Consider the following 144,179-nt stretch of genomic DNA (forward strand, 5'->3'; position numbering starts at 1 on the left):
TGGCCTATCATTGTCTGCAATACGGACAAGGATAGCACTTTTCTATTAGGGGCCAGCTGTTCCGTTCCGCAAAATACGGAATGCACATGGATGTCATCTTTTTTTTTTGCAGACTGCAAAATACATACGGTCGTGTGCATGAGCCCTAACTGTGAAACTTTTTTTTTTGTTGTAGTCTAGACCATTAATAGTATACAACATATACAGTGGGATGCGAAAGTTTGGGCAACCTTGTTAATCGTCATGATTTTCCTGTATAAATCGTTGGTTGTTACGATAAAAAAATGTCAGTTAAATATATCATATAGGAGACACACACAGTGATATTTGAGAAGTGAAATGAAGTTTATTTTACAGAAAGTGTGCTATAATTGTTTAAACAAAATGAGGCAGGTGCATAAATTTGGGCACTGTTGTCATTTTATTGATTCCAAAACCTTTAGAACTAATTATTGGAACTCAAATTGGCTTGGTAAGCTCAGTGACCCCTGACCTACATACACAGGTGAATCCAATTATGAGAAAGAGTATTTAAGGGGGTCAATTGTAAGTTTCCCATCTCTTTTAATTTTCTCTGAAGAGTAGCAACATGGGGGTCTCAAAACAACTCTCAAATGACCTGAAGACAAAGATTGTTCACCATCATGGTTTAGGGGAAGGATACAGAAAGCTGTCTCATAGATGTCAGCAGTCTGTTTCCACAGTTAGGAAAATATTGAGGAAATGGAAGACCACAGGCTCAGTTCAAGTTAAGGCTCGAAGTGGCAGACCAAGAAAAATCTTGGATAGACAGAAGCGACGAATGGTGAGAACAGTCAGAGTCAACCCACAGACCAGCACCAAAGACCTACAACATCATCTTGCTGCAGATGGAGTCACTGTGCATCGTTCAACCATTCGGCGCACTTTATACAAGGAGATGCTGTATGCGAGAGGGATGCAGAGGAAGCCTTTTCTCCGCCCACAGCACAAAAAGTGCCACTTGAGGTGGGCTAAAGCACATTTGGACAAGCCAGCTTCATTTTGGAATAAGGTGCTGTGGACTGATGAAACTAATATTGAGTTATTTGGCCATAACAAGGGGCGTTATGCATGGAGGAAAAAGAACACAGCATTCCAAGAAAAACACCTGCTACCTACAGTAAAATATGGTGGTGGTTCCATCATGCTGTGGGGCTGTGTGGCCAGTCCAGGCACTGGGAATCTTGTCAAAGTTGAGGGACGCATGGATTCCACTCAGTATCAGCAGATTCTGGAGACCAATGTCCAGGAATCAGTGACAAAGCTGAAGCTGCACCGGGGCTGGATCTTTCAACAAGACAACAACCCTAAACACTGCTCAAAATCCACTAAGGCATTTATGCAGAGGAACAAGTACAACGTTCTGGAATGGCCATCTCAGTCCCCAGACCTGAATATAATGGAAAATCTGTGGTGTGACTTAGAGAGCTGTCCATGCTCGGAAGCCATCAAACCTGAATGAACTGAAGATGTTTTGTAAAGAGGAATGGTCCAAAATACCCTCAACCAGAATCCAGACTCTCATTGGAACCTACAGGAAGCGTTTAGAGACTGTAATTTCTGCAAAAGGAGGATCTACTAAATATTGATTTCATTTCTTTTTTGTGGTGCCCAAATTTATGCACCTGCCTAATTTTGTTTAAACAATTATAGCACACTTTCTGTAAATCCAATAAACTTCATTTAACTTCTCAAATATCACTGTGTGTGTCTCCTATATGATATATTTACAAGACATTTTTTATCGTAACAACCAACGATTTATACAGGAAAATCATGACGATTAACAAGGTTGCCCAAACTTTCGCATCCCACTGTATTTAAAGGGGTTGTCTGGTTTCAGAAGGAAACCAGACAACCCCCATGATCCAGCTGAAATAAAGAACAGGTAAGTACTTACCTGACAGACCCTGAGCCAGCACTCCAGTTTTCTTAGCTGGGCTATTTATCCGACTGCAATGGTGATGTCAGGTCGACAACACGTGATCGCTTCAGCCATTCACTGGCCTCAGCAGTGCACCCGACAAGGCCAGCGAGTGGCTGCAGTGGTCACGTATTTTTGACGGCTAAGCCCGGCTGAGAGAACTGGAGCGACACTGCAGAATCTATCAGGTAAGTACTTACCTGTTCATATTTCGGGCAGATCCTGGGGATTGTCCAGTTTCCTCCTGAAACCAGACAACTCCTTTAAATATTTTGATATGCAAATGAAAATAACTTGTGTATGAAAAGGAAATGTCACACAGTACACAGTTAATGATTGAAAAATGTATATGGGTTTCAGCAAAGAAAGAAGAAAATGTATTTGTTGTATAATATATATTTTTTTTAAATTTTTATATATTGTTGTGTACCACCTAGCCATGTACCTAGGTATGCTGCCACTGTATGGGATCCTTTATTGTCCACTTCCCTGGAGGCTGAGAATCTGTCCTGGCCATGTCAAATGGACACAGAGGTGCATGACTTGTTCAAGAGACAGCATAGTTAAGACAGCTCTATCGTAAAGTAAGCCTGGCAAAAAAGATGCACAAAATACAGATAGCTTCTGTGGTTTGTGGACTGAAATAGGAATGCACATACATGAGGTCTTAAAGTGGTTTTCTGAGATTGTTGAACAGTGTGTATTCCATAATGTAGGCAGGGCAGAGCTGATCAAATGGATGTAGCCACATGTGCCGTTTTTTTGTGCCAATATCAAGAGTGGATCATAAAAGGAGAGGCAGTATAAAGCACAGATACTATAAGGTGTAAAGGAAAACTGGTTTAGTTGACCGTAGCAAACAATCTGCTTCCACCTTTAACCACTTCAACCCCCCTAGCTGAAACCCCCTTAATGACCAGGCCACTTTTTACACTTCTGCACTACACTACTTTCACCGTTTATTGCTCGGTCATGCAACTTACCACCCAAATTAATTTTACCTCCTTTTCTTCTCACTAATAGAGCTTTCATTTGGTGGTATTTCATTATTAATCGAAATTTAATGATTTTTTTGCAAAAAAATGACATTTTTCACTTTCAGTTGTAAAATTTTGCAAAAAAAACGACATCCATATATAAATTTTTCGCTAAATTTATTGTTCTACATGTCTTTGATAAAAAAAAAATGTTTGGGCAAAAAAAAAACAACGGTTTGGGTAAAAGTTATAGCGTTTACAAACTATGGTACAAAAATGTGAATTTCCGCTTTTTGAAGCAGCTCTGACTTTCTGAGCACCTGTCATGTTTCCTGAGGTTCTACAATGCCCAGACAGTAGAAAAACCCCACAAATGACCCCATTTCGGAAAGTAGACACCCTAAGGTATTCGCTGATGGGCATAGTGAGTTCATAGAACTTTTTATTTTTTGTCACAAGTTAGCGGAAAATGATGATTTTTTTTTTTTTCTTACAAAGTCTCATATTCCACTAACTTGTGACAAAAAATAAAAACTTCCATGAACTCACTATGCCCATCACAAAATACCTTGGGGTGTCTTCTTTCCAAAATGGGATCACTTGTGGGGTAGTTGTACTGCCCTGGCATTTTAGGGGCCCAGATGCGTGAGAAGAAGTTTGAAATCAAAAAAGTGTCACACATCTGGTATCGCCGTACTCAGGAGAAGTTGGGGAATGTGTTTTGGGGTGTCATTTTACATATACCCATGCTGGGTGAGAGAAATATCTTGGCAAAAGACAACATTTCCCATTTTTTTATACAAAGTTGGCATTTGACCAAGATATTTATCTCACCCAGCATGGGTATATGTAAAATGACACCCCAAAACACATTCCTCAACTTCTCCTGAGTACGGCGATACCACATGTGTGACACTTTTTTGCAGCCAAGGTGGGCAAAGGGGCACACATTCCAAAGAGCACCTTTCTGATTTCACAGGCCATTTTTTTTTACACATTTTGATTGCAAACTACTTCTCACGCATATGGGCCCCTAAAATGCCAGGGCAGTATAACTACCCCACAAGTGACCCCATTTTGGAAAGAAGACACCCCAAGGTATTCCATGAGGGGCATGGCGAGTTCATAGAAATCTATTTTTGGGCACAAGTTAGCGGAAATTGATTTTTATTTTTTTTTCACAAGTCTCCCTTTCCGCTAACTTGGGACAAAAATTTAAATCTTTCATGGACTCAATATGCCCCTCACGGACTACCTAGGGGTGTCTTCTTTCCAAAATGGGGTCACATGTGGGGTATTTATACTGCCCTGGCATTTTAGGGGCCCATATGCGCCCATAAGCGTGAGAAGAAGTCTGGAATATAAATGTCTAAAAATTTTTACGCATTTGGATTCCGTGAGGGGTATGGTGAGTTCATGTAAGATTTTTTTTTTTTGACACAAGTTAGTGGAATATGAGACTTTGTAAGAAAAAATAAAAATAAAAATTTCCGCTAACTTGGGCCAAAAAAATGTCTGAATGGAGCCTTACAGGGGGGTGATCAATGACAGGGGGGTGATCAGGGAGTCTATATGGGTGATAACCCCCCTGTCATTGATCACCCCCCTGTAAGGTTCCATTCAGACGTCAGTATGTGTTTTGCGGATCCGATCCATGTATCCGTGGATCCGTAAAAATCAGACGGACGTCTGAATGGAGCCTTACAGGGGGGTGATCAATGACAGGGGGGTGATCAATGACAGGGGGGTGATCAGGGAGTCTATATGGGGTGATCACCCCCTTGTCATTGATCACCCCCCTGTAAGGCTCCATTCAGACGTCCGTATGTGTTTTGCGGATCCGATCCATGTATCCGTGGATCCGTAAAAATCATACAGACGTCTGAATGGAGCCTTACAGGGGGGTGATCAATGACAGGGGGGTGATCAGGGAGTCTATATGGGGTGATCATGGGTGATCAGGGGTTCATAAGGGGTTAATAAGTGACGGGGGGGTGTAGTGTAGTGTAGTGGTGTTTGGTGGTACTTTACTGAGCTACCTGTGTCCTCTGGTGGTCGATCCAAGCAAAAGGGACCACCAGAGGACCAGGTAGCAGGTATATTAGACGCTGTTATCAAAACAGAGTCTAATATACCTGTTAGGGGTTAAAAAAAATCGCATCTCCAGCCTGCCAGCGAACGATCGCCGCTGGCAGGCTGGAGATCCACTCGCTTACCTTCTGTTCCTGTGAACGCGCGCGCCTGTGTGCGCGCGTTCACAGGAAATCTCGCCTCTCGCGAGATGACGCACGGATGCGTCCAGGAGGAATGAATCAACCACCTTCCGGACGCATCCGTGCGCTAGGCGGTCAGGAGGTGGTTAATTTTTGACAGCTCCTTTGGAAAATGAAAGGTGGAATCTGATTGGTTGCTATGGGCAACTAAACCCATTTGATAAATCTCCTCCTATGTCTTGTTTTTTTATCTACTCCTGGTTTTGGCTTTAAAAACTGTACCCAAAAAACTGTATGTGTTGCTGTATAGTATTGATCGAGCACAAAAGGGCTCGGCTCGGGTGCTTGAGTAGAACACCCAGGCACAATGGAAGTCAATGGGAGAACCCGAGGGTGTCTGGTTCATAGGAAAAGATCAGAAATGGATGGAAACACCACTGAAATGGTTCAGGAACAGCATGGGGAGGATGCCTGGATACATCTTGGACTCCCAGGTCGCTGTTGGGAACGATGTTGTCAGAGTAGTACGCCACTTTTACCAAACCGAAGATAAAATCGATTTTACAGGAAAAACTGGTTAGGAAACATTCTTTCTTGTAAATTTACTTGTGTATAAAGTGCAAGTGCTGCCAAAAATTACAAGGTAAGAAGCACTCCGATACAACCTGTATATCACATAAAGGAGGGCCTCATTCACATTGTGGTACAATACACCCTTTATTACACATAAAGGAGGGCATCATACATACTCTTGATCATCCAATTTGCGTTGATTCGCGTCCAATCTGTGTTGATTCCTCAAAGTTGCGCAAAACCTCACAGAGGTCAGACATCCATGCATCATCGCTTGTGAAGAGCGGAAGCTGACTGGAAAGGTGACGACCATGTTGCAGCTGGTATTCCACTAATGCCCTCTGCTGCTCACAAAGCCTGGCCAACATGTGGAACATGGAGTTCCAGCGCGTGCTCCTGTCGCACAACAGTCGGTGAGCTGGCAATTGCAAGCGCTGCTGCAGCGTTGCCAGACTGGCGGCAGCTATAGACTCTATAGTAGACTGAATCGGTAACATGATACCTTATCTAACAAACAATGTGGACACCCCACAAACAGGGAAATGAGACCGCTCTTTCGCAATTTAGTAGACTCAGTGGCTAACATGGGTAACTAGCAGTCTATATGGAAACAGCAGACTGTATAAAATGAGACCGCTCTTTCACTCTATAATCGAATCTTGGGCCACTGCTTGGTTAAGTACATGATACCCGACGCAAACATTGACCTGTAAGGCCGAATTCACACTTCAGTTATTTGGTCAGTTAATTCCAGCAGTTACAGTATGGTCAGCCTAAATCAGGAGCCAATCCTACTCGCAGATAAGGTATCATGAAAAAGATCTGTACCTGTTCTTTGTTTTGGATCCATTGCTGACCAAATAAGTGAGGTGTGAACTGAGCCTAATACATTGCTCAAAAAAATAAAGGGAACACTTAAACAACACAATGTAACTCCAAGTCAATCACACTTCTGTGAAATCAAACTGTCCACTTAGGAAGCAACACTGAGTGACAATCAATTTCACATGCTGTTGTGCAAATGGGATAGACAACAGGTGGAAATTATAGGCAATTAGCAAGACACCCCCAATAAAGGAGTGGTTCTGCAGGTGGTGACCACAGACCACTTCTCAGTTCCTATGCTTCCTGGCTGATGTTTTGGTCACTTTTGAATGCTGGCGGTGCTTTCACTCTAGTGTAGCATGAGATGGAGTCTAGAACCCACACAAGTGGCTCAGGTAGTGCAGCTTATCCAGGATGGCACATCAATGCGAGCTGTGGCAAGAAGGTTTGCTGTGTCTGTCAGCGTAGTGTCCAGAGCATGGAGGCGCTACCAGGAGACCGTAGGAGACGTGGAGGAGGCCGTAGGAGGGCAACAACCCAGCATCAGGACCGCTACCTCCGCCTTTGTGCAAGGAGGAACAGGAGGAGCACTGCCAGAGCCCAGCAAAATGACCTCCAGCAGGCCACAAATGTGCATGTGTCTGCTCAAACGGTCAGAAACAGACTCCATGAGGGTGATATGAGGGCCTGACGTCCACAGGTGGGGGTTGTGCTTACAGCCCAACACCGTGCAGGACGTTTGGCATTTGCCAGAGAACACCAAGATTGGCAAATTCGCCACTGGCGCCCTGTGCTCTTCACAGATGAAAGCAGGTTCACACTGAGCACATGACAGACGTGACAGAGTCTGGAGACGCCGCGGAGAACGTTCTGCTGCCTGCAACATCCTCCAGCATGACCGGTTTGGCATTGGGTCAGTAATGGTGTGGGGTGGCATTTCTTTGGAGGGCCGCACAGCCCTCCATGTGCTCGCCACAGGTAGCCTGACTGCCATTAGGTACCGAGATGAGATCCTCAGACCCCTTGTGAGACCATATGCTGGTGCGGTTGGCCCTGGGTTCCTCCTAATGCAAGACAATGCTAGACCTCATGTGGCTGGAGTGTGTCAGCAGTTCCTGCAAGACGAAGGCATTGATGCTATGGACTGGCCCGCCCGTTCCCCAGACCTGAATCCACTTGAGCACATCTGGGACATCATGTCTCGCTCTATCCACCAACGTCACATTGCACCACAGACTGTCCAGGAGTTGGCAGATGCTTTAGTCCAGGTCTGGGAGGAGATCCCTCAAGAGACCGTCCGGCACCTCATCAGGAGCATGCACAGGCGTTGTAGGAAGGTCATACAGGCACGTGGAGGCCACACACACTACTGAGCCTCATTTTGACTTGTTTTAAGGACATTACATCAAAGTTGGATCAGCCTGTAGTGTATTTTTCCACTTTAATTTTGAGTGTGACTCCAAATCCAGACCTCCATGGGTTGAAAAATTTAATTTCCATTTTTTTATTTTTGTGTGATTTTGTTGTCAGCACATTCAACTATGTAAAGAACAAAGTATTTCAGAAGAATATTTAATTAATTCACATCTAGGATGTGTTATTTTTGTGTTCCCTTTATTGTTTTGAGCAGTGTAGTAACGCACGCTGATGCGCTCATCCATATACTGTATGTGACCTACCTGTCATACTGACGCACAGTAAATGTTTCACTACCAGAAACGACTAGCTATGTACAGTACAGACCAAAAGTTTGGACACACCTTCTCATTCAAAGAGTTTTCTTTATTTTCATGACTATGAAAATTGTAGATTCACACTAAAGGCATCACAACTATGAATTAACACATGTGGAATTATATACATAACAAAAAAGTGTGAAACAACTGAAAATATGTCATATTCTAGGTTCTTCAAAGTAGCCACCTTTTGCTTTGATTACTGCTTTGCACACTCTTGGCATTCTCTTGATGAGCTTCAAGAGGTAGTCACCTGAAATTGTCTTCCAACAGTCTTGAAGGAGTTCCCAGAGATGCTTAGCACTTGTTGGCCCTTTTGCCTTCACTCTGCGGTCCAGCTCACCCCAAACCATCTCGATTGGGTTCAGGTCCGGTGACTGTGGAGGCCAGGTCATCTGGCACAGCACCCCATCACTCTCCTTCATGGTCAAATAGCCCTTACACAGCCTGGAGGTGTGTTTGGGGTCATTGTCCTGTTGAAAAATAAATGATGGTCCAACTAAATGCAAACCGGATGGAATAGCATGCCGCTGCAAGATGCTGTGGTAGCCATGCTGGTTCAGTATGCCTTCAATTTTGAATAAATCCCCAACAGTGTCACCAGCAAAGCACCCCCATACCATCACACCTCCTCCTCCTCCATGCTTCACGGTGGGAACCAGGCATGTAGAGTCCATCTGTTCACCTTTTCTGTGTCGCACAAAGACACGGTGGTTGGAACTAAAGATCTCAAATTTGGACTCATCAGACCAAAGCACAGATTTCCATTGGTCAAATGTCCATTCCTTGTGTTCTTTAGCCCAAACAAGTCTCTTCTGCTTGTTGCCTGTCCTTAGCAGTGGTTTCCTAGCAGGTATTCTACCATGAAGGCCTGATTCACACAGTCTCCTCTTAACAGTTGTTCTAGAGATGTGTCTGCTGCTAGAACTCTGTGTGTCATTGACCTGGTCTCTAATCTGAGATGCTGTTAACCTGCGATTTCTGAGGCTGGTGACTCGGATGAACTTATCCTCCGCAGCAGAGGTGACTCTTGGTCTTCTTTTCCTGGGGCGGTCCGCATGTGAGCCAGTTTCTTTGTAGCGCTTGATGGTTTTTGTGACTGCACTTGGGGACACTTTCAACGTTTTCCCAATTTTTCGGACTGACTCATCTTCATTTCTTAAAGTAATGATGGCCACTCGTTTTTCTTTACTTAGCTGCTTTTTTCTTGCCATAATACAAATTCTAACAGTCTATTCAGTAGGACTATCAGCTGTGTATCCACCTGACTTCTCCACAACGCAACTGATGGTCCCAACCCCATTTATAAGGCAAGAAATCCCACTTATTAAACCTGACAGGGCACACCTGTGAAGTGAAAACCATTTCAGGTGACGACCTCTTGAAGCTCATCAAGAGAATGCCAAGAGTGTGCAAAGCAGTAATCAAAGCAAAAGGTGGCTACTTTGAAGAACCTAGAATATGACATATTTTCAGCTGTTTCACACTTTTTTGTTATGTATATAATTCCACATGTGTTAATTCATAGTTTTGATGCCTTCAGTGTGAATCTACAATTTTCATAGTCATGAAAATAAAGAAAACTCTTTGAATGAGAAGGTGTGTCCAAACTTTTGGTCTGTACTGTATGTTGCTGCAATGCACAGTAATGTACACCAAGATACACTCTCCCCGCATGCCTGGGTATAGCTGAGGTAACACGCTTTGTGACTAATACGGAACAAAGCAAATTTTGGGAAAATCAAATTTTTCAAAACTTTGCTCATCTCTTATTGTAACATCCAAATGTAAGAAATGTAAGTATAGAAGTAAAAATTAAAACATAGCTTAAGGGCTCGTTCACATCACCGTCTGGATTTCCATTCTATTCATCCGTTCAGAGGATGAATAAAACGCAAATAAACAGATCCGTTGTAAATCCCATTCACTTCTATGGAGGTGATAACGTGTCAGTTACACTCCGTTTGGCTCCTTTCTGTCAGCTTCACGTTATTTTAGACAGGAAAAAAAATCCTACATGCAGGACTTTTGCTCCCGTCTAAAAAAACGGATTTGTGACGAATCTGTTTTGTTTTGCATTAAAGTCAATAAGTGACGGATTGTAACGGATTGCTTTGTGTGTGATCCATTGTGCAATCCCTTTTTCTTTTCCGTTTTTTGTTCTGAGCATACTCAAATTACATTTGATCCTTTTAAAAACAATAAATAACGGAATAACATAACGGAAAGCGAACGGATGCATTGTGTCCGTTTTATAAACGGATAAGTTTCGTCAGTCCGTTAAAAAGACAGAAAAAAAAACACAGGATCCGGTAAAAAAACTGATCCTGCTGCATAAGTGTACTTTCACACTAGCGGCAGGACGGATCCGACAGGCTGTTCACCCTGTCGGATCCGTCCTGCCGCTATTTCGCCATGTCGCCGGACCGCCGCTCCGTCTTCATTGACTATAATGGGGCGCAGGACGGCAGTTCGTGGTGAGAGGCCGCCGGAATAAAAAGTCGGCCATGCAGTACTTTTACTCCGGCGGCCTTTTGCCGTGCACTGCCGTGCTGCGCCGGAGCTCCGCCCCGTCCCCATTTTAGTCAATGGGGACGGAGCGGCGGTCCGGCAGCACGGCAAAATAGTGGCAGGACAGATCCGACAGGGTGAACAGCCTGTCAGATACGTCCTGCCGCTAGTGTGAAAGTAGCCTCAGTTAGGCTTCATTCATATCACCATTCAGCCTTTCCATTCTCCTGCTCCGTTTCGGAGCCCTTAGGACCCAATAGACTATAATGGGGTCTGTTATGTTTCCGCTCAGAAGATGATTTTAGAGCGGAGACAAAAGTTGTGCATGCATCTTCTGAGTGGAAACATAACGGACCCCATTATAGTCTATGGGGTCCTAAGGCCTCCGTTTGGCTCAGTTATGTGCCGCATCCGTCCTTTCCGTTCTCCTGCTCCTAAACGGAACAGGAGAACGGAAAGGCTGAACAGTGAGTGATGTGAACAAAGCCTAATGCATAGGATTGCAACTTATCCATTTTTCTTTACAGGATCCAGTAAAAAAACGGATCCTGTTGTATCAGTTGTCATTCATTTTAGCCATTTCTGTCTGAGATACGTTTTTTAGACAGAAACAAAAGTACTGCATGCACCGTTCAGCCTTTTCGTTCTCCTGTTCTATGTGCTGTCCGCATCCGCATTTCCGGATCCGCACTTCCTGATCAGCAATTCTGTTCTCGAAAAAAATAGAACTGAAACCGCGGACAAGAAAATACATTTTCTATTATAGTGCCGGCGATGTGCGGTCCGCGAAATGTGCAAAAAATGGATCTGCAAAAAATACGGATGACGTCCGTGTGCATTCCGTTTTTTGCAGAATGGAACAGCTGGCCCTTGATAGGACAGTACTATCCTTGTCCGTTATGCGGACATAATAGGACATGTTCTATCTTTGAACGGAACGGAAAAACGGAAATACGGAAACGGAAGTCATACGGAGTACCTTCCATTTTTTTGGCGGAACCATTGAAATGAATGGTTCCGTATATGGTCCGTATACGGTCCGTATACGGAATGCAAAAAACGGAACGTAAACTAAAAAAATCGTTTGTGTGCAAGAGGCCTAAGAGAGTGCAGCATGAGAGGTGCAAAGCTGACCTAGTAGTGGTCTGGGAGTTGTAGTGACCTGTACAGTGACATCAGCAGAACCAATTGAAATTTTGAATTAAAGTATATCTAAGGCTACTTTCACACTTGCGGCAGAGTGATCCGGCAAGCAGTCCCGTCGCCGGAACTGCCTGCCGGATCCGGCAAAACGTATGCCAACAGATGGCATTAGTAAGACTGATCAGGATCCTGATCAGTCTTAAAAATGCCTGATCAGTCAGAAAAATGCATTGAAATGCCGGATCCGTCTTTCCGGTGTCATCCGGCAAAACGAATCCGGCATTTATTTTTTTCATCTTTTTTTTCGGTCTGTGCTTGCGCAGACCGGCAGGACGGATCCGACATTCCGGTATTTTGAATGCCGGATGCGGCACTAATACATTTCTATGGTAAAAAATGTCGGATTCAGGCAAGTCTTAGTTTTTTTTGGAACTATACTTGAGCAAACGCCTAGAAATTTTCTAATTTTTAAGAAACTTTGTTTTAACTTCAGTTTTGAAGTGACCACCCATAAATGACACAATTGTAGAAACTAAACCCCTCAAATTATTCAAACAGATTTTAGAAACTTCGTTAACCCTTTAGTTGTTCCACAGAAATTTAAAAATGTGGGGGGGTCATTTATCAAACCGGTGTAAAGTAGAACTGACTTAGTTGCCCATAGCAACCAATCAGATTCCTCCTTTCAATTTCCAAAGGAGCTGACCAAAATTAAAGGTGGAATCTGATTGGTTGCTATGGGCAACTAAGCCAGCTATGCTTTACTTTACCAGTTAGATAAATGACCCTGTATTTTTTGTGTGCAGATTTTTCATTTGAATTTCCATTTCCTGTAACACAGCAAGGGTTTAAAGCAAAACTAACCTCAATATTGATTACCCTGATTCTGTAGTTTACATGTGATCATAAACTGATGTTTGGGCATTGGCAAGAAACAGCAGGAAAGAGGCTCATATGGTTTTTGGAGGTCAGATTTTGCTGGAATTGTTTTTTGATATAACACTCCATTGAAGAGACTCTGAGGTACCCCTCACAAAAGTGACCCCATTTTTGAAACTACACCGCTCACAGAATTTTTAGAGGGGTGTAGTGAGTACTTTGACCCCCTCAGGCTTTTCATAAAATTTAGAAACACTTGGCTGTGAAAGTAAAAAAAAAAAATTTTCAATAAAATGTTGAATTTTTTTATTTTCACAAGGAAATAACATGTGAAAAACCATTCCACAATTTATTATGTATTGTTTATGAATACAGCAACAGCCCATATGTGGGCATAAACTTCAGTATGGGCACATGGCAAATCTTGGAAAGGGAAGGAGCCTTTGGATTTTGGAGGAAAGATTTAGCTGGAATGGTTTTTGGGTGCCATGTTACATTTGAAGAGACCCTGAGGTATACAGTGGAAAACCAAAAAAAAAAGATCCTACTGGAAACTACACCTCTCAAGGAATTTATTAAGGGTACTTTCACACTTGCGGCAGAGGATTCCAGCAGGCAGCTCCGTATGCAAACTGATGGCATTTGTCAGACGGATCCATATTCAGATCCGTCTGACAAATGCATTGAAATGCCGGATCCGTCTCTCCGGTGTCATCCGGAAAAACAGATCCAGTATAATTTTTTTTTGTATATTTTACGGTCTGCGCATGTGCAGACCGGAATGCCAGATCTGTTTTGCCGGAACAGTTAATAACGAATCCAGCACTAATACACTTCAATCTAAATTAATGCCGGATACGGCATTCCGGCAAGTGTTCAGTCTTTTTGGCCGGAGAGAAAACTGCAGCATGCTGCGGTATTTTCTCCGTCCTGAAATGGCAAAAAGACTGAACTGAAGACATCCCGATGCATCCTGAACGGATTACTCTCCATTCAGAATGCATTAGGATAAAACTGATCAGTTCTTTTCCGGTATTGAGCCCCTAGGACGGAACTCAGTGCCGGAAAAGAATAACGCTAGTGTGAAAGTACCTTAATGGTGTCGTGAGTTTTTGACTCCACAGGCATTTCATAGAATTTAGAAACACTTTGCTATGAAAATGAAGACATTACATTTTTTCAATAAAATGTTGTTGTAGTCCCATATTTATTTATTTTCACAATGGGTAATAGATTAAAAATCACCCCAAAATTGGTTACCCAGTTTCTCCTCAATACGGCATATGTTGTCGTAAACTGCTGTATGGGCACATTGCAAATCTTGGAAAGAGAAGGAGCCTTTGGATTTTGGAGGACATATTTTGCTAGAATGGTCCCTGAGGTACCTCTACAGTGGAAAAACAAAAAAAAGTAAGATCATACTGGAAACTACACCGCTCAAGGAAATTATTGAGGGTGTAGTGAGTTTTTAACTCCACAGGCATTTTATAGAATTTAGAAACACTTTGCTATATAAATGAAGACATTACATTTTTTTCAATAAAATGTGTTTTTAACCCCTAATTTTTTTTATCTTCACAATGGGTAATAGGTTAAAAATCAGCCTAGAATTGGTTACCCAGTTTCTTCTTAATACGGCATATGTGGTTGTAAACTGCTGTATGGGCACACTGCATGGCTCAGAAGGAAAGGAGTGCCATGTGGCTTTTGGAGGGCAGATTTCACTGGAATGGTTCTCTGGTGCCATGTCACATTTGCAGAGCTCCTGGGGTACCAGTACAGTGTAAAACCCCAAAAAGTTACCTATTTTGACAACTAAACTCTTCATGAAATTCACCTAGAGGTGTACTGATTGCTTCATGGAATTTTTTTATTAAAATAAAAAATAACATTGTATTTCAGTCATATGTATTTTAGCCTCAAATCTTTCAGTTTTACAAGTGTTTTACAGTTTTTCCTGAGTACAATAATGCCCCCTTATGTGGTTGTAAACACCTGTTTGGGGACACAGAAAGAGCACCATGTGCATTGGAGGCCCGGTTTTGCGATTTATACAATACTGGCAGACAACTGCAGAGGTGAAATAAAAAAAAAGGAACTCACAGTGTTGCCATGTAGGCTGACTGCTGGAACCATTGCGTACTGGCTGCAAAGTTAAGTGGATATGTCTCTAGGGAGGTGTGGGGGCGCGGCAGTACATATCCTCTTTCCCTGTATGCTGCTTGCTGGTGTTGTGCATCCGGCTGCAGTCTTCTGCGGCGCTCTGTGTACTGCCTCCTGTGACTATTAGTTCTTGTGTTCTGTAATTGTTTGCCACAGTTCTCTGTGACTCTTGCATGCCGTGTGGGCTGGTTGCTGTAAATGTGTATCTAGGGGCAGGTGTCACTGCGGCAGTGCACATTCTCCTCTATTGTGCGTACTAGCTGCGGATACTTGTGGGTACGCCATTGTTACCATGTTGGCTGATTGCCGGTGTCATGTGAATGTGTATCTAGGGCCATGCGGTGCGGCAGTGCATATTCTTTGTGGGCTGTGCCTACTGGCAGCGGTGGCTTGTATTGTGAACAGTGTCTAGTTTTGTCTGGTCCTTGTCAGGTTATTTTCCTCAGTCAGCATTCCAGTGTCTGTCTGAGTCTGCAGGGTTAATCCACAATCTGTATCTGTCTGAGTCACCTGTTGCCTTGGCTGTCCGTCATTTGCTCATGTGTTTCCCTATTTAGTTCCTGGGTTCCCTCAGTCTGTGGTGAATTCCTGTTTTCAGTTGGTATCCATTCCAGACCATAGCACTGCAACATTGCATTTCTGAAGCCTGTTCAGTTGTCTTGTCTTTTGTCCGTTTGTTTCTGCCTTGTCTGTAATCCTGAAACCTGGTCTAGTGTCTGACATTTCTGGCTTGCCTATTGTTTGGTTCTTTGTTTTTCTGTCTGAACACTGTCCTATGATTGTATGTCTGTCTGTTTATGTTCTGCTAGTTTGCCTGTGCTCCAAGCTTTGCGTTATGCTTGGGCCACTGGTGCTTCGCACCAGCGTCTCTGCTTCCTTGCAGGTCAGCTGTCATGTGTACTGGGACCCTCCCAGGAGGTTACCACTACCCTGCAGTGAAGACCTGTTCCCTGTATAGGGGTTAAAGGGTGAAAACCAGGGGAGCACCGGAATAAAGCTCTTAGGCCCCTTGTCATGCAGCAAGTCCGCAGCGCAGCTCCCGGACAGACCTCCCAACACTGCCGGGGTCACATAGCATTGTATTGATTTATGATGCTATGTAACCCTTACAGTTCTGGAATGTATTGGATGTTGACATCATCGCTATAAAAAGGTGACTATACATGTGACAGTATTTTTTTTAAATCTATATATACTTAAATGTCCCTGAGGTTTGCTATATGTGGGAGATTTAATTTCCTGTGAAGTTTAAAGGGAGAAATTTTCACTGACCTGTCCTCTGGATTGGTCATCAGTATCTGATCGGTGGGGTGTCCAACCAGGGCCGGATTAACAATGGCGCAGGCATAGCAAGTGCTTCAGGCTCTACAGTGCACCATTTCTGGGAAGGCCACCAGTCATTTCACCTGGTTTCTGGGGCCCTTGCATTCAATTGTGCCTGTGGCCACAGGATGCAGATACAAATGATCAGCTGGCAGCTCCAGTAGGATAAAGGAACCATTGGTGCTTTTCTGTGACGTAGGTGGCACGATGACGTCATCACGCCACCTGGAACGTTCTAGCAGACCCACCAGGAACACGCTTGTGTAGAAAGAAGGAGCCCTAAGGGTCCTCTAACACGGACGATTATATGTCAGATTATCGGGAATGAAGCGGACACTCTAGGTCACTGTCAGATGATCAGCAGAGATGAGGGCAGGATTTATATGCAGCAATCACCTCCGCTGTATGTGGACAAGCAAATGATTCAGCGATCACTTATCCCCATAGAAAATAATTGTTCCAGCGCAACAGATAATTGTTATAACACCACGATCTGCTGCACAGGAACAAAGATTTTCCGTACTGACAGAATAACACGATCACCCAATGAATGAGTACTGTCAGACTTTCGGGAATTAGTATTTATACAAATGATATACAGTAGATTACATGCAAAGCGAGATATTTCAAGCCTTTATTTGTTATAAATTGGATGATTATGACTTACAGCTTATGAAACCCCAAAGTCACAATTTTGAGGTACCCTTTGCTCAGGGGGTATGGATTATTTAGCTGACTAGAGTGTGACACTTTGAGCCTAGAAACAAAATTCAAATTTTAAGCTGCATTAATGCAATTTATTTTTATTTGCATTACTGAAATAATTGGACTTTTTCAGATATTCTAATTTTTCGAGTTTCACCAGTGTGTGTGTGTATATATATATATATATATATATAAAAAATCCACAAATAATGCAGCAGCACAGTCAGAAATTGTGAACTGGGTGCAATTCCCCACAGAGGTCGGCCCTTCCTCCACGATATATACTTAACAAATGACGAGGCAGCACTTCCAGCTTTCAGTGAACGGGTGAAGACCCCAAACTTTAATCCAAACAACGTTTTGGCCTGCTCAATGTGGCCTTTATCAAGCTTGATAAAGGCCACATTGAGCATGCCGAAACGTTGCTTGGATTAAAGTTTGGGGTCTTTACCCGTTCACTGAAAGCTGGAAGTGCTGCCTCGTCATTTGTTAAGTATATATATATATATATATATATTACACTTATTCTGGGGCTGTATTTACTGTATGTAATGAGGTTAATTCTGGTACTGTTTTTATGGTATAATACGCTGCTGGTGCTGCATTTGACTTGCGGGCTTGGTTCTGGTGCTCGATTTACTGCATGCACTATGCTTAGTTCCAGTGTCATATTTATGTAGTGATCTTAGTTCTGGCACTTTGGGTGTTAAACTTTGATATGATATTAGCTATTCTCTTCAGCGTTGAAGACTGAATTCGGGGCCTCGGTCACAGATTCTTTGTCTGGTAAAAAAGCAGCATCCAGAACTGAAACTGAATGGGACACATTTTCGTTGATGGAGTCTTCTTGACTCAGTTAGTTTTACTTTTGTGCCATCAGAGCAACAGAAAGTGATAACACTGTTTTGAACCGAACCTATAAGAAACCTGTGTTTCGGGGGTGTAAAAAAATGCTGCAAACTTTGCTGTGTGCTGTACATCTTTTCACCATCTCTCAGTGCATAGCAAATGCACAGTCCATGCATATGACCACATATAGGCCTATAATTAGGTTATACATGTAGGTAGGGTTTGTAAGTAGGTATGTATGTAGAAGTTATTATACCGTATCTATAGTTCAAACTTGCAAACTCTTCTGGAACATCCAGGAGACTCCAGAAAATTGGGATACCTCCTAAACTCCAGGAGGAGTTGGTAAATCTTCACACATTGCATGGAGTAAACATCATGAGAGGGGTGGGACATGCATTGAGAGGGTGAATTCTCAGAAAAGGGTGTGTGTCCTCACCTACAACTAATTTTGGAGCGTGCCACACACTTCGCCCTTCTGCAGGCCAACTTGTTCATGTTGAGGAGAGAGTTCTGGTCAGGCGCGAAATCACTGGTAGAGATAGTCTTAGGGATCAATTCTTCTTTATTTGAAGGTAGTGTATGTACATAGAATGGTTTTATGTACATACGCTACCTTCAAATAAAGAAGAATTGATCCCTAAGACCATCTCTACCAGTGATTTCGCGCCTGACCAGAACTCTCTCCTCTACAAGTATCCTTTGGGGGATTGGGCATCCGATCCCAAAGAAACTTCTTCTGCGGCTGCAGTCCTTGATAAAGGGTCTAAATTATACAAGCCTACAATAGTGTTGTGCCTATCAGTAGCACAACCCTAATAGGTGAGCTCCTTTGTCTTTTAATTATCTTATATTCGTGTTGTACATACTATCCTATTGTGCACCCCCCGCCCTTTTTTTTGTCTTCATTCCCCTCGTCTCCGAGTGGAATCTAGATACACCCGTTTTTGAAAACTTGTTCATGTTGTCAAGTAAGCTACAGTATGGCACACACTGCACTGGTTTAGTCCAAAGCAGTGAACAAGTCTTATAATATGTCCTCTAGTATGTGGTGGAGAAGGGTTTTGTGTTAGTTGCAGGCCCTCAATGAATGGAGTGCTCCGTAGTCCTAAAACCTTTAATATGGCCCTGGTTCCAACACCCAGGACTCCCGCCGATCAGCTGTTTCAGAAAGCACCACTTGCAGTGGTGATGAGGCCTTCTCTCTGTATTGCCTAGGCAATGTGACATCATGTTTATTGGTTGCATGGCCTAAGTGCAGCTCAGCCCCATTAAAATTAATGGGGCTGAGCTGTGATACCAAGCACAGTCGCTATACAATTTACGGCTCTGTGCTTGGAGAGCTGATAGAAGGCTGCAGTGCTACTGCGAGCGCCACTACCTTCTCAAACAGATAATCAGCGGGGAATCAGGTGTTGGACCCCCACCGATCATATATCAGTAACCTATCCAGAGGATAAATCATCAGAATATCTTGGAAAACCCCTTTTAATGTTTTATTCAGAACATTTACTTCAATCATTTCCCGTAACATCATGGACATACTAAAAATTCCAATTTCTCATTATGTGCAATCAGATGATTGTTTCATTTTTAGTGCTGGATTCTGATTGGTTTCATTTTTCTTTAATTTTTTTTCACCACAACCCTAAATGTCTTCTATTCCCTGAGAGCTATACAAAACATTACTAGGCTATGCCAATATCAGTAACACAATCTTTCAGTACAGTAGATACAAAACAACTATTTGCTAAACCCCTTTCGTCATTTTAAAGTTTCATTCTATTTTCCGAAATATCTTTGTAAATCTGGTGATCCAGGGGCCTGTAGGTCCTTTGAGTATCATCCATGAAATATAGTGTATCTTTTGTACAGGACGGATTGAAGCCATCTTTCACAAGATCAGTTTTATATTGCTTGTAAGTGCTATTAACCTGTATGGCATCCTGTGGAGTTAAACAATAGTAGATACGTAGTTAGACAACCTCACAAATACACTATGTATAGTAAATTCTGAATGTAGCTTCACAATATTTTCCCGAATAGCAGGTTTGTGATTTTTACCTGAATACCATCACTTATAGATACTCAATGAAAACCTAACCTATTCTACAGATTCCAGAAAACATTAGTGTTTATTACATCTTACTTGGGATCTTCTGGGGGCCTTTCTGCCAGACCATCCCACATAGCTGGACCTGCGTGACCACTGCTTTCGATCATTGGCGGCAGCTACCACGTGACCTGGGTGTCGAAGTGAATGTTGACACATGACACACTGAGACCATACCACGGCAGCAGTGGACTGAAGGAACCGGAACCCAGCGGCTGGGAGCAGGTAAGTATGCTTCTCTCTGCAAGTCTGGCCATTTGGAGAAGGGGTATGGAAGAGAGGCTCCCCAAAGAAGAACAACCCCTTTAAGGCGTCTTGCACATGACCATATCTGTTTATCAACAGGCAAAAAATAAATAAACGATCATTGAAAAACAGCTTGCGTGTGCATTCGGTTTTTCTCACACTTCCATCAATAGAAAGCAACTTGTATCTGCAAAAATAGACAAGAATAGGACTTACAGTGAGACTCTGAGATCGGGCACCCGGATCAGCGAAAATAAAGGATATGTGCCTGGCCCAACTGAAATGTATGGGTCAGTGTGTTATCCATTTTTATAAACAGACAGTGCACCAGAAAAAAATTTGGTCATGCGCATGAGCCCTTATTATGCCCTCAGTGAGAGAACAGTGTCAGAATGTATAGGGGTCCTCAATTCTCAATTTATTAAAAAATGTTTGGGAGGAATAGCATTTCCTTTGTTATTCCAGAGAAATAAATAAAAATGCCATGTTAAAGTAGACATGTTAGGACAGTTATCACATCATCTTCAAGGAGTGGCACATTTTAAAATCAGTCTTACCTGTATCCTAAGAAACCGAGGTCTGGCATAATTTGGTAAATTCTCGGTTACATGTGCAAACATTTTCTCCCCATCAAAGACTCCTCCGGCTTTAAGCTTGATAGACACCATTCCAATTCTACCTTCATGGTCTAGAACAGCAAAAATGTTAATGTTAAAGGGGTTATCCAACTTATTTTCAAACCTCACAGAGTGGGCGGAGCCATGGTAGGGATCATGCTTTCCTAGTCCCCACCTCTGTGTTCCAGCTCCATTGTTCCACTGCCAACATCTTGTTTATGGGGGGCACGTGACCGCTGTAGCCAATCACTGGCTGCAGTGGTTACCTGTCACCAATGCGGCATGTCACTGGGTCATGTGCCACACAGGTAACAAGTCACCGCTGCGGCCAGTGATTGGCTGCAGCGGCCACATGCCCCCCATCAACAGGATGTTGATAGGTTGTGTCTAATCTCTATGCGCTGTGAGCACGTTGTGATGTCACAGTTACGTGACATGCTAAAGTCACGGGAGTTTGAAGCAGCTGCAGGATGTAGCAGCAGGGTAATATCTACATCCGATGTGCTGTGGTGATAAAGGTTAGTAATATCATACAAAAATAATAAGTAACCCTAATGACAGTGTTTAAGACGAGGCGCATGTCATGTGTAGTGTTGATCACGAATACTCTAATTGCGAATTTTTATTGCGAATATAGGTACTTCGAAAATTCGCAAATATTTAGAATATAGTGATATATATTCGTAATTTGGAATATTCAAGATTTTTTTATTGCGAATTTTCGTAATTCTAATTTTTATTGCAAATTTTTCAATTGCCGAGTAAAAACATGATTCCTCGCTGCTTCTTGCTTGTGGGCCAATGACTCATTGGCCCACAAGCAAGAAGCAGGGAGGAATCATGACTTTAAATGGGAAAAATTATGAATATTCTAAAAAACAAATATATAGCACTATATCAAATATATTCGTTTTTTAGAATATTCGTAGTATACTAAAACAAGAATATATAGCAATATAGCAAATATTTGAGAAAAAAAACAAATATAGAGCAATTAAGCTAATATAGTGCTATAATCTTCTTTGTCTAATAGTTGTCATTTTTTTCTCATCTGAAGTTTAAATTGGAAAAAAAAGATTATAGCACTATATTACAAAAATGCTCTATATTTGTTTTTCTTTGAATATTTGCTATATTGCTATATATTCTTGTTTTAGAATATTACGAATATTAAAAAAAAAATATATATATATATTCGATATAGTGCTATAACTCATTTTCCCACAAGCAGGAAGGAATCATGTTTTTACTTGGCAACTGAAAAATTTGCAATAAAAATTGGCATTACGAAAATTCGCATATTATACCTTGTAGATTTTTCGAGTAAAAAAAATCGTAGAATATAACGAATATTCAAATTCGCGAATATTCGACTAATATTCTACAAAAAAATAGATGTGTTAAATTATGGCAGATATGGCTAATGTAAGTTGTTTTTTATCCAGCGCATAGATAAAAAACAACTTACATTAGCCATATCTGCCATAATTTAACACATCTATATATTTTTTTTTATATTTACCAGATGGAATTCTTCCTCTAGCGAGTGAAATTCTAGTGAGCCTCTCCCATTCTTTAATCGAAGGGGGAGCCCTACCTCCCCAATGTCCCATAATACATTTCCTTGCTTGAAAAAGGAGTTTGGATGCAATTTCTTGATGTTGGGGGGTGTCCGTTTTGTCCATCACCCCCAATACACATATCTCAAATTTATTAGGTACTGTAAACTGAGGATATTGCTCTATTGTATCCTTAACCTGTCCTCAAAATTCCTGAATCATTTAGCACGTCCAGAGTATATGGACATAGTCCACCCCTACCTCCCCGCATTTTAAACAGCTAAAGACTTTAGGTTTATAATATTTCATTTGTTTCTCAGGGGAGTAGTAGAGACGATATAGTATGTAAAATTGGGTAATCCTATATGAAAAATTCTTTGAGGCCCTATTTTTTTTGCTGTATTGCCGATGCCCAGAGCTCTTCTTGCTGGGGGTTTATAACCTCTCTCCATTTATGCATTAGACTAGAAATAGCTCTTCCCTTAGTCTTTTGGTGTAACAAACATTCATATATTTTTGACACTAACTTCCCCCTGCCGTTAACCTAGATATATTAAGCAGCGGCTGCGAAAGGGTATCTATTTGTGTAGTTTTTCCTACCAACCTTCGTAATGCACATTTTAGTTGCAGGTAAAAGAATCTCACTTCTAAATTGCCCAATTTATACTCCTTTTTAAGATCTTCATATGTTATTATATCACCTTGCTTCCATATCTGGCCCAGTTTATAAACTCCATGTTTCCACCACACTGTCTGTTCAATTAACTTCAAATCAGTAAGATGGGTATTTCCCCACAGTATGGTGTCCGCATGGAGTCCAACCTGGTTCCACAATTTTCTTGCCTGTCTCCAAACCATATCCATCAGCTCAAAGAGCGGTATCTTGTTACTACTCTGTTGTCCCAAAATCCCAGCTTCGATTAATTGAAAGATTTTTCTAGCCTTTTATTTGATCCTACAATCATGGACTTAGGCCTCTTTCACACGGGCGTCAGTTTTTTTGCCCGGATAAGAGCTGGGTGCGTTGTGGGAAAATGCGCGATTTTTTTCTGCGCGAGTGCAAAACATTGTCATGCGTTGCACTCGCGTGAGAAAAATCGCGCATGTTTGGTACCCAAACCCGAACTTCTTCATAGAAGTTCGGGCTTGGGATTGGTGTTCTGAAGATTGTATTATTTTCCCTTATAACATGGTTATAAGGGAAAATAATAGCATTCTGAATACAGAATGCATAGTAAACCAGCGCTAGAGGTGTTAAAAAAAATAAAAAATAATTTAACTCACCTTAGTCCACTTGCTCGCGAAGCCCGGCATCTCCTTGTGTCTCCTCTGCGCTGAAGTTGAACAGGACCTGGGGTGAGCTGCTCCATTAAATACAGGTTAAGGACCTTCGATGACATCACTCCGGTCATCACATGGTACGTCACATGATCTTTTACCATGGTGATTCACCATGGTAAAAGACCATGTGATGACCGGAGTGACGTCATCGAAGGTCCTTAAGCGATATTTAATGGAGCAGCTCACCCCAGGTCCTGTTCAGCCGCTCAGCGCAGAGGAGACACAAGGAGATGCCGACTTCGCGATCAAGTGGACTAAGGTGAGTTAAATTTTTTTTTATTTTTTTTTAACCCCTCTAGCGCTGGTTTACTATGCATTCTGTATTCAGAATGCTATTATTTTCCCTTATAACTATGTTATAAGGGAAAATAATAATGATCGGGTCTCCATCCCGATCGTCTCCTAGCAACCGTGCGTGCAAATCGCACGGCATCCGTACTTGCTTGCGGATGCCATCCGATTTTCACACACCCCATTCATTTCTATGGGGCCTGCGTCACGTTGAAATCGGACAATATAGAGCATGCTGCGATTTCAACTGAACGCACAAGTGATGCGTTAAAAACATCGCTCATGTGCACAGCCCCATAGAAATGAATGGGTCAGGATTTAGTGCGGGTGCCATACGTTCGCCGCACGGATCGCACCCGCACGGAAAACTCGCCCGTGTGAAAGGGGCCTTATATCTTTGCGTATTACTCCACATTATCATATTTTTTATTTGGCCGGAAATAACATAGAGTTCCACATCAGGAACTGATAATCCACCCTCCCTCTTGTGAATACATAATATTTGTGCTTTTATTCTTGTTTTTTTTCCTCGCCAGATCAGGTCCATTAGTATGCTAGTTATTATTTTCAATATTTTTTTGGGGATTATTATCGGTGAATTCCACAGGACATAGTTAAGGGATGGTAACAGGCACATTTTCACCAAGGAGATACGACCTGCCAGCGAGACATACAGCCTTGTCCATACCTCAATTTTTTTTAATTTCCTTTATTTTAGGAGTCTCATTCAGTTGGATATAGTCCTTGGGGTTTGGGGTTATTTAAATACCTAAAAATTTGACGGATTCATTAATCTTCTTAATTTCCAGTGCTCCTGGGATAAAATTATTCAGAGGATCAATCGGGACGCATGCTGACTTAGACCAATTTATTCTGAGCCCAGAATATTTACCATATTGGTCAAACACCTGAAAGATCTTAGCCAATGATCTGTGTGAGCCTACAAACAGCATAATGTCAACCGCATATAAAGCAATTTTTTCCTTGTGTTCACCAAACCTGAACCCCTCAATTGCTGCGTCTTGCCTGATCATATCCGCTAACGGCTCCATAGCTATAGCAAAAAGCAAGGGGGAGAGAGGGCATCCCTGTCTAACCCACCTACGAATATGTATATTATCAGAATATTCCCCGTTCAATATTACTTTTGCTGAAATTTCCGTATATAGCAGATTTACCCAGGATATAAATTTATCCCCGATTCTCATCTTCTTCAATGTTGCCATCAAAAAGGGCCATTCTACAGTATCAAATGCCTTTGAGGCATCCAATATAACAATCAGTCGTTCACCACAATTTAGAGGCTCAAGCTGGGTATTCACAAAATAGCGCATGACATTATCCGTTATGGTCTTACCTGACATGAACCCCATCTGATCCTCATGTACCAATCCCGACACCACACTTCTAAGTCTAGTTGACAAAATCTTTGCCAATATTTTATTGTCAGTGTTAATTAACGAAATGGGACGATATGAGTCCGGAAAGGTTAGATCTTTCCCCGGTTTTAGAATCAATGTAATTAGTGCTTCTCTCAGTGAGTCTGGCAGTTTCCCTGCCTTTCTCGAGTCGTCCCACATTGTCAATAATTTCGGGATTAATATTTCTTTATATTGAGCATAAACGTCAAACGGGATACCGTCTATTCCGGGAGATTAATTTTTCATGATACTAGATAATATTTTGTCTACTTCCAGGGCGTTCAAAGGGGCATCTCATTTCTCACTTTGCTCTGCTGTTAACGTAGAGATAGTTATTGTCTCCAGAAACTGTTGAATGTGCGCCAAATTCTTATTTATCTTGCTATTATATATGTCTTTAAAATATTCCTGGAGCAATTCTATTTTCGCCGCTTGTTCAGTGATTTTATTTCCTGATTTATCTAGTAGGCAATGTATATAATTATTATTTTTTGTCGCTACTAGGGCCACTAACTTTTTACCCGGTATATGGGCATAGATATAGTTGTCCCTCACATAATTTTCTTTTTGTTGCTCTGCCATTAAGAGTCGCTCATCTTCCAGTTTTTAAACTTTCTCTGCCCAAGCCTCATAGTTTCTTTCTGTAGGGTTTTTATTATAATTATCCTCATACTTGTCCACCTCTTGTTGCAAGTTGATTATTTTTTCCCTTATCCCTTTCTTGTATATTACCGTGTACTTTATAAAAATCCCTCTTATATAGGCCTTCGCAGTTTCCCAAATTATATTAATTGACGCTGAATCATCATTCATCAAAAAAAACTCCCCTATCTCTTTTAAAATCTTGTCGTGTATCCCCATTATATTTATCCACCCTAAATTTATGTGCATCCTGCTTAATTTTTATTTTTTTGTGTTTTTATATTTATGAGAATTGGATTATGGTCCGAGATCCCACGTTGTCCATATTTAACCCCTTCAATATCCAACACGCCTGTGTTGTTTGTGAAGACTAGATCAATCCGTGATAAACTCCTATGTGTCTTTAAAAAGCATGAATATTTTTTTAGTTTACTGTGATACCCTCCAAATATCAATCCAACCCATTTCCTCCGTGGTGACACTTTGAGTAGCACTATTACTAGGGGGGTACTATCTGTATGGCACCATTTTTTTTTCAGGATAGTATTTGGGGCTATTGGTGAGCACGGGGAGCAGCAGGATAAAACTGTTGGAACTTGAGATTGGATGATGATGATAGAAAAGTGAGGAAGCTAAGGCTACTTTCACACTAGCGTTTTTGCTTTCCGTTTCTGAGATCCATCATGGGCTCTCAAAAGCGGTCCAAAACTGATCAGTTTTGCCCTAATGCATTCTGAATGGAAAAGGATCCGCTCAGAATGCATTAGTTTGCCTCCGTTCAGTCACCATTCCGCTCTGGAGGTGTAAACCAAAACGCTGCTTGCAGCGTTTTTCTGTCCGCGATGTGGTGCGGAGCAAGAAGGATCTGTCCTGGCACACAATGTAAGTCAATGTTTTATCTGACACAATAGAAAATGGATCCGTCTCCCATTGACTTTCAATGGTGTTCCAAACGGATCCGTCATTGCTATAAAAGACATAATACAACCAGATCCATTCATGACGGATCCAGACGGTTGTATTATTGTAACAGAAGCGTTTTTGCAGATCCATGCTGGATCCGCAAAAAACGCTAATGTGAAAGAAGCCTAAGATGTCTGTGTGTCAAACTCTGCAGAGATGAGGCACGGCTGAAAGAAGTTGTCTGGACTGAATGGAAAAGATGATGACAGAGAAGATCTACATCAGAGGAGACATCACATGGAAGGCCCTGCATGTGAGAAGTATGTGCTGCTGTATAGCAAGTACAGGAAAATGTTTTTAGTGCTAGAGTGTGCGGGTAGGGGTGTGCAGGGGGTGTTCGATTTGGGCCATATGCATTGGGGCTTGGGCCCTGGATACATTTTATTTTTGTTGGGTTTTTAACCCTTATTACACTGGACACTTTTGTACTTTGTATTATCAAGAATCACGTTAAAACTTACTATCATGGACTTCAATCTATTATCATGGACACTGATTATATGAAGTTTGGTATTGCAATCATGCCGATTTGTATAAATAATGTATAGTTTTATGATTTATATCAATTACTTCACATTGCCCATGTCACCAATTAATCTGTAATCATGTATGTGAGTATTTAAAGTTGCACATGGCACTACCTTATTGCTTGACAAAGGCCTTATTGTGGTGTGCCGAAACGTTGGAGAACAAACGGGTCAGCACCTTCTTCACCCTACAGTATATGGAGTGCTGCCTCAGTGTTTGAATTTGGATATATTAGCAGATCTATAACCTACCTTCCCAGAGGGTTTGCACCCAAACCTTCACAAATTGACTTTTCTGCTGTTTTCTTTTGCTTTTGGTACATATAAAAATATATCGGGTGAAATTGATGGAAAACGTAAAAAGTTCACAATACAGTGATGTTATATAATGAAAGTAGGGCATTTAAGTAGAAGCATGCCATGGTAATCTCCTCATCTGGTTTTGGGGTACAAAGTTAGGAGCTTCCACATGGCGCCTAGGCTGATCCTATAGGTTTTCAATGAAATTCAGGTCTGGAGAAAGTGCAGGCCACTCCATTTGAGGTCCCCCAGTCTCCAGCAGCCGTTCCCTAATGATGCAACCTCGATGACCTGGTGCATTGTCATGAAGATGAAATCAGGCCTGTGTTGTTCATGCAGAGGCACAATTACTGGATTAATGATGTTATTCAAGTAGTATGGGCTTGTCACTGTAACATTCACAAAGTGTAGGGCAGTTCTGTATTGACTAGACACACCTGCCCACGCTGTAACACCACCACCATAGGCAAACAGTGGCTGATGCATAGTGCTCTTCTTGACGTCTCCAACATCGTTGGTGGCCATCATTTCTGCTCAACGTGAATCAACTTTCATCAGTGAAAAGCACTGTGGCCCACTGGTCCCGCGTCCAGCGTAGATGCTCCCTGAACTATGCAAGACGATGATGCTTGTGGTAAGGTACCCTTGCAGGTTGTCTAGCACGCAGACCACGCTGATGGTTTTGAATGGTCTGACATGACACTTGGGTGCCTCTCACCTCACTTAAATGTGCCTGGAGTTATGTGGCATTAATCATCTGGTTCCACGGGGCATTGTTCACAATGAAGCAGTCGTCAGTGTGGGATGTGGCCAAAAGAACGGCCACTTTTATGCCTTTATGTGACTCCTCCAGTCTCTCTGTTGCAACCTGCTGATGACACTCTAAGCTCTGTGGCCACTTCCGTTACATCCTGTTTGGAGCCTTGCAATCGCGAGGTACTATTGATCAATTGTTAGGTGTCGTCTTGGTATCATAATGTCAAAATGTGAACAGCATGATGAGAAGTACTGTTTAAATACCAGTTCTAATTGAAATGTATTGGGCAATTCATGTATCAAACACAATTTTGCAATTAAGATTCTTGTTAGAGAACAGCAAGTTGTGCAAAAAGTACTGAAACACTGAACAGCTAGACATGTGCATTCAAAAGTTTATAGAAGGTTACTAGAGATGAGTGAATTTCTTAAAAGTTCGATTTGGCTGATTCGGCAAATTTCACCCAAAAATTTGTGAAGTGCATTTTTTTGTAAGTAGCACGTGCAATGGAAGGGAGCTGCGATAGCGCCGCCCCCGTCATTGTACCCCTCAGATGCCACGTTCATACATGTGAGTGTAAAATTAACAATAAAAAAAAAAGAAATCAAACTTACCACCTCCATTTGCTTGCGACGGGTCAGCCGCCGCCATCTTGCTTGAAGATCTCAGCTGAAATCCCATGCAGCGCGGATTTTGGCCGAGATCTTCAAGCAAGATGGAGGCTGGCGGCCCGTCGTGAGCAAATGGTAAGTTTAAATTTGTTTTGTTTTTTTTATACAATTTCGGGTTAAATCGATTCGAGACACGAAGCACAAGGAAATTCGGTTTCTAGGCGAATCAAATTTATCCTGAAATACGGATTGAATTCCACTTCGTGGGATTCAATTTGCTCATCTCTAAAGGTTACATTAAGTTCACCGGTAAAGGTTAGAGTGCATTTTAGTCTCACCCTGAAATTTCACCCACAAGCCAAATATCCCTAACTTTTTGTGAGTAGTGTATATAAATATATGTATGTATACATACAGTGTATGTGTGGAGAGAGGCATTGAGGGCAGCAACAGTCAGTGTGGAGCGTGTCACAACAGTTCAAGGGGTTATCCCATGACTAATTTAAAAAATGAAAATCAGATCATATACTGTAGAATGTCATAAATTGAAAGACTTTTGGCTGGGTATAAAAAGCATTTACAAGATGTGATACTTGACAGAGGGTGCTAATAGCTACTAACCATGCAGGCTGCCCAAACTTTTGATTTAGGCCCTTTCCCTTTTTTGTTATTTTGAAAATGTAATAGATTAAAATTTTTTTTTTTTTAGCTTAAAATAGGTGTAAAAAAGGAAAATCAAAGATCATATAGTACATGACAATCTCTTTCTAACAAAGATAGAAAGAGCCCTGTACCGCACATGGATCCAGAGATTTTAATTGCTCTGCTACATTTATATGAAGCTGACAACTCAAGGGGAGTGTGTATTCTGCTGCAGCTAAGGGGGCGTGTCTCAGCTCTCCCTATCACAACTGAGCATGTGCGGCCATCTTAGTTAACCGGACAAAGAAATAAAAAAAAGATGCCGCTATACAGATACATTTTATTGAATAACTCAGTGGCTTTTTACTTATATGCAATTATAAAAGTATCCATTTTGAAAACTGTAAACTATTTTAGTGGGACAACTCCTTTAAGTAAACATAAAATAGGCAGGGTTGCTAAGGCATAAAATCGGGCACTTTAGAGCCATTTTCTAATCAAAATATACGATTTCAGGAATTAAAGTATATTGCAAAAATGGTCAGTATCACTGGAATGCCCATTTCCCTCACATGTGTCTTCACACACTACAAACTCTGCGTCTGCAATTCTGACTTTCCTTTCCACACCTGCGGCATAGTGTCTGAGGAAGGCCTGCGAGCCGAAACGTAACATGAATATTGCCACAAGTTGAATCAAAATCTATACTATCAAAGCTAAAACCTACATGCTGTAGTTGTATTTACTATTATATGCCCTTGTCAGCAGAAAGCATCTGTGTTGCTCTCATGTTCATATGTGCCCGTGTTGCTAAGAAATATTATGTTTTAATGTACACTAATGAGCCTCTAGAAGCAATGGGGGTGTTGCCATTACACCTAGAGGCTCTGCTCTCTCTGCAACTGCTGTGCCCTTTGCAGTTTGATTGACAGGGCTGGGCATTGTAAACGTGATCATACCTGCATGGCTCTGTCAATTAAAGGGGAGAGGGTGTGCAGTTGCTGAGAAAGCAGAGCATCTAACAGGTCAGCCAGTTTCATAGGTACAAATCTGCTGACCGATGGATACCTTAAAATAAATGTAAATAGAAAAAATATTTTCTTTACTCACTAGGCACTGCAACACCAAAAACATTGGCTTCTTCAATGAAATCCAACATTAACATTACGTTTTCCACTTCTGTTGTTGCCACATTTTCACCTTTCCACCTGAAAAAAATGCATGTTACACCAATAGCAGGCAAAACGAAAAATGAACTTACACTGTTATTATCATGTCCCATAACTCTTAGGCCCCTTTCACACGGGCGAGAATTCCGCACAGGTGCAATGCGTGAGGTGAACGCATTGCACCCGCACTGAATCTGGACCCATTCACTTCAATGGGGCTCTGCAGATGAGCAGTGATTTTCACGCATCACTTGTGCGTTGCGTGAAAATCACAGCAAGCTCTATATTGTGCGTTTTTCACGCAACGCAGGCCCCATAGAAGTGAATGGGGCTGCGTGAAAATTGCAAGCATCCGCAAGCAAGTGCGGATGCGGTGCAATTTTCACACATGGTTGCTAGGTGATGATCGGGATGGGGACTCGATCTTTATTATTTTCCCTTATAACATGGTTATAAGGGAAAATAATAGCATTCTTAATACAGAATGCATAGTACTAGTAATAGGGCTGGAGGGGTTAAAAAAATAAAATAAATAAAATTAAACTCACCTTATCCACTTGTTCGCGTTGCCCGGCTCGTCTTCTTTCTTCTTCTTTGAGGACCTTGGAGGAAAAGGACCTTTGGTGACGTCACTGCGCTCATCACATGGTCCATCACACGGTCCATCACCATGGTGATCGACTATGTGATGAGCGCAGTGACGTCACCAAAGGTCCTTTTCCTCCCAGGTCCACAAAGAAGAAGAAAGAAGACGAGCTGGGCTACGCAAACAAGTGGATGAGGTGAGTTTAATTATTTTTTAGTTTTTAACCCCTCCATCCCTAATTTACTTAGCATTCTGTATTAAGAATGCTATTATTTTCCCTTATAACCATGTTATAAGGGAAAATAATGAAATCTACACAACACCGATCCCAAACCTGAACTTCTGTGAAGAAGTCTGGGTACCAAACATGCCGATTTTTCTCACGCGCGTGCAAAACGCATTAAAATGCTTTGCACTTGCGCGGAAAAATTGTGCATTTTCCCGCAAACCCCCCTCATCTTGCCCAGACCTCACACGCGACGCCTGTGTGAAACAGGCCTTTGTGTTATCTTGAAGGTTTATGAATGTAAAGGGACAACCTGTGTTGGCACCTGTGGCCTAGAAATTCAATTTGGTTGGAGGATGAAAAATTTGATTATTCCTGCCTAGGGTTGAGTGAACCCGAAGTGCAAAGTTTGGGTTCATACCAAACTTTGCGAATTTGGGTACCCGGACCCGATCCCGAACTGCAAAGTTCGGGTTCATACCAAACTTTGCGAGTTTGGGTACCCGGACCCGATCCCGAACCCGAACTGCAAAGTTCGGGTTCATGCCGAACTTTAAGAGTTTGGGTACCCGGACCTGGACTTTTTCACTGAAGTTCGGGTTCGGTGTTCGGGTGGTTTTATTATTTTCCATTATAACATGGTTATATAATGGAAAATAATAGCATTCTTAAGACAGAATGCTAAATAAACTGGCCATTGAGGGGTTAAAAATAATTTTAAAAAAACTCACCTCATCCACTTGATCACATAGCCGGTATCCTCTTCTTTCTTCTTTCTGCAAAAAAGGACCTGCGATGACGTCGCGATGACGTCACTGCGCTCATCACGAGGATACCGGCTGCGCTATCAAGTGGATGAGGTGATTTTTTTAAAATTATTTTTAACCCCCTCATTTTATTTAGCATTCTGTCTTAAGAATGCTATTATTTTACATTATAACCATGTTATAACGGAAAATAATAAAGTGACGTTCGGGTCCCCATTGACTTTAATGAGGTCCGAGGTCAAATTCGAGTCCTGAACCCGAACTTTCACCTGAAGTTTGGCCGAACATGGCGAATCTGAACTTCCACGGGTTTGCACATCCCTATTCCTGCTAGAATAACAGAGAGATGGATTTGGCAAACTAACTACTGTCCCATTATTTCTGCAGATCCTCCAAACAATGGAGACAGGAGACAGTAGGCACAGAATGTCTGCCTCCTTAGACTCTGCCCATCATGTAGGCTAATTGTTAAAGAAAACCCGTCATCAGGTCCATGCTGCTGACCTATGGCCGTGTCCGTCATTATAGAAAGCTATGTTTTAGCCTGAAACATTTTGGAGTTTCGGAAAAAATGTAGGGGCACATTTATTTAGACCGGCGTTTTAGACGGCGGTCTTAATAAACCCTTAAGCTAGCGGTGGTTCCGCTGAAGTTATGAAGAGGCTCAGGCCGCGGATCCTCCACCAGTTCTAAATGTAAGACAGCTTCCTTGCTGGCTTACATTTAGACCATTTTCTACACCTAAAACTGAAAATAAAAAATGAGACGGGCCGCCTTCCCTTGTCCTTGGGACAAGTAGCAATAAGAGGCTGGAAAAAGTAAATTTGAGCATAACGAAGAGCTGGAAGACCAATTAACACTAATTTGGTCAATTGGCAACATGATTGGGTATAAAAAGAGCTTCTCAGAGTGGCAGTGTCTTTCAGAAGCCAAGATGGGTAGAGGATCACCAATTCCCACAATGTTGCGCAGAAAGATAGTGGAGCAATATCAGAAAGGTGTTACCCAGCGAAAAAATTGCAAAGACTTTGCATCTATCATCATCAACTGTGCATAACATCATCCGAAGATTCAGAGAATCTGGAACAATCTCTGTGCGTAAGGGTCAAGGCCGTAAAACCATACTGGATGCCTGTGATCTCCGGGCCCTTAAACGACACTGCACCACAAACAGGAATGCTACTGTAAAGGAAATCACAGAATGGGCTCAGGAATACTTCCAGAAACCATTGTCAGTGAACACAATCCACCGTGCCATCCGCCGTTGCCAGCTGAAACTCTACAGTGCAAAGAAGAAGCCATTTCTAAGCAAGATCCACAAGCTCAGGCGTTTTCACTGGGCCAGGGATCATTTAAAATGGAGTGTGGCAAAATGGAAGACTGTTCTGTGGTCAGACGAGTCACGATTCAAAGTTCTTTTTGGAAATCTGAGACGCCATGTCATCCGGACCAAAGAGGACAAGGACAACCCAAGTTGTTATCAACGCTCAGTTCAGAAGCCTGCATCTCTGATGGTATGGGGTTGCATGAGTGCGTGTGGCATGGGCAGCTTGCATGTCTGGAAAGGCACCATCAATGCAGAAAAATATATTCAGGTTCTAGAACAACATTTGCTCCCATCCAGACGTCATCTCTTTCAGAGAAGACCCTGCATTTTTCAACAAGATAATGCCAGACCACATTCTGCATCAATCACAACATCATGGCTGCGTAGGAGAAGGATCCGGGTACTGAAATGGCCAGTCTGCAGTCCAGATCTTTCACCTATAGAGAATATTTGGCGCATCATAAAGAGGAAGGTGCAACAAAGAAGGCCTAAGACGATTGAACAGTTAGAGGCCTGTATTAGACAAGAATGGGAGAGCATTCCTATTTCTAAACTTGAGAAACTGGTCTCCTCGGTCCCCAGACGTCTGTTGAGTGTTGTAAGAAGAAGGGGAGATGTCACACAGTGGTGAAAATGGCCTTGTCCCAACTTTTTGGGGATTTGTTGACACCATGAAATTCTAAATCAACATATTTTTCCCTTAAAATGGTACATTTTCTCAGTTTAAACTTTTGTTCCGTTATTTATGTTCTATTCTTAATAAAATATTAGAAGTTGGCACCTCCACAGCATTGCATTCACTTTTTATTCACGATTTGTATAGTGTCCCAACTTTTTTGGAATCCGGTTTGTATAATACACTGCAATACTCCTGTATTGCGTGACACAATGTCCATTAGGCTTAGCCAAAGGCAGGGCTGAATAGGCATTCATACATGGCAAGTTTAAATAGATCATTGTTAGTCCCATGGGCACTATGTCACCCCTGGGATTTGACAAGGGAATATACGGCATATCATGGAGCAGTGACAATAAGCCTCCATATCATGGAGTACTTCCAGTAAGTCTCCATACAGAAATGGTCTCTTTAAAGGGGTTGTACAGGCTTTTACTATTGATGACCTATCCTCAGGTTATCAATATCAAATTGGCGGGGGTCCGACACCCGGCACCCCTGCCAATCAGCTGTATTAGGAGATAGCAAATACCACGCACCGTGCACGTGAAATCTCCCATCTCTCTTCCTGTTTGCTGCTGCGGTCTGTGTTCTGCGTGCACAGTCTCCTCATACAGCTCATCGGCCTGGGTGCTGGGTGTCGGACCCCCGCCGATCTGATATTGATGACCTATAATGAGCATACTGTATGTCATCAATAGTAAAAGCCCGGACAACCCCTTGAAGGAGTACAGTACATTTGTTGTCTTTTAAAAGAACTAAGGCTGGTATCACACACAGAATGTAATTGCATTTTTTGGGGATTTTATCACAATGCAGCATGCTCTAGCTACAGTGTTTTTCTAGGGTTAAATAAAAAGACATCATTAAAAATACTTGAGACACATGGGGCCAGATTTATAACGACTCTGACAGCTCGCTCCACTTTAACATATGGCTAAAGTCAGTTTTAGCCAAGTCAGATTTATGATCGGCCCTTTAAGACTGTAATAAATGTGGTTTGATGGTAGCAGTTTATCCGTCAGTAAGCAGCTTTGCAAAAGTCGCACATCTTTACGAAAAAGTCGCACGTTTTTATGAAAAAGTCGCATGTTCTATTAAAAAGTCTCATAAGATAAGCATGGTCCTCACTGGAGTGAAATTGCGACTTTTTTGCAACTTTTTTGCGACTTTTTAAATAGTCCCAATAGTAAATCTGTCTAGAGATTCATTTACATAAGAAAACACTCCCACTTTCAGAAAACTGGCGAGCATAGTGCAGAGCAGAAAAAAGTCGCAAATTTTTGCGCAGTTTAAGCGATTGCGCAAAAATTTGCGACTTTTTCACTCCATTATTCTGACTTGAGCTAATGATAAATCTGGCCCATGGTGTTTTACATAAGTTTAAATGCAGAAAAAGTGTTAATGAAGGCCTCAATATTTCATGTGGACTAAATTAATGGTTTAAACCAATATTGATAAAATTGTCTAATAAATCTTTTATTCAGTACCATTTTTAAACGTATTTACCGAAATGTGTCTCCTAGGCGGTCCTGAAAAAATGTAAAGCCTTCTTTATCAACCATGACCAAATCTCCAGTGTTAAAATAGATATCTCCTTTTTCAAATACATTGTAAAGTTTCTTCTTTTCTGTCTGGCTTCTATTTCCTGCATATCCACTAAAGGGATTTCTGTTAATATGTTTTGCAATCAGCAGTCCAGTCTCACCTATGATACAGTAAAAATATTAACCATTAACTATTAACATATAAAAGCAGGCTTGGACTGGCCCACAGTGGTACAGGTGAATCCCCCGATGGGCCCCTGAGCAAGGTGGGCCCCTAGGCTCCCACCTCCTGCACAGTCGTTTTACTGCACTACATACATGTAGTCAACGTACAGCACCTCAACCAGCCTATGGTCATATAAAAAACCTGATAGATTATTTAAAAAAAACTCCCCAGTTTATTATTATGGACAGAATCAGAGCGGAGATGACTTCTAGGTATAGAGGAAAGCCACCAGTGTCCTCTTCTCCCCAGTACCTACCTTCTCAAAGTTGCTGCAGGGACCCCCATATTCAATCATCTGTTGGCGTCTTGCTGCTGTGTGAGCAGGTAATATCTGACTGTATCCGTACGGTGGGCCCCCAAAATAAATTTCACTGGTGGGCCCTAGGCACCCCAGTCCGAGACTGTATAAAAGACTCCAGGTAAAACTGGTATTCTGTGTTATGCCTATTACAGGCCCTGAGGCGTCAATGCATGGCAATGGGATTCTCTCCTTGGTGTTTGCATCTCTGTGTCATGCAGCCTAACCCCTGGGATCTGTACTAGGCCTGACACCATAAAAATAGTTCTGCCTGGAGTGATTTTAAAAATCCAGTCTATCACAACATTAACATGACGCTATCATCAGACGTTCAGACATCATCTGACAGGTTTCTTTTTTTTTAATCCAGTGTAGAAGCCTTATAACAGTATTTTAGTGAAGGTTAGCTTGTGGGAATGTCCGCGAAATATAAAATGTCCAATGGATAGCTCATGATCAGCCACCATTGAAAGGAAAAATGAGTATTTTTTATTTTTTTTTGCCCTAAAACACTTGAATGAATTCATCATCTAAATCAGACAACACCTTTGAAGAGTTATAAATACTGTATCTGCCTAGGGCTTATAGACTGGGGATTAAAGGGGTACTACAGAAGGTTGATTTTTTTTTATCATTAAGAAGTACCCCAATTATTGCTTCTATGTGATCAGTAGAGTTTAGTAGAAAGAGATAAAAGCTTTCAGATTCTTACTGCTTTTTTTTTTTAATCTCCCTTTGTCTGAGAGAGTGGATTTCCAGGGAAATACTACAAGCTCATCGTTGAAAGTTTATAAGTTTATAAAAATATGGATGTGGAAGATGTGCCATTTGTGCGTTAAAGGTCTATTGAGTTTTGGGGTCTTCTTTTTCTTTTCTCCTCCTGCACCAGGGCTGTAGGTTGGGATACGTGCAATGTGTCTGTAAATGTATTTAGTTGATGGAGAGTTTTTTCATGTAGCATGTAGCAGGACATCCCCATTAACTTAGGGAGCACTTCAGTTGGAGAGTGGTAAAGGCTGGTGGGGATGGTTGGCGACTTTGGCAATATGATTGATGTAATCTTTTTTTTTGTATGTAATCTCAACATAATAAAAAAAAAATCCTTAGGGAGCACTGCTGTGCAGAGAAAAACTATGAAAATGCATTTTTGGAATCATGGGGCTCCCGTCCCAAACATCAGACCTCCACTGATCAGAAACTGCTGGCATATACTAGCAATATGTCACCCCCTTCTGTGATGGGAGTACCCATTCAATGTTTTCTGGATTGTAATATTTAGAGCATTGTGAGAAAATATTATAATTAGATTAGCTAAGGATACATATTATGTTACTAACCTAATAATATGGTGATTTACAGCTCACTTGCAACTGACTTCATTAGTGCTAAATAAATAAATAAAAATCAACACAATTGCATTTCTACAGATTGATATAAAGACCTTCACTCTGTTACAATTTTTCTTAAAGAGGACCTTTCACTACTCTACAAACGAAAAACTAACTATACCTGTGGGCAGAGCGGCGCCCAGGGGTCCCCCTGCACTTACTAGTAAGTCTGGGCGCCGCTCCGTTCGCCCGGTATAGGCTCCGATGCCTGCGCTCCCTCTGACTGTTTTCTTGTAGGAGGCGTGACCCTTGCTGCACTGCTGGCCAATCGCAGCGCACAGCTCATAGCCAGGCGAACGGAGCGGCGCCCAGACTTACTAGTAAGTGCAGGGGGACCCCTGGGCGCCGCTCTGCCCACAGGTATAGTTAGTTTTTCGTTTGTAGAGTAGTGAAAGGTCCTCTTTAAGTGTGATTCTGAGATCCAGTTATCTTGACAGACAAGAGCATCAAAAATGTATTATTGTAACAGTTCAAGTACAGAAACATGTCATATTTCCTACTGAGCTTTTTACTAGTACCGCTGTCGTAGCTATAGGAATTGCAGCAGTCGCAGTTGCAACCAGGCCCCTAAGCAAGGGGGGCTCACTTTTCACTTTATAAGATGCAGTGCAGGAGGCAGGGGAGTGAAGCACTGTGAGCACTGTACTTACCGCACCTCCCTTCTTGCGCTACTCAGGGCCCGTGCTGCTGTGTCCTGCCTGTCTACAGCGGGACCTGAGAGCCGGGGAGACTGTCAGACCAGGAGAGTGGCAGCGGAGGAGGAGAGGTAAGTTAATTAATTAATTTATTTTAAAGTCTGATCTGTGATCTGATATGGAGGGTCTGAGAGGTCTAATGGGGGTCTGGAGGTCTGGTGTGAGGTCTGATATGGGGGTCTGGAGGTCTAATGGGGTCTGTCTGGGGTCTTATATGGGGGTTCTGAAAGGTCTAATGGGGGTCTGGAGGTCTGGTCTGAGGTCTGTTATGGGGGCCTGGAGGTCTAAAAGGGGTCTGTCTGAGGTCTGATATAGGGGTCTGAGAGGTCTAAAGGGGGTCTGGAGGTCTAATGGGGGTCTGAATGTCTGGTATGAGGTCTGTTATGGGGGTCTGGAGGTCTAAAAGGGGTCTGTATGAGGTCTGATATGGGGGTCTGGAGGTCAAATGGGGTCTGAGAGGTCTATAGGGAGTCTGGAGGTCTAATGGGGGTCTGGAGGTCTAATGGGGGTCCGGTCTGAGGTCTAATATGGAGATTTCTGATATGGGGGTCTGATCCGAGTTCTAAAACTGAGGTCTGAAATGGGGGATCTCAGAGGTTTGATATGGGAGTCAAATCTGAGGTCTTAGATGGGGGTCTCATCAGAGTTTTGTTATGGGGGTCAGTTCTGAACGGTAAGAGGGTATTGCTACTGGGGAGCTATGGGGAACATGATTACTAGTATGGGCACAATCGGGACATTATTACTATTGGGGGCACTGTTATCTGCCAGAGTGCATGGTGTTAATTATTTCTATTAGTGGGACATTTCAGGTGGACTATTTCTATTGTATTGGGGGTGGCAGGATGGGTGTTCAGAAGGTGGGAGGAGGATGGAAAAGCAGGAAACTAAGATGTCTGCAGCGAGAAGAGATGGCTGAAATAAATAATCATGGTGGTCTGGTTTGAATGGAGAAGGAGGAGGAAAGTGAATGTCTACATCAGAGGAGACGTCACTGGATGTAAGAGGTACATATGTGGCGCTGTAGTCTCCTGTATGATTTGTAGCTCTGTATGTAATGTTTTCCAAGTATGTCTTCAACCACCAAACTGGTTTGCCGGAGTCCAGCTCCAGCAGTGCGAAAAGTAGCTAACTATAGGGGGTGGGCTGCTTTAGATGCTGCTATCTCCTAAATGGTAGCAGCTAGAAACATGCAACTGGTCTTGTTTGAAAGCTCACAGTCCAAAATAACAGCTAAAGTCCAAGAGAGCCCAACAGAGAAGAAATCTCACAGCATCCTGATTTCTATCAGTGATATCTTCCCCTGTACTGAACATATTGCTGTCATTCTGGTATTGTCTGAAAGCTTTGTTGTGGAAATTTTATTATGTGGACATTTTATCTTGGGATGTGTGTGTGTTTTTATAGATTTTCATCTGTCTCCCTGTGTCGGATTTAACCAAAGAACGCTCTAGCGGAGGGTACTTGAATCGGGACTAGTGGTAAAACCGTCAGTATGAAAACCTTCTCATGGGCTTGGAGACGTGTTCTCAGTGTGTAGGGGGGCATTTGGCGGTTTGTGAGCACTAAGTGCAATGCACTGGACTTCTTCCCTTCAAATGTCTATACACATTAGAGAAGTGAAGTCTGCATAACGAGAGATACATATTATACCTCTGCTGCGGCTTCGCTATCCATTTCTGGATACATATCTGCTTTAAAGACATGCATATCTACCTTGTCGGTATACTCGTACCGTATACTGACAATATCCGTAGCAATGTCTCGCAGATAATCTCAAACCTAGTAGAACCAGTAGAATGATCTTCACTAGATGCTGGTCACTTTGAGCAGTATTGAATGGGGTCCATGCTGACAGTGATGGGGGATGGGCGGCCACCTGGCTGATCAGACAATTGACATAACTCATCCTTCCTTATACAGGGATGGGGTGTGTGCATTGCACTGTTCAGCCATGTTGATGCCCTCCCCTGTCCTTTGACATGTACCTGAACTATCTCATCTTCCTGTGTCATCACTTCCTGTATCCTTGTTACATGAAGTAAGTGGTCGAGTGACAGGCCAGCCCCTTTTCTATTGTTACTGTGACTAAATAAAAGGTGAGCAGACTGTGGAGGAGGAGGAGTGCTCAGCAAGAATTCAAGATGGTAACACCTTTGTCTGACTGCGGTTGAGGGATTTACCTTTCCTTACACAAAGTTTGATGCGAGCGGATTTCAACTACAAATATTTCTATAACAGCTTGGAATGTCAGCTTTCAGCCAATACAAAGTCCATTTATAGCTGGTACCAAACCAGAGATATGAGCAGTTAAAGCATTGTATTTTCTGAAACCTTGGAATGTCAGCTTTCAAACAAGAACATTGGCATGTTTCTAGCTGCTACCATTCAGAAGATAACAGCACCTAAACAGTTAGGGGGTTAAAGGGGTTGTCTGCTTTTTACTATTGATGAACTATCCTCAGGATATCAGATCAGCGGGGCACCCTCGCCAATCAGCTGTTAGAAGAGAAGGCAGCATTCACATGAGCAGTGTAATTACAACATGGCATCCCCATTCACTTCTATGGAATGGCTCCATAGTATACTCTTGAACAGACGGAGCCATCCCATAGAAGTGAACGGGGACGCCACACTTGTAATTACACCTGCTCACAGCTGCAATTGCTGTAGCGAGCAGGTAAAAAGAGTAGGGAAGGCAGTGTTTTTTTAAGCATTGCCTTCTCTTCAAACAGCTGCTCGGCAGGGTGACGGGGATATGTCATCAGTAGTAAAAAGAGGACAACCCCTTTAACTGTAGGTCTGAAGGGAAGAGGTAAAGTTGAGAATTTGGCATGGGTTGAGGGGAGTTTCCTCAGGCAGTATAAAGGCTAGGTGCTCCCCTGCCCCTTGCCACAAAGCAAGGGGGGGGGGGGGGGGTGCAAGCAGAGCTCTTGTACCAGGGCCCATGAACCTTTAGGTATGCCCCTGACTAGTACAAATGTGCATACCTTTTTCTATTCTGATACAGTGTCCTGCAGCATCTCGAATCGGTTCATCAGTTTCCACATCAAATTTAACAATTTCAAAAGGCTGAAGAAGCTAAAAAATATAATGTATGGTAAGAATCAGACTTCCATGCTGTTAATTAAAATTTCATTATAAGTATTATATAATCTATTAAGCCAACATGCACAAGACCATATGTGTTTTGTGGTTGTCATGAAAATACGGATACAGGCCGTGTGATGCCGCATTTTTTGCAGGCCCAATAATAGAAATTCCTATTGTCTGTAATGGACAGGAATAGGACATCTTCTATTATTTGTGAGACAGACACACAGATGTTGACAGCCCAAGATACAGAGCTTGTTAAGAGCTCATTTGCATCCCTTTCTTTCTATCTATACATAATTCATTGTTGAAAGAGCTGGCCACCTTCTATGGATTTTTTTTTGTAGACATCCCCCCACCTGGCCAGACCTACCAAGGGAAGCATACTTATTTTATCCCCATTGCTGGGTCCCAGTTCATCTCTCCCTGGTTTTAGCTGTCTCGCTTGGGTCCCCCTCTGTCAATGTCTGTTTTGATGCCGCTGTAGCCAATGACTGGCCACAACAGTGACCTGACCCCCTTTCATCACGTGACCAATTGACATGACGCAAGGTGGTCAGGTCACCGTTGCGGGGGCGTCAAACCAGATGTTGACAGTGGGGGAATGGCCAAAGCCAGGGAGCAAAGGAGACAGGACCCAATAGTCTCTCTGATTTCTTTGGAAACTTCAGGATACATTCCAAATCAATAGAATTAGATTGCTCAGACTGATCCATTTCTATCCTGTTGTTATAATTTTTGAGTAGAAGGTACAAGGTGAAGGGCTTAAACATATCTACTGTATGACTGATTAAGGCTATCTAAATGACTGATTAAGGCTACAAAGCTGCAAAAAATACGGACAGCACGCGTATGTCATCCATGTGCGCTCCACATCCAAGTGAATGTTCAGCAAAATATTGCACATGTTCTCTTTTCGTTCGTATTGCGGACAATAATAGCCATTTCTATAAGGAACTTGTGGCATACAAATGGACGGTGTCCTTATTTTATGTCCTTATTTTGGGGGTTCTGCGGAACTAAAAAACAGTTAGCCTCTAGCATAAATAGGAGGATGGGTGGCTTCAGGCCTGCCTTAATTTAACAGCAGTAATTATAAGATCTGGTCGAAGACAAAAGTTGAGAAAATGCTTTACTATTATAATGTATATCACAGTTTTAACCCCATGTGCCACAACCTTCCACCAAAGTCAAGCCGCATTTCGCTTCGGCTGCGCCCCGCTCCATTGCTTTTCTTCACGGCAATTAATCTTTGGATGTCACTTATTGCTCCAGGACCTTTTATCCCATGTAATCTTTGGATGTCACTCATTGCTCCAGGACCTTTTATCCCATGTAATCTTTGGATGTCACTTATTGCTCCAGGACCTTTTATCCCACGTAATCTTTGGATGTCACTTATTGCTCCAGGACCTTTTATCCCATGTAATCTTTGGATGTCACTTATTGTTCCAGGACCTTTTATCCCACGTAATCTTTGGATGTCACTTATTGCTCCAGGACCTTTTTTTTCCCCACGTAATCTTTGGATGTCACTTAGTGCTTTCTTATTTTTGATTTGGATCTGTTTTTGCAGTTTGGCATTCATGCTTTGATTATCTTGCCTCACTGTCTTATGATATACAAGTGACAGACTTCTTATGCTCTGGTCCACATGGAATAAATAATAAATGGGGGCTTTTGTTTGCACTTAGGTGGTGGTAATCTTTGTTTTTGGGTACAATAAAATGTACCTATATTTTGTACCTTTATATATGCTATTATTTTAATGTGATTTTGCATTTTAGTTTGATCTTTGTATTATTCAGGTTCTCAAAATATTCAGTGATTGAGTTTTTGAGTGCTATTAAAACTAGAAACTGCAAAGTGATGCTTCTTTGGGATAAAACAAAAGAGACTACATTCAACTTTCATCCATTGCCATAGTTCATTGCAATATCTGTATATTTGGGTATTTTAATTGCATTTAATGTCTTACCTTTAAGAAGTAGTTGTATCTTCCCATTGCACCTTCTTTCTGTGTGTAGTTTAAAAAGAATGCATTCCCTTCTGTGGCTCCATACAATTCATATAGTTTGATTTTACCAAAACGATCAGTGAACTGCCGCCAGATCTCTGGTCTCACCCCATTGCCTATAGCAAGACGCACACAGTGATCGGTGTCATTGTCTTTCTAGAAGAAAGGAGAATGATGGAAAATTTAAATCGTTAGAGGTTTCTTCCTGGGATGCAGATATAAAAAATATTTTCTAGAAGGTAAGCGCTAAAGAACCGTACAGAAGTTTGTTTCAAGCAATAATGAATTCTAAACAAATTAGAGATTTGTGAGGCTTTACTCACCTTAGAAGTGTTACATAGATATCGAAGTATCTCCCCAATATATTGGAATGATGTTACATTGTATTTCCTGCAGTCGGCCCAGAATTGACTGGATGAGAATTTCTTTCGTAAGACACAAGTTGCTCCTACGCAAAGAACAATTTATTATATATCAACAATATAATATATATATATATATATATATATATATATATCAATATATAAGTCATAGTAGCACTTGTGTGTACACTAGAACTTTGCATGGAAAGAAAAAATGTTCCTCAATGAATATATTCAGTAGTTCTGTGTAGTACTAATTCTAGGTAATTCTGCCTGAAGAAGCTTCCTCTAACTTTTATTTTATCAGTCACTCTTCTTTTTAACATTCAATGGCCTGCTCTGTATTATAGATTAAATGGACACCCCATGCCCAACCTCAGTTAACTTTTTTTTTGCCCTCATTCGTGTCTCAGCAGACACAGAATGTAACCCATACTGCATCTCTTTCTCACTTTGATTTTACATGAAAGAAAACAAAGGTTTTTCCTAACTGACTCTACAAAAATCCATAAGAAAAAAATCGTGGCATGTTCAAATGCATACTGTATTATGGAGGTATGCTACCCTAGAAGAAATGCAGGGAATATGGTCAATGGTCACACACATGTGCACCGTGGGTCCAACAAACATGCCTTATGCTTCTGTGCCTTTATGCTGTGTAAAATTTTAAGATAGTCTCAGCAATTTTGCATAGTTTTACATTTATCAGAAAAACAAAAGATGAATTTGTGTACCTGTCTGCATACATCCACGGAGTCCAATGAGCAGCCCAGCACTGTGGTAAAGAGGTAGTGTAATGTAATACACATCCTCGCTTGTGAGTCCACATAGCATGGCCACTGTGCAGCTCAAAAAAACACTCCTTTGTGTTATTATAACAGCCTTGGGAAACCCTAGAAGAAAAAAAACATGAAAATTATTAGACTTCTACACTCACTAAAAGATTGGAAGGAATAGATCCGTGCACAGTGGGGTGATTGAGCTACATATATGCCATAAATGTTCAGCAGATGCAGGTCCCACCTCTGGGACTTATACCAATCTTAAAGTGTAACTGCCATTTCACTACCAAAAATCAAATTCCTAACATATGTGATGCTGAAGGGAAGATATTCATGGAGCTTTATTTTTCTGTTAATTTTACCTTTCTGATGTCTGTATTCAGCCCTTAGCAACCCTATTTTTCTGTGCCTCTATTTCAGCATCTTCCTAAGTTGGCCTCTGCTGCACTTCCTGTGGTGATCTTTGCCCTGTCCTTGAGGCCATCCTGTATTTCCCTCACTTCCCATAACCCCTTGCTCTCCTTACATGAACTAGCAGGATCAATCAGAATGCAGATAACTTTCCCCACTACCCCAGAGCAGTGTGTATCCTCTCACATACAGCTAACCAGAGACAGACAAGACCAACCAGAATGCAGGACGGCGGTACATCCTCAGGACGGCGATACAAATGTCTGTGCTGCGGCAGGGGAGGGAGAGGTGTGTCCCCTCCCTGTTCCTCTGCTAGGCTGCCAGCACTAGGCCGGCAGCCTAGCAGAGGCCGGTGCAGGCGGCGCAATGACGACATCGCGCTGCCTGAGTCAGCGAGGGATACAGGCCGGAAGAGGCCTGCATCGCATCGCTGGAGGAGGTAAGTATACGTTTTTTTTAAAATATATATATGTACAAATTACAATACTGGCACATAAGGGGGGCTGCTGGCACATAAGGGGTGCTACTGGCATAGACATAACGGGGACTACTGGCACATAAGGGGGACTACTGGCACATGATAGGGGGGCTACTGGCACATAAGGGGGACTACTGGCGCATGATAGGGGGCTACTGGCACATAAGGGGGACTACTGGCACAAAAGGGAGACTGCTGGCACATAAGGGGGACTACTGGAACATAAGGGGGGCTACTGGCACATAAGGGGGGCTGATGGCACATAAGGGGGGCTACTGGCACATGATAGGGGGGACTACTGGTACATAAGGGGACTACTGGCACATGATAGGGGGACTACTGGCACATAAGGGAGACTACTGGCACATAAGCGGGACTACTGGCACATAAGGGGGGCTACTTGCACATAAGGGGGCTGCTGGCACATGATAGGGGGCTACTGGCACATGATAGGGGGGCTACTGGTACAAAAGGGGGACTACTGGTACATAAGGGGGGCTACTGGTACATAAGGGGGGCTACTGGCACATGATGGGGGGACTACTGGTATATAAGAGGGACTACTGGCACATAAGGGGGCTACTGGCACATAAGAGGGACTACTGGCACATGATGGGGGGACTACTGGCACATAACGGGGACTACTGGCACATAAGGGGACTACTGACACATTATAGGAGGCTACTGGCACTTGATAGGGGGGCTACTGGCACATGATAGGGGGATGATTGGCACATAAGGGGGCTACTGGCACATAATAGGGGGGCACTCTGGCTTCTGGCACATGATGGTGGGGGGGCTCTTAATACTGGCACATGATTGGGGGGCATCTATGGGGGCACTTATTACTGGCACATTATTGGGTGGCACTATAGGGGCATCTACTGAGGCTAAAAATAAAGAAGGGGTATTTTATATAGGGGGCTCTGTATAAGGGTATTTTATATTGGCACATTATGGGAACATTAGCTCAACTGGGGGCATTACAAGGGGGTATGTTTTGCACATTATAAGGATAATTATTTCTACTGGGGGGGTCATTATGGTGGACTTTATTACTCCCCCATGGTATGAGCCCCCCTAGTAGCAGCACCAGCCTCTCCCTACTCTGCTAGCCCTCTGCCCTTTCTCCAAATCCTTATTATGAAATCTTTCTCATTAGGATAAAGCACAACATCAGCTCCACCGAGCCCCCGGCCAAAGTGTTGAAGTGGTGTCCGAGATCCCCAAGGGCCAAGCCAAGTAACTGTAAGTTTTCATGTGGAGTATGTTTATGTTATACACATATAGCCTACACTGTGCCACACAATATACAGTATACCTCTACACTGTGTAGGGTTTATACTGTTTATTGTACAGCATGGCACAGAGGTTATATTGTCCGGCATGGTGTAACCTCCATAAATCTTATGTACAGTATACAGTAATCAGCCTTGCCATCTATGCTTTGAATCTGCTTTTATGTTACTTGGTTTTTGTACATTTACTTGCATGTGCTAGTTGAGACCTGCTGTGATTGGGTTTTAGTTAGTTATTAAATGCTAACATGACAGTTTTTTGGTTTTGCACATTATTGATTGTATTTCATGACTACTCTTCTACGGGTATTGCCTTCCTTTATACTGCAGTTCTCCTGTACCACTCTGCCTGCAACTTTTAGCAGTTTAAGCAGTAATTTATGATTTTTTTTGGCTCTCAATAAGCATAATTAAGCATAAAAAAAAAAAAATAATATATATATATATATATATATATATATATGGTGAGACGGATGCAAGTACTCTTCTGATATGATTTCATCAAGCAGTTTTGATGAGTGGGGGGGAGTTTTTTTTACACTCGCCCTGAGAGAAATTTTACCTAGAAACTGCACTGGGTGTACTATACCATTAGGGTATAAAAAATAAAATGGCAGTTACACTTTAAGAACAGGACCTTGTCTTGCATTGCAATCAGGGGCAGACTGGGAAGTTAAAGTGGCCCATGAAAAAATACAAAAAGTGGCCCCATTTTGTAGTTGGGTCCAAAGTGATGGAAGGCAGGGCCAACAATACCATATTGTGGTACATTATACCACCCCAACAGAGCCAAATACCACAGTCATCACAAAATACTGCCAGCAGCACAAAATACATCCCCAAAAACTTGGGCACCGTGGGCATCGCCCCCCCAGAAAATTCCCCTGTAAGGTCTATGGCAAATCCGCCCCTGATTCCCATGAATAGAGATGTGGCCATTCTTGTTCAATTCTCTGCATTCACTTCTATGAAATTTCTGAAGAGCTGAGCAATGAACTCCCATAGAAGTGAATGAAGAGAATCACAGATGAATGGCCACCTCTTAATTCATGTTAGTGCAAAAAGAGGCCCTGTTCTCCAAAATATATAGTAGCAACATATAGATATAAGTAAAAGGCTAAAAGAAAATAATCTTTAGAGCCTGGAGTAGAACCAAGATCTTACTGGGGGATGACTCTGAAGGTGTAAATGTGTTCTTTCTTTCGAAATACCTTTTCACATGAGGACATCAGCACTAAGCAGTGGTGTACCTACTATGGATTCACGTGTGGTCTGCGATGGAAAGCATATCTGCATTGAACTACTGTAGCCATAAAGGTTACCTACAGCTATCAGTAAGGGAGAGATCACTGCATACACATTTATAATGAGGTTTTTAATATATATATGTGAATTCATATGTAATACGTTTCATCCACATACAGACGTGGACAAAATTGTTGGTACCCTTTGGTCAATGAAAGAAAAAGTCACAATGGTCACAGAAATAACTTTAATCTGACAAAAGTAATAATAAATTAAAATTCTATAAATGTTAACCAATGAAAGTCAGACATTGTTTTTCAACCATGCTTCAACAGAATTATGTAAAAAAATAAACTCATGAAACAGGCATGGACAAAAATGATGGTACCCCTAACTTAATATTTTGTTGCGCAACCTTTTGAGGCAATCACTGCAATCAAACGCTTCCTGTAACTGTCAATGAGACATCTGCACCTCTCAGCAGGTATTTTGGCCCACTCCTCATGAGCAAACTGCTCCAGTTGTGTCCGGTTTGAAGGGTGCCTTTTCCAGACTGCATGTTTCAGCTCCTTCCAAAGATGCTCAATAGGATTGAGGTCAGGGCTCATAGAAGGCCACTTTAGAATAGTCCAATTTTTTCCTCTTAGCCATTCTTGGGTGTTTTTAGCGGTGTGTTTTGGGTCATTGTCCTGTTGCAAGACCCATGACCTGCGACTGAGACCAAGCTTTCTGACACTGGCTAGTACATTTCTCTCTAGAATTCCTTGATAGTCTTGAGATTTCATTGTACCCTGCACAGATTCAAGACACCCTGTGCCAGACGCAGCAAAGCAGCCCCAGAACATAACAGAGCCTCCTCCATGTTTCACAGTAGGGACAGTGTTCTTTTCTTGATATGCTTCATTTTTTCGTCTGTGAACATACAGCTGATGTGCCTTGGCAAAAACTTCGATTTTTGTCTCATCTGTCCACAGGACATTCTCCCAGAAGCTTTGTGGCTTGTCAACATGTAGTTTGGCATATTCCAGTCTTGCTTTTTTATGATTCGTTTTCAACAATGGTGTCCTCCTTGGTCGTCTCCCATGTAGTCCACTTTGGCTCAAACAACGACGGATGGTGCGATCTGACACTGATGTTCCTTGAGCATGAAGTTCACCTTGAATCTCTTTAGAAGTCTTTCTAGGCTCTTTTGTTACCATTCGGATTATCCGTCTCTTAGATTTGTCATCAATTTTCCTCCTGCGGCCACGTCCAGGGAGGTTGGCTACAGTCCCATGGATCTTAAACTTATGAATAATATGTGCAACTGTACTCACAGGAACATCTAGTTGCTTGGAGATGGTCTTATAGCCTTTACCTTTAACATGCTTGTCTATAATTTTCTTTCTGATCTCTTGAGACAGCTCTTTCCTTTGCTTCCTCTGGTCCATGTCGAGTGTGGTACACACCATATCACCAAACAACACAGTGATTACCTGGAGCCATATATATAGGCCCAATGGCTGATTACAAGGTTGTAGACACCTGTGATGCTAATTAGTGGACACACCTTGAATTAACATGTCCCTTTGGTCACATTATGTTCTGTGTTTTCTAGGGGTACCATCATTTTTGTCCATGCCTGTTTCATGAGTTTATTTTTTTACATAATTCTGTTGAAGCATGGTTGAAAAACAATGTCTGACTTTCATTGGTTAACATTTATAGAATTTTAATTTATTATTACTTTTGTCAGATTAAAGTTATTTCTGTGACCATTGTGACTTTTTCTTTCATTGACCAAAGGGTACCAACAATTTTGTCCACGTCTGTATATTCCTAATGCAGTAGTAAAGTCATGAAAAGGCTCATTTATTCCTCTATAGAAGAAAGTTACTTACCTGTAGTCCCAGATGTATAAATATATAGAGTTGGAGTATTTTCTTTAATGGCCACTCTATAAGATTCAGGAATGGGGTCTTCTGAAGCAGCTTCAATTTTGTCAAGTAAACTTTGAACACCTTCCGTGGGTGATTCTCCGCTCAAGTAAAAGACCAGTACCCCATCTTTTATCAATTCAGGCAGCACTTCCTCCACAGCAGCCTTCAATTCTTAAAAAAAAAAAAAATAATAATAATAATAAATCATGTAATATTCCATATTTTCTTCCTTTCCATTTTGGACTGCCATCAGCTTTTACAATGATCTAGTAAAAATAATAGATTACAGAAAGACACAGCCATCCAGACTGGAATATCATTCAGTTAAATTAGTAAATTCATGAACTGTTACAAGATAAAGGGGTTTCCAGGGCTTCAGATATTAATGACCTGTGGGTTTGAATGGAAGCTGAGCTGCAGTACACTGGCACGGCCACTACATAAAGAATGGAGCTGATCGGTGAGAGTGCCAGGTGCCGGACCCCCACCAATCTGATATTGAAGAACTCTCCTAAATTTAGGTCATTAATGTTTGTAGGCCAAAAAAAAAACATTTAAGCTGACCATAAACATGAAATAACTATCGGCCAATCAGCTATCTCTCCTAATCCCACCCATACACATGGATGCTTCGCTGTACACACATGTGTACGAGGGGATTAGGAAAGGTAACCAATCAGCCGACAGTTATCACATCTTCATGGGCAGCTTAACTCTTGTGTTGTAACTGTTTATGGTGAAATCCTGCAGGCCTGAGGCCTTATGTACACGGCCGTGTTATGGTCGTTTTTGTAATGGGCAACACAAGGCCATTTCTATAACCAATTAAAGTTTATGGGGCTATTCACATGGCTGTTTTTTAAAGGCCAGTGAATAGCAACCTTTAATAAATAAGACATATCCCATTTTTGTCTGTTTTCACGGTTAGACAGACCATTTTTAACAGTTATTAAAACAAGAGTGCATCAATGTAACAGCTGATAAAAACGGTTGCACTATGGAAAAATGGCCTTTTAGGGGTTAAAATAAAAAAAAAACATTTGCACCTCAACAGCCTGCATGCGTGGGGACAATTGCTATTCACTAACGGCAGCAGGCCTGCACTCCCAATTTAACCATGCAATGTTTCAGTCCACTTGCTGGGACTTTGATAAATTACATAACAAGTATACATATATTAAAAAGTGACATGTGCATTCAAATTCATCTTATACGTATGTAATCGATCACATATTTAGTACAATTCAGTGCATAGAATTGTACTAAGTATGTGATCGATTACATACGTATAAGATGTAATAACATGTATAACATATAATAAGTAATCAGTGATCAATGTGCAACCATGGTTTATAATCCAAATTTAGTCCATTAGGTCTTAAGGAATTCAATTTGTAAATCCACTCTACTTCTGTTTTTTTAAGAGGAGAGTGCAATTCCCGCCCCTACGTGTTACAGGAACATGATCGACAATCATAAATCTGAGATCATTCTCATTATGTTTCTGCTCCACAAAATGTTTGGATACAGGCAAATCCTCTCGCTTTTAGTGACTTTTAGCTCTATGTTCAATTGTGTTTTGAAATCACATGTTTCACTAAAGCGAATTTACTTACATGGACACCATAATACATAGGTGGAGTTGCAAGTCAAATAATGACTGATTTTATAACTTACATTAGTCATTGGGTAAACAAGAAATTCCCCTTTTGACATTAACTTACAGTTAATGTAACAAAGACAGGGATAGCATCCCTTCCTTGGTTTCCTAATATGTTGCTATACCTGTATTTTTTGCATCCCTACTGTACATCTGTTTTGACCAATCTATTACACAAGTTTATGGGTCTTTTATATGAAATGAGTGGCATGTTATTAAATTCAAGAACATTGGTATGTCCACTTTTTAGGATAGACCAATGCCTGTAAATTAGTCTCTGATCTGTGGACACAATTCATTATATGTAGTCACCAAAGGTATACGATTCATGTTGTTCCTATTCTTTTTATTCTTTTAGATAAAAAAGAAAACCTATCCATTGTGTTTACTTTGTTCATCTGTTGAATAAGGGTTCTGTATGGATAACCTTTATGTATAAAATCACTAGACATTTGTGATAGAGTCTGTTGTAATTTAGTGTCATCGCTTACTATGCATTTTGCTTTCATGAATTGACTAAATGGTAATGACTTAACCATATTCCTCGGATGTGCACCATATCTCAATAGCATGTTCTTGTCAGTAGGTTTTTCGTACACATCTGTTTGTAACATACCTCCAATTAGGCTGATATCCACATCCAAAAAATGGATCCTCTCACCAGAGAAATCTATTGAAAATTGGATGTCCAAATAAATCTAAAATCCAAAACTAAAAATTCCAACAGTTCTTGTTGTGTCCTGTCCATATAAGGAAGACGAGTAATAGAATGAAGAACCGCACTCAATTCAGATGTCTCTGGTGCCAGTCAAGGGCTGCGAACAGCCAGTAAATATAAAATGAAAATTGCGGCACTCAGATTTAGATTATTGCATTCAAACTTTTTTTATTTTTTCAAGTATTATCAGTAGTTTCATCAAAAAAAAAGCCCAATTTAGATCCTTGATGCAAACAGTGTTTTAAGACCAGACGTTTCGGTCATTACAGACCTTCATCAGTGGTCACATATTTTATCTGTTCTGGTAGGGTCTGGACATCTGAGCTTGGATGCATGGCAAGTCCAGATGTCCAGACCCTACCAGAACAGATAAAATATGTGACCACTGATGAAGGTCTGTAATGACCGAAACGTCTGGTCTTAAAACACTGTTTGCATCAAGGATCTAAATTGGGCTTTTTTTTGGATGAAACTACTGCTAATACTTGAAAAAATAAAAAAAGTTTGAATGCAACAATCTAAATCTGAGTGCCACAATTTTCATTTTACATATAAGGAAGACGTCATCGATGTATCGCCACCACCTCAAAACATGTTTGAAGTGGTGAGATACATAGATCGACGTTTCCTCCAAATAGGCCACAACCATGTTGGTGTATTTGGGCGCCACATTAGAACCCATGGCTGTGCCTTTCATCTGTAAATAAAAATAATTTGCAAAAATAAAATAGTTGTTTATATCAGTTCTAACAAAGACAGTATAAACTGTCTGCACTCAAGAGAAAAATCTGATTTCGTCAAGCCCTCGAAACAACATTCAGGCCAAGATGATGCTGTATTGATGTATATAGACTAGTTATATCTAAAGAGACCATAATGGCCCCAGATGGGATATTAATATCTGTTAATAAAATAAAAAAAATCATTTGTATCATGGAACTTATAATTTTGCTGTAACTGCATCATTTCTGAATATTTTATCTAAAAATATAGCTATATTGCTAAGATAAATCCCCAATTAGTCTCCCCGGAGTATGAAACAATTCCTTATTAGGGATGAGAACTTGTTGATGTTCTGGTTCAAAATTGTTTCAAAGTTTGGTTCGGTTACTTCAAATTGACTCTGAATCCGAACCCCATAAAATTCTCTGGGGACCCGAACTTTGGTGCTGTAAAATGTGGATAGGGAAATAACATAGAATATAAAAAAAATAAAAAATAATAAACTTGAAACAGGAGGCGGAGGTCCAAATAGAGTAGGAGGTTGAGGAGGTTGTGGATGTGGCAGTGTAGGTGGAAGAGGCGGAGGAGGTAACCAACACTGTTTTTGTGTTTTTTGTTTTTTTTCATTCATTTTTTTGGTCTTGATTTGTCTGTAAATTCTGTATGTGACCTATAGCCATTTGTTGGGGTGCCGCTGGTATACTTCTCTACTCTGCCAATATAGCAAATAATAATCTTGAACCAGGAGGTGGAGGTCCAAGTGGAAGAGAAGGTGGACATGTCTGTGTAGGGGGAAGAGGCGGAGGACCTAGTCAACACTGTTTTTGTGTTGTTGTTTTTTTTTATTTTTTTTTATTTGGGGAGGCCCCAAAGCATTGGGAAATGGCAAACAGAACAAACTGTGCTGGAGTATAACAATGGGTGGGTGCGGCCGGTATACTTCTCAACTCTGCCAATATAACAAATAATAATCTTGAGCCAGGAGGTGGAGGTCTGAGTGGATGAGAAGGTGGACATGGCGGTGTAGGTGGAAGAGACGGAGCCAACACTGTTCTTGCTTTTCTTTTTTCGTTGGAGAGATCCCAAAACATTGGAAAATGGCAAACTGAATAAACTGCGCTGGAGTATAACATTGGTTGTGTGCGGTCAGTATACTTCTTTACACTGCCCAAGGTACAGACAAGTCCTGTGGGATCCATGCCTGGTTCATTTTAACAAATGTGAGCTTGTGCAGATGTGCATGTCCGTGATCACACCCACTGCCGTACTAAACACACGTTCGGACAATAAACTTGCCGCTAGGCAGGCCAGCACCTTCAAGGCATAAAGAGCTAGCCTTTGCCATGTGTTCAATTTGGAGACTCAGAAGTTAAATAGGGCAGACCCATCAGTCAGTACATGCAGACATGTGCACACGTACTCTTCCACCATGTTGCTGAAACGTTGCCTCCTGCTAAGACGCTCCGTATGGTGATGCTGGATGTTGTGGCATGCTGATGAAGCTTTTCCACATTTCAGCCATGCTAATCCTTCCTTCTGAGGTGGTGCTGATGTCCCAGCTGCGTTGGGGACTTCCTTGTGCTTCCACAGAGCCCCGCTGTCAGGTGGGAACGCTGTCAGTAGTGCGTCTACCAGCTTGTGCTTGTATTTACGCATCTTCTGTTCAGCTCCAGTGATGAAGTACGGACGGCACATTGTCCTTGTAGCGGGGATCTAGCAGGGTGGCCACCCAGTAATCAGCACTAGTAACAATCAGGGCAACTCACCAGTCATTGCGCAGGCACGTCAGCATGTAGTCGCTCATGTGTGCCAGGCTGTCCAGAGGCAACAACAAGCTGTCCTCAGTTGGATTGTATTGTCTGTGTCCTCTGTATCCCCCAGCCATGCTCCATTGATGCCCATGAGCTGATTTAGGTGCCACCCTTCTGTGATCACGGTTTCTCCTCCTCTTACTCCTGTGCCATATCTTCATCCATCATTGCCTGAAGAGTTTTTCAAGAAGGTATAGAAGTGGTATAGTAACGCTGATAACGGCGTCATCAGTGCCGGCCATGTTGGTGGAGTACTCGAAACAGTGCAACATGCCCACTGGAGGCCCACTCGTTGGTGGTGAAGTAGTGCTGTTCTGCAGAGTGACTCACCCATGCATGCTGCAGTTGAGACTCCACTATCGCCTCTCTAGCATGTACAAGATGGAGTTACACCTTGTGGGTACGTCAAATATGAGGGGGTGAGCCGGAAGGCAGAAGTTACCTTGCAGCACAGACAGGAGAGCAGCAGCGGGTGAGAATGCCAAAAGAGCAGTCAGCTCACATTTTCTGCAGCAGCTCTGACATCTCGGGGGAATTTTTCAGGAACCTCTGCGCCACCAAATTCAGCACATGCACCAGGCAAGGGATGTGCGTCAAATCAGCTAGGCCCAGAGCTGCTACAAGATTTTGCCTGTTATCGCACACCACTCATCGGTCTGTTCTTTGATGCCCATCCACAGCTCCTGCGCGTGTGTGGTTTTTCCCCCAAACAGAGAAGTTTCAGAACAGCCTGCTGTCATCTCCCCCTAGCTTTTCTGAAGTTGGTGGTGCAGATGCTTACCGGATGACGAGGTGGTAGAGGAGGATGAGGAGCTGGTAGAGGAGGAAGCAGAGTAGGAGACAACAGGAGGCCCCGAGAAATGTCCAGCAATCCTCGGTGGCAGGAGGAAATGCAACAAACTCCTTTCCGCCTCAGGCCCAGCCATCACTACATTTACCCAATAGGCAGTTGGGGAGATATAACATCCCTGCCCGTGCTTACTGGTCCACATAACGATAGTTATGTGGACCTTGCCACTGATGGCACTGCGCAGCGCACACCTGATTTTGTCCACCACTTGTTCATGCAGGGCAGAGATGGCCCTCCTGGAAAAGTAGTGGCAGTGTCACTGTCCCTCAGGTGACTGATGTCAGGAAATCAAGGAGATTGGCTGAGCGTGGAGGAATCTATCATCCTCCTTGATTTCTCTTGATTCAGTGTTGATAGGGTTAATGACCACTTCCCTTTTCTCAGCTGTTGCTCAGTGGTCATCACTTCTACAGAAGTTGTGTCGCCTGTGTTTGTTATATTCCCTGTTTGTATCTGGGCCTGAGACAGAGACTTCCATTCGTCCATCTGGGGAGGAATGGGTTGTCTCTGGTCCTAACCTTTTCCAGGGCATTATAGGGATATAAAGGCCTAGGCATACTGCATATAAATATTCTTACCTTCAAGGTTTATTCATATTGATAGATAGTTAGGGCCCAGATTAGGGTTGTCTAGGAGGTTACCTGTTTCTTCCCTACTTTCCAAGCCCAGTTACTGTTCCCCTTCCCTCCTGAGCTCAGTGTGGAGTTTCCCCACACACTGATCGTGGCAGGCAGCTGAGAACCATGCCGCAGTGTGGAGATGCTTGGTGACACTGCTGGTGGTGGTGGTGTTGCTGTCACATCCTCTCTTTGGAGGGTGGCAGGTGGCATTGTCGCTCCAGAGGGGAAGGAAGAGGCCACATCAGAAGAGGGAGCAGGAGGAGCCTCAGATCTTTCATGTTTTTTCAGGTGTCAACTCCACTACAGCTTGTGCTGTGCATTTAGATGCCTGGTCATGCAGGTGGTGCTCAGGTTTAGAACATTTATGCCTCGCTTCAGGCTCTGACTGCACAGCGTTCAAACCACCCGTCTATCATCGTCAGCACATTGCCCAATGAAATGCCACACCAGGTAACTCCTTTGAGATGGCTTTGGTGTGCTCTGTCCCTCGGCACGGTGCAAGCGTACTGGCTAGGGCCCAGCCGCTGTGGTTTTGCACCCTACTCCCTCTTGTGCTGTGTGGCTGGCGCTGCATGACCACCACCTCTTCCTCCGAACAGCACATCCTCCACATCATCTTCCACCCACTCCTCACCCCTGCCCTCCTTGCTGGTCTGCACACTACAGAAATCCGCAGCAGTTGACACCTGTGTTTCGTCATCATCATCATCGACAGAGAAGTGCTGCGGTGGTCCTCCCACACCATCATCCTCAAACATAAGTGGTTAGGCATCAATGCAAGGGGTTGAGGTAGAAGACAGATGCCTATGGGCCGCCGGTGCCAACTCTGCACTTTCAGCAGGGGTGGAAGACAATGTGAAGGAACTGGAGGCACTGTCAGCCATTCAATCTAATACCGCCTTTACTTGTTCTGGCCTCACCATTCGTACAGCAGTATTCGGGCCTACAAAATGACGCAGAATGCCCTGGCGCCTGCATGCACTAGAGGAAGGTATTTTATTTGGGCACGTAGTTGGCACAGATCGACAACGTCCTCTCCCTGCAGCAGGAGCACCAACACCAGCATCACCATGGCCACATCCCTTATTTGATGCTCTCCTCATTCTTTGAGGGCACCCATATAATTAACAGACTGATTATTCTATTATAGTGTGACGGATGCAAAGGAGGTGTTTTGCAACCCACAAAATGGGTTTATGTCACCGACAGAATTAACAGACTGATTAACTATTCTATTATAGTGTGACGGATGCAAAGGAGGTGTTTTGCAACCCAAAAAATGGGTTTATGTCACCGACAGAATTAACAGACTGATTAAATATTGTATTACAATGTGACGGATGCAAAGAAGGTGATTTGCACCCAAAAAATGGCTATAGGTCACCCAGAATTAACAGCCAGAATAAGTATTGTATTTCTGTGTCACGGGTGCAAAGGTGTTGTATTGCCCCCACAAAAAATGCCTATAGGTCACCCACAGAGTTATCAGCCACATCAAAAGCCTAAGGCCTCTTTCACACGGGCGTCGCGGGTGAGGGCCGGATGCATTGCGGGTGCATTGCGGCAAATCTGCGCGAGTAGGCACGCAATTGCATTCAGTTTTGACTGCGATTGCGTTCCGTTGTTCAGTTTTTTTTGCGCAAGTGCCATGTATTTTGCACGCGTGTGAGAAAAAACTGAATGTAGTACTCAGACCCAAACCTGGACTTCTTCACTGAAGTTTGGGTTTGGGTTATAATGGAAAATAATAGCATTCTTTAACCGCCTCATGCAGGATCGCGTTCCGGAGGCGGCTGTCTCAGGCACAGTCACGCATCTATGCGTCATCTCGTGAGACGCGAGATTTCCTGTGAACGAGCGCACACAGGCGCGCGGTTCACAGGATCGGCAGGTAAGCGCGTGGATCTACAGCCTGCCAGCGGCGATCGTTCGCTGGCAGGCTGTAGATGCGATTTTTTCAACCCCTAACAGGTATATTAGACGCTGTTTTGATAACAGCATCTAATATACCTGCTACCTGGTCCTCTGGTGGTCCCTTTTGCTTGGATCGACCACCAGAGGACACAGGCAGCTCTGTAATAAGTAGCACCAAGCACCACACTACACTACACCCCCCTCACTTATTAACCCCTTATTAACCCTCTGATCACCCCAAATAGACTCCCTGATCACCCCCCTGTCATTGATCACCCCCCTGTAAGGCTCCATTCAGATGTCCGTATGTGTTTTACGGATCCACGGATCCATGGATCGGATCCGCAAAACACATACGGATGTATGAATGGAGCCTCACAGGGGGGTGATCAATGACAGGGGGGTGATCACCCCATATAGACTCCCTGATCACCCCCTGTCATTGATCACCCCCCTGTCATTGATCACCCCCCCCGTAAGGCTCCATTCAGACGTCTGTATGTGTTTTGCGGATCCACGGATCCATGGATCGGATCCGCAAAACACATATGGACGTCTGAATGGAGCCTTACAGGGGGGTGATCAGGGAGTCTATATGGGATGATCACCCCCCTGTAAGGCTCCATTCAGATGTCCGTATGTGTTTTACAGATCCACGGATCCATGGTTCGGATCCACAAAACACATACGGACGTCTGAATGGAGCCTTACAGGGGGGTGATAAGGGAGTCTATATGGGATGATCACCCCCCCTGTAAGGCTCCATTCAGACGTCCGTATGTGTTTTGCGGATCCGATCCATGGATCCGTGGATCCGCAAAACACATACGGACCTCTGAATGGAGCCTTACAGGGGGGTGATCATCCCATATAGACTCCCTTATCACCCCCCTGTAAGGCTCCATTCAGACGTCCGTATGTGTTTTGCGGATCTGATCCATGGATCCGTAAAAAACACATACGGACATCTGAATGGAGCCTTACAGGGGGGTGATCATCCCATATAGACTCCCTGTCATTGATCACCCTCCTGTAAGGCTCCATTCCGACATTTTTTTGGCACAAGTTAGCGGAAATAGATTTTTTTTGTTTTTTGTTTTTTCTTACAAAGTCTCATATTCCACTAACTTGTGTCAAAAAATTAAATCTCACATGAACTCACCATACCCCTCACGGAATCCAAATGCGTAAAACCTTTTAGACATTTATATTCCAGACTTCTTCTCACGCTTTAGGGCCCCTAAAATGCCAGGGCAGTATAAATGCCCCACATGTGACCTCATTTCGGAAAGAAGACACCCCAAAGTATTCCGTGAGGGGCATATTGAGTCCATGAAAGATTGACATTTTTGTCCCAAGTTAGCGGAAAGGGAGACTTTGTGAGAAAAAAACAAAAAAAAATCAATTTCCGCTAACTTGTGCCCCCCAAAAAAAAATTTGATGAACTCGCCATGCCCCTCATTGAATACCTTGGGGTGTCTTCTTTCCAAAATGGGTTTCACATGTGGGGTATTTATACTGCCCTGGCATTTTAGGGGCCCTAAAGCGTGAGAAGAAGTCTGGGATCCAAATGTCTAAAAATGCCCTCTTAAAAGGAATTTGGGCCCCTTTGCGCATCTAGGCTGCAAAAAAATGTCACACATGTGGTATCGCCGTACTCAGGAGAAGTTGGGCAATGTGTTTTGGGGTGTCATTTTACATATACCCATGCTGTGTGAGATAAATATCTTGGTCAAATGCCAACTTTGTATAAAAAAAATGGAAAAAGTTGTCTTTTGCCGAGATATTTCTCTCACCCAGCATGGGTATATGTAAAATGACACCCCAAAACACATTGCCCAACTTCTCCTGAATACGGCGATACCACATGTGTGACACTTTTTTGCAGCTTAGGTGCATTCCAAAGAGCACCTTTAGGATTTCACAGGGCATTTTTTACACATTTTGATTTCAAACTACTTCTCACGCGTTAGGGCCCCTAAAATGCCAGGGCAGTATAACTACCCCACAAGTGACCCTATTTTGGAAAGAAGACACCCCAAGGTATTCTGTGAGGGGCATGGCAAGTTCCTAGAATTTTTTATTTTTTGTCACAAGTTAGCGGAAAATTATGATTTTTTTTATTTATTTTTTTCTTACAAAGTCTCATATTCCACTAACTTGTGACAAAAAATAAAAACTTCCATTAACTCACTATGCCCATCACGAAATATCTTGGGGTGTCTGCTTTCCAAAATGGGGTCACATGTGGGGTATTTATACTGCCCTGGCATTTAGGGGCCCTAATGTGTGAGAAGTAGTTTGAAATCAAAATGTGTAAAAAATGCCCTGTGAAATCCTAAAGGTGCTCTTTGGAATGTGGGCCCCTTTGCCCACCTAGGCTGCAAAAAAAGTGTCACACATGTGGTATCGGCGTACTCAGGAGAAGTTGGGCAATATGTTTTGGGGTGTCATTTTACATATGCTCATGCTGGGTGAGAGAAATATCTCGGCAAAAGACAACTTTTCCCATTTTTTTTATACAAAGTTGCCATTTGACCGAGATATTTATCTCACCCAGCATGGGTATATGTAAAATGACACCCCAAAACATATTGCCCAACTTCTCCTGAGTACGGCGATACCACATGTGTGACACTTTTTTGCAGCCTAGGTGGGCAAATGGGCCCACATTCCAAAGAGCACCTTTAGGATTTCACAGGGCATTTTTACACATTTTGATTTCAAACTACTTCTCACACATTAGGGCCCCTAAAATACCAGGGCAGTATAACTACCCCACAAGTGACCCCATTTTGGAAAGAAGACACCCAAGGTATTTCGTGATGGGCATAGTGTGTTCATGGAAGTTTTTATTTTTGTCACAAGTTAGTGGAATATTTTTAGTTTTTTTTTTATCAATGACATGTAGAACAATAAATTTAGAGAAAAATGTATATATAGATGTCTTTTTTTTTGAAAAATGTTACAACTGAAAGTGAAAAATTTCATTTTTTTGCAAAAATTTCGGTAAATTTCGATTAATAACAAAAAAGTAAAAATGTCAGCAGCAATGAAATACCACCAAATGAAAGCTCTATTAGTGAGAAAAAAAATGAGGTGAAATTCATTTGGGTGGTAAGTTGCATGACCGAGCAATAAACTGTGAAAGTAGTGTAGTGCAGAATTGTAAAAAGTGGTCTGGTCATTAAGGGTGTTTAAGCTGAGGTGGTTAATACAGAATGCTAAGTATAATGTCAATTGAGGGTAAAAAATTATAAAAACATAACTCACCTCATCCACTTGATCGTGCAGCCGGGATCCTCTTCTTTGTTCTTCTTGAAGGACCTGCAAAAGGACCTTCACCGACATTGCGCTCACCATGTGGTGAGCGCGGTGACGTCAGCGCATGTCCTGCTGAATGAAGATAGAAGGACCATTTCTTATCCATGTCTGAGGACAAAAATTTGACATGTTCTATTTTTTTGCGGAACGGAAGTGCGGATGCGGAACGGAAGTGCAGTTGGGGAACGAACGTGCGGATACAGACAGCACAGATGCTGTCCGCATCTTTTGTGGACCCATTTTGCAGACATGTGAATGGACCCTAATGTTTAGTACGAACCCGAATATTCTGGTCTGGGTTAGCTCATCCCTAATTCCTATGTATTTTAGGAAGAAAATATAGCATGGGTGTTGTAGGATGTTCAACAATTAAAAATTCGGCCAGTTTCTTATCAATGATACCTTCCCATATACCATAATCTACTAGGCCTCAGATTTTTCTCTGAATTTTCCATTTTGGATCACAATTGACTCTTCTGTATCCTGTAGTTTCACTCAACTGCCTATTTGCCTCCTTTATGTATTCATGAGTGTCCATGACAAGAACCCCACCACCCTTATCAGCCGGTTTGATGGTAAGGCTACGGTCATGGACTAATTCAATTAAAGCATCCCATTCTAATTTACTCATATTATGATATTGTAATTTTTTATTCTGCCAAGAAAATAGCATATCAATAATATCTCTAAGTACAACCTCAGAGAACAATTCAATAGCTTGAGAAGTGGTAGGTGGCAAAAAATCACTGTTATTGTACAAATCAAAATCCCCCATAGTTCAGTTGTACGTTCCCCTAACCTATTCATAACATTATTACAAAACCATGATATTAATTTAATAAGCCTGAAAAATTGATAAAGATCAGTATTAAGCTGCAACCAGTCCTTATCAACATTAGCGCAAAAATTCAGTCCTTTTGATAACACATCAATTTGTATATCAGATAAAATGTGTGAAGAAAGATATATTTACTACTGTTTCTCTATTTGTGAAGCTCTCTTTTTTGGATTCCTCTGACTCCCTGTTGTTACAGTATCGGTTCCTTCTTATACACATTTCCAGAGTCATAATCAAAAGCATCTCTTTGCCATGTATGTCTAATTTTTCTTGTAAATCCTTTCTAATATGTTCAAGAAAGGAATTAAATTTCTCAATATAATCATCATATTCCTGTGATAAGATTATTGATCTTAATGTAACTTGTAAAGATTCCCTCTTCTTTTTTAGTATTTGTTAGATCTTTTTGCATGTTGAGTAACATAATATCTTGTGAAAAGTTGTTAGCAATCGACTCATATTTATGGCAAAAGTCCATGTCATGTAAATTCACGGTAGGTTGACTGTGGGTACGAATTCCCCGTTGTATACAACATATCTTGTAGTACTCCCTTTACTGCTATGAATAGGGCAGGGGAACTTACAACTGAACTATGTCTGGGAGATTTTGATTTGTACAATAACAGTGATTTTATGCCATCTACCACTTCTCGAGCTATTGAATTGTTCTGTGAGGTTGTACATAGAGATATTATTGATTTGAGATTTTCTTGGCAGAATAGGAAATTCCATCAGAATATGAGTAAATTAAAATGGGATGCTTTAAATGAGTGTCCATGACCACAGGCTTACCAATCAAACCGATTGATAAGGGTGGTGGGGTTCTGGTCATGGACACTCATGAATACATAAAGGAGGCAAATAGGAAGTTGAGTGACACTATGGTATACAGTATAGTCAGTGGTAATTAAAAATGGGAAATTCTAAGAAATTGGAGGCCTGGTGGATGATGGTATACGGGCAGGTATCATTGATAAGATACTAGATACATTTTTACTTGTTGAACATCCTACAACAACCATGCTATATTTGCTTCCTAAAATACATAAGGATCTGCTCCATCCTCCTGGGGGGGGGGGGGGGGGGGGTGTCTATCTTAGCAATATAGCTATCTTTTTAGATAAAATATTGAGAAATTATGCAGTTACAGCAAAATCATATTTCAGGATACAAATAGTTTTTTTAATTAAATGAACAGATATTGATATCTCATCTGGGGCCATTATGCAAATAAAAAAGATAAAGAGAGGAGGCAGCGCCTCATGTGTGGTATAGTTTCACAAATAGGTAAAATTAGGTAATAGATTGTGCTTACTTTCCTTTGGATTTTGTGCAGTGACAAAATGAGAATGAGAAAAATCCGGAGGTATTGGAAGCGCTTGTTTTGGCGCTGTCAAGCATGATGTTGTAGGCAGGACTTGTCTTTTCACACAAGGTTTATTTTGGTCAACGCGTTTCAAGGGCTTGCAGCCCCCTTCATCATTTAGATATAATTTAGTCTATATACATAAATACAGAATCATCTTGGCCTGAATGTTGGCCTTGACAAAATATGATTTTCTTTTGAGTGCAGACAGTTTATACTGTCTTTGTTAGAACTGGTAATTGCAAACAATTGCAAACAACTATTTTCTTTTTGCAGATGATTTTTATCTACAGATCAAGGCTTCTAATGTGGGGCCCATGTACGCCAACATGGTTGTGGCCTATTTGGAGGAGACGTTGATCTATGTATCCCACCACTTCAAACATGTTTTGAGGTGGTGGCAGTACTTCAATGGCGTCTTCCTTATATAGAACACAATAAGAACTGTTGGAATTTTTGGTTTTCCTCAATGGGATTGATTTGGACATCCAATTTTCTATGGATTTCTCTGGTGAGAGAATCCATTTTTTGGATGTGGATATCAACCTAATTGGAGGTATGTTACAAACAGATGTGTACAAAAAACCTACTGACAAGAGCATGTTATTGAGTAGGGATGAGCGAACTCGAACTGTATAGTTCGGGTTCGTACCGAATTTTGGGGTGTCCGTGGCACGGACCCGAACCCGGACATTTTCGTAAAAGTCCGGGTTCGGGTTCGGTGTTCGTCGCTTTCTTCGCGCTTTTGTGACGCTTTCTTGGCGCTTTTTGAAAGGCTGCAAAGCAGCCAATCAACAAGCGTCATACTACTTGCCCCAAGAGGCCATCACAGCCATGCCTACTATTGGCATGGCTGTGATTGGCCAGAGCACCATGTGACCCAGCCTCTATTTAAGCTGGAGTCACATAGCGCCGCCCGTCACTCTGCTCTGATTAGCGTAGGGAGAGGTTGCGGCTGCGACAGTAGGGCGAGATTAGGCAGATTAACTCCTCCAAAGGACTTGATTAACTGATCGATCTGCAGCTGTGGATCATTGAGCTGCTGATCCTCAATTGCTCACTGTTTTTAGGCTGCCCAGACCGTTTGTCAGTCACATTTTTCTGGGGTGATCGGCGGCCATTTTGTGTCTTGTGGTGCGCCAGCACAAGCTGCGACCAAGTGCATTTAACCCTCAATGGTGTGGTTGTTTTTTGGCTAAAGCCTACATCAGGGTGAAGCTGTCACACCAAGTGCATTTAACCAGCAATAGTCTGTTCATTTTTTGGCCATATACAAAATCAGGGGCAAGCTGCGCCTGTCACCAAGTGCATTTAACCCTCAATGGTGTGGTTGTTTTTTGGCTAAAGCCTACATCAGGGTGAAGCTGTCACACCAAGTGCATTTAACCAGCAATAGTCTGTTCATTTTTTGGCCATATACTAAATCAGGGGCAAGCTGCGCCTGTCACCAAGTGCATTTAACCCTCAATGGTGTGGTTGTTTTTTGGCTAAAGCCTACATCAGGGTGAAGCTGTCACACCAAGTGCATTTAACCAGCAATAGTCTGTTCATTTTTTGGCCATATACAAAATCAGGGGCAAGCTGCGCCTGTCACCAAGTGCATTTAACCCTCAATGGTGTGGTTGTTTTTTGGCTAAAGCCTACATCAGGGTGAAGCTGTCACACCAAGTGCATTTAACCAGCAATAGTCTGTTCATTTTTTGGCCATATACTAAATCAGGGGCAAGCTGCGCCTGTCACCAAGTGCATTTAACCCTCAATGGTGTGGTTGTTTTTTGGCTAAAGCCTACATCAGGGTGAAGCTGTCACACCAAGTGCATTTAACCAGCAATAGTCTGTTTATTTTTTGGCCATATCCCAGTCTAATTCTGTCACTAAATCCATACCGGTCACCCAGCGCCTAAATACTAGGCCTCAAATTTATATCCCGCTAAATCTGTCCTTAGTGCTGTAGCTGGGCGAGTTATTTAGTGTCCGTTCAAGCACATTTCTTGTTCTGGGTTGAAATACAATTCCCAATTTAGCAATTTCATAATTTAGTGGTTTCTGCTATATCAGAGCTATTTGAAATCTATCCCTAAAAGGGTATATAATATTCAAGGTGCACATTGGGTCATTCAGAATAACTTCACACACACCCGCTACTGTGTATTTCCAAGTCTAATTCTGGCACTAAACCCATACCTGTCACCCAGCGCCTAAATACTAGGCCTCAAATTTATATCCCGCTAAATCTGTCCTTAGTGCTGTAGCTGGGCGAGTTATTTAGTGTCCGTTCAAGCACATTTCTTGTTCTGGGTTGAAATACAATTCCCAATTTAGCAATTTCATAATTTAGTGGTTTCTGCTATATCAGAGCTATTTGAAATCTATCCCTAAAAGGGTATATAATATTCAAGGTGCACATTGGGTCATTCAGAATAACTTCACACACACCCGCTACTGTGTATTTCCAAGTCTAATTCTGTCACTAAACCCATACCTGTCACCCAGCGCCTAAATACTAGGCCTCAAATTTATATCCCGCTAAATCTCTCGTTAGTGCTGTAGCTGGGCGAGTTATTTAGTGTCCGTTCAAGCACATTTCTTGTTCTGTGTTGAAATACAATTCCCAATTTAGCAATTTCATAATTTAGTGGTTTCTGCTATATCAGAGCTATTTGAAATCTATCCCTAAAAGGGTAGATCATATTGAAGGTGCACATAGGGACATTCAGAATAACTTCACACACACCCGCTACTGTGTATTTCCAAGTCTAATTCTGTCACTAAACCCATACCTGTCACCCAGCGCCTAAATACTAGGCCTCAAATTTATATCCTGCTAAATCTGTCCTTAGTGCTGTAGCTGGGCGAGTTATTTAGTGTCCGTTCATGCACATTTCTTGTTCTGGGTTGAAATACAATTCCCAATTTAGCAATTTCATAATTTAGTGGTTTCTGCTATATCAGAGCTATTTGAAATCTATCCCTAAAAGGGTATATAATATTCAAGGTGCACATTGGGTCATTCAGAATAACTTCACACACACCCGCTACTGTGTATTTCCAAGTCTAATTCTGGCACTAAACCCATACCTGTCACCCAGCGCCTAAATACTAGGCCTCAAATTTATATCCTGCTAAATCTCTCGTTAGTGCTGTAGCTGGGCGAGTTATTTAGTGTCCGTTCAAGCACATTTCTTGTTCTGGGTTGAAATACAATTCCCAATTTAGCAATTTCATAATTTAGTGGTTTCTGCTATATCAGAGCTATTTGAAATCTATCCCTAAAAGGGTAGATCATATTGAAGGTGCACATAGGGACATTCAGAATAACTTCACACACACCCGCTACTGTGTATTTCCAAGTCTAATTCTGTCACTAAACCCATACCTGTCACCCAGCGCCTAAATACTAGGCCTCAAATTTATATCCTGCTAAATCTGTCCTTAGTGCTGTAGCTGGGCGAGTTATTTAGTGTCCGTTCATGCACATTTCTTGTTCTGGGTTGAAATACAATTCCCAATTTAGCAATTTCATAATTTAGTGGTTTCTGCTATATCAGAGCTATTTGAAATCTATCCCTAAAAGGGTATATAATATTCAAGGTGCACATTGGGTCATTCAGAATAACTTCACACACACCCGCTACTGTGTATTTCCAAGTCTAATTCTGGCACTAAACCCATACCTGTCACCCAGCGCCTAAATACTAGGCCTCAAATTTATATCCTGCTAAATCTCTCGTTAGTGCTGTAGCTGGGCAAGTTATTTAGTGTCCGTTCAAGCACATTTCTTGTTCTGGGTTGAAATACAATTCCCAATTTAGCAATTTCATAATTTAGTGGTTTCTGCTATATCAGAGCTATTTGAAATCTATCCCTAAAAGGGTAGATCATATTGAAGGTGCACATAGGGACATTCAGAATAACTTCACACACACCCGCTACTGTGTATTTCCAAGTCTAATTCTGTCACTAAACCCATACCTGTCACCCAGCGCCTAAATACTAGGCCTCAAATTTATATCCTGCTAAATCTGTCCTTAGTGCTGTAGCTGGGCGAGTTATTTAGTGTCCGTTCATGCACATTTCTTGTTCTGGGTTGAAATACAATTCCCAATTTAGCAATTTCATAATTTAGTGGTTTCTGCTATATCAGAGCTATTTGAAATCTATCCCTAAAAGGGTATATAATATTCAAGGTGCACATTGGGTCATTCAGAATAACTTCACACACACCCGCTACTGTGTATTTCCAAGTCTAATTCTGTCACTAAACCCATACCTGTCACCCAGCGCCTAAATACTAGGCCTCAAATTTATATCCTGCTAAATCTCTCGTTACCGCTGTACTGTTGTTGCTGGGCAAGATATTTAGTGTCCGTCAAAGCACATTTTTTGTTCTGGGTTGAAATACAATTCCCAATTTAGCAATTTCATAATTTAGTGGTTCCTGCTATATCAGAGCTATTTGAAATCTATCCCAAAAAGGGTATATAATATTCAAGGTGCACATAGGGTCATTCAGAATAACTTCACACACACCCGCTACTGTGTATTTCCAAGTCTAATTCTGTCACTAAACCCATACCTGTCACCCAGCGCCTAAATACTAGGCCTCAAATTTATATCCTGCTAAATCTCTCGTTACCGCTGTACTGTTGTTGCTGGGCAAGATATTTAGTGTCCGTCAAAGCACATTTTTTGTTCTGGGTTGAAATACAATTCCCAATTTAGCAATTTCATAATTTAGTTGTTTCTGCTATATCAGAGCTATTTGAAATCTATCCCTAAAAGGGTATATAATATTCAAGGTGCACATTGGGTCATTCAGAATAACTTCACACACACCCGCTACTGTGTATTTCCAAGTCTAATTCTGTCACTAAACCCATACCTGTCACCCAGCGCCTAAATACTAGGCCTCAAATTTATATCCTGCTAAATCTCTCGTTACCGCTGTACTGTTGTTGCTGGGCAAGATATTTAGTGTCCGTCAAAGCACATTTTTTGTTCTGGGTTGAAATACAATTCCCAATTTAGCAATTTCATAATTTAGTGGTTTCTGCTATATCAGAGCTATTTGAAATCTATCCCTAAAAGGGTATATAATATTCAAGGTGCACATTGGGTCATTCAGAATAACTTCACACACACCCGCTACTGTGTATTTCCAAGTCTAATTCTGTCACTAAACCCATACCTGTCACCCAGCGCCTAAATACTAGGCCTCAAATTTATATCCCGCTAAATCTCTCGTTAATGCTGTAGCTGGGCGAGTTATTTAGTGTCCGTTCAAGCACATTTCTTGTTCTGGGTTGAAATACAATTCCCAATTTAGCAATTTCATAATTTAGTGGTTTCTGCTATATCAGAGCTATTTGAAATCTATCCCTAAAAGGGTAGATCATATTGAAGGTGCACATAGGGACATTCAGAATAACTTCACACACACCCGCTACTGTGTATTTCCAAGTCTAATTCTGTCACTAAACCCATACCTGTCACCCAGCGCCTAAATACTAGGCCTCAAATTTATATCCTGCTAAATCTGTCCTTAGTGCTGTAGCTGGGCGAGTTATTTAGTGTCCGTTCATGCACATTTCTTGTTCTGGGTTGAAATACAATTCCCAATTTAGCAATTTCATAATTTAGTGGTTTCTGCTATATCAGAGCTATTTGAAATCTATCCCTAAAAGGGTATATAATATTCAAGGTGCACATTGGGTCATTCAGAATAACTTCACACACACCCGCTACTGTGTATTTCCAAGTCTAATTCTGGCACTAAACCCATACCTGTCACCCAGCGCCTAAATACTAGGCCTCAAATTTATATCCTGCTAAATCTCTCGTTAGTGCTGTAGCTGGGCGAGTTATTTAGTGTCCGTTCAAGCACATTTCTTGTTCTGGGTTGAAATACAATTCCCAATTTAGCAATTTCATAATTTAGTGGTTTCTGCTATATCAGAGCTATTTGAAATCTATCCCTAAAAGGGTAGATCATATTGAAGGTGCACATAGGGACATTCAGAATAACTTCACACACACCCGCTACTGTGTATTTCCAAGTCTAATTCTGTCACTAAACCCATACCTGTCACCCAGCGCCTAAATACTAGGCCTCAAATTTATATCCTGCTAAATCTCTCGTTACCGCTGTACTGTTGTTGCTGGGCAAGATATTTAGTGTCCGTCAAAGCACATTTTTTGTTCTGGGTTGAAATACAATTCCCAATTTAGCAATTTCATAATTTAGTGGTTCCTGCTATATCAGAGCTATTTGAAATCTATCCCAAAAAGGGTATATAATATTCAAGGTGCACATAGGGTCATTCAGAATAACTTCACACACACCCGCTACTGTGTATTTCCAAGTCTAATTCTGTCACTAAACCCATACCTGTCACCCAGCGCCTAAATACTAGGCCTCAAATTTATATCCTGCTAAATCTCTCGTTACCGCTGTACTGTTGTTGCTGGGCAAGATATTTAGTGTCCGTCAAAGCACATTTTTTGTTCTGGGTTGAAATACAATTCCCAATTTAGCAATTTCATAATTTAGTTGTTTCTGCTATATCAGAGCTATTTGAAATCTATCCCTAAAAGGGTATATAATATTCAAGGTGCACATTGGGTCATTCAGAATAACTTCACACACACCCGCTACTGTGTATTTCCAAGTCTAATTCTGTCACTAAACCCATACCTGTCACCCAGCGCCTAAATACTAGGCCTCAAATTTATATCCTGCTAAATCTCTCGTTACCGCTGTACTGTTGTTGCTGGGCAAGATATTTAGTGTCCGTCAAAGCACATTTTTTGTTCTGGGTTGAAATACAATTCCCAATTTAGCAATTTCATAATTTAGTGGTTCCTGCTATATCAGAGCTATTTGAAATCTATCCCAAAAAGGGTATATAATATTCAAGGTGCACATAGGGTCATTCAGAATAACTTCACACACACCCGCTACTGTGTATTTCCAAGTCTAATTCTGTCACTAAACCCATACCTGTCACCCAGCGCCTAAATACTAGGCCTCAAATTTATATCCTGCTAAATCTCTCGTTACCGCTGTACTGTTGTTGCTGGGCAAGATATTTAGTGTCCGTCAAAGCACATTTTTTGTTCTGGGTTGAAATACAATTCCCAATTTAGCAATTTCATAATTTAGTGGTTCCTGCTATATCAGAGCTATTTGAAATCTATCCCAAAAAGGGTATATAATATTCAAGGTGCACATAGGGTCATTCAGAATAACTTCACACACACCCGCTACTGTGTATTTCCAAGTCTAATTCTGTCACTAAACCCATACCTGTCACCCAGCGCCTAAATACTAGGCCTCAAATTTATATCCTGCTAAATCTCTCGTTACCGCTGTACTGTTGTTGCTGGGCAAGATATTTAGTGTCCGTCAAAGCACATTTTTTGTTCTGGGTTGAAATACAATTCCCAATTTAGCAATTTCATAATTTAGTTGTTTCTGCTATATCAGAGCTATTTGAAATCTATCCCTAAAAGGGTATATAATATTCAAGGTGCACATTGGGTCATTCAGAATAACTTCACACACACCCGCTACTGTGTATTTCCAAGTCTAATTCTGTCACTAAACCCATACCTGTCACCCAGCGCCTAAATACTAGGCCTCAAATTTATATCCTGCTAAATCTCTCGTTACCGCTGTACTGTTGTTGCTGGGCAAGATATTTAGTGTCCGTCAAAGCACATTTTTTGTTCTGGGTTGAAATACAATTCCCAATTTAGCAATTTCATAATTTAGTGGTTTCTGCTATATCAGAGCTATTTGAAATCTATCCCTAAAAGGGTATATAATATTCAAGGTGCACATTGGGTCATTCAGAATAACTTCACACACACACGCTTCTGTGCATTTCCAAGTCTAATTCTGTCACTAAATCCATACCGGTCACCCAGCGCCTAAATACTAGGCCTCAAATTTATATCCCGCTGAATTTGAATACAATACATTGGGCCAAATAATATATTTGTTGTTGTGGTGAACCATAACAATGAGAAAAACATCTAGTAAGGGACGCGGACGTGGACATGGTCGTGGTGGTGTTAGTGGACCCTCTGGTGCTGGGAGAGGACGTGGCCGTTCTGCCACATCCACACGTCCTAGTGTACCAACTACCTCAGGTCCCAGTAGCCGCCAGAATTTACAGCGATATATGGTGGGGCCCAATGCCGTTCTAAGGATGGTAAGGCCTGAGCAGGTACAGGCATTAGTCAATTGGGTGGCCGACAGTGGATCCAGCACGTTCACATTATCTCCCACCCAGTCTTCTGCAGAAAGCGCACAGATGGCGCCTGAAAACCAACCCCATCAGTCTGTCACATCACCCCCATGCATACCAGGGAAACTGTCTCAGCCTCAAGTTATGCAGCAGTCTCTTATGCTGTTTGAAGACTCCGCTGGCAGGGTTTCCCAAGGGCATCCACCTAGCCCTTCCCCAGCGGTGAAAGACATAGAATGCCCTGACGCACAACCACTTATGTTTCCTGATGATGAGGACATGGGAATACCACCTCAGCATGTCTCTGATGATGACGAAACACAGGTGCCAACTGCTGCGTCTTTCTGCAGTGTGCAGACTGAACAGGAGGTCAGGGATCAAGACTGGGTGGAAGACGATGCAGGGGACGATGAGGTCCTAGACCCCACATGGAATGAAGGTCGTGCCACTGACTTTCACAGTTCGGAGGAAGAGGCAGTGGTGAGACCGAGCCAACAGCGTAGCAAAAGAGGGAGCAGTGGGCAAAAGCAGAACACCCGCCGCCAAGAGACTCCGCCTGCTACTGACCGCCGCCATCTGGGACCGAGCACCCCAAAGGCAGCTTCAAGGAGTTCCCTGGCATGGCACTTCTTCAAACAATGTGCTGACGACAAGACCCGAGTGGTTTGCACGCTGTGCCATCAGAGCCTGAAGCGAGGCATTAACGTTCTGAACCTGAGCACAACCTGCATGACCAGGCACCTGCATGCAAAGCATGAACTGCAGTGGAGTAAACACCTTAAAACCAAGGAAGTCACTCAGGCTCCCCCTGCTACCTCTTCTGCTGCTGCCGCCTCGGCCTATTCTGCTGCTGCCGCCTCGGCCTCTTCCTCCGCCTCTGGAGGAACGTTGGCACCTGCCGCCCAGCAAACAGGGGATGTACCACCAACACCACCACCACCACCTCCGTCACCAAGCGTCTCAACCATGTCACACGCCAGTGTTCAGCTCTCCATCTCACAAACATTTGATAGAAAGCGTAAATTCCCACCTAGCCACCCTCGATCCCTGGCCCTGAATGCCAGCATTTCTAAACTACTGGCCTATGAAATGCTGTCATTTAGGCTGGTGGACACAGACAGCTTCAAACAGCTCATGTCGCTTGCTGTCCCACAGTATGTTGTTCCCAGCCGCCACTACTTCTCCAAGAGAGCCGTGCCTTCCCTGCACAACCAAGTATCCGATAAAATCAAGTGTGCACTGCGCAACGCCATCTGTGGCAAGGTCCACCTAACCACAGATACGTGGACCAGTAAGCACGGCCAGGGACGCTATATCTCCCTAACTGCACACTGGGTAAATGTAGTGGCAGCTGGGCCCCAGGCGGAGAGCTGTTTGGCGCACGTCCTTCCGCCGCCAAGGATCGCAGGGCAACATTCTTTGCCTCCTGTTGCCACCTCCTCCTTCTCGGCTTCCTCCTCCTCTTCTTCCACCTGCTCATCCAGTCAGCCACACACCTTCACCACCAACTTCAGCACAGCCCGGGGTAAACGTCAGCAGGCCATTCTGAAACTCATATGTTTGGGGGACAGGCCCCACACCGCACAGGAGTTGTGGCGGGGTATTGAACAACAGACCGACGAGTGGTTGCTGCCGGTGAGCCTCAAGCCCGGCCTGGTGGTGTGTGATAATGGGCGAAATCTCGTTGCAGCTCTGGGACTAGCCAATTTGACGCACATCCCTTGCTTGGCGCATGTGCTGAATTTGGTGGTGCAGAAGTTCATTCACAACTACCCCGACATGTCAGAGCTGCTGCATAAAGTGCGGGCCGTCTGTTCGCGCTTCCGGCGTTCACATCCTGCTGCTGCTCGCCTGTCTGCGCTACAGCGTAACTTCGGCCTTCCCGCTCACCGCCTCATATGCGACGTGCCCACCAGGTGGAACTCCACCTTGCACATGCTGGACAGACTGTGCGAGCAGCAGCAGGCCATAGTGGAGTTTCAGCTGCAGCACGCACGGGTCAGTCGCACTACAGAACAGCACCACTTCACCACCAATGACTGGGCCTCCATGCGAGACCTGTGTGCCCTGTTGCGCTGTTTCGAGTACTCCACCAACATGGCCAGTGGCGATGACACCGTTATCAGCGTTACAATACCACTTCTATGTCTCCTTGAGAAAACACTTAGGGCGATGATGGAAGAGGAGGTGGCCCAGGAGGAGGAGGAGGAGGAGGAGGAAGAGGGGTCATTTTTAGCACTTTCAGGCCAGTCTCTTCGAAGTGACTCAGAGGGAGGTTTTTGGCAACAGCAGAGGCCAGGTACAAATGTGGCCAGCCAGGGCCCACTACTGGAGGACGAGGAGGACGAGGATGAGGTGGAGGAGGATGAGGATGAAGCATGGTCACAGCGGGGTGGCACCCAACGCAGCTCGGGTCCATCACTGGTGCGTGGCTGGGGGGAAAGGCAGGACGATGACGATACGCCTCCCACAGAGGACAGCTTGTCCTTACCCCTGGGCAGCCTGGCACACATGAGCGACTACATGCTGCAGTGCCTGCGCAACGACAGCAGAGTTGCCCACATTTTAACCTGTGCGGACTACTGGGTTGCCACCCTGCTGGATCCACGCTACAAAGACAATGTGCCCACCTTACTTCCTGCACTGGAGCGTGATAGGAAGATGCGCGAGTACAAGCGCACGTTGGTAGACGCGCTACTGAGAGCATTCCCAAATGTCACAGGGGAACAAGTGGAAGCCCAAGGCCAAGGCAGAGGAGGAGCAAGAGGTCGCCAAGGCAGCTGTGTCACGGCCAGCTCCTCTGAGGGCAGGGTTAGCATGGCAGAGATGTGGAAAACTTTTGTCAACACGCCACAGCTAACTGCACCACCACCTGATACGCAACGTGTTAGCAGGAGGCAACATTTCACTAACATGGTGGAACAGTACGTGTGCACACCCCTCCACGTACTGACTGATGGTTCGGCCCCATTCAACTTCTGGGTCTCTAAATTGTCCACGTGGCCAGAGCTAGCCTTTTATGCCTTGGAGGTGCTGGCCTGCCCGGCGGCCAGCGTTTTGTCTGAACGTGTATTCAGCACGGCAGGGGGCGTCATTACAGACAAACGCAGCCGCCTGTCTACAGCCAATGTGGACAAGCTGACGTTCATAAAAATGAACCAGGCATGGATCCCACAGGATCTGTCCGTCCCTTGTCCAGATTAGACATTAACTATCTCCCCTTAACCATTATATTATTGGACTCCAGGGCACTTCCTCATTCAATCCTATTTTTATTTTCATTTTACCATTATATTGCGAGGCTACCCAAAGTTGAATGAACCTATCCTGTGTCTGGGTGCCGGGGCCTAAATATATGCCAATGGACTGTTGCAGTGGTGGCTGACGTGAAGCCTCATTCTCTGCTATGACATGCAGACTAATTCTCTGCTGACATGAAGCCAGATTGTCTGTTACGGGACCTCTCTCCTCTGCCTGTGTGCTAGGCCTAAATATATGCCAATGGACTGTTGCAGTGGTGGGTGACGTGAAGCCTCATTCTCTGCTATGACATGCAGACTCTGCTGACATGAAGCCAGATTGTCTGTTACGGGACCTCCCTCCTCTGCCTGGGTGCTGGGCCTAAATATATGCCAATGGACTGTTGCAGTGGTGGCTGACGTGAAGCCTCATTCTCTGCTATGACATGCAGACTAATTCTCTGCTGACATGAAGACAGATTCTCTGTTACGGGACCTCTCTCCTCTGCCTGTGTGCTAGGCCTAAATATATGCCAATGGACTGTTGCAGTGGTGGCTGACGTGAAGCCTCATTCTCTGCTATGACATGCAGACTAATTCTCTGCTGACATGAAGACAGATTCTCTGTTACGGGACCTCCCTCCTCTGCCTGGGTGCTGGGCCTAAATATATGCCAATGAACTGTTGCAGTGGTGGCTGACGTGAAGCCTCATTCTCTGCTATGACATGCAGACTAATTCTCTGCTGACATGAAGACAGATTCTCTGTTACGGGACCTCTCTCCTCTGCCTGTGTGCTAGGCCTAAATATATGCCAATGGACTGTTGCAGTGGTGGGTGACGTGAAGCCTCATTCTCTGCTATGACATGCAGACTGATTCTCTGCTGTCATGAAGCCAGATTGTCTGTTACGGGACCTCTCTGCTCTGCCTGTGTGCTAGGCCTAAATATATGCCAATGGACTGTTGCAGTGGTGGGTGACGTGAAGCCTCATTCTCTGCTATGACATGCAGACTGATTCTCTGCTGACATGAAGCCAGATTGTCTGTTACGGGACCTCTCTCCTCTGCCTGTGTGCTAGGCCTAAATATATGCCAATGGACTGTTGCAGTGGTGGCTGACGTGAAGCCTCATTCTCTGCTATGACATGCAGACTAATTCTCTGCTGACATGAAGCCAGATTGTCTGTTACGGGACCTCTCTCCTCTGCCTGTGTGCTAGGCCTAAATATATGCCAATGGACTGTTGCAGTGGTGGGTGACGTGAAGCCTCATTCTCTGCTATGACATGCAGACTGATTCTCTGCTGACATGAAGCCAGATTGTCTGTTACGGGACCTCTCTCCTCTGCCTGTGTGCTAGGCCTAAATATATGCCAATGGACTGTTGCAGTGGTGGCTGACGTGAAGCCTCATTCTCTGCTATGACATGCAGACTAATTCTCTGCTGACATGAAGCCAGATTGTCTGTTACGGGACCTCTCTCCTCTGCCTGTGTGCTAGGCCTAAATATATGCCAATGGACTGTTGCAGTGGTGGGTGACGTGAAGCCTCATTCTCTGCTATGACATGCAGACTCTGCTGACATGAAGCCAGATTGTCTGTTACGGGACCTCCCTCCTCTGCCTGGGTGCTGGGCCTAAATATATGCCAATGGACTGTTGCAGTGGTGGCTGACGTGAAGCCTCATTCTCTGCTATGACATGCAGACTAATTCTCTGCTGACATGAAGACAGATTCTCTGTTACGGGACCTCTCTCCTCTGCCTGTGTGCTAGGCCTAAATATATGCCAATGGACTGTTGCAGTGGTGGCTGACGTGAAGCCTCATTCTCTGCTATGACATGCAGACTAATTCTCTGCTGACATGAAGACAGATTCTCTGTTACGGGACCTCCCTCCTCTGCCTGGGTGCTGGGCCTAAATATATGCCAATGGACTGTTGCAGTGGTGGCTGACGTGAAGCCTCATTCTCTGCTATGACATGCAGACTAATTCTCTGCTGACATGAAGACAGATTCTCTGTTACGGGACCTCTCTCCTCTGCCTGTGTGCTAGGCCTAAATATATGCCAATGGACTGTTGCAGTGGTGGGTGACGTGAAGCCTCATTCTCTGCTATGACATGCAGACTGATTCTCTGCTGTCATGAAGCCAGATTGTCTGTTACGGGACCTCTCTGCTCTGCCTGTGTGCTAGGCCTAAATATATGCCAATGGACTGTTGCAGTGGTGGGTGACGTGAAGCCTCATTCTCTGCTATGACATGCAGACTGATTCTCTGCTGACATGAAGCCAGATTGTCTGTTACGGGACCTCTCTCCTCTGCCTGTGTGCTAGGCCTAAATATATGCCAATGGACTGTTGCAGTGGTGGCTGACGTGAAGCCTCATTCTCTGCTATGACATGCAGACTAATTCTCTGCTGACATGAAGCCAGATTGTCTGTTACGGGACCTCTCTCCTCTGCCTGTGTGCTAGGCCTAAATATATGCCAATGGACTGTTGCAGTGGTGGGTGACGTGAAGCCTCATTCTCTGCTATGACATGCAGACTCTGCTGACATGAAGCCAGATTGTCTGTTACGGGACCTCCCTCCTCTGCCTGGGTGCTGGGCCTAAATATATGCCAATGGACTGTTGCAGTGGTGGCTGACGTGAAGCCTCATTCTCTGCTATGACATGCAGACTAATTCTCTGCTGACATGAAGACAGATTCTCTGTTACGGGACCTCCCTCCTCTGCCTGGGTGCTGGGCCTAAATATATGCCAATGGACTGTTGCAGTGGTGGCTGACGTGAAGCCTCATTCTCTGCTATGACATGCAGACTAATTCTCTGCTGACATGAAGCCAGATTGTCTGTTACGGGACCTCTCTCCTCTGCCTGTGTGCTAGGCCTAAATATATGCCAATGGACTGTTGCAGTGGTGGCTGACGTGAAGCCTCATTCTCTGCTATGACATGCAGACTGATTCTCTGCTGACATGAAGCCAGATCGTCTGTTACGGGACCTCTCTGCTCTGCCTGTGTGCTAGGCCTAAATATATGCCAATGGACTGTTGCAGTGGTGGGTGACGTGAAGCCTCATTCTCTGCTATGACATGCAGACTGATTCTCTGCTGTCATGAAGCCAGATTGTCTGTTACGGGACCTCTCTGCTCTGCCTGTGTGCTAGGCCTAAATATATGCCAATGGACTGTTGCAGTGGTGGCTGACGTGAAGCCTCATTCTCTGCTATGACATGCAGACTAATTCTCTGCTGACATGAAGACAGATTCTCTGTTACGGGACCTCCCTCCTCTGCCTGGGTGCTGGGCCTAAATATATGCCAATGGACTGTTGCAGTGGTGGCTGACGTGAAGCCTCATTCTCTGCTATGACATGCAGACTAATTCTCTGCTGACATGAAGACAGATTCTCTGTTACGGGACCTCCCTCCTCTGCCTGGGTGCTGGGCCTAAATATATGCCAATGGACTGTTGCAGTGGTGGCTGACGTGAAGCCTCATTCTCTGCTATGACATGCAGACTAATTCTCTGCTGACATGAAGCCAGATTCTCTGTTACGGGACCTCTCTCCTCTGCCTGTGTGTGTGCTGGGCCTAAATATATGCCAATGGACTGTTGCAGTGGTGGCTGACGTGAAGCCTCATTCTCTGCTATGACATGCAGACTAATTCTCTGCTGACATGAAGCCAGATTCTCTGTTACGGGACCTCCCTCCTCTGCCTGGGTGCTGGGCCTAAATATATGCCAATGGACTGTTGCAGTGGTGGCTGACGTGAAGCCTCATTCTCTGCTATGACATGCAGACTAATTCTCTGCTGACATGAAGACAGATTCTCTGTTACGGGACCTCTCTCCTCTGCCTGGGTGCCGGGGCCTAAATATCTGAGAATGGACTGTTCCAGTGGTGGGTGACGGGAAGCCAGATTCTCTGCTATGGAACCTCTCTCCAATTGATTTTGGTTAATTTTTATTTATTTAATTTTTATTTTAATTCATTTCCCTATCCACATTTGTTTGCAGGGGATTTACCTACATGTTGCTGCCTTTTGCAGCCCTCTAGCTCTTTCCTGGGCTGTTTTACAGCCTTTTTAGTGCCGAAAAGTTCGGGTCCCCATTGACTTCAATGGGGTTCGGGTTCGGGACGAAGTTCGGATCGGGTTCGGATCCCGAACCCGAACATTTCCGGGATGTTCGGCCGAACTTCTCGAACCCGAACATCCAGGTGTTCGCTCAACTCTATTATTGAGATATGGTGCACATCCGAGGAATATTGGTAGATCATTACCATTTAGTCAATTCATGAGAGCAAAATGCATAGTAAGCGATGACACTAAATTACAACAGACTCTATTGCAAATGTCTAGTGTTTTTATACATAGAGGTTATCCATACAGAACCCTTACTCAACAGATGAACAAAGTGAACACAATGGATAGGTCATCTTTATTATATACAAAAAAAGAATAGGAACAACATGAATCGTATACCTTTGGTGACTACATATAATGAATTGTGTCCACAGATCAGAGACACAATTTACAGGCATTATTATATCCTAAAAAGTGGACATACCAATGTTCTTGAATTTAATAACATGCCACTCATGTCATTTAAAAGATCCATAAACTTGCGTAATAGATTGGTCAAAGCATATGTGGGGACGCAAAAAAGACAGGTACAGCAACATATTAAAAAACCAAGGATTGGATGCTATATCTGTCTTTGGTGCATTAACTGTAAGTTAATGTCAAAAGTAGAATTTTTTGTTCATCAAATGACTAATGTGAGTTATAAAATCAATCATTATTTGAATTGCAACTCCACTTACAAACAACTATTTTAGTTGCAAGTCAAATAATGATATAGTTTATAATTAACATTAGTAATTTGGTGAACAAAAAATTCCCCTTTTGACATTATCTTACAGGTAATGCAACATAGACAAGGATAGCATCCCATCCTTGTTTTTTTGCTGTTTATGTATTATGGTGTCCATGTAAATTGATTCATGTTGGTGAAACAACATGTGATTTCAAAACACAATTGAACAATTATAGAGCTACAATTCGCAAAAAGCAAAAGGATTTCCCTGTACCCAAACATTTTGTGGAGCAGAAACATAATGAGAATGATCTCAGATGTTTGATCTTCGACCATGTTCCTGTAACACGTAGGGTTGAAAAAACGTGAGGTAGAGTGTATTTTCAAATTGAATTCCTTAAGACTAGGGATGAGCGAACTCGAACTGTATAGTTCGGGTTCGTACCGAATTTTGGGGTGTCCGTGACACGGACCCGAACCCGGACATTTTCGTAAAAGTCCGGGTTCGGGTTCGGTGTTCGTCGCTTTCTTGGCGCTTTTGTGACGCTTTCTTGGCGCTTTTTGAAAGGCTGCAAAGCAGCCAATCAACAAGCGTCATACTACTTGCCCCAAGAGGCCATCACAGCCATGCCTACTATTGGCATGGCTGTGATTGGCCAGAGCACCATGTGACCCAGCCTCTATTTAAGCTGGAGTCACATAGCGCCGCCCGTCACTCTGCTCTGATTAGCGTAGGGAGAGGTTGCGGCTGCGACAGTAGGGCGAGATTAGGCAGATTAACTCCTCCAAAGTACTTGATTATTGATCGATCTGCAGCTGTGGATCATTGAGCTGCTGATACTCAATTGCTCACTGTTTTTAGGCTGCCCAGACCGTTTGTCAGTCACATTTTTCTGGGGTGATCGGCGGCCATTTTGTGTCTTGTGGTGCGCCAGCACAAGCTGCGACCAAGTGCATTTAACCCTCAATGGTGTGGTTGTTTTTTGGCTAAAGCCTACATCAGGGTGAAGCTGTCACACCAAGTGCATTTAACCAGCAATAGTCTGTTTATTTTTTGGCCATATACTACATCAGGGGCAAGCTGCGCCTGTCACCAAGTGCATTTAACCCTCAATGGTGTGGTTGTTTTTTGGCTAAAGCCTACATCAGGGTGAAGCTGTCACACCAAGTGCATTTAACCAGCAATAGTCTGTTTATTTTTTGGCCATATACTACATCAGGGGCAAGCTGCGCCCGTCACCAAGTGCATTTAACCCTCAGTAGTGTGGTTGGTCAAGCTATCACACCAAGTGCATTTAACCAGCAATAGTCTGTTCATTTTTTGGCCATATACTAAATCAGGGGCAAGCTGCGCCCGTCACCAAGTGCATTTAACCAGCAATAGTCTGTTCATTTTTTGGCCATATACTACATCAGGGGCAAGCTGCGCCCGTCACCAAGTGCATTTAACCCTCAGTAGTGTGGTTGGTCAAGCTGTCACACCAAGTGCATTTAACCAGCAATAGTCTGTTCATTTTTTGGCCATATACTACATCAGGGGCAAGCTGCGCCCGTCACCAAGTGCATTTAACCCTCAGTAGTGTGGTTGGTCAAGCTGTGACACCAAGTGCATTTAAGCAGCAATAGTCTGTTCATTTTTTGGCCATATACTACATCAGGGGCAAGCTGCGCCTGTCACCAAGTGCATTTAACCAGCAATAGTGTGGTTATTTTTTGGCCATATCCCAGTCTAATTCTGTCACTAAATCCATACCGGTCACCCAGCGCCTAAATACTAGGCCTCAAATTTATATCCCGCTAAATCTCTCGTTACCGCTGTCCTGTTGTGGCTGGGAAAGTTATTTAGTGTCCGTCAAAGCACATTTTTTGTTCTGGGTTGAAATACAATTCCCAATTTAGCAATTTCATAATTTAGTGGTTTCTGCTATATCATTGCTATTTGAAATCTATCCCTAAAAGGGTATATAATATTCAAGGTGCACATAGGGTCATTCAGAATAACTTCACACACACACGCTACTGTGCATTTCCAAGTCCAATTCTGTTAGTAAATCCATACCGGTCACCCAGCGCCTAAATACTAGGCCTCAAATTTATATCCCGCTAAATCTCTCGTTACCGCTGTCCTGTTGTGGCTGGGAAAGTTATTTAGTGTCCGTCAAAGCACATTTTTTGTTCTGGGTTGAAATACAATTCCCAATTTAGCAATTTCATAATTTAGTGGTTTCTGCTATATCATTGCTATTTGAAATCTATCCCTAAAAGGGTATATAATATTCAAGGTGCACATAGTGTCATTCAGAATAACTTCACACACACACGCTACTGTGCATTTCCAAGTCCAATTCTGTTAGTAAATCCATACCGGTCACCCAGCGCCTAAATACTAGGCCTCAAATTTATATCCCGCTAAATCTCTCGTTACCGCTGTCCTGTTGTGGCTGGGAAAGTTATTTAGTGTCCGTCAAAGCACATTTTTTGTTCTGGGTTGAAATACAATTCCCAATTTAGCAATTTCATAATTTAGTGGTTTCTGCTATATCAGAGCTATTTGAAATCTATCCCTAAAAGGGTATATAATATTCAAGGTGCACATAGGGTCATTCAGAATAACTTCACACACACACGCTACTGTGCATTTTCAAGTCCAATTCTGTCACTAAATCCATACCGGTCACCCAGCGCCTAAATACTAGGCCTCAAATTTATATCCGGCTAAATCTCTCGTTACCGCTGTCCTGTTGTGGCTGGGAAAGTTATTTAGTGTCCGTCAAAGCACATTTTTTGTTCTGGGTTGAAATACAATTCCCAATTTAGCAATTTCATAATTTAGTGGTTTCTGCTATATCATTGCTATTTGAAATCTATCCCTAAAAGGGTATATAATATTCAAGGTGCACATAGGGTCATTCAGAATAACTTCACACACACACTACTGTGCATTTCCAAGTCTAATTCTGTCACTAAATCCATACCGGTCACCCAGCGCCTAAATACTAGGCCTCAAATTTATATCCCGCTGAATTTGAATACAATACATTGGGCCAAATAATATTTTTGTTGTTGTGGTGAACCATAACAATGAGGAAAACATCTAGTAAGGGACGCGGACGTGGACATGGTCGTGGTGGTGTTAGTGGACCCTCTGGTGCTGGGAGAGGACGTGGCCGTTCTGCCACATCCACACGTCCTAGTGTACCAACTACCTCAGGTCCCAGTAGCCGCCAGAATTTACAGCGATATATGGTGGGGCCCAATGCCGTTCTAAGGATGGTAAGGCCTGAGCAGGTACAGGCATTAGTCAATTGGGTGGCCGACAGTGGATCCAGCACGTTCACATTATCTCCCACCCAGTCTTCTGCAGAAAGCGCACAGATGGCGCCTGAAAACCAACCCCATCAGTCTGTCACATCACCCCCATGCATACCAAGGAAACTGTCTCAGCCTCAAGTTATGCAGCAGTCTCTTATGCTGTTTGAAGACTCCGCTGGCAGGGTTTCCCAAGGGCATCCACCTAGCCCTTCCCCAGCGGTGAAAGACATAGAATGCACTGACGCACAACCACTTATGTTTCCTGATGATGAGGACATGGGAATACCACCTCAGCATGTCTCTGATGATGACGAAACACAGGTGCCAACTGCTGCGTCTTTCTGCAGTGTGCAGACTGAACAGGAGGTCAGGGATCAAGACTGGGTGGAAGACGATGCAGGGGACGATGAGGTCCTAGACCCCACATGGAATGAAGGTCGTGCCACTGACTTTCACAGTTCGGAGGAAGAGGCAGTGGTGAGACCGAGCCAACAGCGTAGCAAAAGAGGGAGCAGTGGGCAAAAGCAGAACACCCGCCGCCAAGAGACTCCGCCTGCTACTGACCGCCGCCATCTGGGACCGAGCACCCCAAAGGCAGCTTCAAGGAGTTCCCTGGCATGGCACTTCTTCAAACAATGTGCTGACGACAAGACCCGAGTGGTTTGCACGCTGTGCCATCAGAGCCTGAAGCGAGGCATTAACGTTCTGAACCTGAGCACAACCTGCATGACCAGGCACCTGCATGCAAAGCATGAACTGCAGTGGAGTAAACACCTTAAAACCAAGGAAGTCACTCAGGCTCCCCCTGCTACCTCTTCTGCTGCTGCCGCCTCGGCCTATTCTGCTGCTGCCGCCTCGGCCTCTTCCTCCGCCTCTGGAGGAACGTTGGCACCTGCCGCCCAGCAAACAGGGGATGTACCACCAACACCACCACCACCACCTCCGTCACCAAGCGTCTCAACCATGTCACACGCCAGCGTTCAGCTCTCCATCTCACAAACATTTGATAGAAAGCGTAAATTCCCACCTAGCCACCCTCGATCCCTGGCCCTGAATGCCAGCATTTCTAAACTACTGGCCTATGAAATGCTGTCATTTAGGCTGGTGGACACAGACAGCTTCAAACAGCTCATGTCGCTTGCTGTCCCACAGTATGTTGTTCCCAGCCGGCACTACTTCTCCAAGAGAGCCGTGCCTTCCCTGCACAACCAAGTATCCGATAAAATCAAGTGTGCACTGCGCAACGCCATCTGTAGCAAGGTCCACCTAACCACAGATACGTGGACCAGTAAGCACGGCCAGGGACGCTATATCTCCCTAACTGCACACTGGGTAAATGTAGTGGCAGCTGGGCCCCAGGCGGAGAGCTGTTTGGCGCACGTCCTTCCGCCGCCAAGGATCGCAGGGCAACATTCTTTGCCTCCTGTTGCCACCTCCTCCTTCTCGGCTTCCTCCTCCTCTTCTTCCACCTGCTCATCCAGTCAGCCACACACCTTCACCACCAACTTCAGCACAGCCCGGGGTAAACGTCAGCAGGCCATTCTGAAACTCATATGTTTGGGGGACAGGCCCCACACCGCACAGGAGTTGTGGCGGGGTATTGAACAACAGACCGACGAGTGGTTGCTGCCGGTGAGCCTCAAGCCCGGCCTGGTGGTGTGTGATAATGGGCGAAATCTCGTTGCAGCTCTGGGACTAGCCAATTTGACGCACATCCCTTGCTTGGCGCATGTGCTGAATTTGGTGGTGCAGAAGTTCATTCACAACTACCCCGACATGTCAGAGCTGCTGCATAAAGTGCGGGCCGTCTGTTCGCGCTTCCGGCGTTCACATCCTGCTGCTGCTCGCCTGTCTGCGCTACAGCGTAACTTCGGCCTTCCCGCTCACCGCCTCATATGCGACGTGCCCACCAGGTGGAACTCCACCTTGCACATGCTGGACAGACTGTGCGAGCAGCAGCAGGCCATAGTGGAGTTTCAGCTGCAGCACGCACGGGTCAGTCGCACTACAGAACAGCACCACTTCACCACCAATGACTGGGCCTCCATGCGAGACCTGTGTGCCCTGTTGCGCTGTTTCGAGTACTCCACCAACATGGCCAGTGGCGATGACACCGTTATCAGCGTTACAATACCACTTCTATGTCTCCTTGAGAAAACACTTAGGGCGATGATGGAAGAGGAGGTGGCCCAGGAGGAGGAGGAGGAGGAAGAGGGGTCATTTTTAGCACTTTCAGGCCAGTCTCTTCGAAGTGACTCAGAGGGAGGTTTTTGGCAACAGCAGAGGCCAGGTACAAATGTGGCCAGCCAGGGCCCACTACTGGAGGACGAGGAGGACGAGGATGAGGAGGAGGTGGAGGAGGATGAGGATGAAGCATGGTCACAGCGGGGTGGCACCCAACGCAGCTCGGGTCCATCACTGGTGCGTGGCTGGGGGGAAAGGCAGGACGATGACGATACGCCTCCCACAGAGGACAGCTTGTCCTTACCCCTGGGCAGCCTGGCACACATGAGCGACTACATGCTGCAGTGCCTGCGCAACGACAGCAGAGTTGCCCACATTTTAACCTGTGCGGACTACTGGGTTGCCACCCTGCTGGATCCACGCTACAAAGACAATGTGCCCACCTTACTTCCTGCACTGGAGCGTGATAGGAAGATGCGCGAGTACAAGCGCACGTTGGTAGACGCGCTACTGAGAGCATTCCCAAATGTCACAGGGGAACAAGTGGAAGCCCAAGGCCAAGGCAGAGGAGGAGCAAGAGGTCGCCAAGGCAGCTGTGTCACGGCCAGCTCCTCTGAGGGCAGGGTTAGCATGGCAGAGATGTGGAAAACTTTTGTCAACACGCCACAGCTAACTGCACCACCACCTGATACGCAACGTGTTAGCAGGAGGCAACATTTCACTAACATGGTGGAACAGTACGTGTGCACACCCCTCCACGTACTGACTGATGGTTCGGCCCCATTCAACTTCTGGGTCTCTAAATTGTCCACGTGGCCAGAGCTAGCCTTTTATGCCTTGGAGGTGCTGGCCTGCCCGGCAGCCAGCGTTTTGTCTGAACGTGTATTCAGCACGGCAGGGGGCGTCATTACAGACAAACGCAGCCGCCTGTCTACAGCCAATGTGGACAAGCTGACGTTCATAAAAATGAACCAGGCATGGATCCCACAGGACCTGTCCGTCCCTTGTCCAGATTAGACATTAACTACCTCCCCATAACCATATATTATTGGACTCCAGGGCACTTCCTCATTCAATCCTATTTTTATTTTCATTTTACCATTATATTGCGAGGCTACCCAAAGTTGAATGAACCTCTCCTCTGCCTGTGTGCTAGGCCTAAATATATGCCAATGGACTGTTGCAGTGGTGGCTGACGTGAAGCCTCATTCTCTGCTATGACATGCAGACTAATTCTCTGCTGACATGAAGCCAGATTGTCTGTTACGGGACCTCTCTCCTCTGCCTGGGTGCTGGGCCTAAATTTATGACAATGGACTGTTGCAGTGGTGGCTGACGTGAAGCCTGATTCTCTGCTATGACATGCAGACTGATTCTCTGCTGACATGAAGCCAGATCCTCTGTTACGGGACCTCTCTCCTCTGCCTGGGTGCTGGGCCTAAATTTATGACAATGGACTCTTACAGTGGTGGGTGACGTGAAGCCTGATTCTCTGCTATGACATGAAGACTGATTCTCTGCTGACATGAAGCCAGATTGTCTGTTACGGGACCTCTCTCCTCTGCCTGGGTGCTGGGCCTAAATTTATGACAATGGACTGTTGCAGTGGTGGCTGACGTGAAGCCTGATTCTCTGCTATGACATGCAGACTGATTCTCTGCTGACATGAAGCCAGATCCTCTGTTACGGGACCTCTCTCCTCTGCCTGGGTGCTGGGCCTAAATTTATGAAAATGGACTCTTACAGTGGTGGGTGACGTGAAGCCTGATTCTCTGCTATGACATGAAGACTGATTCTCTGCTGACATGAAGCCAGATTGTCTGTTACGGGACCTCTCTCCTCTGCCTGGGTGCCGGGGCCTAAATATCTGAGAATGGACTGTTCCAGTGGTGGGTGACGGGAAGCCAGATTCTCTGCTATGGAACCTCTCTCCAATTGATTTTGGTTAATTTTTATTTATTTAATTTTTATTTTAATTCATTTCCCTATCCACATTTGTTTGCAGGGGATTTACCTACATGTTGCTGCCTTTTGCAGCCCTCTAGCCCTTTCCTGGGCTGTTTTACAGCCGTTTTAGTGCCGAAAAGTTCGGGTCCCCATTGACTTCAATGGGGTTCGGGTTCGGGACGAAGTTCGGATCGGGTTCGGATCCCGAACCCGAACATTTCCGGGATGTTCGGCCGAACTTCTCGAACCCGAACATCCAGGTGTTCGCTCAACTCTACTTAAGACCTAATGGCCGAAATGTGGATTATAAACCATGGTTATTATGCTAATGGGGTTGCTGGTGATGTTTCTGTGTCTCCTCTGCCGCTCTGCAGCTACCTAACACCTGCCTGTTAAAAAGTGCCTTGATTATGATTTCAGTATTTAGTAATTTTTTTCTTTTCTCTTTTTGCAGAAATATATAATCAAGCAAGTTGGAAACCGGACCGGAGTTAATCCTTCAATTATAAATGAATGGTTATAATAGTCTGTATTTCTTTGTAATAGTCTTTTTCCACCTAAACATTATTTTTTAGTTTAGCAACACATCATAACCCGATAATATTTACATGGACTAGAGTTGAGTTGTATACTCAGATTTCATATGCACATTTTAAGCCTGAGATTTATATGAGGCATAATGTGTTTCGCCAAGGTATTTGGTGTATGGGATCCATATACCATGCGTTGTGTGAACACTCTGGTGTGTGGGTGTATTGCACATAACGGTGGGACATACTGCAACCTGGTCCTCTTATTATGACAACTTACGATCTTTCAGAGGCATTGGATGCATTGAATATGTTCAGTGACGTGGACACCTTTGTAAAAAAATAATATTTTTATTTTACACTAATTCATTTATTTTGGGGAGAAAATAATTTCTCCAATTGGTTCTGTTTATTTATTTATTTATTTTCATTTTTGATCTACAGCTTGGTGTGCTCCCTATGCACAGCAGGCTGCTCTCTGTAACCACTCTTTGCTCCACATGGGAGCGCTCATTGTCTCCCTCTCTCTCCCCCCTCCCCTTCAGGATGGCAGAGTGGTGCAGACTGTCAGCTGTAACATACAGCTGACAGTCTGCTTCAAACTGCAGACATAACCCCTTCCATGCCGCATTCCTTAGGGACCGATGTATGGAAAGGGGGCTAACCATCGGGCCTCTGCTCTGCTGTGGCAGCGGCCTGATGCTGTGGTATTAACCCCCCTTTCTCCTCTTTAGGATGGCAGTCACAATTCTCTCCCATCCCCCCCTCCCCACCCAGCACAAACAGGTCAACCCCCAGCCCTAAGGGCTAACCATCGTGGAGCTGCTCTGCCCCCCTTCTCAGGATGGCCGAGCAATGTGGCACAAGTCTAGTCCCCCGTTCAGGATGACAGAGTGGCACAAGCTCCCCTTCCCCAACCCCATTCAGGATGGCAGAGCGGCAGCATGGCCGAGTGTTAGCTGCAATGTACAGCTGACACTCTGCTTGAAACAGCTGACATCGGTGCTGGCATCAATTTTGGCCATTTAACCCCTTTCTATGCCGCGGTCTTTAGGGACCGCTGTATGGAGGGGCTAAGCATCGGGCCGCTGCACTGCTGTGGCAGCGGCCCGATGCTTGAGGGGTAAACTAATAGAGGGCGCTCCCTCCCCAATCGGGCCGCTGCACTGCTGTAGCAGTGTCCCGATGGTTACCATGGCAACCGGACGCCTTCACAGGCATCCTGCTTACCGTGGTATATCTAAGGGTGATCAGGCTTCTGCTAAAGGCAGGAGCCTGATCAGGATTACTGTGAATGACAATACACGGCAGTAAACTATACAGTGTACTGCAGTGTATTGTAGAGGCATCAGACTCACTGGATCTTCAAGAACCAAGTGGGTCTGGGTCAAAAAAGTGTAAAAAAAAGTGAAAAGAAAATCTAACTTCTTCCCATCCGCATATATAATTGGTTAAAAGTAAAAAAAAAAAAGAAAAACACTAAACATTTTTGCTGGTATCGCTGTGTCCATAATGACCTGCTCTATAAAAATGTCACATGAGCTAACCCGTCTGATGAACCCCGTAAAAATAAAAAATAAAAACAATGCCCAAAAAACTCAATTTGTTATCACTTTACAACACAAAAAGTGTAATACCAAACAATCAAAAAATCATATGTGCCCCAAAATGGTACCAATGAAACGGTCATCTCATCCCACAAAAATTTAGCCCTTACATAAGACAATATCCCAAAAATAAAAAAGATATGGCTTTCAGAAAATGGAGACACTAAAACATGATTTTTTTTTACAAAAATGCTCTTATTATGTAACAAAAAAATAAAAAAATGCACATATTAGGTATCGCTGTAACACCAAAGAAATAGCAACAGACGAGAATATATAAATTAACAATTCTTTATTATCACAGAATTTTAAATTACATATTAAAAATAATTCTCAGGTGGTCACAGAGAACATGGGACAAAAAGCCCAGGCAGGCAATGTAGGCTGACAATTGAAGAAATATATTATTTTCTATAAACAGCATACATATAGGAGCAATACACACAGTATTATATAGCAAAATGCTTGTGCAAATAAACATATATTCTATTAGTATGTCAATCCTATAGCAGCCAAGTAAATCACAGTATAACAGTATCACAATATCTACACCAGCCACGTGTCCTGCGCCCCGACGTGCGTTTCGCTCAATGCTTCATCAGGGGGTGAATGATAGGACACAGCCAGTCCCCATATATATACCCCTCTGGACCCAATAACTCAAAGTACCTAATTAAGCTCACCTTACTTAATTCCCCCATGCCGCACCCTCCAACTGGAAGTATAAACCGGAAGTGACGTGTTGCGTTCCATCCTGGAACGCACATACCATCCAGACATACATACACACTAAGTGACTGCAAAATTGCCCTCACAGAGTCTCATCAAGTCACTCATACATCCAAGCAAGATATTCATACCCATACATAAATAAAAAAATAAATAAACAAAGACATTCAATTTATATTGGCAACATCGGTTGCAGCCACTCCTGCTTCATGATAGTCATGTCTGGGTCCGCCCCCATTTGTTCCACAGCGGAATGCAGCTCACATTCTCTACCAGATCAATAAGGTACACTGTGTTAACACATGCAATTCAACTTATATCTATGATCAACTGATATGATCAACTGTAGGGTTAAGCGAACCCAAACTGTAAAGTTCGGGTTCATACCAAACTTTAAGATTTTTGGACCCTGGACCCGAACCGAAACTTTTTAGTAAAAGATGGGGTTCAGTGTTCGGCGATTTAATGGCGCTTTTTGAAAGGTTGCAGAGCAGCCAATCAACAAGCGTTTAACTCGTGTGCCCTTCGAAGCCATCACAGCCATGACTAATAATGGCATGGCTGTGATTGGAAAGTGCAGCATAGAAACCAGCCTCTATATAAGATGGAGTCACGTAGTGCTGCACGTTACTCTGCTCTGATTAGTGTGGGGATAGGATGCTGCTGCTGTGAGGGAGAGAATAGGAAAGAATCTTTTATCAGAAGTGCTTGTTAACTCAGCAATCTACAGCGATTTTGTTTTGTGCCTGTAGTGCACAATTTTCTTACCCTGCTCTGAGCCCAGTGACACAGAAAAATAACTTTTATCCGTCTGTTAGGTTGGCTTCGGCGGCCATTTTATGCAAGTTCAGTGCACCAGCACAGCATATGTGCAATTGGAACAGTCAAGTACAAGCTTGACATACTGCAATTATATTCTGGGTTTAAAAAAATCACCCATTTTTTGCACGACCCTATATCTGGGTCCTTTGCTACATTTGTCAGAGTGAAATCCAAGTTTAAAATACTGCAATAATATTCTGAGTTTAAAAAAAATACACATTTTTGGCAATAACCTACATCTGGGTCCTTTGCTGAGTTTGTCACAGTGAAATACAAGCTTGAAATACTGTAATAATATTCTGGGTTTAAAAAAAACAACAATTTTTGGCAATACCCTACATCTGGGGCCTTTGCATTTGTCACTGTGAAATACAAGCTTGAAATACTGCAATTATATTCTGGGTTTATAAAAACACCCATTTTTTTACAATACCCTACATCTGGGGCCTTTGCTGCATTTGTCACTGTGAAATACAAGCGTTAGATACTGCTGTTATATTCTGTTATAAAAAAACACCCATATTGGGAAAGATACTAAATTTGCGGCCTTTGCTGCATTTGTCACAGTGAAATACAAGCTTGAAATACTGAAATTATATTTTGGTTTTAAAAAAAACACCCACTTTTGGCAATACCCTACATCTGGGGCCTTTGCTGCATTTGTCACAGTGAAATACAAGCGTTAGATAGTGCTGTTGTATTCTGTTATTAAATAAACACCCATTTTGGGCAAGTTAATACATTTGAGGCCTTAGCTGCATTTGTCACAGTGAAATACAAGCTTGAAATACTGCAATAATATTCTGGGTTAAAAAAACACCCTTTTTTGGCAATACCCTACATCTGGGGCCTTTGCTGCATTTGTCACAGTGAAATACAAGCGTTAGATACTGCTGTTATATTCTGTTATAAAAAATACCAATTTTGGGCAAGTTAATAAATTTGTGGCCTTTGCTGCATTTGTCACAGTGAAATGTCAGTGTTAGATAGTGCTGTTATATTGTGTTATAAAAAAAAAAACACCCATTTTGGGCAAGATACAAATTTCGTGGACTTTGCTGCATTTGTCACAGTGAAATACAAGCTTAAAATACTGCAATAATATTCTGGGTTTAAAAAACACCCTTTTTTGGCAAAACCCTACATCTGGGGCCTTTGCTGCATTTGTCACAGTGAAATACAAGCGTTAGATAGGGCTGTTACATTCTGTTATTAAAAAAACACCCATTTTGGGCAAGATAATAAATTTGCGGACTTTGCTGCATTTGTCACAGTGAAATACAAGCTTGAAATACTGCAATTATATTCTGGGTTTAAAAAAACACCCATTTTTTGCAATACCCTACATCTGTGGCCTTAGCTACATTTGTCACAGTGATATAAAAAGCTTGAAATACTGCAATTATATTCTGGTTTTAAAAAAAACATTTTTTTTAAATACCCTACATGTGGGGCCTTTGCTGCATTTGTCATAGTGAAATACAAGAGTTAGATACTGCTGTTATATTCTGTTATTTAAAAAATACTGATTTTGGGCAAGTTAATAAATTTGCGGCCTTTGCTGCATTTGTCACAGTGAAATACAGTCTTAAAATAGCACAATTATATTCTGGGTTTAAAAAAAACACCCATTTTTGGCAATACCCTACATTTTTGGCAATACCCTACATCTGTGGCCTTTACTGCATTTGTCACAGTGAAATACAAGCGTTAGATATTGTTGTTATATTCTGTTATTTTTTAAAAAAAAACCACCCATTTTGGGCAAGATAATACAGTCCTGAACAAAAGTTTAAGACTACTTGAAAAATGGCAAAAAATCATATTTTACATTGTTGTCTCTTAAGGTTCCAAGTAGAGCTTCAACATGCAAAAAGAAGAAATGAGAGTGAGACAAAACATTTTTTGAGCATTCAATTAATTGAAAATAACATTTAAACTGAAACAGGCTGTTTTTCAGCTGATCAAAATTTTAGAACCACATGCCTTTAAAAGGCCAAATCTGTGAAAAGATGTGGATTCATTGTCATTTTCTGTCAGGTAGTCACAGGTTGTGATGGCAAAGGCAAAAAAAAATCTCCCTTTGTAAACGTGATCGGGTTGTTGAACTGCAAAAGCAGGGTCTCTCACAGCGCGCCTTCGCTGCTGAGGTGGGACGCAGTAAGACAGTCATTTGGAATTTCTTAAATAATCCTGAGGGTTATGGAACAGAAAAGTCAAGTGGAAGACCCAAAAATATTTCATCAGCACTGAGCCAGAGGATCCAATTGGCTGTCCGTCAAGACACTGGACGATCCTCGACCCAAATTAAGGCCCTTACTGGTGCTGACTGCAGCCCCATAACCATCAGACGGTATCTGAGACTGAAGGGGTTTCAAAAACAAAAAACGTCTTCAGAGACCTCGTCTCCTTGAATGCCACAGAACTGCTTGTTTGGACTTTGCAAGAGAGCACCAAACATGGGACATTCAAAGGTGGAAGAAAGTTTTATTCTCTGATGAGAAAAAATGTAACCTTGATGGTCCTGATGGTTTCCAATGTTACTGGTGTGACAAGCAGATCCCACCTGAGATGTTTTCTACGCGCCACAGTGGAGGAGGCACCATAATGGTCTGGGGTGCTTTTTCCTTCAGTGGAACAATGGAGCTTCAGGAAATGCAGAGGCATCAAACGGCCCTCGTCTGTGTGGTAATGACTGGGTTTTTCAACTTCAACTGGATAATGCTACTGTACAAAATGCCGGCAGAACAAGGGACTTCTTCCAGGAGAATAGCATCACTCTTTTGTCTCATCCTGCGTGTTCCCCTGATCTAAATCCAATTGAGAACCTTTGGGGATGGATGGCAAGGGAAGTTTACAAAAATGGACAACAGTTACAGACAGTAGATGGCCTTCGTGCGGCTGTCTTCACCACTTGGAGAATTGTTCCCACTCACCTCATGGAAACACTTGCATCAAGCGTGCTGAAACGAATTTTTTAAGTGAAAACAATAACGGCAGAGCTACTCAATACCGAGTTCATGTTTGGAAGTTGGATTCAGTTTCAGTTTATTCATTGTTTTCATTAAATTAAATGCTCAAAAAAAGTTTTGTCTCACTCCCATTTCTTCTTGTTGCATGTTGAAGCTCTACTTGGAACCTTGTTAAGATCCAGCCATGCTAAATATGATTATTTTGCCATTTTTCAAGTGGTCTTAAACTTTTGATCAGGACTGTAGTTTTGCGGCCTTTGTTGCATTTGTGACAGTCAAATACAAACTTTAAACACCAATTATTTGCAAGACCCTACATCTGGGGCCTTTGCTGCATTTATAAAATTGACACCAGCACTGCCTTACTCTCAGTTAACTGAATTGCTGACTATTGGTGGTTACATTGTCGCCTGACAAAAAACATTTGTTAGTTTGGTGGGTGAACGCAAAGAATGAGGAGAGCGTCAATTAAGGGACGTGGCCCTGTCGTAGTGCTGCTGGTGGAGTTCCTGTTGCAGGGAGAGGAAGTGGTCGATCTGTGCCAGCTACACGTACAAGTGAAACACCTTCCTCAGGTGCGAGTAGGCGACAGAACCTTCAGCATTATTTGGTAGGGCTGAATGCAGCTCTACGAATGGTGAGGCCAGAACAAGTACAGGCGATAGTAGATTGGGTGGCTGACAGTGCCTCCAGTTCCTTCACATTGTCTCCAACCCAGTCTCCTGCTGAAAGATCAGAGTTGGCACCTGCAGCCCATGTCCATCAGTTCTTCTCCTCACCCCCTTGCAAATCAGGCAAGCAGTCTGAGCCCCAAGTCATGGAGCAGTCTCTTCTGCTTTTTGATGACTCTGTTAGCAGGGTTTCCCAGGGCCATCCACATAGCCCTGCCCCAGAAGTGGAAGAGATTGAGTGCACCAATGCCCAACCACTTATGTTTCAGGATGAGTACATGGGAGGACCACTGCAGCACGTCTTGGATGATGACGAAACACAGGTGCCAACTGCTGTGGCTTTCGGCAGTGTGCAGACCGACAAGGAGGGCATGGGGTGAAGAATGGGTGGAAGATGATGTGAAGGACGATGAGGTCCTCGACCCCACATGGAATCAAGGTCATGCGAGAGACCTGTGTAGTTCGGAGGAAGAGGCGGTGGTCGCACAGAGCCACCAGCACAGCAGAAGAGGTAGCATGGTGCAAAAGCCGAGCGGCCGTCCCCTAGACAGTACACCTGCTACTGCCCACTGCGGCAAGGGACCGAGCACACCAAAGCCAGCTCCAAGGAGTTCCCTGGCGCAGTGGCGTACATACCAGGGTCGCAGGGGTCGCAGTTGCGACCGGGCCCTGGCACTCCAGGGGGCCCGGCCGCCTGTGGACCCCCCCCCCAGGCCACTGGCAGGGCTCCCGCTGTACTCACATGTAATGGAGCGCTCTGGTGGGGCCCGGCATGAAGTACAGTGGCAATTTCGGGCCCCATCAGAGAGCTCCATGCCACCATTACATGTATAATATGGGGGGTGGGGGGGCCGGAGGGTCAAGTAAGGGAGGGGGGGGGGGGAGCACGCACTCACACACACACGGCCGGCAGTTCCGTTTCTATAGTGAAGCAGGGAAACCTCTCTGCTCCCTGGGGGCAGGGGGGCAAAGGGGCAGAGGGGCAGAGGGGGGGGGGGATTGATGGGAACAACTAGAGTGAGGGGGCACAAAAGTTGGCATCTCTACTGAGGGGCACCTAATCTGCCATAACTAATTTGAGGGGGCACCTAATGTGGCATAACTACTGTGAGGGGGCACATATAAAGGCATAACTATGAGGGGGCACATATGAAGGCATAACTACTGTGACGGGGCATGTAAGGCTACTTTCACACTAGCGTTCGATCGGATCCGTTCTGAACGGATCCGATCATATTAATGCAGACGGAGGCTCCGTTCAGTACGGATCCGTCTGCATTAATAACTTAGAAAAAATTCTAAGTGTGAAAGCAGCCTGAGCGGATCCGTTCAGACTTTCAATGTAAAGTCAATGGGGGACGGATCCGCTTGAAGATTGAGCCTATGGGCTCATCTTCAAGCGGATCCGTTCCCATTGACTTACATTGTAAGTCTGAACGGATCTGCTCGCCTCCGCACGGCCAGGCGGACAGCTGAACGCTGCAAGCAGCGTTCAGCTGTCCGCCTGTCCGTGCGGAGGCGAGCGGAGCGGAGGCTGAATGCCGCCAGACTGATGCAGTCTGAGCGGATCCGCTCCATTCAGACTGCATCAGGGCTGGACGGAGGCGTTCGGGTCCGCTCGTGAGCTTCTTCAAACGGAGCTCACGAGCGGACCGACGAACGCTAGTGTGAAAGGAGCCTAATCTGGCATAACCAATGTGAGGGGCACATATGTGAGCATATCTAATGTGAGGGGCACATAATCTGGCATAACCACTCTGAGGGGACACATATCTGGGCAAATTTACTTTGAGGGGGCACATAACCGGGCATAAATACTGTGAAGGGGCACATAATCTGGCATTATTACTGTGAGAGGACACGTAATCTGGCATAACCACTCTGAGGGGGCACATATGTGGGCATATTTACTTTGAGGGGGCACATAACTGGGCATAAATACTGTGAGGGGCACATAATCTGGCATTACTACTGTAAGGGGCATATAATCTGGCGTTACTAGGTGAGGGGCACATAGTCTGGCATTAATACTGTGAGGGGGCACATAATCTGGCCTTACTACTGTAAGGGGACACATATTTGGCATAACTACTATGAGGGGGCACATATCTGGGCATAATTACTGTGACGGGAACAAAGGTGGGCATAACTACTGTGAGGGGCCACAAGGTGGGCATTAGTACCGTGTGGTTGCACTTAGGGGAAATGTCCTAGATTACCCTGCTACACATTGGCATGGCTCAGTCTTACAGGCCAGCTGGTAATTTCACAGGGGCAGTCATCCCTTCCTTATGTGATTATTCTTTTTTTCTCACCACAGGGACCTTGTTCTGGATCCAGCGGACATCACGCCGACGCCAGCGACACCCTGGATGAGCTAGGACCAGATTTTATTAGGACTAGGTGAGTGTAGCCATGCATTGGGCTTAGGGCTCTTTAACACAAGCGGATCCCGTGCGAGGAATCCGCTGCGTAAATGAGAGCCAAGCCCCGTTCCTGACGGCAGAGACACAGAGCATTAACATGACTGATTATGCTCCGTGCCTCTCTGTGATCTCTTTACTACAAAATCACAGAGACATAAAGTTGTCACCGTGATTTTGTAGTAAAAAGATCACAGTCAATCATGTCACTGCTCCGTGTCTCTGCTGTCTAGAATGGGGCTTGGCACTCAGTCACGCCGCGGATTAGCCGCATGGAAAGAGCCCTTAGTAAAAAAATCTGCCGGTTCTTTGAAAAAATGTTTGCACTGTGGCCCATAACACTATAGTTACACCACTGGTAGGGGAGGTAGTGGGGGGGGGGGGCTAGGAGGCAGGTTGGGGGGGGGGCGCGACGGGGAGGGGGCCCCATAGATCAGTTTCGCACCGGGGCCCCATGGATTGTGTGTACGCCACTGCCCTGGCGTGGCAGTTCTTCAGACAATGTGCTGACGACAAGACACGAGTGGTTTGCACGCTGTGCAATCAGAGCCTGAAGCGAGGCATAAGCGTTCTGAACCTGAGCACAACCTGCATGACCAGGCATCTAAGTGCAAAAAACAATCTGCAGTGGAGTAGACACCTCAAAAAAGAAGAAAGGTTTCTGGTTCCTCCTGCTTCCTCTTCTGCTGCAGTCTCGTGTTCTTCATCCACCTCTGGAGTGACAGTGGCACCTGCCACCCCGCAAACAGAGGATCTGCCAGCAACGCCACCACCTGGGTCACCAAGCATATCCACAATGTCCCATGGAAACGTTCAACTCTCTATCTCACGAACACTGGAGCAAAAGAGGAAGTACCCCCCTACCCACCCGCGTTCCCTGGCCCTGAATGCCAGCATTTCAAAATTACTGGCCTTTGAAATGCTTTCATTCCATCTGGTGGAGACGGAGAGTTTTAAAAGCCTTATGGCGATGGCTGTCCCACAGTACGTCGTGCCCAGCCACCACTACTTTTCTTGGCGAGCCATCCTTTCCCTGCACAAACAAGTGGGGGACAAAATCAGGTGTGCACTACGCAACGCCATCTGTAGCAAGGTGCACCTCACTATACGTGGACCAGTAAGCACAGTCAGGGACGTTATATCTCCATAACAGCACACTGGGTAAATGCAGTGATGGCTGGGTCTGAGGCGGATAGCAGTTTGGCGCATGTCCTTCCACCACCGAGGATTGCAGGGCGCTTCAGTTTGCCTCCTGTTGCTTCCTCCTCCTACTCCACTTCCTCATACTCTACCACCTCCTCATCCGGTCAGCGTTACACCTTCACCACCATCTTCAGCACAGGGGCAAATTACAGCAGGCAGTTTTAAAACTTATCTGTTTGGGGGACAAACCCCACACCACGCAGGAGCTATGGACAGGCATGGAACAACAGACCGATGAGTGGTTGGTGCCAGTGAGCCTCAAGCCCGGCCTGGTGGTGTGCGATAATGGGCGATATCTCGTAGCAGCTCTGGGCCTAGCCGGTTTGACGCACATCCCTTGCCTGGCGCATATACTGAATTTGGTGGTGCAGAGGTTCCTTAAAAATTACCCCGATATGTCAGAGCTACTGCAGAAAGTGTGGGCCGTCTGTGCGCGCTTTCGGCATTCTCACCCTGCTGCTGCTCGCCTGTCAGCACTGCAGCGTAACTTCAGCCTTCCCGCTCACCACCTCATAAGCAACATGCCCACAAGGTGGAACTCCACCTTGCACATGCTGGCCAGACTGTTCGAGCAGCAGCAGGCGATAGTGGAGTTTCAGCTGCAGCACGCACGGGTGAGTCGCTCTGCGGAACAGCACCACTTCACCACCAATGAGTGGGCCTCCATGCGAGACCTGTGTACTTGTTGCGCTGTTTCGAGTACTCCACCAACATGGCCAGTGCCGATGACGCTGTTCTCAGCGTTACTATCCAACTTCTATGCCTCCTCGAAAAAACACTTTGGGCGATGATGGAAGAGGATGTGGCACATGAGGAGGAGGAGGAAGAGGGATTATTTCATAGGATTTCAGGCCAGTCATTAACAAGTCGCTCCAAGGGTGGGTTCCTGCACCCACAAACGCCAGCTACACAATTGTCCAGCCAGGGAACAGTTCTGGATGATGACAAGGTGGAGGATTAGGAGGAGGAGATGGAGGAGGAGGAACCGTGTTCACAGCAGGGTGGCACCCAAACCAGCTCATGGCCATCACTGGTGCATGGCTGGGGGGACACAGAGGACAAAGACGATACACCTCCCACAGAGGACAGATTTTCGTTGCCTCTGGGCAGCCTGGCACACATGAGAGATTACATGCTGCAGTGTCTCCGCAACGACTGCCGAGTTGCCCACATTCTATCTTGTGCTGATTACTGGATGGCCACTCTGCTGGATCCCCGTTAGGCTACTTTCACACTTGCGGCAGTGTGATCCGGCGGGCAGTTCCGTTGTCTGAACTGGCAGCCGGATCCTCCGATCTGCTGCTGACTGAAAGCATTTGTGAGACAGATGCGGATCAGTCTCACAAATGCATTGCAAGGACGGATCCGTCTCTCCGCTTGTCATGCGGACCGACGGATCCGTCTTGTACATTTTTTCTCATTTTTACCGATCTGCGCATGCCGGAACGACGGATCCTGCATTCCGGTATTCTGAATGCCGAATCCGGCGCTAATACATTCCTATGGGAAAAAATGCCGGATCCGGCGTTCAGGCAAGTCTTCAGTTTTTTTCGCCGGAGAGAAAACCGTAGCATGCTGCGGTTTTCTCTTTTGCCTGATCAGTCAAAACGACTGAACTGAAGACATCCTGATGCAAACTGAACGGATTACTCTCTATTCAGAATGCATGGGGATAAAACTGATCAGTTCTTTTCCGGTATAGAGCCCCTGTGACGGAACTCTATGCCGGAAAAGAAAAACGCAAGTGTGAAAGTACCCTTACAAGGACAATGTTCCGTCCTTAATTCCGTCACTGGAGCGTGATCGTAAGATGCGCGAGTACAAGACACGCTGCTGGTGGCATTCCCACCTGACAGCGGGGGCACAGTGGAAGCACAAGGCGAAGGCAGAGGAGGAGGAAGAGGTCGCCAACGCAGCTGGGGCACCACCAGCACCTCAGAAGGCAGGGTTAGCATGTCTGAAATGTGGAAAAGCTTTGTCAGCACGCCACAACAACCAGCACCACCAGCTGATATGGAACGTCTTAGCAGGAAGCAGCATTTCAGCAACATGGTGGAGCAGTATGTGTGCACACGCCTATATGTACTGGATGATGGGTCTGCACCCTTCAACTTCTGGGTCTCCAAATTAGGCATCTGGCCTGAGCTTGCCCTTTACGCCTTCGAGGTGCTGGCCTGCCCTGCAGCCAGTGTATTGTCTGAACGTGTGTTTAGCATGGCATGGGGCGTTATCACAGACAAGCACAGCCCCCTGTCCACAGCCAATGTGGACAAGCTCACGTTCATTAAACGGAACCAGGCATGAATCCCAAAGAACTTGTCCGTACCTTGTGCAGAATAGACATGTATACCGGCCTTACCCGGCCATTGTCATACTACAGCGTAATTGCTCATTGTTGTATTTTTGATACTTCCAACTCTTTTGAGGTATACTCTAATTAAAAAATAAATAAATAAATGAATAAATAAATTAAAACCAAAAACCAGTGTTGGCTACCTCGTCCTCTTCCACCGCCGCTTCCATCTACACTGATACGTCCTCCGCCTCCTCAACCTTCTACTTCATATGGACCTCCACCTCATACATCAAGATAATTTTTGTTAATTTTTACGTATTTTAGTAATTTCACTCATTTGTCTGATACATTGTTCGGTTACATATCCCAAATTTTTACCTAGTGGACAATTTAATAAATTTCACTAATGTGTCTGTTACATTGTCGGGTGAAATTCACAAATTTTTGGCTGTGATATACTCCTGCTCTACCTAGTGGACAGGTTAATAAATTTCATAAATTTTTCTGTTACATTGTCGGGTGAAATTCACCAATTTTTGGCTGTGATATACTCCTGCTATACCTAGTGGACAAGGAAATACATTTCACTAATTTGTCTGTTACATTCTTGGGTGACATTTTACAATTTTTGCCGTGAATAAACCCCTGCTCTGCATAGGTGACAGGGACCTAAATTGCAAAAATCGTCTGTTACATTGTCAGGTGACATTTTACAAATTTTTCCATACACAAACCCCTGCTCTGCATAGATGACTGGGACCTTATTTTTTGTAAAATTGTCTGTTGAATTGGTGGGTGACATGAACACAGTTTTGCCATGAATAAACCCCTGCTTTACATAGTTGACAGGCCCCGAAATTTTTAAAAATAGTTTGTTCTATTGGTGAGTGGCATTAACCCATTTTTGCAGATGAAAAACCCCTGCTCTGCATAGGTGACAGGGACTTACATTTGTAAATTTTGTCTTTAATTGGACCTTTCATTTGATTCCTCCACTTTAATAACTTGTCCCACATTTCAGCTCGATCACATTGCAGCCATTGACCTCCCTTGGATGTGGTATCCCTTTCTCACGCCCCCTCTCCGGCGTGGAACCCTGATTCGCCGATAACCGTGATCAACATGGTAGGCACAGAAAAGAACATCGAAAGTTGATAGAGAAGATATCCAAATGGATCGTGGACGTGACAGGGACATGCGATCAGGCAGAAATTATCTAGAGTCAACAAAGCGGCAGCAGAGCCTCTCCTATCTAATGTTTCCAAATCCAAAATACCCCAGTAAAATTCCCTATAATTTTTTACTAATCATTTCAATAACAGTGTCACAAATATTTAGACAGCACCCCTTAAGTGGTGATAATTAATGATTTTATTTCATGTTATTTCAGCCGGAGTAGGTGGTATGTCAGTAGCAACGTTTCAGGCTTAATAATCGCCCTTCATCAGGCACTCTGAGGACCACAATGTGTTTACAGCCGTGCTGTGGCCTATTTACTTGAAAACATTTTAATAACAGGGCATCTTAAGAGTCCGGTATTGTTATTTATCGTCACTACCTCCCCGATTTGGGACTGGGTAATTGCTGCGCGCCCCCTCCTTTACTTTGATGCTTCCGCTTTAACAACTTGTCCCACATTTCCGCTCGATCACATTGCAGCCATTGACCTGCCTTGGGTGTGGTATCCCTTTCTCACGTTCCCTCTCCGGCATTGAACCCTGATTCCCTGTTACCCGTGATCACCATGGTAGGCGCATAAAAGAACATAGAAAGTTGATAGAGAAGATATCCAATTGGATCGTGGACATCACAGGGACATGCGACATGGTGGAGCAGTATGTGCGCACATGCCTACACGTACTGACTGAATACATTGCTACCACAGGAGTGAATAAAGGATTTGAGAGTAGAGATGGTCTTGTGGTTTGCCCGGCGGTCGTTTCGCGGCAAACTTTGCTCGTTCACGGTTCGCCGAACGGGCAAACATATGGCTATGTCCGCCGGCGCTATATTCTTTTACATTGTAAAGAACTTTGACCCATGACACATCCATTAGGTGGTTCAGGGCAGCCAATTGAGACATTTCAGCACATGGACATACCCTCTACCTTATAAATAGACCTGATCTGGCTGCCATTTTACATTCAGTCTTTTGCCAGTGTAGAGAGAGGTTGCTGTGTGGAGCAGGGACAGACTGTTAGGGACACCAAACGCTAGCTAATAGCTCCACAAAAGTCCTTTTAAGGACTGGTATAGGTGTGCTATTGATAGGTGTGACTTACTGAGGGGTGTAATATACTTATAATATACTTTCCAACATAGAAAGTATATTATAGTGCATTTGTATTGTGCAGCAGTTGTGTGTGGTTCTGCTGCGATACCGCAGCTACACAGAGTGCCAAAAGCTATTGGAACAAATAATAAATACCAGTTGCCCCTCCAAAAAACTGATTGAAGCAGGGGTGTTATATACCAATAATATACTTTCTATATAGTGCATTAAGGTAGTGCAGCATTAGTTTGGGTTTTGCTGCTTTACCTCAGCTGCAGATAGTGACAAACGACATTGGAACAAATAAATTCTACTAGTGTGATATGCCAGTTGCCCCCCCCCCCCCAAAAAAAAGTGATTGAAGCAGGGGTGTTATATACCAATTATATACTTTCTATTTAGTGCATTTGGGTAGTGCAGCATTTGTTTGCGGTTTAGCTGCGTTACCTCAGCTACAGATAGTGACAAACGCCATTGAAACAAATAATTTCTACTGGTGTGATATACCAGTTGCCCCCCAAAAAACTGATTGAAGCAGGGGTATGATATACCTTCTTCCACAAATACTGCTCTTCTATAGGGACTTTTGTCACAGGGTCATTTTCAAAATGACAGGCAGAGGAAGAGGCAGTCCATTCTGCAGGGGTGGTAAGGATCAGGCAGGAAAAAAAAACAAAAAATAGGATAGCACCACTTACTGACTATTAGAAGTCCAATCAGGCACGGCCCTAAGCGACCCACAATCACAAAGGTAAGTATAGGAAAAAATAGTATAGCTTGAAAAAGACTTGTTTAGTCGAAACGTTGCTTTGGTTCGGAGTCAATAAATATACCACTGGATTGAGGATTGGAGTGCCGCGGTTTTTTCCTATACTTACCTTAGGGATCAGGTAGGTGCACCAGGCCGGAACCTAAGTGGGAAGTTGCAGAAGGTGCGTGCGATTCCATCAACGGACGCACCAGACTTGGTTGAGTGGCTCACTCAGCCTTCCACTTCTGCACCCTCCACATCCTCTCTATCTGCACCCTATTCACTCTCTGCTGTGTGCACCCCCAAATACACCATCACCACCACCATATCCCTTCCGCTCGAGTCAGAGGAATTATTTTCCCATCCATTACAAGACCTTACTGATGCGCAGCCATTCTTGGCATCGGATCCGGAAGAGGAGGTATCAACGGTTGCCACCCAACAGTCTGACGACACTACTCAGATCAGCCCAAGTAGGGTGGTCCCCGCTGTTGCTGCCTACTCCGAGATCTCTAATGTCAGTGGTGGTGAAGGGGACGATGATGATGTGTCTATGGACGTCACGTGGGTGCCCACAAGAGAGGAAGAGGAGGGGAGTTCAGAGGGAGAGACAGAGCAGCAGATAGGGAGAAGGAGGAGAAGCAGGCAGAACTTACAGTGCACAGGACGCAAAATGAATTCCCAGGGGGGGGGGCTACTCCATCTGAGACAAGTCAAAAGGAGTCTGAAGAGGAGTCAGAGGAGGATGGTGCGGGGGCGGAGGAGAAGCAAGAAGAGCATGCTTTAAACGTTTCTGGGATCCCTGGTGTTGTCCGTGGCTGGGGGGAGGAGACCGAGGACGACATTATCCTAGACGATTTATTGATTTTTAGGGCACAAAGGTGTCCATATCCATTAAAGTCCTGGTGATATCAATACAGGATATTATGTGGTTGCACTTCCTGAGTCTAGCGTTACTATAACAAGATGATGACGTATGGATCATGAGCAGATAACTTCAATCAGATCCCCAATGTTAACAAGACCCCAATAAGACCTCAGATCAGACCCCCAATCAGACCTCAGCTCAGACCCCAATGTGAATGACCCTCAATCAGACCTCAGATAAGAGCCCCAAAATAAATTAGATTACCCATTCAAACCTCAGATCATCCCACATAAATCTTATCATCAGCCCCCATGTCTCTCATCAGCCTCCATGCCTCACAGCCAACAGGCGAGGACCAGGAAGCAGTGAGTACAGAGCCTTCACCGCTTCCCGGTGCTCTGGTACTAATGAGCGCTTCCATAATTGGAAGCGCTCATTAGTATTCACCCCATAAGGCGCAGGGACATTTTCCCTCCACTTTTGGGGGAAAAAAGCATCTTATGGGGCACCAGCAACTGTCTTCCTCCTGCCATTGGCTGTGCTGTGACCTGATGTGCCGGTCCTCCGGTACCATAAAGGAAGATCTCATTAGAAAAATGAGGGGGGAAAAATGTGTCTTATGGGGTGAAAAATATCATAGCTTGCGGTGGATCTTCTGTGGCATCAGTACATCACTTAGTACAGTTAGAGAAATACTGTCTAGTTAGGGCTCAGTTATGTCTGGTGCTTTGCCTGAAATGTAAAAGCTATTTATTCACTGCTGTTGAAACCACAATAAAGTGGTACTGTATTTGGACTTTCTCCCGTGTGTCACTGTCTCTGACTGTCTGCAAGCCGGCCAATCCTGCCTTTATCAGACCTAACTCCCACTATATATATATATATATATATATATATATATATACAGACGTGGACAAAATTGTTGGTACCCTTTGGTCAATGAAAGAAAAAGTCACAATGGTCACAGAAATAACTTTAATCTGACAAAAGTAATAATAAATTAAAATTCTATAAATGTTAACCAATGAAAGTCAGACATTGTTTTTCAACCATGCTTCAACAGAATTATGTAAAAAAATAAACTCATGAAACAGGCATGGACAAAAATGATGGTACCCCTAGAAAACACAGAACATAATGTGACCAAAGGGACATGTTAATTCAAGGTGTGTCCACTAATTAGCATCACAGGTGTCTACAACCTTGTAATCAGCCATTGGGCCTATATATATGGCTCCAGGTAATCACTGTGTTGTTTGGTGATATGGTGTGTACCACACTCGACATGGACCAGAGGAAGCAAAGGAAAGAGCTGTCTCAAGAGATCAGAAAGAAAATTATAGACAAGCATGTTAAAGGTAAAGGCTATAAGACCATCTCCAAGCAACTAGATGTTCCTGTGAGTACAGTTGCACATATTATTCATAAGTTTAAGATCCATGGGACTGTAGCCAACCTCCCTGGACGTGGCCGCAGGAGGAAAATTGATGACAAATCTAAGAGACGGATAATCCGAATGGTAACAAAAGAGCCTAGAAAGACTTCTAAAGAGATTCAAGGTGAACTTCATGCTCAAGGAACATCAGTGTCAGATCGCACCATCCGTCGTTGTTTGAGCCAAAGTGGACTACATGGGAGACGACCAAGGAGGACACCATTGTTGAAAACGAATCATAAAAAAGCAAGACTGGAATATGCCAAACTACATGTTGACAAGCCACAAAGCTTCTGGGAGAATGTCCTGTGGACAGATGAGACAAAAATCGAAGTTTTTGCCAAGGCACATCAGCTGTATGTTCACAGACGAAAAAATGAAGCATATCAAGAAAAGAACACTGTCCCTACTGTGAAACATGGAGGAGGCTCTGTTATGTTCTGGGGCTGCTTTGCTGCGTCTGGCACAGGGTGTCTTGAATCTGTGCAGGGTACAATGAAATCTCAAGACTATCAAGGAATTCTAGAGAGAAATGTACTAGCCAGTGTCAGAAAGCTTGGTCTCAGTCGCAGGTCATGGGTCTTGCAACAGGACAATGACCCAAAACACACCGCTAAAAACACCCAAGAATGGCTAAGAGGAAAAAATTGGACTATTCTAAAGTGGCCTTCTATGAGCCCTGACCTCAATCCTATTGAGCATCTTTGGAAGGAGCTGAAACATGCAGTCTGGAAAAGGCACCCTTCAAACCGGACACAACTGGAGCAGTTTGCTCATGAGGAGTGGGCCAAAATACCTGCTGAGAGGTGCAGATGTCTCATTGACAGTTACAGGAAGCGTTTGATTGCAGTGATTGCCTCAAAAGGTTGCGCAACAAAATATTAAGTTAGGGGTACCATCATTTTTGTCCATGCCTGTTTCATGAGTTTATTTTTTTACATAATTCTGTTGAAGCATGGTTGAAAAACAATGTCTGACTTTCATTGGTTAACATTTATAGAATTTTAATTTATTATTACTTTTGTCAGATTAAAGTTATTTCTGTGACCATTGTGACTTTTTCTTTCATTGACCAAAGGGTACCAACAATTTTGTCCACGTCTGTATATATATATATAATGAAGAGAATCCGCAGAACTCCTTGAAGAATAAAATGTGGTCTTTATTCACACATATCAAAAATCGACAATGTTTCGGTTCTCTCACAGAACCTTTTTCAAGTCAGGTGACTTGAAAAAGGTTCTGTGAGAGAACCGAAACGTTGTCGATTTTTGATATGTGTGAATAAAGACCACATTTTATTCTTCAAGGAGTGCTGCGGATTCTCTTCATTATTTCCTGTCCTGAGTCGAGGGACCACCGCGGGCACCCTGTGCTACTATTGAAAGGGAGTGCTGCCAGATTTTCTTTATATATATATATATATATATATATATATATATATACATATACACTCACCTAAAGAATTATTAGGAACACCATACTAATACGGTGTTGGACCCTCTTTTGCCTTCAGAACTGCTCAGGTAGCCCGTGGCATTTAAACGATGGCCAATTGGCACTAAGGGGCCTAAAGTGTGCCCAGAAAACATCCCCCCAGACCATTACACCACCACCACCAGCCTGCACAGTGGTAACAAGGCATGATGGATACATGTTCTCATTCTGTTTACGCAAAATTCGGACTCTACCATTTGAATGTCTTAACAGAAATCGAGACTCATCAGACCAGGCAACATTTTTCCAGTCTTCAACAGTCCAATTTTGGTGAGCTCGTGCAAATTGTAGCCTCTTTTTCCTATTTGTAGTGGAGATGAGTGGTACCCAGTGGGGTCTTCTGCTGTTGTAGCCCATCCGCCTCAAGGTTGTGCATGTTGTGGCTTCACAAATGCTTTGCTGCATACCTCGGTTGTAACGAGTGGTTATTTCAGTCAACGTTGCTCTTTTATCAGCTTGAATCAGTTGGCCTATTCTCCTCTGACCTCAAGCATCAACAAGGCATTTTTGCCCACAGGACTGCCGCATACTGGATGTTTTTCCCTTTTCACACCATTCTTTGTAAACCCTAGAAATGGTTGTGCGTGAAAATCCCAGTAACTGAGCAGATTGTGAAATACTCAGACCGGCCCGTCTGGCACCAACAACCATGCCACACTCAAAATTGCTTAAATCACCTTTCTTTCCCATTCTGACATTCAGTTTGGAGTTCAGGAGATTGTCTTGACCAGGACCACAACCCTACGTGCATTGAAGCAACTGCCATGGGATTGGTTGACTAGATAATCACATTAATGAGAAATAGAACAGGTGTTCCTAATAATTCTTTAGGTGAGTGTATATATATATATATATACACACTCACCTAAAGAATTATTAGGAACACCATACTAATACAGTGTTGGACCCCCTTTTGCCTTCAGAACTGCCTTAATTCTACATGGCATTGATTCAACAAGGTGCTGATAGCATTCTTTAGAAATGTTGGCCCATATTGATAGGATAGCATCTTGCAGTTGATGGAGATTTGAGGGATGCACATCCAGGGCACGAAGCTCCCATTCCACCACATCCCAAAGATGCTCTATTGGGTTGAGATCTGGTGACTGTGGGGGCCATTTTAGTACAGTGAACTCATTGTCATGTTCAAGAAACCAATTTGAAATGATTCGAGCTTTGTGACATGGTGCATTATCCTGCTGGAAGTAGCCATCAGAGGATGGGTACATGGTGGTCATGAAGGGATGAACATGGTCAGAAACAATGCTCAGGTAGCCCGTGGCATTTAAACGATGGCCAATTGGCACTAAGGGGCCGAAAGTTTGCCCAGAAAACATCCCCCACACCATTATACCACCACCACCAGCCTGCACAGTGGTAACAAGGCATGATGGATACATGTTCTCATTCTGTTTACGCCAAATTCGGACTCTACCATTTGAATGTCTCAACAGAAATCGAGACTCATCAGACCAGGCAACATTTTTCCAGTCTTCAACAGTCCAATTTTGGTGAGCTCGTGCAAATTGTAGCCTCTTTTTCTTATTTGTAGTGGAGATGAGTGGTACCCGGTGGGGTCTTCTGCTGTTGTAGCCCACCTTTCTTTCCCATTCTGACATTCAGTTTGGAGTTCAGGAGATTGTCTTGACCAGGACCACAACCCTACATGCATTGAAGCAACTGCCATGTGATTGGTTGACTAGATCATCGCATTAATGAGAAATAGAACAGGTGTTCCTAATAATTCTTTAGGTGAGTGTATATATATATATATATATATATATATATATATATATATAGTAAGGGATAGCTCTCTCACAGGGGGTCAGCAGCAACAGACTTCTTTCAGACAGTGGGTGTTAAAGTCCACAGAATGCTTTTCTTTGTTACTTCCACAATACAGTAGAACTTTCCCAGTTATAACCTCACTGGGTGAGGTGAGGTTCCAGCACCCCAACCCCAGTCTAACAGCCCTCCTGGCTGTGACCACACAAGCCTCTCAGGCTTCCCCCTCTCTAGGGTCACTTCCTCTTCCCCAGACTCTTACACGGAGGGTTGTTTTATCCCTCATTGATATCACAGCCCGCCTCACCTGCAATCACCACAGGTTATAGGGAATATGTGTAGTGGAAGGGTGTGTGAACTGTAAGCACCCACTGCCAAACCTACCTCACAGTCCAAATAAAACCCAGCCCATATAACTTTAACAAAACAGCTCCAGCAACTACGTTTGCAGAAGTGAGTGCAGCTTTTCTGGACTTCACTTATCTAACCCAGCTGACGTATCTGGATGGGATATACATATATACATATATACACTCTGCACTATTCGGACATGAAACTCGAAAAATTAGAATATCGTGCAAAAGTCCATTTATTTCAGTAATGCAAATTAAAAGGAAGTGCATTATTGCAGCTTAAAATTGTAATTTTGTGAAAAGTTTTAATATTCTAGGCTCAAAGTGTCACACTCTAGTCAGCTAATTAATCCATACTCCCTGAGCAAAAGGTACCTCAAAATTGTGATTTTGGGGTTTCATAAGCTGTAAACCATAAACATCCAAATTATAACAAATAAAGGCTTGAAAGATCTCGCTTTGCATGTAATAAGTCGATCACATATGTTAGTTTCACCTTTTAAGTTGCACAATATTAAAAATTTTCGAGTTTCACCTGTATTAATGGACACTATGGGGACATACATATAGTGAAGATGCCATGGGGGCATTTATGCTTCTTGGGCCACTATTTGGGGCCATTCATAATACTGGGAGCATTATTAGGGGCCATTTATAGTACTGGGGGCACTATGGGGGCCATAATATACTATATAATGAGGGGATAAAAAAAAAAAACAATGAAATTCATCAATTTTTAATGGCCATTTTTAGCTAATGCCAAACTAATGCAAAATGCCATTAAAAACAGAGACAGACAGAAAATGGATGCACAAACAGATGCAAAATGACCATGAAAAACTGACAGTGTGTCCATCTTTAATGGCCATTGTTAATGTACCCTTATGCCTCTCTCCCCGAACAGTTGGACAAGAGTCGGTAGGCTACCATATACTGTATATATCTAATATACATGGCCATCTTTGAAGATTTTTTATTTTAAGAACTGCTCTAGGATACAGTACACAGCAGATCCAGGGGGAAAAAACTGTGTGCCATTCGTAAAAACTACTGGGTTCAAGTCAGTAAGAGTGCTCTATATGGACAGAGACATGATTGGGAGACTACTGTCATTTAGAGTCTGTGTGACCGCAGAAAACACAAATAATACATGAAAAGCATATTGAGCCTAACAGCTGGTCTAGGGAAGAATACCTCTGTACATATGGAATGCAACACAAAAAAATATTTGAATGTCTTCATATGAAAACAGAGCCATATTGGGATTGTGCACTTTACTGTAATAGGGTCACTAACATATGCTTTTAAAGGTTAAAAAGCAAAAACCAGACAGATCAAAACACATACGATATGTGAAAGTAGTAAATAGGAGCAGGTACAGACAATGTATATTTCTTACCTGGAGCAGCAATCAAAATTTTAGCCCCACTGCTCTGAAAGCAATTAAGAAAGGATTTTGCACGTATGTTGTAGTTCAGACAAGCCATTGGACACCCATATTTCGATAGTGCCAACCAAAGCCAGATATATGCAGGCTCATTACCCATGAAGACGGCAACACAGTTGCCACTTTTCAGATTGGCATGGTGGCTTAAAGCCCATGCTGCTTGATTGCTTTTCAGATCCAAGTCTCTGTAAGAATAGGCCTGGTCTTCATATAAGATAAATGTCTTGTTAGGTCTCGTGGACACTTGCTGTAAAAACACATCCAACATGCCAGGAGAGGAAGGAGAACGTGAAACTGACTTTTTAACCTTCAGGTAGCAATAGATAACTTTTATGAAGAATTTGAGATCTTCCAACTGGTAGGACAGGGATTTCCTCCGTAATACCCATAGCATGGGCACTATGCATAATATCACAAGCAATAAATACATCCTGTAAAATAAAAGAACAAAGTATTATTTGACAGGAAATCCATCATTAAAGGCAATTTTTGGTTATGATTGCATTTTATTCAATTTTGGCTAAAAATCATATTTGAAATTGGTATTTATTAAAAATATTGAGCTGTTCTGTCACAAACGGTTAACTGTTTTTCTAACTGTCTGACTGGTACTTTCACTTTCACTTTGCGCCGGTCATCTAATAAACCTTATCTTTAAACTATGAAGAGGTCATAAACACTTATTAAAGCCACATTCTTATCAGTAAGATAAGAACTGAGCTATAATTAGTGTTTATAATGTCAGAGAGCAGAGATAAGAAGCCCGTCAGCTCCCCAACTGATGGGAAAGAGAGATATTATTAACCCCTTAGGGACACATGACGTACCGGTACGGCATGTTTCCCGAGTCCTTAAGGACCCATGACGTACCGGTACGTCATGGCTTTAATTCGCGATTCCGGCGCCGCGGGGGTTAATCGGAACGGGATGCCGGCTGAAATCATTCAGCCGGTATCCTGTAACAATGCAGGGGGGGGGAGTCATTTGACCCCCCCACCCCCGTATCGGCGATCGCAGAAAACCGCAGGTCAATTCAGACCTGCGGTTTTCTGCGTTTCCGGTCCATTCGGGTCTCCGGTGACCCGAGGAACCGGAAAAAGACTGTGATCGGTGGCGTGATTACACACCACCAATCACAGTCCGTGCATTTGGAGAGGCGGTGCTGGCCCTGGTGCTGAACGCCGCTGTCCAGGGTGCTGATTGGTGCAGGGGAGAGAGGCGCGAGATTCAAACTTCCTGCGCTCCTCTCTCCCCTCCTCTTCCTGTTCTGCACGAGCACCCTGCAGCACCGTCCAGCACCAGCTCCTGAGTCCCCCCTAATCGCCATCCATCACCCTCCTGGACCCATCGCCATCCAGGTAGGTTAAGGTCAGTGAGGGAGAGGCACCGTTAGGCAGGGAAAGACGGGAAAAGTTAGTTAGGAAAAAAATAATAATAATAACTTTTATCCTAAACTTTCTTTGTTCCATCTTTCAGACCCCAGACCCCCCCCTGCCACATGCTAGGGATCCTGTGGCCCACCCTAGTACGAACCGCCCTGGGGTTCGTACTGGTTTCCCGACCCACCAAATAAGCCCACCGGAGCCTCCTGCCGATGAACTTAGCTGGTGTCCCTCAGTGGACTTTGAGCCTGAGATTTCGGATTTTGCTGGCAATCCTGGAATCCAGATTCCCACAGTGGGGTTTACTGAAATTGACTTTTTTAGTTATTTTTTTCAGTAACCCACTGGTGAATCTGATGGTGGAGCAGACAAAACAGTTCGTCGCCCAAAACCCAGGCTCATTTTTGGCTAGACCCGGTGGCTGGACGCCGATCAGTGCAACCGAGATGAGGACATTTTGGGGCCTCGTGCTGCATATGGGTCTAGTGCAAAAACCCAGTGTCAGGCAATACTGGAGTGGGAACGTCCTATACCAGACCCCACTGTACAGTATGGTCATGACACGTTCCCGGTTTGAGGCCATCCAGAAATGTCTGCATTATTCCGATAATGCAGCATGTTCTCCTCGAGGTGATCCTGCCTATGACCGTCTGTATAAGATACGTCCGGTCATCGATCACTTTGGGGCCAAATTCATGGAGACCTACGTACCTGGAAGGGAGGTCGCGGTTGATGAGTCTCTCGTTGCGTTCAAGGGGAGACTCAGTTTCCGCCAATACATTCCCACAAAGCGGGCGAGGTATGGCATGAAGCTATACAAAATTTGTGAGAGTACCTCAGGGTACACTTACAAATTTCGTGTGTACGAGGGGCGAGATTCCCGTATTCAACCCCCAGAATGTCCCCCCACTCTGGGTGTTAGCGGGAAACTCGTGTGGGACCTTATGTACCCACTGCTTGATAACGGTTACCACTTGTACGTGGATAACTTTTATACCAGCATTCCCTTGTTCAGGTCCCTTGCCGCCAGATCCTCGTTCAGCTTGTGGGACCGTGCGGAAAAATCAACTCGGCCTCCCTGCCCACCCCCTCCAGGTACCTATCCCCAGGGGTGAGACCCGTGCACTTACCAGTGGAAACCTGTTGCTGGTCAGGTATAAGGACAAGAGGGATGTCCTTATGCTGTCCAGAATCCACAGTAACAGCACCACCCCCGTCTCTGTGCGAGGTACCGCGGCAACGGTCCTCAAGCCCGATTGTATCTTCGACTACAATCGGTATATGGGAGGAGTTGATCTCTCTGATCGAGTCTTCAAGCCATATAATGCCATGCGCAAAACCCGGGCATGGTACAAAAAGTTGCGGTCTACTTGGTGCAGGTTGCCATGTACAACTCTTTTGTACTATCCCGAAGCGCTGGCAGCACAGGGACATTCCTCCAGTTCTATGAGGCAGTCCTCAAGGCCCTGATCTTTTCGGACCGGGAAAGAGCAGGCCGGAGTACCTCGGGAACTGGAGGCGCCCGGATCGTTCCTGGCCAACACTTTCCAGGTGTGGTCCCCCATACTGGAAAGAAGGGACGAACCCCAAAAAGATGCAGAGTGTGTCACAAAAGGGGGATACGGAAGGACACCACCACTCAGTGTGACACTTGCCCCGATCATCCGGGCCTCTGCGTTATCGATTGCTTCAGGGAGTATCACACTTCCATGGAGTACTACATTTTTATAACCCCCAACAGTCCACTAGAGAACATCAAAAACTATGGCTCTCAGACTTTGGAGACACGGAAAAAAAAAAGTTCCCCCCAAAAATATTAGTTTTAGAGCAGGCATCCTCAAACTGCAGCCCTCCAGATGTTGTAAAACTATAACTCCCAGCATGCCCAGACAACCTACAGCCATCAGCAGGGCATGGTGGGAATTGTAGTTTTACAACATCTGGAGGGCCGCAGTTTTTAGGATGCCTGCTTAGTGTCTCCAAAGTCTGAGAGTCATACATATTGGGCATTGTCGCGTGCGTAAAAGTCGTCGCTATAAAAATAAAATTTGACCAAACCCTTCGGATGAACAGCGTTAAAAATATAAAATAAAAACGGTGTCAAAACACCAATTTTTGGGCAAAATTTCCATTTGAATCATTTTTTCCGGTAATAAAGCAAGGGTTAACAGCCAAACAAAACTAAATATTTATTGCCCTGATTCTGTAGTTTGCAGAAACACCCCATATGTGGTCGTAAATGGCTATATAGCCACACGGCAGGGCATAGAACGAAGGGAAGTCCATATGGTTTCTGGAAGGCAGATTTTGAGTTTACACCATGTCCCATTTGAAGCCCCCTTGATTTAGCCTAGACTAGAAACTCCCAAAAAGTGACCCCATCTAAGAAACTACACCCCTGAAGGTATTCAAAAGTTACTTTACAAACTATGTTAACCCTTTAGGTGTTCCACAAAACTAAATTTCGAATGTAGAAACAATTTTAGAATTAAAATTTTTTGTTACCTTGCCTTAAAAAAGTGTAATATAGAGCAACCAAAAATCATATTTACCTTTAAAATAGTCCCAAAACAACAACCACCTTATCCCGTAGTTTCCTAGATGGGGTCACTTTTATGGAGTTTCTACTCTAGGGGTGCATCAGGGGGCTTGAAAGGGTACATGGTGTAAATAAACCAGTCCAGCAAAATCTGCCTTCCAAAAACTATATGGCGTTCCCCTTCTTCTATGTCCTGCCGTTTAGCCAAATAGTAGTTTATGACCACATATGGGGTGTTTCTGCAAACTACAGAATCAGGGCAACTCATTTTGAGTTTTGTTTGGCTGTTAACCCATTTTTTCCAGTAATAATGTAAGGGTTAAAATGGAAAATGTTCCCAAAAATTGAAATTTCAAAATTGTTTCTCCAACTGCCATTAACTCTTGTGGAACACCTAAAGGGTTAACAAAGTTTGTAAACCCAGTTTTGAATACCTTGAGGGGTGAACTTTCTTAAATGGAGTCACTTTTTTGAAATTTCTATTCTAGGGGTGCAACGGGGGGCTTCAAATGGGACATGGTATAAACAAAACCAGTCCTGCAAAATCTGCCTTGCAAAACCCATATGGTGTTCCCCTCCTTCTATGTCCTCCCGTTCGGCCAAACAGTAGTTTACGACCACATATGGGGTGTTTCTGCAAACTACAGAATCAGGGCAACCCATATTGAGTTTTGTTTGGCAGTTAACCCTTGTTTTATTCCTGGAAAAAAAATATTATATTGGAAAATTTTCAAAAAAATTGAAATTTCTAAATTGTTTCTCCATCTGCCATTAACTCTTGTGGAACACCTAAAGGGTTAACAAAGTTTGTAAACCCAGTTTTGAATACCTTGAGGGGTGAACTTTCTTAAATGGAGTCACTTTTTTGAAATTTCTATTCTAGGGGTGCAACAGGGGGCTTCAAATGGGGCATGGTATAAACAAAACCAGTCCTGAAAAATCTTCCTTGCAAAACCCATATGGTGTTCCCCTCCTTCTATGTCCTCCCGTTTGGCCAAACAGTAGTTTACGACCACATATAGGGTGTTTCTGCAAAGTACAGAATCAGGGCAACCCATATTGAGTTTTGTTTGGCAGTTAACCCCTGTTTTATTCCAGGAAAAAGTTGATTATATTGGAAAATTTTCCAAAAAATAGAAATTTCGAAATTGTTTCTCCAGCTGCCATTAACTCTTGTGGAAGACCTAAAGGGTTAACAAAGTTTGAAAAAACAGTTTTGAATACCTTGAGGGGTGTAGTTTCTAAAATGGGGTCATTTTAGGAGGTTTCTATTATCTAAGCCTTACAATATGACTTCAAACTGGGATTTTGAAGATTTCTGAAAAATTTCAAAATTTGCTTCTAAACTTCTAAGCCTTGTAACAGCCCCAAAAAATAAAATATCATTCCCAAAATGCTACAAACATGAAGTAGACATATGGGGATATTACTATGTATTACAGAAGTAGAGAAACTGAAACTTTGTAATTTGCAAATTTTTCAAATTTTTTGGTAAATATGGTATTTTTTTATGCAAAAAAATTAACTTTTTGGACCCAATTTTAGCAGTGTCATTAAGTACAATATGTGACGAAAAAACTATCTCAGAATGGCCTGGGTAAGTCAAAGCGTTTTAAAGTTATCAGCACTTAAAGTGACACTGGTCAGATTTGCAAAAAATGGCCAAGTCCTTAAGGTGAAATAGGGCTGAGTCCTTAAGGGGTTAATAAAGACCAGTTGAAAAAAATATTTACAATGCAATAATAAAAAAAATGTCCCCAAAGGTGTACATAGTCTTTAAAAGGAATCTGTCCCCATATACAGTCGTGGCCAAAAGTTTTGAGAATGACACAAATATTAGTTTTCACAAAGTTTGCTGCTGAACTGCTTTTAGATCTTTGTTTCAGTTGTTTCTGTGATGTAGTGAAATATAATTACACACACTTCATAAGTTTCAAAGGCTTTTATCGACAATTACATTACATTTATGCAAAGAGTCAGTATTTGCAGTGTTGGCCCTTCTTTTTCGGGACCTCTGCAATTCGATTGGGCATGCTCTCAATCAACTTCTGGGCCAATTCCTGACTGATAGCAACCCATTCTTTCATAATCACTTCTTGGAGTTTGTCAGAATTAATGGGTTTTTGTTTGTCCATCCGCCTCTTGAAGATTGACCACAAGTTCTCAATGGGATTAAGATCTGGGGAGTTTCCAGGCCATGGACCCAAAATGTCAACGTTTTGGTCCCTGAGCCACTTAGTTATCACTTTTGCCTTATGGCACGGTGATCCATCGTGCTGGAAAATGCATTGTTCTTCACCAAACTGTTGTTGGATTGTTGGAAGAAGTTGCTGTTGGAGGGTGTTTTGGTACCATTCTTTATTCATGGCTGTGTTTTTGGGCAAAATTGTGAGTGAGCCCACTCCCTTGGATGAGAAGCAACCCCACACATGAATGGTCTCAGGATGCTTTACTGTTGGCATGACACAGGACTGATGGTAGCGCTCACCTTTTCTTCTCCGGACAAGCCTTTTTCCTGATGCCCCAAACAATCGGAAAGAGGCTTCATCGGAGAATATGACTTTGCCCCAGTCCTCAGCAGTCCATTCACCATATTTTCTGCAGAATATCAATCTGTCCCTGATGTTTTTTTTGGAGAGAAGTGGCTTCTTTGCGCCCTTCTTGACACCAGGCCATGTTCCAAAAGTCTTCGCCTCACTGTGCGTGCAGCTGCGCTCACACCTGCCTGCTGACGTTCCTGAGCAAGCTCTGCACTAGTGGCACTCCGATCCCGCAGCTGAATCCTCTTAAGGAGACGATCCTGGCGCTTGCTGGACTTTCTTGGATGCCCTGAAGCCTTCTTAACAAGAATTGAACCTCTTTCCTTGAAGTTCTTGTGGTTCTATAAATTGTTCATTGAAGTGCAATCTTAGTAGCCACAATATCCTTGCCTGTGAATTTATTTTTTTGCAACGCAATGATGGCTGCACGCGTTTCTTTGCAGGTCACCATGGTTAACAATGGAAGAACAATGATTTCAAGCATCACCCTCCTTTTAACAGGTCAAGTCTGCCATTTTAACCCAATCAACCTGACATAATGATCTCCAGCCTTGTGCTCGTCAACATTCTAACCTGAGTTAACAAGACGATTACTGAAATGATCTCAGCAGGTCCTTTAATGAAAGCAATGAAATGCAGTGGAAAGTTTTTTTTGAGATTAAGTAGATTTTCATGGCAAAGAAGGACTATGCAATTCATCTGATCACTCTTCATAACATTCTGGAGTATATGCAAATTGCTATTATAAAAACTTAAGCAGCAACTTTTCCAATTTCCAATATTTATGTAATTCTCAAAACTTTTGGCCACAACTGTATATATATATATATATATATATGTGTGTACTGTATATATATATATATATATATATATATATACACACTCACCTAAAGAATTATTAGGAACACCTGTTCTATTTCTCATTAATGCGATTATCTAGTCAACCAATCACATGGCAGTTGCTTCAATGCATGTAGGGTTGTGGTCCTGGTCAAGACAATCTTCTGAACTCCAAACTGAATGTCAGAATGGGAAAGAAAGGTGATTTAAGCAATTTTGAGCGTGGCATGGTTGTTGGTGCCAGACGGGCCGGTCTGAGTATTTCACAATCTGCTCAGTTACTGGGATTTTCACGCACAACCATTTCTAGGGTTTCCAAAGAATGGTGTGAAAAGGGAAAAACATCCAGTATGCGGCAGTCCTGTGGGCGAATATGCCTTGTTGATGCTAGAGGTCAGAGGAGAATGGGCCGACTGATTCAAGCTGATAGAAGAGCAACGTTGACTGAAATAACCACTCGTTACAACCGAGGTATGCAGCAAAGCATTTGCGAAGCCACAACACGCACAACTTTGAGGCGGATGGGCTACAACAGCAGAAGACCCCACCGGGTACCACTCATCTCCACTACAAATATGAAAAAGAGGCTACAATTTGCACAAGCTCACCAAAATTGGACTGTTGAAGACTGGAAAAATGTTGCCTGGTCTGATGAGTCTCGATTTCTGTTGAGACATTCAAATGGTAGAGTCCGAATTTGGTGTAAACAGAATGAGAACATGTATCCATCATGCCTTGTTACCACTGTGCAGGCTGGTGGTGGTGGTGTAATGGTGTGGGGGATGTTTTCTGGGCACACTTTAGGCCCTTAATGCCAATTGGCCATCGTTTAAATGCCACGGGCTACCTGAGCATTGTTTCTGACCATGTCCATCCCTTCATGACCACCATGTACCCATCCTCTGATGGCTGCTTCCAGCAGGATAATGCACCATGTTACAAAGCTCGAATCATTTCAAATTGGTTTCTTGAACATGACAATGAGTTCACTGTACTAAAATGGCCCCCACAGATCTCAACCCAATAGAGCATCTTTGGGATGTGGTGGAACGGGAGCTTCGTGCCCTGAATGTGCATCCCTCAAATCTCCATCAACTGCAAGATGCTATCCTATCAATATGGGCCAACATTTCTAAAGAATGCTATCAGCACCTTGTTGAATCAATGCCACGTAGAATTAAGGCAGTTCTGAAGGCAAAAGGGGGTCCAACACCGTATTAGTATGGTGTTCCTAATAATCCCTTAGGTGAGTGTATTATTGAATGGTGTCACTTTAGAACACAATTGGGTGATTATACAGGGGGAGGGTTTGACCTTTCTGTGATACAACCCCTCAACCAATTTGGATTGAATTATATTCCTATATATGTATTGAAGTTCACTTGTAAACCACATGTAGCTTGAGAAAGACCTGTGTGACGAAACGTTGCTGTGTTTTTCGGTGTAATTAAACACTACATTTGGATTGATGTTCGAGAGTGCCGTGACTTTTCTAAAGCTTTTTCTAAGTGCTATGGACAGTGTTCAGTGAGAGCACTGCTGCAGCCGGACACTTCCTCTGTCAGTCATCGGAATGTCAGCTCCAGTAAGCAGGGGACCAGGAGAGCAGAGCAGGCCAGACAGGTGCTGGTAGTGGGAGACTCAATTATTAGGGTACAGATAGGGCGAACTGTCACAAAGACTGGGATAATCGAACGGTGTGTTGTCTTCCTGGCGCTCAAGTTCAACACATCGTGGATCGGGTTGACAGATTACTGGGAGGGCTGGAGAAGATCCAGCAATCATGGTCCATATTGAAATTAATGACAAAGTTAGAGGTGGGTGGAGCGTCCTTAAAAATGGTTTTTGGGATTTAGGTCACAAGCTTAGGGCAATTACCTCAAATGTAGTGTTTTCCTAAATACTACCTGTACCACGAGCCACACAAGAAAGGCAGCAGGAGATTAGGAAGGTAAACAAGTGGCTCAAGAACTGGTGTAGGAAGGAGGAGTTTGGGTTCCTGGAGAACTGGCCTTACTTCTCTGTTGGCTACAGGCTCTATCGTAGGATGGGCTGCACCTCAATGGGGAAGGGGCAGCTGTTTTGGGGGAGAAGATGGCTAGAAGGTTGGAGGAGTGATTAAACTAGGGACTGGGGTGTGTGATTACATTATAGGAAAGGAAGATAGTGCAGATAGAGAATTGGGGCAAGGTAATGGAAATGGGGGAGGAATGGAAAGAGGGACTAGAACAGTTCAGAAGGAAAGATGTAGGTTAAAAAATATACATAAACCTCTCAATTGTATGTACACTAATGCCAGAAGCCTGACTAATAAAACTGGTGAACTGGAATTATTGATGTGTGAGGCAGACTATGACATTGTGGGATTAACTGAGACATGGCTAGATGATAGCTATGACTGGGCGGTTAACATACAGGGTTGCATGCCTGATTCACATTCATCTTGACAAAGGTCAGTCTCTCCACATTTTGGGTGGACAGGCAAGTTCTCTTTGGGGTAACTATGTCACCCGCTGCACTAAACACCCGCTCTAATGCCACACTGCTGGCCGGGCAGGAAAGCTTGTCCAGGGCAAACTTGGCCAGTTGTGGCCATAAATCTAGTTTGGCTGCCCAGTAGTCCAGGGAATCTCTAATGTGGGGTGGCAGGGTGAACTCCAAGCATGCCACCACCTGCTGGTTCAGGTTCTGCTCTATGTCTAGCTGCTGCTGCTGGTGAGTAGTTTTTTCAGTAGGCGGGTGAAGAAAACTGCTCATCGGCAACTCTAGACTTGAGTTGCTGCTGATGGAGCTGGAACTGCTCCTGGCCCCAAATCCCCCCTGCAGTAATGGCAGTGGAATGTGTGCGCAGAGGGCCCCCCCTGCCTGAGGATGTGTGATGGCGCACATAGGCAGTGGCCAACTGACTACATAGGATGTCTCGATAGTAGTTCAGTTTGTCCTCCCTTTCAACGGGTGTAAAAAAGGCTCTCATTTCGGACCGGTAGCGAGGGTCTAACATGGTGGAGAGCAGGTAGTTATTCCTCTGCCAAATGGTGACAAATCGATTTTTTGAGGAAAAAAATTTAGGAACCATTCTTTTCTATATATTTACTTGTATATAAAGTGCAAGTGCTGCTAAAAATTACAAGGACGAGGCACTCCGATACAACCTGTATATCACATAAAGGAGGGCCTCATTTACATTGTGGTACAATTTCCCAGGTAGTGGGACTCCTACACTTATAAAACCTATGCACTAAGTGAAAGGGCTGCCAAAAATTACAAGGAATCGGCACTCCTATACACCATTTATTACACATAAAGGAGGGCATCATACACCCTTGAAAAATTATGATTGATGGCCTGCTGGTGAGCTGACCCTGTAAAAGATTGTAGGTGAGGGCCTGCAGGTGAGCTGACCCTGTAAAAGATTGTAGGTGAGAGCCTGCTGGTGAGCTGACCCTGTAAAACATTATATGCGAGGGCCTGCAGGTGAGCTGACCCTGTAACACATTATATGCAAGGGCCTGCAGGTGAAGTGACTCTGTAAAACATGATATTCAAGGGCTTACAGGTGAGCTGACCCTGTAAAACATTATATGCGAGGGTCTGCAGGTGAGCTGACCTTGTAAAACATTATATGCGAGGGCCTGCAGGTGAGCTGACCCTGTAAAACATTATATGCAAGGGCCTTCAGGTGAGCTCACCCAATATAACATTATATGCAAGGGACTGCAGGTGAGCTGACCCTGTAAAACATTATATGCGAGGGCCTGCAGGTGAGCTGACCCTGTAAAAGATTGTAGGTGAGGGCCTGCTGGTGAGCTGACCCTCTAAAAAATTATATGCGGGGGCCTGCAGGTGAGCTGACCCTGTAAAAAATTATATGCAAGGGCCTGCAGGCGAGCTGACCCTGTAAAAGATTGTAGGTGAGGGCCTGCTGGTGAGCTTACCATTTAAAAAAAATTGTGGATGAGGGCCTGCTGCCAAGCTGACCATCTAAAAAAAATTGTGGGTGAGGGCCTGCTGCCGAGCTGAGCATTTAAATAATTTTGTGGATGAGGGCCTGCAGCCGAGCTGACCATTTTAAAAATTTCGTGGACGAGGGATTGATACCGAGCTGACCATTTTAAAAATTGTGTGGACGAGAGCCACAGCTCAATCTGCTTCTACACACTGCATCCAGCTACTGACTGATGGCTGACTGGTGCTGCAAGATGATAATTCAGAGGTGGAAGTGGAGGAGGCGGAGGAGGATAAGGTGTGTTTGCAGCCACTAACGTAGGTGGCGGCGGAAACACTGATGGAAGTAGGGCCTGCAATCCTTGGCGTCAGTAGCACCTGTGCCATCCCAGGGTACGACTCGCTCCCAGCCTCCACAACGTTCAACCAATGTGCTGTCAGGGAAATGTAGTATTCCTGGTCAAAAGCACTTGAAATGTCGCTGCCACCACTGCCTAATAAAAAATGTAACTGAATGAATGTCACTGATATTTAGGATGCGCACACCTTATACAGGAGATATAGCACAAGTAATCTCGCTGCCACCACCGCCTAATCAAAAATTACACTGAATGAATGTCACTGATATTTAGGATGCGTACACGTTATACAGGAGATTTGGCGTTGGTAATTTAACTGTCCGCAGCGGACACCGTCTACAGAAAAAGTACACTGGATGTCACAGATATTTTTAGGCTGCGCACATGTTACACAAGAGTTGTAGCACAGATAATGTTGCTATCACCAGCGGCGAAAAAAATGACACTGAATGTCACTGATATTTCGGATGCGCTAATGTTATACTGGAGGTGTAGCGCAGGTAATGTCGCTGCCACCAGCAGCAAAAGAATTTGACTGAATTTCACTGATATTTCGGATACGCAAATGTTATACAGGAGATGTAGCGCAGCTGATCTCACTGTCCGCAGCAGACACAATGTACGGAAAAAGTACACTGGATGTCACTGATATTTTTGGGATGCGCACACGTTACACAGGAGATGTAGCGATAATGTCGCTGTCTGCAGCGGCCTAACTATTGCACGCTATTTAGTGCAGGATGCCCTAAAAATAGATATTGCCGCCACACACAATGGTCCTTAAAAGGACTTTTGGGTCTGTAAAGTTTTAGCAATTTAGCACAGGTTGCGCTAAAAATATATATTGCTGCTGCCACACACGATAGTCCTTAAAAAGACTTTTGGGTCTCTAGAAAGTTTTTCAACTGAAAAAAAAATTATTTCACTCCCTACACTATCTTTCCCTTTTTCAGCACAGCTCTCCCTGACTAACACTGAGCCGAACACGTGTCATTGGGTGCTATATAGCACTCGATGACTCGTTCCGGCCAGCCAATCACTGTAATGCCAGCAGTCAACATGGCTATGGCATTACAGTGAAGGGCAGTACTTACCTGTACATTCACTGGCTGCATAGCAGCCAACTAACGTGAGGGGAGGAGACTCGAGCACTGCGCTTGAGCACATGAGGTATTCGGCCGAACTGGTGTTATCTAACAGAATGACTGATGAGGAGTAGGGTGACGAAAAGCAGGAGCATCAGGACCAGCAGATGATGGGAAGGACAGACAGTTCCCTTCGGCTGAGGTGGTGGAGCCTTGACTGCATGAAATTAGGTGCGTGTCACTGGGTGACGCCGCGATTGCTGCGGCAGCCTGGACCACCACATCAGAGCCACGGTTCTCCCAGGGCACTTTATGGTGATGCTGCATGTGTTGACGCAGGGCCCTGGTGCCAACTTTGGCACACTGGTCACACTTCACCTTCTGCCCACAAATTCGGCAAATGGCCATGTTCACCTTATCCGGTGACCTAACAAAAAATTGCCACACCGCCGAGTATGGCATTTTCCCCCAACACTCCGTGCTGACTGCCTGCTACTGCTGCCTCAATAAACCCCTGCACCGCTACTTTCCAGACAGGTAGGCTCCTGTGAAGCGGGTGTTCTACCCTGGGCACGTTTGACTCCCGACCTCCCACTTCATGGCCACGCTACCACCCTGCTGGCCCAGCCGCTGCCTCACACGCAAGCTGCCACCCTCTTCTCTTGATGATGAAGCCCCTTCTTCAACTGGCTCCCAAGTGCGATCGGCTACATCATCATTATCCGCTATTGTCTGCACGTCACTGATGTCCCCCCAATGGTCTCAGCGCAAGGAGCCTGCCCGCTCGCAACACCTGCTCCCACGCGACTTTCATAATCTACTTAATCTAACTATATAATCTAACTACTTGCCCACCTACCGGAGGAAGCAGCAGATGTCTCCTCCAGATCTTGGCTGGGCAGTAGCTGCTGACTGTCCTCTAGTAGCTCGTCCTCACTGAAAAGTGGAGCCGACTACGGCATATAATACTTCTCGTGCTGAGGGAACAGACAATAACAGAGACAGGTTGAGGACAGTTGGGGGCTCAGGGCCTGCTCCCAGGCCATGCCAACTAAGCGTTGTGTCAGAGGAACCGACCGACTCTTGGCTGGGGGTGTCTGATGTCATTTGCAACGAAGTCGAAGACCGAGTGAACCATTCAAGCACCGGTGGGTTGCTGGTCAAGACATGACCACTAGAGATGAGCGGGAGGTGCCATATTCGATTTCGTGGTATTTCGAGAATATTCTATTCAATATTCGTCTTATATTTGTCAAAATCGAATATTCGTCATTATTCTATTTATAGCGAATAATATGCGATTTAATTATTTGCGTTCTTTTAACTGTATAAGGCAACTTTCCTATGGCTATGGCTAGGCTAATATGTGGATTTTACCAATATTCTCTATATTGCTATAACTTCGTTTTTTAGAATATTCCTAATATTCTAAAAGACAAAGTTATAGCAAGATAGCGAATATTCGTAAAATACACATATACACTGTACTTTAGCTAATATAGTGCTATAATCTTTTTTTTTTTGTCAATTTTTTTTTGCCTCTTCTGCCTCTTCTGAACTTCAGATTTGGAAATAATTTACACTATTAAAAGAAAAAACTATAGCACTATATTAGCTAAATTACAGTCTATATGTGTATTTTACGAATATTCACTATATGGCTATAACTTCGTCTTTTAGAATATTAAGAATATTCTAAAAAACGAAGTTATAGCAATATAACGAATATTCGCAAAATACACATATAGACTGTAATTTAGCTAATATAGTGCTGTAATCATTTTTTTTTTGGTCTAATTTTTTTTGCCTCTTCTGAACTATAAAAAAATAACACTATATTAGCTAAATTGCAGTCTATATGTGTATTTTACGAATATTCGCTATATTGCTATAACTTAGTTTTTTTGAATATTCGTAATATTCTAAAAGATGAAGTTATAGCAATATAGTGAATATATTCGTTATTTAGAATATTCATCTTTTTTTTCCAATGTGTACTGTTATTCCACCTTGGCATACTGCTCCCCGACAAGCGTCCCCGTCACCATGGAAACGCCTGTGGGTTAGAATATACATCGGATCTGTTTTCACGATCTCAGGGAAAACTCAGATCCGATGGTATTTTCTAACCCACAGGCGTTCCCATGGTGACGGGACGCTTGTCGGGGAGAAGTATGCGAACAACTGTACAGATAGGAAAAAATAATGCGAAAATTCTAAATAACGAATATATTCACTATATTGCTATATATTTGTTTTTTTTAGAATATTGGTAATTTTATTTTCCATATGAAAACATGATTCCTCCCTGCTTAAGTTGCTTGTGGGCCAATGACTTATTGACCCACAAGAAAGAAGCAGGGAGGAATCATGTTTTCAGATGTTAAAAAATGACGAATATTCGATATAACGAATATATAGCACTATATTCGTAATATTCGAGAATTTACGAAGTTGCGATATTCGTGATTAATATTCGCTATTCGAATATTAAAGCTCAACACTAATGACCGCTAAATGACACCGGGAGCTCAGGCCTCTAGCTGCAACTCCTGCTGCCACCATCCCCTTCTTCTGCTGCTATTTCTGCCTGCGCCAGAAACATTTTGGCCACTGCCCATTCGCTTTGAAGGGTCTGTCACTTGTCTGTCTGACATACTGTAAAATAAATAAATTTAATTAAATTAAATGTAAATTAATACACCCCAAAACAGGCTGTATCCCCAAAAAAGTCACCACTGAACGGCTAATAGACACAATTAGATTTCCTATTTGTACACCCCAAAACAGGCTGTAGCACCAAAAAATTTCACCACTGAACGGCTAATAGACGCAATTCGATTTCCTATTTGTACACCCCAAAACAGGCTGTAGCCCAAAAAAAATTCACCACTGAACGGCTAAAAGAGAATTATTCAGTCCCTACAGAAGAAACTCAGCATTCACCGATCAATTTTAGCAAAACAGGCTGTATCACCAAAAAATTTCACCACAGAATGACAATGTAAGTACTTATTTTTCCTATAAATAAACCCAAACAATGGCTGTATGACAATGTAAATTCACAACAGAACGGCTTATAAGAAGTACTTATTTTTCCTATTAATATACCCCAACAATGGCTGTGTGACAATGTAAATTCACCACAGAACTGCTAATAACACATACTTATTTTTGCTATTAATACAGCGCAACGTATTCTTTTTCCTATTAATACACTCCTTAAATGGCTGTAGTACAATGTAACTTCACCGCAGACCAGCTAATAAGACCTATTATTTTTCCTATTATTACAGGATGGTGCTAGGATTATACAATACCAGAATCCCAGTCCTTTAATTTGCATCACATCTGGGGTGGTACTACTGTTCTGTGGACCACATGCTGTTCATTGTATACCACTGACACTATTGAAATATAGATCCGCAGCACAGGTGGGCAGTGATGATGTCAGATTCACTCCCACATTTTACTCACCCAAAGTAGCCTTTTTTACGTTTATAAGGGGATAATTTTTTAGTTTAATACGCTAATAAAGTTTTGTTATTTTCATTTTAAGCCGTCCATTCATATTCAGTGATTCTATTAATACAACCCCCCAAAAAAATATAACAATCAAAATTTACCGCAGAATGGCTAATAAGACGTACATATCTTTCCTATTAATGGCTGTAGTATAGTGTAACTTAACTGCTGAACGGCAATTATAACATATATTTTTTCATTTTTTTTTCCTATTAATACACCCCCCCAAAAAAGTTAAACAATGTAAAATCAATGCAGAACAGCTAATAGGATGTACGTATCTTTTCTATTAATACACCCCGTAAATGATTGTAGTACAATGTAAATTCACAGCTGAACGGCAATTATGACATATATTTTTTTTTCTTTTTTTTTTCCTATTAATACACCCCCCAAAAAAAGTATAACAATGTAAAATCAATGCAGAACGGGTAATAGAACGTACATATCTTTCCTATTAATACACCCCGTAAATGACTGTTCTACAATAAAACTTCACAGCTGAATGGCAATTAAGATGTATTCTTTTTACTATTAATAAACCTCCAAAAAAAAGGTATAATAATCAAAATTCACCACAGAACGGCTAATAGAACGTACGTATCTTTCCTATTAATACACCAAGTAAATGGCTGTAGTACGGTGTAACTTCACCACTGAACGGCAATTACCACATATATTTTTTCCTTTTTTCCCTATTAATACACGCCCCCAAAAAGTAAAACAATGTAAAATCAACGCAGAATGACTAATAGGACGTACGTATATTTTCTATTAATACACCCAGTAAATGGCTGTAGTACAATGTAACTTAATTGCTGAATGGCAATTATTACATATTTTTTCCTTTTCAGTTTCCTATTAATGCACCCCCCAAAAAAAATTATATAATCACCGCAGAACAGCTAATAGGACGTACTTATCTTTGCTATTAATACACTCCATAAATGACTGTAGTACAAAGTAACTTAACTGCTGAATGGCAATTATGACATACATTTTTTATTTTTATTTTTTTCTATTAATACACCTCCCCCCAAAAAAGTTAAACAATGTAACATCAATGCAAAACGGCTAATAGGACGTAAGTATCTTTACTATTAATACACCTTGTAAATGGCTGTAGTAAAATGTAACTTCACCGCTGAACGGCAATTATGACATATATTTTTTGCTTTTTTTCCCTAGTAAACTTTCCTTGAACATCTAAATTGATTTTTCAGCACAATAAAGTCTTTCCTAGGACTGTTCCTAGTGCCTGCTGACGTCTCTCCCTGCATTAAGTACACTGGAAAATGGATGAATCCAAGATGGCCAAGGCTATTTATAGAGCTGTGACATCACAGGAGTTCTTTGCTCCATGTCCTAACACGTGCAGCAGCCATATTAGGAAAAATGTGACTTGTTACAACGAAGTGCGAGGAAATTCAGCTTCGGTGCAAATCAAATTTTTCCAGAAATTCAGATCAAATTCCACTCCGTCAACTTTGATTCGGTCATCTCTAATAGAAATGTAAAGAAAGCAATAAATGACAAAAAGAAAGCATTTAAATCACTAAAACTGGAGGGTGGCGAGGAAGCATTGAAAAACTATAAGGAAAAAAATAGAATATGTAAAAGACAAAAGCAGCCAAACTAGAGACAGAGAGATTAATTTCCAAAGAGAGTGAGGGGAGAGTTGCAGAGAGCAATGAGGAGAAGGCAAAGCTATAAAATATTTTTTTCTCCACTGTATTCACTGAGGAAAATAAACTGTCAGATGAAATGCAGAATGTAAAAGTACATTGCCCATTAAAAGTGCCCAGGAAGAAGTACAGCGGCGTCTTAAAAATATTAAAATAGACAAATCACCAGGATCAGATGGCATACTTCCGGTAGACAGACCCTTATTTCTGATATTTAAGGACTCTATACTTACAGGGAGTGTTTCACAGGATTGGCGCACAGCAAATGTGGTGCCAATATTCAAAAAGGTCCAAAAACAGAACCCGGAAACTATAGGCCGGTAATTTGTCCATGACAAGGTTGCCTCCTTGAGTGGGAACCTTCTCAAAATTTGGTGCGGCACTGCGTGGCGACCACCGGCCCCATAGCACCACACCAGCAGACAGCGGGACTCAGCAGCCAAACAGCACCACTAGTAATGTGGTAATGAATCTCATTTTTTCCTAAAATCGCTGCTGCACGTGTTAGGACATGGAGTAAGGAACTCTGGGAATGAGGGATCACCCACAATGCCATGCATGCAGCCAATTAGCAGCCAGTCAGCCCTGTGATGTCACAGCCCTATAAATAGCCTCAGCCATCTTGGATTCAGCCATTTTCCAGTGTCCTTGAAAACTTTTATATTTTGCTCAACAGAAGTTCTGGGAAAGAGCATTAGAAGTGTAGGGAAAGGATAGGGAGGCATTATTCCACAGTATTGAAGCAGAACAGGGTTCAATAGGGGTGTTTACAGCCTGGGTAATAGGAACAATCCTATTACACCTTGCTGCACTGACTGTGGATCCAAATTGCCATTATACTGCTGCTCATTTCAGGTTTGCAAACCGTTCTTGTTATTGGGGTCTTATTAGCCCTTGTGCGGTGCAGTATGTTCTAAAGCCTTTTTTTGTCGTGTATTAGTGGGAGAGGGGAAAGGGGCTTATTAGCCGTTGTGTGTGGGAGAAAATTACAGTCCTTTTTGGCGTGTATTAGTAGGGGGGAAAAGGGGCTTATTAGCCTTTGTGTGGTAAAGTAAAAAAAATGTACAGCCTTTTTTCGCGTGTATTAGTGGCAAAAAAAAAGTATTATTTGCCGTTCACGGCCGCATTTATATGTTCTAAAGCCCTTTTTTTTGCGTGTATTAGTGGGAAAAAAGAAAAAGGGCTTATTATCCGTTGTGCGGTGAAGTAAGAAAATTAGGGCCCTTTTTGGCGTGTATTAGTGGCAAAAAAAAGTATTATTTGCCATTCACGGCCGCAGTCATATGTTCTAAAGACTTTTTTTGGCATGTATTAGTGGGGAAAAAAAGGGGCTTATTAGCTATTGTGTGGTGAAGTGGCCGCAGTTATATGTTCTAAAGCCTTTTTTTGGCGTGTATTAGTGAGGAGAAAGAAAAAGGTCTTATCAGTCGTTGTGTTGTGAAGTGAGAAAATGAAAGCCCTTTTTGACATGTATTATTGGGGGGAAAAAGGGGCTTATTAGCGTTTATGTGGTGAAGTGAGAAAATTACAACTCTTTTTGGTGTGTATTAGTAGCAAAAAAAATACATTATTTGCCGTTCACGGCCGCAATTATATGTTCTAAAGCCTTTTTTTTTTGTGTGTATTAGTGGGGAAAAAGCCGTTTAGCCATTGTGTGGTGAAGTGGGAAAATTGCAGCCCTTTTTAGCGTGTATTAGTGGCAAAAAAATATATATTATTTGCCATTCATGGCTGCAGTTATATGTTCTAAAGCCTTTTTTTTTGGCGTGTATTAGTGGGGAAAAAGAAAAAGGGCTTATTAGACGTTGTGTGGTGTTGTGAGAAAATTACAGCCCTTTTTGGCGTGTATCAGTGGCAAAAAAAAGATATTATTTGCCATTGACGGCCGCAGTTATATGTTCTAAAGCTTGTTTTTGGCGTGTATTAGTGGGGAAAAAAGAAAAAGAGCTTATTAGCCGTTGTGTTGTGAAGTGAGAAAATTAAAAGCCCTTTTTGGTGTATATTAATTTCCTTTTTATTTACTTATTTGATCTAACAGTATGTCAGACAGAGAAGTGACAGGACCTGCACAGGGAAGTCGCACAGACCTAAATGTTTCTGGCACAGGTCGCAGCAGATAAAGGGGGTGTGGCAGCAGGGGTCACTTCGTGAGGCCTGAGCTCCCATTGTAATCTAGCGGTCGTGTCTTGACCAGCAACCCAGCGGTTCTTGAATGGTTGACTCGATCTTCGACTTCGTCGCAAGTGACATCAGACACCCCCAGCCAAGAGTCAGTGGTTTCGTCAGACACAACCATTAGGTGGCAAGGCCTGGGAGCAGGCCTTGTGCCCTCACCTGTCCTCAACCACCCTCTGTCCTTTTCTGTTCCCTCAGCCACAGAAGTACTATATGCTGTGGGCTCAGCTCCACTATACAGAGAGGACGAACTTCTAGAGGACAGTCAGCAAATACTGCCCAACCAAGATCTGGAGGAGACATCCGCCATTTCCTTCAGTAGGGAGGCAAGTAGTGATGAGGAGAGTGGCGTAGGAGCTTGTGTTGCGAGCGGTCAGGCTCCTGGCTCAGAGACCGTTGAGGAGGACATCAGTGACGTGCAGACAGTACTCGATGATGATGTAGCCAATCGCAATTGAGAGCCGGGTGACGAAGAGGCTTCACCATCATAGGGAGAAGAGGATGGCAGCTTGCTCGTGAGGCAGCAGTGGAGCCAGCAAGTCGGTAGCGAGGCCAGGAGTCAGCAGGGTGGCAGCAGTGGGAGGTCGGGAGCCAAACATGCCCGGGGTAGACCACCCGCTTTGCAGGAGCCTACAGGTCCGGAAAGTAGTGGTGCAGGGGTTCACGGAGGCAGTGGAGGTAGCAGTCAGTTAGTGCGGAGTATTAGGGGTAAAATCATCTACTCACACCCTTTGAAGGACAAATTGGGGAGACTTTGCACCCAACCGAAGGAAATAGTGGATGCATTAGGGGACTTCTTCCAAACTTTGTATACCAGCGACCACTTTGACGTTCAGGGAGCTAGAGACATACTAACAAGGGTAGAACTACCACAGCTCTCAGGTGAGGTGTTGGAGACGTTGAACCGGGAGGTAGACGAGGAAGAAGTGAGATTGACAATTAAATCCCTGGCGAATTGTAAGGCACCGGGCCCTGACGGGTTCCCAGCTGAATTTTATAAAGCAATTCACCAGGAATTATCCCCGACTTTGACTGCCTTGTTTAACGCCATCTTGAAAGGTGGCAGCCTACCGGACACGGGCAAACTGGCCTATATAAAAATACTTCCAAAACCGGGCAGAGATTTAACTCAGCCAGGCTCGTATAGACCGATATCGTTAATCAACCAGGATATCAAGATCTTATCCAAGATCCTAGCTAACAGGCTAGCTAATTGTGTGGCAGACTTGATAGGTCCTCACCAAGTGGGGTTTATGAAGGGGAGGTCAGCGGTGACCAATATCCGGAAGGTTTTGGCAGTTCTAGGTAGGGACAAGAAGGATATACAGGGTTACGCACCGGCGTTATTGGCAATCGATGCCGAAAAGGCATTCGACAACGTGAGCTGGCAGTGGTTGGATATGGTATTGGATAGGGTCACCATCAAGGGCAACTTCAGAAACGACCTAAGAGCTATATTTGAGAATCCCCTAGCAAAAGTGTATGTACTGGGCTTCCTGTCAGGAAACATCAAACTTAGTAAGGGCAGCGCGACAAGGGTGCCCCCTATCTCCCCTGCTCTTTAACCTGGCAGTGGAGCCCTTAGCTAGACTGATGATACAATCTGACATGTATGAGGGGATCAAAGTGGGTACTCAGGAGCTGAAAGTGAGTTGCTTTGCGGATGATATCCTGATTTACCTAGGAGCACCGGAGCGTCAGCTAGATCAGGTGATGGAGGCGTTAATTAAGTATGGGAGAGTGATGGGCTATAAAATTAATGTGGACAAAAGCCAAATGCTGTTTTTGGGGCGAGGGACTAACCAAGGAAGCCGGATACAGTCTAGAGTGGAAATCAGAAAAGATTACCTAACTTATTTAGGCATCAAAATAGGGCGTACCCCAGAGTCGATATATTCATTGAACTACCCTCCGCTGTTATTAAAGATCGAGAGTGAGTTGGAGAAATGGAAGGAGTTACCCCTGTCCTTGTGTGGCAGAGCACACTTGATTAAAATGGTGAGCTTTCCTAAGCTACTCTACCCGCTCCAAACAATTCCGCTATTGTTAAAGCACACTGACACCAATAGAATTCAGAGAGCGTTCAATCGCTTCCTGTGGAAAGCCAAAAGACCGCGCATTGCTTATGCGAAATTGACAATGCTGAAATGGGAAGGAGGACTTCAGATGCCGAATGTCCGCCATTATAATCTGGCGGCTTTATTCCGACACGTCAGGGACTGGGTATGGGGGACAGGGCATCACTCGGCGATCAAGATAGAACAGGGTTTGGTTGGTCCATGGAGCCTAGTCGCTCTGCTACATACAAAACTAAAGGATCTTCCAGTATCGATCAGGCAGTCTATCTTGCTGAGGGACACCATAGTGGCGTGGAAGTCAATCAGGAAAATCTATGGACTTCCTTACTATGTTTCATCTAAGATGCCACTATGGTCACTGCCAGCGTTCCCACAGGGCAGGGATAATGTCTTGTTCCAAAGTTGGAGGGCAAAGAATATTATGTCACTTAATGACTTATTAGGAGTCAACGGTTGCCAACTGCTGGCCTGGGAACAGGTTAAAGGACGGTATGATCTAACGGAAGCTAACTACCTCCCTTTCCTGCAAATTCGGAGTTATTGTAGGGCACAGGCAATTTCGCTGGGTGATCCGGACAGGCTCACTTGGTTCGCAGCGTTGCTGGGCAAAGACGGGTCGCATATGTCCCTCTCAGAGTTATATCAAAGGCTACATAGCATACAGATGATAGGGGTGGTAAAGGAGGCTTTTAAACCTTGGGCTAGGGAACTGAACGACCAGGCCATAGCAAGAAAGATGAGGGAGGGCCTGGAATTAGTGCGGAGGGCAGTTTGCAATGAGCAATGGAGGGAAACACAACTGCGCATTTTGCACAGGGCGACTTATGCCTTTAATCTGTCCTATCAGGATGCTCCTGCCCACTACTTGCGACATTGCCCCAAGTGTGCCCTCCCAAAGGCGGGACTTCTTCATGCTTTGTGGGAATGCCCAAAGGTGAAGCCATTGTGGGAAAAGGCAATAGTCGCGATAAAGGAAATCTGGGGGGAGGAAGTGAGGGCATCGCCTCAACAATGCATTTTTCATTACGTACCAAGAAATCAAGAAGAGGATTTAGGGACGGTGGTAGCTAAAGGGGGGGGGTGCACATAATGCTAATGGCAGTTAAAAAGGCTCTTCTGAGGCATTGGTTGGAGGAGGGAGTCCCAGCATGGACGGAGGTGTTGGGGATAATGAAAAATGTTTTGTACCTTGAAAGGTTGGAGGTGGAACGGGATAAGGAGGGATTAATTGGAAAATTTATCAAAAAGTGGAGAGAGTTCATTGAGAAGCGACTCTTACATAGCGAAATTCAGGAACTGATGGCTCCTTTTAAGATGACCAAGTGGTACTTGGCAGCGCAACTAGCTAATAAACTAGGGAAGCTTGACACCTAGACAGCCCCCACTGGACGCCAATTTGTGGCTAAAACCAGAGAGGGTACATCGACTTGGTCCCAGATGAGAGTGCAAGGGATGGGTTGCATAGGGGGGGTGGTTGGGGGTTGGGGAAGGGAATTCGGGGTGAGGTTTAGGGTTGAAAATGAAAATGTTGATGATTTGAGAATAAATGTGCAGATGCCTGCTGTTCTATGCATCACTGGTCTGTAACGAATTGTAATTCATGATCTATGGTTGGAATGCATAACCTGTGATAATTCTCATTTCAATAAAGAGATTATTGAAAAAAAAAAAAAAAATCATCTACTCGGCGGTGTGGCAGTTTTTTGTTAAGCCGCCGGGGGAGGTGAACATGGCCATTTGTCGAATTTGTGGGCAGAAGGTGAAGCATGGCCAGGCTGCCTGGGAGAACTGTGGCTCCAATGTGGTGGTCCAGCCTGCCACAGCAACCGCTGCATCACCCAGTGGCACGCACCCGGTTTAAGGCAGTCAAGGCTCCACCACCTTAGCCAAAGGAAACTGTCTGTCCTTCCCATCATCTGATGCTCATGCTCCTCCTCCTCCTCGTCAGTCATTCCATCAGCAATTGATCACTGAAGCGATTGCTAAGAGACAACAGTATGCGTGCACTCATCCAACGACGCAGAAGTTGAACGTGCTCCTGGCCAAGTTGCTGGTACTACAGTCCCTCCCTTTCCAAGTGGTGGACTCTGCGCCTTTCAGAGAACTGATGGCTTGTGCCGAGCCAAGATGGAGAGTCTCAAGCCATAATTTATTTGCCAAAAAGGCAGTACCATCCCTGCACACATATGTAGAACAGAAGGTGGGCCAGTCCTTGAGCCTGTCGGTGTCTGCCAAAGTGCACGGCAGCACCGACGTGTGGAGCTATAACTATGGTCAAGGACAATATATGTCCTTTACGGCCCACTGGGTGAATGTGGTTCCTGCCTAGCCAAACCAGCAACTTGCCCAGGTGACGCTGCTTCCTCATCCTCCATCTTGTCCTCAGCATCCACTGCAGGGACAATTCACAGTGCCACACCAGCATACCACATGTGCAGGGCACGGCGGTTTTATGCTGTTCTGCACCTCGTTTGCCTGGGCAAAAGGAGTCACACAGGGGAGGAACTGCTCCATGTCCTTCATCAAGAAATCCTGGCTTTCTCTGCGTCAACTCAAAATCCGAACCATGGTGACCGACAACGGGAAGAAGATGGTGTCGGCACTGCATCAAGGAGGGCTGAGCCATGCACCCTGCATGGGGCACGTGTTCAATCTGGTTGTCAAGCGTTTCCTGAAATCTTCCACCCATCTGCAAGAAATCCTAAAAAGAAGGAGGACAAACTCAACTACTATCGAGATATCCTATGTAGTCAGATGGCCGCTGCCTATCTGCGCCATCGTCCATCCTCTTGCAGGTCTGACCGGAGGGGCCCTCTGCACTCATGTTCCACTGCCATGGCTGCTGAGTGTGGGGGGGGGGGGGGAGTGGCAGAAGCAGTACCAGCTCTATCAGCAGCAGCCTGAGTCTAGAGATGCTGATGAGCAGCTTTCTTCACCTGCATAGTGAAGAAACTACTCACCAGCAGCTAGATATATAGCAGAACCTAAACCAGCAGGTGGTGGCATACTTTGGAGTGCACCCTGCCAGCCATTATTGAAGATCTGCTAGACTATTGGGCAGCCAAACTTGATTTGTGGCCGCAACTGGCCGAGTTTGCTCTGGAAAAGCTATCCTGCCCGGCAAGTAGTGTGGCATCAGAACGGGTGCTTAGTGTGGCGGGGACCATAGTTACCCAAGGAAAACTCACCTTTCCACCCAAAATGTGGAGAGAATGACCTTTGTCAAGATGAATCAGGTGTGGATCAGCCAGGATTTCCACCCACCAATGCCTGATGTATCAGATTAGATCATCCATGCTGCCTCACCCAAACTTTGACAAAATAAACCAGTTTCTTCTGGCTACTTGCCTCAGCTACTGTTCTGATGTTGCCACCCGCCTGATGCTACACATCTGATGCTCCTTCTTACACCCACCATCATAAGCGGGTACTGTTAGTGCCACCCACCTCTTCACTTTGTCACCGGTTCACTCTGTGGTCTCCTGATGCTGCCACCTCCACACTATGTCACCTTGCCACTCTGTAGTTTTCTGATGCTGCTTCCACCTCCACACTGTGTCACCTTGCCACTCTGTGGTCTCCTGATGCTGCTGCTACCTCAACACTATGTCACCTTGCCATTCTGTGGCCTCATTATGCTGCTGCTGCCACCTCCACACTATGTCACCTTGCCACTCTGTGGTCTCCTGATGATGCTGCTGCCACCTCCACGCTCTGACACCTTGCCACTCTGTGGTCTCCTGATGCTGCTGCCACCTCCACACTATGTCTTTGGACCACTATATGGGCTTCTCATGCTGTTCCCACCCTTCCCACTTCATGGCTGGGCCATTATTTTGCCTTTAGTTGACACTTCTTCTGATCTGTCAGAAGGAATTAAAAATGAGACACACAAGGGATCCTGTCTGTGTATCACCTGCAAGGCCTGTATGGTCCAATCAGAATTGGCTTATGATTTGGTAGCCAAAAGCAGGAGTGGGTACAAAACACAGAAGAAATGCAAATATTCAATTCACGTGCCATCTCTGTTTTGGATCCAGTCCTGTATTTTTTGGGCATTAGCAATACTGATGGATTACTGACCAAATGCTGACCGAATGAAGGCGAATGCTCAACATACAGAATCCGTTTTTTTGGGGGTTATTGTTCTTACTGCTGACACCCTCTCCACTCTGTCAAGGGGGCTCTACTTGTATACGGTGAGTGTTTAATAGAGCAGGCTCTGTAGACATCTATGTGGAATCAGCTGACGATGGTGTAAAAGAAGTGCACTCTTTCACGCTATAGTAGAATCTTGGGCCTCTGCCCAGTTCTTTATACCTGACGCTAATATCGACCTGTAAGGCCTCTTGCACACGAACGTTGTGTGCCCGTGACAGTATTGCGGCCCACATATGGCGGGTCCGCAATACACAGGCAATGGCCCGTGTGCACTCCGCATCACGGATGCGGACCCATTCACTTGAATGGTTCCGCAATCACGGAGATGCTGAATGGAAGCACAGATCGGAACCCCAAGGAAGCACTACGGAGTGCTTCCGTGGTGTTTCTGTCGTGCCTCCACACCACAAAAAAAAAGAACGGGTCTTGATCCGTCCCAGCTGCTGCACGGATGTTGCCCGTGCATTGGGCACCGCAAATTGTGGTCCCCAATGCATGGAACGGATGCACAACGTTCGTGTGCAAGAGGCCTAAGGCTGAGTTCACACTTAAGTTATTTGGTCAGTTTTGGCCTCGTAACTGCCCAAAGAAGTAAAGTGTGCAGTGATTCTAAGAGCGACGCCTGTCATCTGCGTGTCATACTGACTCACAGCGTTCTTTCACTAACACAGCAGACTCACTATGTGTGTTGCTGCCAAGCACAGTGTTCTACACCACTATACATACAGGCTCTCTGCAGCAAGGAAATAGCTGTTTTTTAATGCGATTCGCCACAAATTAGTTTGGATCGAATCAAATATTTTTGGAAAATTTGGCGAACTGACCGAATCGAATTTTTGAGAAATTCGCTCATCTCTAATTACCATTCGTCAGAGGGATGACTACTGGCTCTCCACTATGTTAGACCCTCAACTACTCAACTCAACTACTATCAAGACATACTTTGTAGATGGTTGGTCGCTGCCTACGTGCACCATCACACGTCCTCAGTAAGGCCTAATCGGGAGGACCCTCTAAACTCACGCTCCACTACCATGGCCGCTGGAGGGGGGCAGGAGCAGCACCAACTCCATCAGAAGCATCTTAAGTTGCTTCTCCAACTGCTCGAGATGTCCATGGTGCCGTGCACTTTGCTGCACAGTGAGAATTCCTATTTTAAACAATAAAAAAAAATGGCATCTGGGAAGAAGTATGAATATGATACAGAAGAATTACATTTTGGTGCATAGAGAGGACATTCTCAGAAGTTTCCTGTTCCCATAATTGTGTCTCATTTTTGGGCGTGGAGTTTGAAGTTACTAGTGAAAATTTCAATTAATGATAAGAAATCTTGTTTTCCAAATATGTGAACTAGAAACCAGTGTTACAAGTTTTTAATGTTAAATTGGGAGCAAAGGCTGTACTGTTTACTGAGTACAGGACATAACCTGTCAAAGTGAACCTGTGAATTAGTACAAAAAAAGTTTCAGAATGAAAAGAAAGAATGTTAAGAATGAGTACTAAATGAGATGCACTACTTCTACCAATACTCAATGTAGCAGGGAAAGACATGCACACAAACGTTTTTTGTGTTCCTTATATGGGCCATTTTTTGCGTTGCGTATATGGTCTGTATACAGAACCATTAATTTCATAGGTTCTGCAAAAAAAAAAAAAAAAGGTTCTCCATGTGCATTCCGTTTCCGTATTTCCTTTTCTTCGTTCCGTTGAAAAATAGAACATGTCCTGTTATTGCCAGAAAATCACCTTCCGTGGCTTCATTAAAGTCAAAGGGTCAAAAAAAAAATGGAACACATATGGAATGTACTCCGTATGTCTTTCATGTCCGTTCCTTTTTTGCGGAACCATCTATTGAAAATTTTATGCCCAGCCCAATTTTTCCTATGTAATTACTGTATACTGTATATGCCATAAAGTAAAATGGAACGGAAAAACAGAACTGAACTGTAAACACTACTGAAACAAAAAATGGAAAAGCGGATCCGTTAAAAATGGCCCGCAAAACACTGAAAACGCCATATGGTTGTGTGCATGAGCCCTTATATGTAATTACTATAATTGCACTGTAAACTGCAAAAGTGCACAAAAATGCCACTAAAAGCCCACAAAATCTGTGAATCCACTCCTTACACACAATAATATGTCTCTTCAGTATTTTTACCTGTTAAAGTAGGGGGTGCTCGTCTATAGGGGATGTCTTCTGCTCATTCTCCTGGGAGATGACTCTCTTGTCCGGGCTGCACTGCTCAATTCACTTCAACGTAGCGCTGCCGGCATATTTAAACCCGGCTGCGCTCGCTCCCGTTTTCCCGTGCTGCAGGCGTGCGCACGCGTGCCTGCAGAAAAGGACACGTGGGCTGGCGCGGCGAAATGACATCACCGCACCTGCCCACGCGTCCCTGCACGCACATATAAGGACCGCTTCCAGGCGGGGATCTCTTTGATCCTCCCGCCTGTGAAGCGCCTGCATATCCCAGATGCTGTAGTGAATCTTTGATGAGCACTTTTTTTTCACTTGCCTACTGAAGAAACAAACCAGCAGCAGAAGCTGAACCAGCAGGTGGTGGCATACTTGGACTGTGCCCTGACACCACGCGTCCAAGATCCCCTGGACTACTGGGAAGTCAAACTAGAATTGTGGCTGCAACTGTCCAAGTTTGCCCTGGGCAAGCTTGCCTGCCCGGCCAGTAGTGTGGCATCAGATCATGTTTAAGGAGGGGCATAATTATCCCAAGGAGAACTCTCCTTTCAACACAAAATGTTGAGAGACTAACCTTTATAACGATGAATCAGGCCTGGATCAAACATGATTTCTAGACACCTGTGCCTGATAGAACAGACTAGATCATTCTGGCAGTAATGATCTGACTGTTGTGTGCTGCCACACTGGAACACTGTGACTAATGGCCCGTTACTTTTGCCCATGTGCTTCTGTCACTATTCTGATGCTGCCACCTGCTTAATGTCACACACCTCCTGCCTCTACTGCCATCTGCCCCTTCTATGATCTGCCACGATCTTGTACTGTTACTGCCACTGCTGTTGCCCCCTCCCTTCACTCTGTTCCGGGGCGACTATTGTGACTCTTCATGATGTTGCCACCTGCACCACTCTGTTCCAAGGCCGCTACAGTAACTCTTCATGCTATTGCCACCATCACTACTCTGTTCCGGGGCCAGTATTTTGACTCTTCATGCTGTTGCCACCCTCACCAGTCTGTTATGGGGCTACTATTGTCCCTGTTTGGCCATGTTGACATCACTGTTATTTTTCCATTTTTCTGATCCATCAAAAGAACAGAAAAATAACAAAAAAAGGGGCCTGTGGTCTAATGTGTCAATAAGGCCTCTATCACAGGGTGAGAATTTAGCATCAGGATTTGATCATGATTTGGAGGTCAAAAGCAGGAGTGGGTCCAAAACACAGAAGAAATATAAATATTTCCATCACATGTTATCTTTGTTTTGGACCCACTCCTGTTTTTGCCTTACCAATAAAATACTGATGCAAAAAACTGACCAAATAATGACCGTGTGTTAGAGGCCATTAAATTCCTGCATGCAGGACTTATTTTCCATCTGAATAAAACTGATTTCAGAGGCAAATGGCCAAAACTCATGCAAATTGAGCATAATTCCTCTATCACACGGTCAGTATTTTGCATCAGGATCTGACCATGATTTGGAAGCCAAAAGTATAATGGGTCCAAAACATAGGAGACATAAAAATATTTCCAAAAGACCGGCACTTCGCAGGATTTCAATCAGAGGAACTGACATAATCAGCAAGACTCCTCCCCCTCAGTGACGACAATAGGCAATATAATCATTTCCACCAAAAAAAGCATAACATTGCACAACTGCAGTATCAAATTATTGAGGATGTTTCGTTACCCCATCGTGGGGGTGACAGAAATAAATTGTTACTAAAGAGAGAGGCCTACTGGATCCATCGTTTACAAACGATGGAACCCAGGGGCCTCAATCGTAATTACAATGTGTCTTGTTTTCTTTGATGTATCCTGCCTTTTATATATTTTATTTGTAATAATCAAGTATATAGTTTATAAATGTATTTTCTTTTTCCCTAGAGGAATTGATTACCAAACGAATTGGATAACATCCCACTATATATTTTTCATTATATTGCCTATTGTCGTCACTGAGGGGGAGGAGTCTTGCTGATGATGTCAGTTGCTCTGTATTTCATTTGTCTATTTAAAAGATTGTATGTGAGATGTTTGTGCATAGTCTGAATAAAGCACAAGGGTGCTGAAACGCGCCACTATGATATGATATGTGACCAATAAATCCAATTCACTGTTTGAAATCCTGTGAAGTGCCGATCTTTTTGTTACATTGTTTATCTGGACGCCAATCCACTGACACGTGCACCGCAACTCTAAAATAAGGTAGTGCCGACCTGTTATCTATTGATAAAAATATTTCTATCACGTGTTCTCTGTTTTGGACCCACTCCAGTTTTTTGCCTTACCGATTTTGATCAAATGCTGTCCAAATACTGATAGTATAAAAGTGGATTATCAAACTGCAGAATCCGTTTTTTAGGGCTGTTCTTTGGATGTATCAGAGGAATGGAAAAATAAACAGTGATGTGAACACAGTTATACTGCTGACACCCATCCCACTGCCAAGGAATCACTATTTGAATTTTGGACCACTTCACGTTCAAGCCAATAAGAGCTGACAATAACATTGACCTATAAGGCGGAGTTCAAACTTCTGTTATTTGATCAGTTATTTTCATCACTTAGTGTGAGCCGAGCCTGCTCTTGGATTAGTATCATGAATAGATCTGCACCTATTCTGTGGGTTTCGACCCACACCTGCTTTGGTCTGACAATAATTGACCGTATAAGTGAAGTGTGAATCAATCTAATAATGGCGCACAGTCATTTTACGTGTAACAGAACTACTTTATAGGTGCTGCCTCCATGTCCTTATTTTGTTCCACTAAAGAGTCAGTGGGACACCTTCAGGGGCACGCAGCATATATTTTTTTTGCTTTACTGAAGTAAGCTGGATGCTTTTTTTTTTGTAGTTCGGGGTTAGGTAGGAATGTTGCTGGCCTGCACAATGATGTGACACGCCTGTCATTCTGACGCACAGTAATTGTTTTACTACCAGAAAGGACTAGCTATCCATGTTATGCTATAATGTACACCAGGCATCCTCAAACTGCAGCCCTCCAGCTGTTGTAAAACGATAACTGCCACAATGCACTGCTGTAGGCTGATACCTGTAGGCTGTTCAGGCATGCTGGGAGTTGTAGTTTTGCAAAAGCTGGAGGGCCGCAGTTTGAGGATGTCTGATGTACACCATAATACATATGCCCTAAAGTTTAACTGCAGACTAGGATAGACCTGATTTATTGCACTTTGTGACAATTGGAGCAAATTTTGGGGGGAAATTCTGCAAAGCGACCAAATCAATTTTTTTTTAAATTCACTCATCTCTAATTGTGGGAGGAGTGTTGTTGGTTATTGGAATGAATCATACAAATCACTCCCACTTCACCCAAATTAATCATAGCTAATACGTTCTTTTAGTCAGTGTTTGGCCAGTGTTTTGGATCAGTATTTGAACAGAATGTTTAAGCAAAAAGCAGGAGTGGGTCCAACACACAGATGAGATGCAAATAATTCCCTTACATTTTATCTCTGTTTGGGACCCATTCCTGTTTTTGGCTTTCAATTACTGATCAAATACGATGCATAGCACTAACAAAATACCAACCGTCTGAACAGTGGCGGATGCAGAGCCTGGTCTCGGGAGGTGTAACGGACCGTTTCAGCAGACAAGGGGTTAAAATCCGTTTAGGCGATATGCCCCTTTCTGAGAGACAGGCACAGCTACTGCAGAACACCAAAGTCCCGAACTGGATACAAAATAGCACTCCAAACTGGAACCTCGCGAATAGCTGCTAGCAGACCAACAGGAAAAGCATACAATCAGCTTACACTCCTGGCAATCAGTCTCTAACAGCATACAGGGAATCCCCCCAATAACGAGACAAGGCTCCGTGTTGAGGGTCAAGCAGTGGTCTGACTGTACTTCAAGTACAGCCTCTTTTATTCATAAAAAACAAACATAGTACTGCCCACAGTGTTTTGAAATCCAACTAATCAATATCTTACAACACACACAATGCAAGTACAGCAACCAATCGTTCACGCCCCCTAGGGGACCAGAAGGGAGACTGCGACACAGAACAGATACAAC

General features: G+C 43.7%; 1 protein-coding gene across 1 annotated transcript; it reads right to left on the reverse strand.

The window, feature by feature from the left end:
• Positions 1 to 19,611: 19,611 nt before the first annotated feature.
• Positions 19,612 to 112,053, reverse strand: LOC122925756 (very long-chain acyl-CoA synthetase-like). The gene is made up of 10 exons (XM_044277106.1): positions 111,576 to 112,053; positions 50,344 to 50,553; positions 44,984 to 45,142; positions 44,211 to 44,335; positions 43,849 to 44,043; positions 41,768 to 41,858; positions 36,133 to 36,331; positions 30,983 to 31,080; positions 20,759 to 20,889; positions 19,612 to 19,788 (listed from the first exon to the last, which is right to left on the reverse strand). The coding sequence occupies exons 1-10, from the start codon at positions 112,051 to 112,053 to the stop codon at positions 19,612 to 19,614; spliced, it is 1,863 nt and encodes a 620-aa protein (XP_044133041.1).
• Positions 112,054 to 144,179: the final 32,126 nt, after the last annotated feature.

This window comes from Bufo gargarizans, chromosome 2, assembly GCF_014858855.1.
Source record: "Bufo gargarizans isolate SCDJY-AF-19 chromosome 2, ASM1485885v1, whole genome shotgun sequence".
NCBI classification, from domain to species: domain Eukaryota; kingdom Metazoa; phylum Chordata; class Amphibia; order Anura; family Bufonidae; genus Bufo; species Bufo gargarizans.

Bases quoted from the DNA above. Each gene is read 5' to 3' on its own strand.
- LOC122925756 (XM_044277106.1), bottom strand. From the start codon at position 112,053: ATGTATTTATTGCTTGTGATATTATGCATAGTGCCCATGCTATGGGTA. The intron at 36,332-41,767 runs GTATGCACATTT...ACTGTATCATAG, and splicing joins CTGTATCAGAATAGAAAAAG to GTGAGACTGGACTGCTGATT. The intron at 19,789-20,758 runs GTAAGACTGATT...TTAACTCCACAG, and splicing joins CTCGGTTTCTTAGGATACAG to GATGCCATACAGGTTAATAG.